This window comes from Ambystoma mexicanum, chromosome 10, assembly GCF_040938575.1.
Source record: "Ambystoma mexicanum isolate Mex_15411 chromosome 10, UKY_AmexF1_1, whole genome shotgun sequence".
Classification (NCBI taxonomy): Eukaryota; Metazoa; Chordata; class Amphibia; order Caudata; family Ambystomatidae; genus Ambystoma; species Ambystoma mexicanum.
In genome coordinates, this window is record NC_090932.1 from 1,711,392,583 (window position 1) to 1,711,534,877 (window position 142,295).

Here is a 142,295-nt window from a genome sequence, read left to right on the forward strand (position 1 = left end):
CAAGGCCGCCAACGACCGAGGAGAATCTGCCGGTGGGTTTCCCGCCACCCAAAGTCCACAAAGATGCCAACAAGTGAAGATCCAAAATCCAGCCACGGTCGAGTCCCGGATCACCGACGCCCGCTGCTGGGCCTACGTTCTTCACGCAGTCTTCTTTGCAGCACCGAACTCTTTGCATCGAGGTACACTGCACGCCTCATCTTCCCAGGACGTCCTTGAACGATCATTGAAGAGCACCATGAAGATCTAAGGTGCAGTCTTGACGCCAGTGTTCACATTTCACCGAGAAATCACAGCGCCCTGTGGCACCTGCTTTAAAAGGAGTTCACTCTCGAGGGATCCATCGAAAAACCATTGAAGAAATTCTTCTAACTCAGGTACATTGGGGGTAGTGGAACATTTTAACCTGGTTACAAGACTATTTAAGCCTTAATGGACTGGGCTTGTTAGTACTCTTTATTACAGGTTGCCCAGTGGGCAGATCCACACAAAGAACTGTGTCTTAGTAGCTAAAGCACCATTCTGCCATTGTTTAACTCAACTTGTCTTCCTTCCCATGATCTATGCCGATACACATTGTTATATGATTTGTGTGCCATTATAACTGTCAGCAGTTGATGCATTTTGAAGGAGTCAATAGCTAAGTGGGGTGCCACATAGACATTGTATATATGTGCCATATTAGAATTGCTAGCGCACAAAGTGTGTTATTAATTGATGTATATATCTTGAACCTTATTCTGATATAAAGAACTGTGTTAGCACATTACATAGTGTGTGGACATTCCTTTGTGGCGAGGTTGGGGACTACACTGTACTTAAGAAACAGCCCATATCACCTCCTGAGAGCTTAAGCCTTGATTGCTCGTCCATACTACCAAATAGAGAATCTTGGCTGGGGTACTCTGTCCTTCTACTCTGCCATATAGAGGGTAGGGGTATAGATACCCCCTCCAGTCTTTACACAGAGACCTAGGGGACCACATCGGTGGTGTTAGTGCACAGTATAAATATCATTTAACGTAAGTTCTATATTGTATTTGATCATGTGTTCATGATTAAATGATCCCTCACCAATTAAGATATATATATATACTTTTACAATAGTTCTTTTGGGCATTATAAATTACAAAAATTTCAAAATAGATCATGACAAACAAAACCAAGTAACCAAATTACAATCTTCGACATATATCGATATCAGAATCAGTTATTACATAACTTCACAGAAGTTGACATTTAAAAAAAAGAAAGGGGGTGAATTTCTAATGGTTTCAAGATTTGTTTTAATACCTTTTCCCCCCCAATTATTACTTAAAACTATTTTTATCGATAACTGTTGGGTTCAAAATATATATAAAACAGTATTAGTCACATTATTATTTCCATACGTTAAATTCACACCAAGAACATTCTTTTATCCGATACAAACCATTGTATTCCAGTAAAAGGTACATATAACATCTACCCGTCATCTTATTGCAGATCTCATCAATGCACACCTCCCCCCTAATGGTCCATTTTAATAAATGTATGTAGGGAGTTCAGCAGGCATTTCTATTTTAGAGCATTTCTGTATTTTAAGAGTATGCACGTGCAGTTTCATGGGCAATATTCTTGCACACTGAGGGGCTTAAGATGCCCAAGTCTCAATTCCAAATACAATCCATCATTTCTTGCAGAAGTCTGTGATATCAATACAAAGATGGGTAATATCAAGAACATTCCAAAACCGTTGATATGTATCCAGTACGTGCTGTTCAGATTTAGAATACAAAACAAATTGCTGTTGAGGTCTACCCAGCATAATCAAGTTCAAGCTAACACATGGATGGCAGTACACAGTGTCATAAATTGCCTAACAAGGATTTGGACTGGATCTCTTCGTTAATTTTATTCAATAGCCGAATCACTGATAATACCAAGGTTGTACTTGTCCCCCACATACAGCGAGTCCACAGCCACTCCCTTCCACACGCTGTGGTTCCGACATTTACCTTACCAAAGGCGTTCAATCTGTGCATCTCAAAGTAGTCACATTACACCATTAACAAAATCGGCACATCGCATGGGGCTCATCCGTAGTTCTCTTTGACCAATATTGTATTTTTTCATTAGTATGTAACTGGATCAGTTTGAAGCGTAAGTATGAGTCACGTGCCTTGTTACTGGGGAAGCATGTTAATACCTTTGACGTGGGATGCACATGGTGGGAAGTGTGCTATTTCTTTGTACTGTTTATATTTTGAGAGAGACTCTTTAGGTAAGCAGCCAGTTGTGTTCAAAAAGCCTTTTCTTTACATAATTCGGTCTTTCCTGTAGGTCAATGGCTTTCAGGCTAATGCTATCTAACAATGCTATCATCCCATCATTGTCCTATCATACTAGCGATGTTGTTCGTATAAGGAGTTGCTCGGTGGATCCAGCATTTTCAAAAAACTATTTAGGGGTCTCCATTTATATCTGGCGGCTAGGGATATAATCCAAAGCTCATGGCGTAGTAGTACATTCGGGAGTGCATTGGCTAGCCTAAGGGTGTGTTTCCACAACATTCCTTGGAGTTGATTTAAAATAATATAAAGATTCGCTAAGCACATATCCAACCCATAACGAACAACAGCCTGTACTTTCAAGGTGTAGTAGTGGAAAAGCAGAGCCATGGAGAGCTCACAGTATCTGTTATATTATCTTCTTTTGGGAGCGCTGGGGCTTTACTTTATCTGTGATAGCATTTCCCCACATAATAACTGAAGATGTATTAGACAGATTATACCCACATTTTGTGACACTTTGCGACCATTTATATGCAACTGTTTTTCTTTTGCATTTATTAAAAAAGATATTTCATTTAGTGGGGTTAGCATGCAGGTTAAGTCGATGGGCAGAAGAAGCAAAAAGCTCTAGCTTAGCCTGCAGTCCAAACGGAGTGGTACCGAAAAGCCAAATATCATCGGCAAATGCTAGCCAATGGATCTCTAATTTGCCTAGCCTGGCCGTGAAAATTGTACTCTCAGACCATATAGTGGGCATGTTACACAAGTATAGATTAAAAAGAGTAGCCACCAGGTTGCAACCCTGTTTGACTGCGATGTATGTTGGAATCAAGTCAGTCATTGTTCCATGTTGGTTAGTTATTACTCTGACAGTCGTGCCTTCGTGTAACATAGATAGCAGCAAGATTGTGTGTGGATGAAACCCTAATTCAGTCGTCTTATTCTAAAGGATGTTACGAATAACGCAATCAAATGCTGCGGTTAGGTCTAAAGGCGCCATATAAATGGGAGCAGAGTTAATGCTTCTGTTTTTCTCCAACAGTAGCGTTAAGAGGGGTCCCCATCTGCCGACGGAATCCCACTTGGAAACGATATAGAATATTTTTTTGTTTTATGTGGGATTCTAGTTCCTTTAGAATTAATATAGAGAATATATTTTATGATACATCCAGCAGTGCAATGCAATGCAAAAATAATTATTTTTTGATTATCTATGATGCGTAACCTTTGTTTTATGTTACATCATCTATTTGTATGTGAGTTACAAATAAGTCTCTTTCTATTCAAATATTCATTAATTTGCAGTTGAAGTTCCTTTAATTCACGGAGTAGCTTGTTTTAACAAAGCTTTAAAGTGCAAATCTCCGCGTTATATGTGGGTAATTTGTCAGAACGGGTCTGAATAAAATCCTTTCCAAGTTTAGCCAACATTGCTGCCGTCACTTTGTTATAATATGCTTCTGTTTAACTAATGTACAAAGTGCCCATAGTCTTACGATTTGTGGTTTCAATCTCTTCAGTGATCATATTAATTAATTTCTGACATGTGTATGAGCTCCATCTAATTGATAATAAAGGTCCATCAATCTCCAACCACTTTAGAGAGGGCTCATTCTTCAGCGAAGAGCCTTTAGCACAAAAAGTAGTGGCAATAATGATGTGGGGCCTCATTACGAGTATGGAGGTAGCCATGCCCTTAATAAGGGCATGGCTGCCTCCATACCGGGCTCCAGTACTGGGTTCCTCCAGTGAGGACTTACCGGGCTATTCCAACCATGGAGGACCTGGTAAGTCCTCATTGGAAAAACCCCTCCTCATTCCCATTTGAGCCCCCATAGGGCTCAATGGGAATGGGGAGGGAGCTAATAACTTGCCCGTTGATAACGGGCCCGTTATTAGCTCTTTGGACCCTCGCGGGACCCGGAAAGGACGTCTGGTTTTGACAGACGTCTGTTCCAGGTCCCGCAAGGGAACCTCGTAATAGACGCTCCCGTAATGAATGGTGCCGGTCCCGTACCGGCACCCTTCATTACGGGAGCGCCTATTATATAATGAGGCCCGTGGTCTCCTAAATGCGGGTTTATAGTAGTTACTGATGGGCTGAAACTGCAAAATAGTCTATCCGAGAACTTTTAGTACCACAATACCATGTGTAGGCTAAGGCTTCAGGATTGAACTCCAGAAAGTGGGTGTCCCAGTTTTCTAGGAATTCGCTACATCTTTCCCCATTGTTTTTTGCTAACAGATGATGGGCAGAGCACTCTTCGCTTATCCTATTAGAGGGATATGGGAGACAGCACACATTGAAATCACCACCTTTTATGATGTAATGAGATGGATTAGTCGAGTGAACGTCTTCAAGGATTCTATTAAGCTGATCGAACATCTGGTCAAGAGATTTTTTCATGGGATTCCAGTATAAAGATATCACTATATACGAGATGTCAGTGTCCAAAACGTAGCTAAATTCAATAGCAAGAATATCCTCCGTAGTAGTTCTTACCTTAGATGTTATATTGAAGTTGTTGTTGAGAAGGATAGCTACTACACCAAGGGGACGCCCCCTACTACCCCATTTCGCTTCCACCTGGAGGAGATGAAGGCGAAGCCATCGATGACACATTTCTGCACGTTCATAGTCTCTTGGACCATAATGATGAAAGTGAGGTGTTAATCCATGCATTTAAATTGTTGAACCCACATGGCTTCCAAGAATGAATGGAGAGAGTTTGGTTATTATGTAGATGGATTGGAGGATTTTGCTTTGCTTAAAGTATTTACCAATGGAATCAGCCAGGACCAATCTTTAATGGCAAAAGTCAAGGAAGCTAGTTGAGAGAGGGCAGTTACCTCGGTCGTCTTTAGAATTGAATTTATTGCTGGGGGTTCTGTCATCACTGTTTGTGTGGGCTCTTGAAATTTCAAAAAGCTATTTGAACTTTCATATGATTGGAATTGATAAATATCCAATCGCTCGAAATCTGCACGATGTTCCCACAGCATCTTCGTGATTAATGACGAGTGCAATTTACACAGCATCCGGTTGTTATTGATGTTATTAAGTTCAATTTAGTCAATGTCCCCTGAACGTAGGAGTCTTAAGGCAGGGATGTGGTTGAAGATTTGCAGAATATAAGAGCGGTTGAGTCTCCTTCTGCCATTTAAGGCATTTAAAAAAAAATGTAATAAGCAGAAAAGATGATCCTACCCTAAGAACAATTTATCAAATAATTTGTGATTGGTGGCAGAGACTAAAACACAGACCCAAGCCTGCATGTGCACGTCATCCTACCAATGACAAGACTAGGAAAGGACTGTTAACTAAAACGATAGAAATTGGACCTGAACTAAAAATGTGCTAATTGACTGTAGGCCAACACAACTGGACCCAGGAATCACTTCTCTTGTGATTGTGAGAAATATTTATATAAATAATAATAATAAAAATTAAATAAATGTAATCTCAAAGAAGAGAATCACATTTCTTCACAAATATTCAAAATCCAATATCTAATAACTATTTGAAGACAACAGAACATTCATTGTGATAAACTGTAGGTAAGAAACAGAAAAAAAATGATGATTTTGTGCAAGGGTAGCCTCTATGGCCTCTTTACACTTAAGCCTGTATGGTCTCTTTACACTTAAGCCTGTATGGCCTCTTTACACTTAAGCCTGTATGGCCTCTTTACACTTAAGCCTGTATGGCCTCTTTACACTTAAGCCTGTATGGCCTCTTTACACTTAAGCCTGTATGGCCTCTTTTTCAAGGATACAAATGTAGAATGGAAAATAATCTCTCAGTTGACTTTACTAGGCGAATATCACAATTTTATTTATTGTTCATTTTGAATACGCCTATACACAAGTTTCTCGAAGCACAGCAAGACAGGAGGGCGGGGGGGCAGGAAGGAGGAGAGTAGCGATCCCAATAGGCCTTGTGAGATTCAGATCATGCAAGTGCAGTAGCAAGAAATACAAGATGAAAGGGAGGTGGGGGACATGCAGGAACTAGGAAAAAGGGCCCAGGAGAAAGAGGTGCCAGGGAAGCCAGGTGGATTACGAGAATGAAGGGGGTCCAAACCTAAGTGCAAGAACAGGGGCTGGAAGGCTTAAAGTCGACCAGCTAAGTGTACGAGTGGTGGTAGGATGGCGTAATCATGATGGAAGCAATATACAGTGTTATCCACCCACCCTCATTGGCTACCACCTATATACACACATACTAATAACCCACTATAGTCCCTAGTCCCTTGGTCACACACTAATCTACCCCGACCCCCTTATCATATGGCCCCTCTGGCATGGCGGTTCCCAGATACAGGATTAGTGCATTAACTGAAATGATGCCCTCCCCATTGGCCGAGTCAAGTGACGTGCACCTGCTTCTTCGCACGAGCTCAGTGGATAACTCAGAGGTCAAATTGGCCCTTTGAACTAACAATAAGCTCCTCTTGATGGCAGACACGGTGGTGCCCTGAAGATGCCCCATCACTACACTAGATTTATTTTCTCCTTTGGCTCCTCGTATCACTAATGCATGGATGTTCTGATCCTCGCTCCCCCCTTACCTACTGCCCACCCTCATATATGCCCTTGCATTTCCCGAAAACCCTGTTAATTGAGTTAGTTCTTGTGAATGTATGTACTCAATTCTCCAGCCGCTCCTAGTTGAAATGAGGCGGCTGTTAGGCAGAATCACATGCAGTACCCTTTGGGAACACTACATGCAATTAAGACTACAAGTGTAAGCACAATTTCACCTTTGGTACAAGCCTGTACTGCACAGTAAAGTGGTAGCAATGGCTGAGCAGCCAGACTTATCTCAAGAGTTTAAGTGAGCAGTAGAACAAGTTACACAAAGGACCAACTAATACAGTGATTCAAACAAACACTTACTCAAAGTTTCTTGGTAAAAGAATATACATTTATTTACTCAGTTTGAAAACATTACACTAGCAAGAGCAGCTCAATATCACACACTAATAAACCACAAATACACAACCGATAAGTAAATGAACAAGTTTAGCTCTCCTGAAGTGGGAGCAAAATGGCACTTCAGATACTTTTAAAAGGGGTAAAAAGACAAGGTTATAAGAATCAACAGCACAAATGCATTCATAGGCAGGGCAAAGGGTTTCAGTAATGGTTCAGACTCTGTATTGGATAGCACAGTTCTGGTAGTAAACGGTTAAGTCTTTGCCACAGAGTTTAGAAGAATTTGGCTAGGTGAAAAGTTGGAAGAATGTTTAGGGAAGGACAAGATTCGAAGTTGAGGAAAGTTCCACGAACTTTCGCGATGGCCGAAAAGATTTCCAGTCCGCGTTTGCACAGTACCTTTAAATTGAAGAAGAGCTGTAGCTGAGGCAGTTGTTCCTCGCAGTTCGAGCAGATCTCGCTGTTCCTGAGCTTCAGTCGTGGGGACAAGAAGGAGCACATCGGGAGGTTCCTGCACTGCCCAGGGATGAGGCCAAAAGCTTAGCAAGATGTCGGTTTAAGGTGTGAGTGCCTTAAAGTCCACGAGCTGGTTTCCTTCCCTCTGGCGATCCGTTTTTCAACAGCACTCTGATGAAAATTCAACCGGATGGGGACAGTGTCCAGGTGGCTTACGAGTTGGTTGTTCCCACCAAACTCAAGGGAAGAAGTTAACCTTGAAGGGCTTCTCTGTCGATTGGAGTTTCAGGCAATTCGGACCTGAAGCAGGGCTTCACCAGTCGTCATGGAGTTGCAGCAGTTCCCTTCCTTTAGCTCGTCTTCAGCGCTTTCGTTCCAGTGGTCGACTCTGCTTTCCAAGTCCCAGAGACCTGCATTAAATAGTCTTCCCCCATTCATTCCAGCCTGGCTGTCACTCACGCAGCAGGGTGGCTGTCCTTGCCGGACAGTCAGCCGGCCAATCACACCAGAGTGCATTCAGGTCTCCTAGAAGACCAAGCACAGAGTTTTGGGCACCTCCCTCACATCCGGTCCACCCCAGACACTCAGGCACCTGAGGAGGGCTTCAGCACCGAAGTCCGCCAAAGGCCAACGAACAAAGGGATCAAACCTGGTTTGGCGCGCAGAGAGAAACACAAGAAGGATTTTTCCTAAAAGAAATGGCAAAAAAAGATGACCACCGTCTGTTTTTACAGATAGGTCTGAGGCGCCATATTGAAAAACATGGCTGACCCGATTTTTAGCTACCGTTGTTAGCGGTCGGGAAAAATCACGATAGTTGATCTAAACCACTGCCATCAGCCATTTAAAGTAGGAAAAGGTAACATTTGACTGTTACATGAGTGTTTAGACTCAGGGGATGCTAGGCAACCCCTCCAACACTCTATAGGAAGATAGTGTGTGCTGGGTCAGTAAATCTAAAGTGACTAGTAAAGTCAATTTAAATTTACATGCTCTGGGAGACAGTAGTCAGTCCCAGAGAAGGTATTTAAACCTTGGGGAGCCTGAAAGACACCCCTGTGCCACTGCACTGAAGGTGCTGTGTGACACACAGGAAAAAGATGATGCCTATGAAGTGGTTTTGAAACTCCATAACCAAAGAACACAAAAGTAAAACATATTTGGCCTCATTACGACCCTGGCGGTAAGGGGTTTACGCCAGCGTTAGCTGCGCCGACCCCTTACCGCCAATTACGAGGTCCCCTAGCGCCATGGTGCTTTTAACACCTGCTTTTAGCAGGTGTTAAAATCCATGGCGCTAAGGGACCATGGAGTTAATTACGCCACCGTAATTTACGGTGGCGTAATTAACGCCTTCCCCACTCCCATTATGCCCTATGGGGCAAAAATGGGAATGGGGAAGGGTAAATGGGGATTGGGGACTTACCGCCCCGCCAAGGTCGGAATGGGGCGGTAAGTCCGCCAACCACCATGGCGTAAACGTAACTTACCGCCTGGGTCGTAATGAGGCCCATTGAAAATGAAAGGTTCAAATCCCCAAAATATAGCAAAAGAGCTGGAGGGCTCTAAGGTAGAGGGAATTTAGCCCTAACAGCGCCCATCTATTCAGGGGGCACCAGTACAATAAATCTCAGTCTGGTATATTGGCAGTTTAAGACTCCAAACATGAACTTGTCCTTCAGGACAGCCCTATCCTCACTCTGCCATTCACATTCCAATCTTTGTGCGCCACAGGCCTGCAGCTGGATACAATTAAACCTTTATTGAACGCAGACGCTGCTGTTCTCTACTTCATTTCCTGGGCACATCTTTGCTCAGTCTGAACCTTTTGGCATTGCTGGGACGCTGCATGTGCATTCCCAACAATAGGACGCCATGTGGATATCTGGTGGATTTACTGCAAGCAGTCATTTCACACTGTAAATTCACTGATTTTGGCCTTAAAGTGGAGGATTTATCTACAGTCTCGTGCTGGAGGTAACTCCTTTATTTCAAGGTCTAGGAGTTTCTCAATGTGGTCATTCAGTTACTGCCAGAAAAAAAGGTGGTGATAACAGAATTACCACCACTTGTTTACCACACTGCTGAACCTGTAACAAGGCACTTAATTCCATGTTATGGTCAAACTAGAACTCGAAAAATTCTGTTCTAAATTACTAAGGGCCTCATTCCGAGTTTGGAGGTAGCCATGGTGCTATTAGCGCCATGGCTGCCTCCAAAATCGTTCCGGGTTCGGTCTGGTGGAGGGGGGACTTACCGCGACATTCCGCCCTAGGCGGACCCGGAAGTCCACATTCCAAAAGCCATTCCCCATTCCCATTTGAGCCCCCATAGGGCTCAATGGGAATGGGGAAGGCGCTAATAATGGTACCGCAAATTGCGGTACCGTTATTAGCTCTAAGGTCCCTTAACGGGTCCCGTCCAGAACGGCTGGTAAGCCGTTCTGGTGGGACCCGTTAAGGGACCTCGGAATTGGGCGGTAAGGGATTACCAGCACCAGTCTCCTTACCGTTGCCCGGTATCCCTTACCGCCCAACTCGGAATGAGGCCCTAAGTGGTTGCCGCCGTTATCTTAACGTGTCCGCCTTGGTGGATGGCGGAATTACAGCCCTACTCCAAGGTGAGCGGGGCCGGTAATTCCCCATTCACCAAGGCTCTTCCCCATTCCCATTTTTGCCCCCATAGGGCATAATGGGAATGGGGAAGGTGCTAATTACGGTACCGCAAATTGCGGTACCGTAATTAGCTCCGAGGTCCCTTTGCGGCACCGTACTTTAATGGCTGGTAAAACCAGCCATTAAAGTCGGGTCCCGCAAAGGCAACTCGTAGTAAGGCGGTAGGGGTTTACCGGTACCGGTAAACCCCTACCGCCTACCGTGTAATGAGGCCCATTGTGTCTCTTAAACATGGTGCTTTTTTCTCTAGCTCTAGAATTCAGTGAAGTGTAGCATTTCGGTATGGAAAGGCACTCTTCCTGGAGAGAAGAGACTTGCTACGCATGTTATCAGAAATCTCTGTTATTATACTCTGCCTTAAATTACAGTAACCCTTTTTATGGTCATACACTAAACGACAGGAAACAGCCACTTCGATTTAACAGAACATCACAGGTACATCAAATAGAATAACTAGTTATATCATTAGAAGGATGTTATGTTCAAGGATATTTATACCATGCCCTATCACCACCGTAGTGGTCCTCTGGCGCTCTGGCAGATCTGAGATGGGAAGAGGGTGGGATGGGTTAGTAAGGTTGAGCGGGAAAAGGAGCAAGAGAGATGTGATGTGCTGTTGACAGCCTCAGTTCGGTTAACACTGTTCGCTGAGCTTAGGTGTGCTTTTCGGTTGGTAATAACTGGCCTTACAGTGAGATAATATGCTCTGCTTAAAACACATTTTGAGAAATGACTTCATTGGTGAGTTATCAATTATTCATGAATCCAAATAACAAGACACTTTCCTTTAATTCAATACATAAATCATACATCACAAAACAGCAGGGCCCAGGAGAATTTGTAAGTTGTGGATGTTTTGGGCATCCGAGTAGTCCGTGTCAACACCTTTTATGAATATCCACTGTACTTGAAAGTCTTCATTTAGTACATGTATATGGCTCCCCGCCGTCCCGCCCCCCCACCCCCCATGTAATTTCTTTTGTGATGCAGGAATAGGTCAGGCTTTTCTGCAAACTCACAGTGTAATTTCTCTGATGTATCACAGGTTTCTCATTATGCTTGAAAGCTTTATCACACTGAGAACATGTAAGTGTGATTTCTCTGGTGCAGCCCTAGTTCACCTTATTGCTTGAAAGACATTGCATTCAGAACATATTTAGGGTTTCTCACCAGTGTGATTTCTCGGATGTATCAATAGTTTGCTCTTCTTGATTGAAAGACTCAGTGTGATTTCTCAAATGTAACACAAGTTGATCATTTCGCTTGAAAGCCTTATCACATTCGGAACATGTGTATGATTTCTCCCCAGTGTGATTTCTCTGGTGTGTCAAAAGATTAGTCTTCACTGTGAAAGACTCATCACATTCAGAACATGTGTATGGTTTCACCCCAGTGTGAATTCTCTGATGAATCAATAGTTTACTCTTTTGATTGAAAGCCTTATCACATTCAGAACATGTATATGGTTTCACCCCAGTGTGATTTCTCTGATGACTCAATAGATTACCCCTATGCTTGAAAACCTTATCACATTCAGAGCATGCATATGGTTTCACCCCAGTGTGACTTCTCTGGTGTGTCAAACGATTATACTTCACGGTGAAAGACATATCACATTCAGAACATGTGTATGGTTTCACCCCAGTGTGAATTCTCTGATGACACAATAGTTCACTCTTTCGCTTGAAGGCCTTATCACATTCAGAGCATGTATAGGGTTTCTCCACAGTGTGAATTCTCTGATGACTCAATAGATTACCCCTTTGCGCGAAAGCCTTATCACATTCAGAGCAAGCATAAGGTTTCACCCCAGTGTGACTTCTCTGGTGTGTCAAAAGATTATACTTCACAGAGAAAGACTTATCACATTCAGAACATGTGTATGGTTTCTCCCCAGTGTGAATTCTCTGATGAATCAATAGTTTATTCTTTTGCTTGAAAGCCTTATCACATTCAGAACATGCATAAGGTTTCACCCCAGTATGATTACTCTGATGTATGACAAGTTGATCCCTTCGCTTGAAAGCCATATCACATTCAGAACATGTATATGGTTTCTCCCCAGTGTGAATTCTCTGATGACTCAATAGTTCACTCTTTCGCATGAAAGCCTTATCACATTCAGAACATGTATATGGTTTCACCCCAGTGTGAATTCTCTGATGAATCAATAGTTCACTCTTTTGCTTGAAAGCCTTATGACATTCAGAACATGTATATGGTTTCACCCCAGTGTGATTTCTCTGGTGTGTCAAAAGATTACACTTCACCGTGAAAGACTTATCACAATCAGAACATGTGTATGGTTTCTCCCCAGTGTGAATTCTCTGATGACTCAATAGTTCACTCTTTCGCATGAAAGCCTTATCACATTCAGAACATGTATATGGTTTCACCCCAGTGTGAATTCTCTGATGAATCAATAGTTCACTCTTTTGCTTGAAAGCCTTATGACATTCAGAACATGTATATGGTTTCACCCCAGTGTGATTTCTCTGGTGTGTCAAAAGATTACACTTCACCGTGAAAGACTTATCACAATCAGAACATGTGTATGGTTTCACCCCAGTGTGAATTCTCTGATGACTCAATAGTTCACTCTTTTGCTTGAAAGTCTTATCACATTCAGAACAAGCATATGGTTTCTCCACAGTGCGAATTCTCTGATGACTCAATAGTTCACTCTTTTGCTTGAAAGTCTTATCACATTCAGAACATGCATATGGTTTCACCCCGGGAAGATTTCTCTGATGTATTAATAGATTATTTATTTCTGTAGAGGGCTTGTAGCATTCAAAATGTTTATCTTCTTTCTCTTCGGTGAGAGATCTCTGATGTTGCCATAAATGATCAGTTTCATCGAAAGTTGTTTCACTTTCAGAAAATTCAAAGGGTAACTCCATTGTGAGGGTGTTCATTTTTGAATAGGGGTTTCTGTGTAAGGAGCTCCTTGTCCAATTCAAAATATTTAAATAATGATCTTAATCTCACGGTTGGTCTCACCAAGTTAGGTGCATTTTTGTACACATGAATGTCAAGAAAGAAACTCAATCCTCGGCCAGAACAGGCAAGTCTGAAAATTAAAAAAAATCTTGTGCTTGCAACCTTTCTGTGTCCAGAGCAGTTTCTAGACTTGTGGTTTTCGTGCTTTTGGGCTTTAATTCTAGCAGCTGCCACTGGAACATCAGCACCACAGCAGGGGCGCCATCGATTCTGAAGCATCAAGTCCAAATCTGGTGTTGAGTACCTTTCTCTTACTGAATGGGGTGCAATGCATGACAATGGCCAGCCTCTACTTTAAAGTGGCAGCCATTCTTATTAGCCTCTCATCAGTGTAGTGGACACAGACAACCTCGCCATTGATTGGTACTGACAGGACATAGGAACTAGATGTTTCCTCCAAAATCATTAATATTGCACCTTTATTTTGCTGTGAAATGTCTTCAGTCTGTCAAATATTTTTCCCACAGTAAGCGACTTGAGGCTTGGAGTGACTGTCATGAGCAAGAACACGTTTCGAAGACCCTAGCTATCAAAGGAAACTTTTTTTAATAAAGAAAAACGTTTAAAACCATTTCACTGTTTCCCATGCTTTCCGCTTTGTTGCCCTGTTTGAAAGAAAAGGAAAAACAGGATTAGTGTTCCACAAGAGATAAATACATATTTATTGTTTTAAATATAAAACGTGAAAAAGCAAAAAGGCACTTTTCAGCTTATGAAATACTCAACTTCTACAGAAAAGTCTTATGGACACTGAGTTAAATGGATAGAGTAAGGTGCCCTCAATATCACGGAAAGGATTTATGGCGGTATTGGGTGGGTAAAGAGTGGGGGTATTGGGTGGGGTGGGTGTGGGGGAGTCAGTGGGGGGGGCTGAGGGAGATGGGGTGGGTGGGGTTGGGGGTGTTGAGTGGAGATGGGGTGGGTGGGGTTGGGGGTGTTGAGTGGAGATGGAGTGGGTGGGGTTGGGGGTGTTGAGTGGAGATGGGGTGGGTGGGGTTGGGGGTGTTGAGTGGAGAAGGGGGGGTTGAGGGTGCTGAGTGGAGATGGGGTGGGTGGTGTTGGGGGTGCTGAGCGGAGATGGGGTGGGTGGGTGGTGTTGGGGTGCTGAGTGGAGATGGGGTGGGTGGTTGGGGGTGGGGGTGCTGAGTGGAGATGGGGCGGGTGAGTGGGGTTGGGGGTGCTGAGTGGAGATGGGGTGGGTGGGTGTTGTTGGGGGTGCTGAGTGGCGATGGGGTGGAGGGTGGGGTTGGGGGTGCTGATCGGAGATGGGGTGGGTGGGTGGGTGGGGTTGGGGGTGCTGAGTGGAGATGGGGCGGGTGGGTGGGGTTGGGGGTGCTGAGTGGAGATGGGGTGGGTGGGTGTTGTTGGGGGTGCTGAGTGGAAATGGGGTGGAGGGTGGGGTTGGGGGTGCTGATCGGAGATGGGGTGGGTGGGGTTGGGGTTGCTGAGTGGAGATGGGGGGGTTGAGGGTGCTGAGTGGAGATGGGGTGGGTGGGGTTGGGGGTGCTGAGTGGAGATGGGGTGGGTGGGGTCGGGGGTGCTGAGTGGAGATGGGGTGGGTGGGTGGGTGGGGTCGGGGGTGCTGAGTGGAGATGGGGCGGGTGGGTGGGGTTGGGGGTGCTGAGTGGAGATGGGGCGGGTGGGTGGGGTTGGGGGTGCTGAGTGGAGATGGGGTGGGTGGGTGTTGTTGGGGGTGCTGAGTGGAGATGGGGTGGGTGGGTGTTGTTGGGGGTGCTGAGTGGAGATGGGGTGGGTGGGTGGGGTTGGGGTTGCTGAGTGGAGATGGGGTGGATGGGGTTTGGGAGCTGAGTGGATATGGGGTGGGTGGGGTGGCTGAGTGGAGATGCGGTTAGTGGGTGGGGGGTTCGGTTGCCACAGATTTTTAAAGGATTTGGCTAGGCGAAAAGTTTGACGAATGTTTAGGGAAAGACAAGTCTTCGTAGTTGAAAAAAGTTGCACGCACTTTCTCGATAGCTGAAAAGATTTCTGGACCGCGTTTGCACAGTACCTATGCAATGGAGAAAGCTGTAGCTGAGGCAGTTGTTCCTGGCAGTTCGAGCAGATCTCGCTGTTCCTGAGCTTCAGTCGTGGGGACAAGAAGGAGGATGTCGGGAGGTTCCTGCACTGCCCAAGGAAGAGGCCAAAAGCTGTAGCAAGACGTTGGTTTAAGGTGCGAGTGCCTTAAAGTCCACAAGCTGGTTTCCTTCCCTCTGGCTATCCGGTTTTCCACAGCACTCTGATGAAAATTCGACCAGAATAGGACGGTGTCCAGGTGGCTTGTGAGTTGGTTGTTCCCACCAAACTCAAGGGAAGAAGTTAACCTTGAAGGGCTTCTCTGTCGTCGGAGTTTCAGGCAATTTGGACCTGCAGCAGGGCTTCACCGGTCGTCCAGGAGTTGCAGCAGTCCTCTTCCTTCCTCTCCTCTTCCGTTCTTTTTTTCCAGTGGTCGACTCTGCTTTCCAAGTCCCACAGACCTGTTTTAAACAGTTTTCCCCCCCATTCATTCCAGCCTGGCTGTCACTCACACAGCAGGGTGGCTGTCCTTACCGGACAGCCAACCGGCCAATCACGCCAGAGTGCGTTCAGGTCTCCTAGGAGACTAAGCACAGGGAGTTCCGGGCACCTCCTTCACATCCTGTCCACCCCAGACACTCAGGCGCCGGAGGAGGGCTTCAGCACTGAAGCCTGCCAAAGGCCAATGAACAAAGGGACCAAACCTGGTTTGGCGCGCAGAGACAAACACAAGAAGGACCTTTCATAAAAGAAATGGTGAAAAAAGATGACCAGAGTCTGTTTTACAGATAGGTCTTGAGCGCCATATTGAAAAACATGGCTGGCCCAATTTTTAGCCACTGTTGTTAGCGGCTGGGAAAAATCATTGTAGTTTGATCTAAACCACTGCCACCAGCCATTTAAAGTAGGAAAGGGTAACATTTTACTGTTACATGAGTGTTTTGACTCAGGGGAAGCTAGGCAACCCCTCCAGCACTCTATAGTAAGATAGTGTGTGCTTGGTCAGTAAATTTAAAGAGACTAGTAAAGTCAATTTAACTTTACATGCCCTGGGAGACAGTAGTCAGTCCCAGGGAAGGTACTTAAACCTTGGGAAGTCTGAAAGATACCCCTGTGTCACTGCACTGAAGGTGATGTGACACACACAGAAAAAGATGATGCCCATGGAGTGGTTTTAAAACTCCATAACCAAAGAACATAAAAGTAAAACACACATCAAAATACATGAAAGAGTGGGAAAAAAAGGCTCACAGTCTTTCCAGGTAAAAAAGAAAATCCTAGAAATCCAGCAAAGTTGCTGCGGGTCTCAAAAGGTAAGGGCAATTAGCACATTTTGAGAATTCTCCCTAACAATGGAGTGGGTAGGGGAGGGGGCCGAGTGGAGATGGGGTGGGTGGCCGAGTGGAGATGGGGTGGGTGGGGGTGGCCGAGTGGAGATGGGGTGGGTGGGTGTTGGGCCGAGTGGAGATGGGTGGGGGGGCCGAGTGGAGATGGGGTGGGTGGGTGTCCAAGAGCAGAGGGAGGGTATGGGTGAGTCCAAGAGCAGAGGGAGGGTGGGTGGGTGGATGAGGGTGATTCCAAGAGCAGAGGGAGGGTGGGTGTTTAGGCTGTGAGTCCAAGAGCAGAGGATGGGCGGTTGGATGGGGGGCCCAAGAGCAGAGGAATGGCGGGTGGGTGGGGGGCCCAAGAGCAAAGGAAGGGCGGGTGGGTGGGGGGCCCAAGAGCAAAGGAAGGGCGGGTGGGTGGGGGGCCCAAGAGCAAATGAAGGGCGGGTGGGTGGGGACCCCAAGAGCAAAGGAAGGGCGGGTGGGTGGGGGGCCCAAGAGCAAAGGAAGGGCGGGTGGGTGGCAGGGGCCCAAGAGCAAAGGAAGGGCGGGTGGGTGGGGGGGGCCCAAGAGCAAAGGAAGGGCGGGTGGGTGGGGGGGGCCCAAGAGCAAAGGAAGGGCGGGTGGGTGGGGGGGGCCCAAGAGCAAAGGAAGGGCGGGTGGGTGGGGGGGGCCCAAGAGCAAAGGAAGGGCGGGTGGGTGGGGGGGGCCCAAGAGCAAAGGAAGGGCGGGTGGGTGGGGGGGGCCCAAGAGCAAAGGAAGGGCGGGTGGGTGGGGGGGGCCCAAGAGCAAAGGAAGGGCGGGTGGGTGGGGGGGGCCCAAGAGCAAAGGAAGGGCGGGTGGGTTTGGGGGGCCGAGTGGGAGTGGGGGGTCCAAGAGCAGGGGGAGGGGGAGTGGGCAGTTTGGTCGTCCAAGAGCAGTGGGCGGTTGGGCTGGTGGGTGGGTGTCCAAGAGCAGAGGGAGGGTTGGCTGGTGGGTGGGTTTTTGTCCAAGAGCAGAGGGAGGGAGTGCGGGCGGTTGGGTGTCCAAGAGCAGAGGGAGGGAGGGTCTGCCCAAGAGCAGAGGGAAGGTGGGTGGGTGGATGGGTGGGTGCCCAAGAGCAGAGGGATTGCCCAAGAGCAGAGGGAGCGGGGGTGGGTGGCTGGGCGGCCAAGAGCAGAGAGAGGGATGGGTGCTTGGCTGGGTGACCAAGAGCAGAGGGAGGGTGGGTGGGTGCACAAGAGCAGAGGGAGGGAGGGTGGGCGGGTGCCCAAGAACAGAGGAAGGGAGGGTGGGCGGGTGGATAGGTGCCCAAGAGCAGAGGGAGGGAGGGTGGGTGGGTGGGTAGGTAGGTAGGTGCCCAAGAGCAGAGGGAGGGAGGGTGGTTGGGTGCCCAAGAGCAGATTGCGTGCCCAAGAGCAGAGGGCGGGCGGGTCTGCCCAAGAGCAGAGGGAGGGTGGGTGGGTGGATGGGTGCCCAAGAGCAGAGGGATTGCCCAAGAGCAGAGGGAGCGTGGGTGTCTAGGTTTGTCCAAGAGCAGAGGGTGGGTGGGGTTCCCAAGTGAAGGTGGGGTGGGGCCGAGTGGAGGTGGTGTGGTTGGGCCCAAGTGGAGGTGGGGTGGGTGGGTGTGGGGGGCTGAGTGAAGGTGGGGTAGGTGGGTGTGCAAGAACAGAGGGAGGGTGGGTGCCCAAGAGCAGAGGGAGGGTGGGGTGGGTGGGTAGGTGCCCAAGAGCAGAGGGAGGGAGGGTGGGTGGGTAGGTGCCCAAGAGCAGAATGAGAGAGGGAGGGTGGGTGGGTGCCCAAGAGCAGATGGCAGGTGGGTGGGTTTTTGCCCAAGAGCAGAGGGCAGGTGGGTGGGTGCGTGCCCAAGTGCAGAGGGAGGGTGGGTCTGCCCAAGAGCAGAGGGAAGGTGGGTGGGTGGATGGGTGGGTGCCCAAGAGCAGAGGGATTGCCCAAGAGCAGAGGGAGCGGGGGTGGGTGGCTGGGCGGCCAAGAGCAGAGAGAGGGATGGGTGCTTGGCTGGGTGACCAAGAGCAGAGGGAGGGTGGGTGGGTGCACAAGAGCAGAGGGAGGGAGGGTGGGCGGGTGCCCAAGAACAGAGGAAGGGAGGGTGGGCGGGTGGATAGGTGCCCAAGAGCAGAGGGAGGGAGGGTGGGTGGGTGGGTAGGTAGGTAGGTGCCCAAGAGCAGAGGGAGGGAGGGTGGTTGGGTGCCCAAGAGCAGAGGGAGGGAGGGCGGGTGGGTGGGTAGGTACCCAAGAGCAGAGGGAGGGTGGGTGGGTGGGTAGGTAGGTGCCCAAGAGCAGAGGGAGGGAGGGAGGTTGGGTGGGTAGGTGCCCAAGAGCAGAGGGAGGGAGGGAGAGAGGGAGGGTGGGTGGGTGCATGCCCAAGAGCAGAGTGAGAGAGGGAGGGTGGGTGCATGCCCAAGAGCAGAGGGAGGGAGGGAGGGTGGGTGCCCAAGAGCAGAGGGAGGGAGGGAGGGTAAGTGCCCAAGAGCAGAGGGAGGGAGGGTGGGTGCCCAAGAGCAGAGAGAGGGAGGGTGGGTGGGTGCCCAAGAGCAGAGAGAGGGAGGGTGGGTGGGTGCCCAAGAGCAGAGAGAGGGAGGGTGGGTGGGTGCCCAAGAGCAGAGAGAGGGAGGGTGGGTGGGTGCCCAAGGGAAGAGAGAGGGAGGGTGGGTGGGTGCCCAAGGGAAGAGAGAGGGAGGGTGGGTGGGTGCCCAAGGGAAGAGAGAGAGCAGGTGGGTGGGTGCCCAAGAGCAGACGGCAGGTGGGTGGGTTTTTGCCCAAGAGCAGAGGGCGGGTGGGTGGGTGAGTGCCCAAGAGCAGAGGGCGGATGGGTGGGTCTGCCCAAGAGCAGAGGGAGGGTGGGTGGGTGGTTGGATGGGTGGGTGCCCAAGAGCAGAGGGATTGCCCCAGAGCAGAGGGAGGGTGTCTAGGTTTATCCAAGAGCAGAGGGTGGGTGGGTGGACGGCCCAAGTGAAGGTGGGGTGAGGCCGAGTGGAGGTGGTGTGGTTGGGTGGGCTCAAGTGGAGGTGGGGTGGGTGGGTGCGTTGACCCAAGTGGAGGTGGGGTGGGTGGATGTGGGGGGCTGAGTGGAGGTGGGGTAGGTGGGTGCGCAAGAACAGAGGGATGATGGGTGCCCAAGAGCAGAGGGAGGGTGGGGTGGGTGGCTGGGTGGCCAAGAGCAGAGGGAGGGAGGGAGGGAGGGAGGGAGGGAGGGTGCATGCCCAAGAGCAGAGTGAGGGAGGGCGGGTTGGTGGGTGGGTGCATAAGAGCAGAGGGATTGCCCAAGAGCAGAGGGAGCGTGGGTGTCGGTCCAAGAGCAGAGGGAGGGTGGGTGTCTAGGTTTGTCCAAGAGCAGAGGGTGGGTGGGGGGCCCAAGTGAAGGTGGGGTGGGGCCGAGTGGAGGTGGTGTGGCTGGGTGGGCCCAAGTGGAGGTGGGGTGGGTGGGTGTGTTGACCCAAGTGGAGGTGGGGTGGGTGTATGTGGGGGGCTGAGTGAAGGTGGGGTAGGTGGGTGTGCAAGAACAGAGGGAGGGTGGGTGCCCAAGAGCAGAGGGAGGGTGGGGTGGGTGGCTGGGTGGCCAAGAGCAGAGGGAGGGAGGGTGGGTGGGTGGGTGGCCAAGACTAGAGGGAGGGATTTGGCCAAGAGTAGAGGGCGGGAGGGTGGCTGGGTGGCTGGGTGCCCAAGAGCAGAGTGAGGGAGGGAGGGTAGGTGGGTGGGTGGGTGCATGCCCAAGAGCAGAGTGAGGGAGGGCGGGTTGGTGGGTGGGTGCATAAGAGCAGAGGGATTGCCCAAGAGCAGAGGGAGCGTGGGTGTCGGTCCAAGAGCAGAGGGAGGGTGGGTGTCTAGGTTTGTCCAAGAGCAGAGGGTGAGTGGGGGGCCCAAGTGAAGGTGGGGTGGGGCCGAGTGGAGGTGGTGTGGCTGGGTGGGCCCAAGTGGAGGTGGGGTGGGTGGGTGTGTTGACCCAAGTGGAGGTGGGGTGGGTGTATGTGGGGGGCTGAGTGAAGGTGGGGTAGGTGGGTGTGCAAGAACAGAGGGAGGGTGGGTGCCCAAGAGCAGAGGGAGGGTGGGGTGGGTGGCTGGGTGGCCAAGAGCAGAGGGAGGGAGGGTGGGTGGGTGGGTGGCCAAGAGCAGAGGGAGGGATTTGGCCAAGAGTAGAGGGCGGGAGGGTGGGTGGGTGGGTGGGTAGGTGCCCAAGAGCAGAGAGAGGGAGGGTGGGTGGGTGGGTGCCCAAGAGCAGAATGAGAGAGGGAGGGTGGGTGGGTGCCCAAGAGCAGAGGGAGGGAGGGAGGGAGGGTGGGTGCCCAAGAGCAGAGGGAGGGAGGGAGGGAGGGAGGGTGCCCAAGAGCAGAGAGAGAGAGGGAGGGAGGGAGGGTGGGTGCCCAAGAGCAGAGGGCAGGTGGGTGGGTGCCCAAGAGCAGAGAGAGGGAGGGAGGGAGGGTGGGTGGGTGCCCAAGAGCAGAGAGAGAGAGGGAGGGAGGGAGGGAGGGAGGGAGAGAGGGAGGGTGGGTGCCCAAGAGCAGAGGGAGGGTGGGTGCCCAAGAGCAGAGGGCAGGTGGGTGGGTGCCCAAGAGCAGAGGGAGGGTGGGTGCCCAAGAGCAGAGGGCAGGTGGGTGGGTGCCCAAGAGCAGATGGCAGGTGGGTGGGTTTTTGCCCAAGAGCAGAGGGCGGGTGGGTGGGTGCGTGCCCAAGAGCAGAGGGAGGGTGGGTCTGCCCAAGAGCAGAGGGAGGGTGGGTGGGTGGATGGGTGGGTGCCCAAGAGCAGAGGGATTGCCCAAGAGCAGAGGGAGCGTGGGTGTCGGTCTAAGAGCAGAGGGAGGGTGGGTGTCTAGGTTTGTCCAAGAGCAGAGGGCGGTGGGGTTCCCAAGCAAAGGTGGGGTGGGGCCGAGTAGAGGCGGTGTGGTTGGGTGGGCCCAAGTGGAGGTGGGGTGGGTGGGTGTGTTGACCCAAGTGGAGGTGGGGTGGGGTGGGTGTGGGGGCTGAGTGGAGGTGGTGTGGTTGGGTGGACCCAAGTGGAGGTGGGGTGGGTGTGTTGACCCAAGTGGAGGTGGGGTGGGTGGGTGTGCGGAGCTGAGTGGAGGTGGGGTAGGTGGGTGTGCAAGAGCCGGGGTAGGGTTGGTTACCCAAGAGCAGAGGGAGGGTGGGGTGGGTTTCTGGGCGGCCAAGAGCAGAGAGAGGGTTGGGTGCTTGGCTGGGTGGCCAAGAGCAGAGGGAGGGTGGGTGGCTGGGTGGCCAAGAGCAGAGGGAGGGAGGGTGTTTGGGTGGGTAGGTAGGTGCCCAAGAGCAGATGGAGGGAGGGTGGGTGGGTGCCCAAGAACAGAGGGAGTGAGGGTGGGTGGGTAGGTGCCCAAGAGCAGAGGGAGGGAGGGTGGGTGGGTGGTTAGGTAGGTGCCCAAGAGCAGAGGGAGGGAGGGTGGGTGTTTGCCCAAGAGCAGAGGGAGGGAGGGCGGGTGGGTAGGTACCCAAGAGCAGAGGGAGGGAGGGAGGGTGGGTAGGTGGGTAGGTAGGTAGGTGCCCAAGAGCAGAGGGAGGGAGGGAGGTTGGGTGGGTAGGTGCCCAAGAGCAGAGGGAGGGAGAGAGGGAAGGTGGGTGGGTGCATGCCCAAGAGCAGAGTGAGAGAGGGAGGGTGGGTGCATGCCCAAGAGCAGAGTGAGGGAGGGTGGGTGCCCAAGAGCAGAGGGAGGGAGGGAGAGAGGGTGGGTGCCCAAGAGCAGAGGGAGTGAGGGAGGGTGGGTGCCCAAGAGCAGAGGGAGGGAGGGAGGGTAAGTGCCCAAGAGCAGAGGGAGGGAGGGAGGGAGGGTGGGTGCCCAAGAGCAGAGGGAGGGAGGGAGGGAGGGAGGGTGGGTGCCCAAGAGCAGAGGGAGGGAGGGAGGGTGGGTGGGTGCCCAAGAGAAGAGAGAGGGAGGGAGGGTGGGTGCCCAAGAGCAGAGGGAGGGTGCCCAAGAGCAGAGGGCAGGTGGGTGGGTGCCCAAGAGCAGACGGCAGGTGGGTGGGTTTTTGCCCAAGAGCAGAGGGCGGGTGGGTGGGTGCGTGCCCAAGAGCAGAGGGCGGGTGGGTGCGTGCGTGCGTGCCCAAGAGCAGAGGGAGGGTGGGTGGGTGGATGGGTGGGTGCCCAAGAGCAGAGGGATTGCCCAAGAGCAGAGGGAGGGTGGGTGTCTAGGTTTATCCAAGAGCAGAGGGTGGGTGGGTGGACGGCCCAAGTGAAGGTGGGGTGGGGCCGAGTGGAGGTGGTGTGTTTGGGTGGGCTCAAGTGGAGGTGGGGTGGGTGGGTGTGTTGACACAAGTGGAGGTGGGGTGGGTGGATGTGGGGGGCTGAGTGGAGGTGGGGTAGGTGGGTGCGCAAGAACAGAGGGAGGATTGGTGCCCAAGAGCAGAGGGAGGGTGGGGTGGGTGGCTGGGTGGCCAAGAGCAGAGGGAGGGAGGGAGGGAGGGAGGGTGGGTGCATGCCCAAGAGCAGAGTGAGAGAGGGAGGGTGGTTGGGTGCATGCCCAAGAGCAGAGTGAGGGAGGGAGGGTAGGTGGGTGGGTGGGTATATGCCCAAGAGCAGAGTGAGGGAGGGCGGGTTGGTGGGTGGGTGCATGCCCAAGAGCAGTGTGAGGAAGGGTGGGTGCACAAAAGCAGAGGGAGGGAGGATGGGTGGGTGCCCAAGAGCAGAGGGATTGCCCAAGAGCAGAGGGAGCGTGGGTGGGTAGGTGGGTGCGTGCGTGCGTGCCCAAGAGCAGATTGCGTGCCCAAAAGCAGAGGGCGGGCGGGTCTGCCCAAGAGCAGAGGGAGGGTGGGTGGATGGGTGTCCAAGAGCAGAGGGATTGCCCAAGAGCAGAGGGAGCGTGGGTGTCGGTCCAAGAGCAGAGGGAGGGTGGGTGTCTAGGTTTGTCCAAGAGCAGAGAGTGGGTGGGGGGCCCAAGTGAAGGTGTTGTGGGGCCGAGTGGAGGGGGTGTGGTTGGGTGGGCCGAGTGGAGGTGGTGTGGTTGGGTGGGCCCAAGTGGAGGTGGGGTGGGTGGGTGTGTTGACCCAAGTGGAGGTGGGGTGGGTGTATGTGGGGGGCTGAGTGGAGGTGGGGTGGGTGGATGCGCAAGAGCAGAGGGAGGGTGGGGTGGGTGGCTGGGTGGACAAGAGCAGAGGGAGGGAGGGTGGGTGGTTGGGTGGCCAAGAGCAGAGGGAGGGATTTGGCCAAGAGCAGAGGGAGGGAGGGTGGGTGGGTGGGTAGGTGCCCAAGAGCAGAGAGAGGGAGGGTGGGTGTTTAGGTGCCCAAGAGCAGAATGAGAGAGGGAGGGTGGGTGGGTGCCCAAGAGCAGATGGAGGGAGGGAGGGAGGGAGGGTGCCCAAGAGCAGAGAGAGCGAGGGAGGGAGGGAGGGAGGGAGGGACGGTGGGTGCCCAAGAGCAGAGGGAGGGTGGGTGCCCAAGAGCAGAGGGCGGGTGGGTGGGTGCCCAAGAGCAGAGAGAGGGAGGGAGAGAGGGTGGGTGCCCAAGAGCAGAGGGAGGGTGGGTGCCCAAGAGCAGAGGGCAGGTGGGTGGGTGCCCAAGAGCAGATGGCAGGTGGGTGGGTTTTTGCCCAAGAGCAGAGTGCGGGTCGGTGGGAGCGTGCCCAAGAGCAGAGGGTGGGTGGGTCTGCCCAAGAGCAGAGGGATTGCCCAAGAGCAGAGGGAGCGTGGGTGTCGGTCTAAGAGCAGAGGGAGGGTGGGTGTCTAGGTTTGTCCAAGAGCAGAGGGCGGGTGGGGTTCCCAAGCGAAGGTGGGGTGGGGCCGAGAAGAGGCGGTGTGGTTGGGTGGGCCCAAGTGGAGGTGGGGTGGGTGGGTGTGTTGACCCAAGTGGAGGTGGGGTGGGGTGGGTGTGGGGGCTGAGTGGAGGTGGTGTGGTTGGGTGGACCCAAGTGGAGGTGGGGTGGGTGTGTTGACCCAAGTGGAGGTGGGGTGGGTGGGTGTGGGGAGCTGAGTGGAGGTGGGGTAGGTGGGTGTGCAAGAGCCGGGGTAGGGTTGGTTACCCAAGAGCAGAGGGAGGGTGGGGTGGGTTTCTGGGCGGCCAAGAGCAGAGAGAGGGTTGGGTGCTTGGCTGGGTGGCCAAGAGCAGAGGGAGGGAGGGTGGGTGGGTGGGTAGGTAGGTGCCCAAGAGCAGATGGAGGGAGGGTGGGTGGGTGCCCAAGAACAGAGGGAGTGAGGGTGGGTGGGTAGGTGCCCAAGAGCAGAGGGAGGGAGGGTGGGTGGGTGGTTAGGTAGGTGCCCAAGAGCAGAGGGAGGGAGGGTGGGTGTTTGCCCAAGAGCAGAGGGAGGGAGGGCGGGTGGGTAGGTACCCAAGAGCAGAGGGAGGGAGGGAGGGTGGGTGGGTGGGTGGGTAGGTAGGTAGGTGCCCAAGAGCAGAGGGAGGGAGGGAGGTTGGGTGGGTAGGTGCCCAAGAGCTGAGGGAGGGAGAGAGGGAGGGTGGGTGGGTGGGTGCATGCCCAAGAGCAGAGTGAGAGAGGGAGGGTGGGTGCATGCCCAAGAACAGAGTGAGGGAGGGTGGGTGCCCAAGAGCAGAGGGAGGGAGGGAGAGAGGGTGGGTGCCCAGGAGCAGAGGGAGGGAGGGAGGGTGGGTGCCCAGGAGCAGAGGGAGGGAGGGAGGGTGGGTGCCCAAGAGCAGAGGGAAGGAGGGAGGGTAAGTGCCCAAGAGCAGAGGGAGGGAGGGAGGGTGGGTGCCCAAGAGCAGAGGGAGGGAGGGAGGGTGGCCAGGTGCCCATGAGAAGAGAGAGGGAGGGTGGGTGGGTGCCCAAGAGCAGAGGGAGGGTGCCCAAGAGCAGAGGGCAGGTGGGTGGGTGCCCAAGAGCAGACGGCAGGTGGGTGGGTTTTTGCCCAAGAGCAGAGGGCGGGTGGGTGGGTGCGTGCCCAAGAGCAGAGGGCGGGTGGGTGGGTGCGTGCGTGCCCAAGAGCAGAGGGAGGGTGGGTGGATGGATGGGTGGGTGCCCAAGAGCAGAGGGATTGCCCAAGAGCAGAGGGAGGGTGGGTGTCTAGGTTTATCCAAGAGCAGAGGGTGGGTGGGTGGACGGCCCAAGTGAAGGTGGGGTGGGGCCGAGTGGAGGTGGTGTGGTTGGGTGGGCTCAAGTGGAGGTGGGGTGGGTGGGTGTGTTGACCCAAGTGGAGGTGGGGTGGGTGGATGTGGGGGGCTGAGTGGAGGTGGGGTAGGTGGGTGCGCAAGAACAGAGGGAGGATGGGTGCCCAAGAGCAGAGGGAGGGTGGGGTGGGTGGCTGGGTGGCCAAGAGCAGAGGAAGGGTGGGTGGATGGCCAAGAGCAGAGGGAGGGAGGGAGGGTGGGTGCATGCCCAAGAGCAGAGTGAGAGAGGGAGGGTGGGTGGGTGCATGCATGCCCAAGAGCAGAGTGAGGGAGGGAGGGTAGGTGCATGCCCAAGAGCAGAGTGAGGGAGGGAGGGAGGGTTGGTGGGTGGGTGCATGCCCAAGAGCAGTGTGAGGAAGGGTGGGTGCACAAAAGCAGAGGGAGGGAGGGTGGGTGGGTGCCCAAGAGCAGAGGGATTGCCCAAGAGCAGAGGGAGCGTGGGTGTCGGTCCAAGAGCAGAGGGAGGGTGGGTGTCTAGGTTTGTCCAAGAGCAGAGGGTGGGTGGGGGGCCCAAGTGAAGGTGGGGTGGGGCCAAGTGGAGGTGGTGTGGTTGGGTGGGCCCAAGTGGAGGTGGGGTGGGTGGGTGTGTTGACCCAAGTGGAGGTGGGGTGGGTGGGTGCGCAAGAGTAGAGGGAGGGTGGGGTGGGTGGCTGGGTGGCCAAGAGTAGAGGGAGGGTGGGGTGGGTGGCTGGGTGGCCAAGAGTAGAGGGAGGGTGGGTTATTGGGTGGGTGCCCAAGAGCAGAGGGAGGGTGGGTGGGTGGGTGGGTTATTGGGTGGGTGCCCAAGAGCAGAGGGAGGGTGGGTGCCCAAGAGCAGAGGGAGGGTGGGAGGGTAGGTGGGTGGGTGGGTGCCCAAGAGCAGACGGTGGGTGGGTGGGTTGGCAGCCCAAGAGCAGAGGGTCGGTGGGTGGGTGCCCAAGAGCAGAGGGGGGTGGGTGGGTGTTCGCCCAAGAGCAGAGGGAGGGTGGGTGGGTAGGTGCCCAAGAGCAGAGAGAGGGCGGGTGGCCAAGAGCAGAGGGAGGGGGGGTGGGTGGCTGGGTGGCCAAGAGCAGTGGGAGGGTTGGCAGACTGCCCAAGAGCAGAGGGAGGAAGGGTGGGTTATTGGGTGGGTGCCCAAGAGCAGAGGGAGGCTGGGTGGGTAGGTGCCAAAGAGCAGAGGGAGGGAGGGAGGGATGGGTGCATGCCCAAGAGCAGACAGAGAGGGAGGGTGGGTGCATGCCCAAGAGCGGAGTGAGGGAGGGTGGGAGGGTGGGTGCGTGCCCAAGAGCAGAGGGAGGGAGGGTGGGTGGGTGCCCAAGAGCAGAGGGAGGGTGGGTGTCTAGGTTTATCCAAGAGCAGAGGGTGGGTGGGTGGATGGCCCAAGTGAAGGTGGGGTGGGGCCGAGTGGAGGTGGTGTGGTTGGGTGGGCCCAAGTGGAGGTGAGGTGGGTGGGTGTGTTGACCCAAGTGGAGGTGGGGTGGGTGGATGTGGGGGGCTGAGTGGAGGTGGGGTAGGTGGGTTAGGTGGGTGCGCAAGAACAGAGGGTGGATGAGTGCCCAAGAGCAGAGGGTGGGTGGCTGGGTGGCCAAGAGCAGAGGAAGGGTGGGTGGGTGGCCAAGAGCAGAGGGAGGGAGGGAGGGTGGGTGCATGCCCAAGAGCAGAGTGAGAGAGGGTGGGTGGGTGCATGCCCAAGAGCAGAGTGAGGGAGGGAGGGTTGGTGGGTGGGTGCATGCCCAAGAGCAGTGTGAGGGAGGGTGGGTGCACAAAAGCAGAGGGAGGGAGGATGGGTGCCCAAGAGCAGAGGGATTGCCCAAGAGCAGAGGGAGTGTGGGTGTCAGTCCAAGAGCAGAGGGAGGGTGGGTGTCTAGGTTTGTCCAAGAGCAGAGGGTGGGTGGGTGGACGGCCCAAGTGAAGGTGGGGTGGGGCCAAGTGGAGGTGGTGTGGTTGGGTGGGCCGAAGTGGAGGTGGGGTGGGTGGGTGTGTTGACCCAAGTGGAGGTGGGGTGGGTGGGTGCACAAGAGTAGAGGGAGGGTGGGGTGGGTGGCTGGGTGGCCAAGAGTAGACGGAGGGTGGGTGGTTTATTGGGTGGGTGCCCAAGAGCATAGGGAGGGTGGGTGGGTTATTGGGTGGGTGCCCAAGAGCAGAGGGAGGGTGGGTGGGTGGCTGAGTGGCCAAGAGCAGTGGGAGGGTTGGCAGACTGCCCAAGAGCAGAGGGAGGGAGGGAGGGATGGGTGCATGCCCAAGAGCAGACAGAGAGGGAGGGTGGGTGGGTGCATGCCCAAGAGCAGAGTGAGGGAGGGTGGGTGCGTGCCCAAGAGTAGAGGGAGGGAGGGTGGGTGGATGGACGGGTGGGTGGTTGTCCAAGAGCAGAGGGATTGGGTGTCCAAGAGCAGAGGGAGGGTGGGTGGGTGTCCAAGAGTAGAGGCTGGGTTGGCGGGTGGGGGTCCAGGAGCAGAGGGAGGGTGGGTGGGAGGGTGCCCAAGAGCAGAGGGAGGGTGGGTGGGAGGGTGCCCAAGAGCAGAGGGAGGGTGGGTGGGAGGGTGCCCAAGAGCAGAGTGAGGAAGGGAGGGTTGGTGGGTGGGTGCATGCCCAAGAGCAGTGTGAGGGAGAGTGGGTGCACAAAAGCAGAGGGAGGGAGGGTGGGTGATTGCCCAAGAGCAGAGGGATTGCCCAAAAGCAGAGGGAGCGTGGGTGTCGGTCCAAGAGCAGAGGGACGGTGGGTGTCTAGGTTTGTACAAGAGCAGAGGGTCGGTGGGTGGGGCGCCCAAGTGAAGGGGAGTGGGGCCAAGTGGAGGTGGTGTGGTTGGGTGGGCCCAAGTGGAGGTGGGGTGGGTGGGTGTGTTGACCCAAGTGGAGGTGGGGTGGGTGGATGTGGGGGGCTGAGTGGAGGTGGGGTAGGTGGGTGCGCAAGAACAGAGGGAGGATGGGTGCCCAAGAGCAGAGGGAGGGTGGGGTGGGTTGTCAGACTGCCCAAGAGCAGAGGGAGGGAGGGTGGGTTATTGGGTGGGTGCCAAAGAGCAGAGGGAGGGAGGGAGGGAGGGAGGGATGGGTGCATGCCCAAGAGCAGACTGAGAGGGGGAGGGTGGGTGGGTGCATGCCCAAGAGCAGAGTGAGGGAGGGTGGGAGGGTGGGTGTGTGCCCAAGAGCAGAGGGAGGGTGGGTGCCCAAGAGCAGAGGGAGGGTGGGTGGGTGATTGCCCAAGAACAGAGGGAGGGTGGGTGATTGCCCAAGAGCACGGAGAGGGTGGGTGGGCGCCCAAGAGCAGAGGGAGGGTGGGTGTCTGGGTTTGTCCAAGAGCAGAGGGTGGGTGCCCAAGAGCTTCGGGAGGGAGGGTGGGTGCCCAAGAGCAGAAGGAGGGCGGGTGGGTTATTGGGTGGGTGCCCAAGAGCAGAGGGAGGGTGGGTGTCCAAGCGCAGACGGAGGGAGGGTGGGTGGGTGTCCAAGCGCAGATGGAGGGAGGGTGGATGGGTGGTTGTCCAAGCGCAGAGGGAGGGTGGGTGGGTGGATGGATGGACGGGTGGGTGTCCAAGAGCAGAGGGATTGGGTGTCCAAGAGCAGAGAGGGAGGGTGGGTGGGTGTCCAAGAGCAGAGAGGGACGGTGGGTGGGTGTCCAAGAGCAGAGAGGGAGGGTGGGTGGGTTTCCAAGAGCAGAGAGGGAGGGTGGGTGGGTGTCCAAGAGCAGAGAGGGAGGGTGGGTGGGTGTCCAAGAGCAGAGGGAGGGTGGGTGGGTGTCCAAGTGTAGAGGCTGGGTTGGCGGGTGGGGGTCCAGGAGCAGAGGGAGGGTGAGTGCCCAAGAGCAGAGGGAGGGTGGGTGCCCAAGAGCAGAGGGAGGGTGGGTGGGTGTCCAAGAGTAGAGGCTGGGTTGGCGGGTGGATTGCCCAAGAGCAGAGGGAGGGTGGTGCCCAAGAGCAGAGGGAGGGTGGGTGGGTGGCCAAGAGCAGAGGGAGGGTGGGTGGGTTGTTGGGTGGGTGCCCAAGAGCAGAGAGAGGGTGGGTGGGTGGGTGACTGCCCAAGAGCAGAGGGAGGGGGGGTGGGTGGCTGGGTGGCCAAGAGCAGTGGGAGGGTTGTCAGACTGCCCAAGAGCAGAGGGAGGGAGGGTGGGTTATTGGGTGGGTGCCAAAGAGCAGAGGGAGGGAGGGAGGGAGGGAGGGAGGGATGGGTGCATGCCCAAGAGCAGACTGAGAGGGGGAGGGTGGGTGGGTGCATGCCCAAGAGCAGAGTGAGGGAGGGTGGGAGGGTGGGTGTGTGCCCAAGAGCAGAGGGAGGGTGGGTGCCCAAGAGCAGAGGGAGGGTGGGTGGGTGATTGCCCAAGAACAGAGGGAGGGTGGGTGATTGCCCAAGAGCAGGGAGAGGGTGGGTGGGCGCCCAAGAGCAGAGGGAGGGTGGGTGTCTGGGTTTGTCCAAGAGCAGAGGGTGGGTGCCCAAGAGCTTCGGGAGGGTGGGTGGGTGCCCAAGAGCAGAAGGAGGGCGGGTGGGTTATTGGGTGGGTGCCCAAGAGCAGAGGGATTGCCCAAGAGTAGAGGGAGCGTGGGTGTCGGTCCAAGAGCAGATGGTGTGTGGGTGGGGGGCCCAAGTGAAGGTGGGGTGGGGCCAAGTGGAGGTGGTGTGGTTGGGTGGGCCCAAGTGGAGGTGGGGTGGGTGGGTGTGTTGACCCAAGTGGAGGTGGGGTGGGTGGGTGCGCAAGAGTAGAGGGAGGGTGGGGCGGCTGCCCAAGAGCAGAGGGAGGGTGGGTGGGCGGCTGCCCAAGAGCAGAGGGAGGGTGGGTGGGTGGGTGATTGCCCAAGAGCAGAGGGAGGGTGGGTGGTTGGGTGCCCAAGAGCAGAGGGATTGCCCAAGAGCAGAGGGAGGGAGGGTGGGTGGCCAAGAGCAGAGGGAGGGGGGGGGGGTGGGTGGCTGGGTGGCCAAGAGCAGTGGGAGGGTTGGCAGACTGCCCAAGAGCAGAGGGAGGGAGGGTGGGTTATTGGGTGGGTGCCCAAGAGCAGAGGGAGGCTGGGTGGGTAGGTGCCAAAGAGCAGAGGGAGGGAGGGAGGGAGGGATGCGTGCATGCCCAAGAGCAGACTGAGAGAGAGAGGGTGGGTGGGTGCATGATCAAGAGCACAGTGATGGAGGGTGGGAGGGTGGGCGCGTGCCCAAGAGCAGAGGGAGGGAGGGTGGGTGGGTGCGTGCGTGCCCAAGAGCAGAGTGAGGGAGGGAGGGTTGGTGCATGCCCAAGAGCAGTGTGAGGGACGGTGGGTGCACAAAAGCAGACGGAGGATGGGTGGGTGCCCAAGAGCAGAGGGATTGCCCAAGAGTAGAGGGAGCGTGGGTGTCAGTCCAAGAGCAGATGGTGTGTGGGTGGGGGGGCCCAAGTGAAGGTGGGGTGGGGCCAAGTGGAGGTGGTGTGGTTGGGTGGGCCCAAGTGGAGGTGGGGTGGGTGGGTGTGTTGACCCAAGTGGAGGTGGGGTGGGTGGGTGCGCAAGAGTAGAGGGAGGGTGGGGTGGGTGGCCAAGAGCAGAGGGAGGGTGGGTTGTTGGGTGGGTGCCCAAGAGCAGAGAGAGGGTGGGTGGGTGACTGCCCAAGAGCAGAGGGAGGGGGGGTGGGTGGCTGGGTGGCCAAGAGCAGTGGGAGGGTTGTCAGACTGCCCAAGAGCAGAGGGAGGGAGGGTGGGTTATTGGGTGGGTGCCAAAGAGCAGAGGGAGGGAGGGAGGGAAGGAGGGAGGGAGGGATGGGTGCATGCCCAAGAGTAGACTGAGAGGGGGAGGGTGGGTGGGTGCATGCCCAAGAGCAGAGTGAGGGAGGGTGGGAGGGTGGGTGTGTGCCCAAGAGCAGAGGGAGGGTGGGTGCCCAAGAGCAGAGGGAGGGTGGGTGGGTGATTGCCCAAGAACAGAGGGAGGGTGGGTGATTGCCCAAGAGCAGGGAGAGGGTGGGTGGGCGCCCAAGAGCAGAGGGAGGGTGGGTGTCTGGGTTTGTCCAAGAGCAGAGGGTGGGTGCCCAAGAGCTTCGGGAGGGTGGGTGGGTGCCCAAGAGCAGAAGGAGGGCGGGTGGGTTATTGGGTGGGTGCCCAAGAGCAGAGGGAGGGTGGGTGTCCAAGCGCAGACGGAGGGTGGGTGGGTGGGTGGGTGGGTATCCAAGCGCAGACGGAGGGAGGGTGGGTGGGTGGTTGTCCAAGCGCAGAGGGAGGGTGGGTGGGTGGATGGATGGACGGGTGGGTGTCCAAGAGCAGAGGGATTGGGTGTCCAAGAGCAGAGAGGGAGAGTGGGTGGGTGTCCAAGAGCAGAGAGGGACGGTGGGTGGGTGTCCAAGAGCAGAGAGGGAGGGTGGGTGGGTGTCCAAGAGTAGAGGCTGGGTTGGCGGGTGGGGGTCCAGGAGCAGAGGGTGGGTGAGTGCCCAAGAGCAGAGGGAGGGTGGGTGCCCAAGAGCAGAGGGAGGGTGGGTGGGTGTCCAAGAGTAGAGGCTGGGTTGGCGGGTGGATTGCCCAAGAGCAGAGGGAGGGTGGTGCCCAAGAGCAGAGGGAGGGTGGGTGGGTGATTGCCCAAGAGCAGGGGGTGGGTGGGTGGGCGCCCAAGAGCAGAGGGAGGGTGGGTGTCTGGGTTTGTCCAAGAGTAGAGGGTGGGTGCCCAAGAGCGGAGGGAGGGTGGGTGCCCAAGAGAGGATGGAGGGTGGGTGGGTGGCTGCCCAAGAGCAGAGGGAGGGTCGGTGCCCAAGAGCAGAGGGAGAGTGGGTGGGTGTCCAAGAGCAGAGGGAGGGAGGGTGGGTGGGTGGGTGGGTGTCCAAGAGCAGAGGGAGGGAGGGTGGGTGGGTGTCCAAGAGCAGAGGGAGGGAGGGTGGGTGTGTGGGTGTCCAAGAGCAGAGGGAGGGCGGGTGGGTGGGTGGGTTTATGTCCAAGAGCAGTGGGAGGGAGGGTGGTTGTTCAAGAGCATAGGGATGCAAAGGTGGGTGGGTGGGTGTCGGTCCAAGAGCAGTGGATGGGTGGTCCAAGAGCAGAGGGTGGGTTGGGGTCCAAGAGCAGAGGGTGGGCGGGTGGGGGTCCAAGAGCAGAGGGAGGGTGGGTGGTTGGGTGTCCAAGAGCAGAGGGCGGTGGTTTTCCAAGAGCAGAGGGAGGGTGGGGGGCTGGGTGTCGAAGAGTAGAGGGTGGGCGGGTGGGTGGGGGTCCAAGAGCAGAGGGAGGGCGGGGGTCCAATAGCAGAGGGAGGGAGGGCGGGTGGGTGGGTGGAGGTCCAAGAGCAGAGGGTGGGTGGGCGGGGGGGTTCCAAGAGTAGAGGGAGCGTGGGTGGAGGGTCCAAGAGCAGATTGGGTGTCCAAGAGCAGAGGGAGGGAGGGTGGGTGGTTGGGGGTCCAAGAGCAGAGGGTGGGTGGGTCCAAGAGCAGGGGGTTTTCCAAGAGCAGAGGGTTGGGTGTCCAAGAGCAGAGGCTGGGTGAGTGGGTGGGGGTCCAAGAGCAGAGGGAGTGTCGGTGGATGGGTGTCCAAGAGCAGAGGGAGGATGGGTGTCCAAGAGCAGAGGGAGGGTGGCTGTCCAAGAGCAGAGGGAGGGTGGGTGGGTGTATAGTCTGGGCGTTTGGCCAAGAGCAGAGGGTGGGTGGGCGTTTGTCCAAGAGCAGAGGGTGGGTGGTGGGGGGGTCCAAGAGCAGAGGGTGGGGGGTGGGTCGATGGGGGTCCAAGAGCAGAGGGTTTGGGTGTCCAAGAGCAGAGGGTGGGTGTCCAAGAGCAGAGGGTGGGCGGGTGGGTGGAAATCCAAGAGCAGAGGGTGGGCGGGTGGGTGGAGGTCCAAGAGCAGAGGGTGGGTGGGTGGGGGGGTCCAAGAGTATAGTGACGGTGGGTGGGGGCGGGGGTGTCCAAGAGCAGAGGGATTGGGTGTCCAACAGCAGAGGGAGGGTGGGTTGGTCGGTGTCCAAGAGCAGAGGGAGGGTGGGTGTTGGTGGGTGTCCAAGAGCAGAGGGAGGGTGGGTGGGTTTATGTCCAAGAGCAGAGGGAGGGAGAGTGGTTGTTCAAGAGCATAGGGATGCAAGGGTGGGTGGGTGGCGGTCCAAGAGCAGTGGATAGGTGGTCCAAGAGCAGAGGGTGGGCGGGTGGGGGTCCAAGAGCAGAGGGAGGGCGGATGGGTGGGTGTCTAAGAGCAGAGGGAGGGAGGGAGGGAAGGTGGGTGTCCAAGAGCAGAGGGAGGGAGGGTGGGTGGGTGTCCAAGAGCAGAGGGATTCGGTGTCCAACAGCAAAGGGTGGGTGGGTGGGTGTCCAAGAGCAGAGGGAGGGTGGGTGGGTTTATGTGCAAGAGCAGAGGGAGGGAGAGTGGTTGTTCAAGAGCATAGAGATGCATGGGTGGGTGAGTGGCGGTCCAAGAGCAGTGGATGGGTGGTGCAAGAGCAAAGGGTGGGCGGGTTTGGGTCCAAGAGCAGAGGGTGGGCGGGTGGGGGTCCAAGAGCAGAGGGTGGGCGGGCGGGCGGGTGGGGGTCCAAGAGCAGAAGGCGGTGGTTGTCCAAGAGCAGAGGGAGGGTGGGTGGCTGGGTGTCCAAGAGCAGAGGGAGGGAGGGCGGGGGTCCAAGAGCAGAGGGAGGGAGGGTGTGTGGGCGAGTGGGTGTCCAAGAGCAGAGGGAGGGAGGGTGGGTGTCCAAGAGCAGAGGGAGGGTTGGCGGGTGGGTGTCCAAGAGCAGAGGGAGGGTGGGTCTTGGAGTGTTAGGGAGAATTCTCCAAATGTGCTAATTTCCCTTACCTTTTAAGACCCCCAGCAACTTTGCTGGATTTCTAGGATTTGATTTTTTACCTGGGAAGAGTGTGAGCCATTTTTTCCCACTCTTCCATGTATTTTGTGTGTGTTTTACTTTTGTGTTCCTTGGTAATGGAGTTTTTAAAACAACCTCCATGGCATCATCTTTTTCTGTGTGTCACACAGCACCTTCAGTGCAGTGGCACAGGGGTGTCTTTCAGACTCAAAGGTTTAAATACCTTTCCTGGGACTGACTACTGTCTAATAGGGCATGTAAAGTTAAATTGACTTTACTAGTCTCTTTAAATGTACTGACCCAGCACACCCTATCTTACTATAGAGTGCTGGAGGGGTTTCTTAGCTTCCCCTGAGCCAAAACACTCATGTAACAGTAAAATGTTACCTTTTTCCTATTTTAAATGGCTGGTGGCAGTGGTTTAGATCAACTACTGTGATTTTTCGCGATCGCTAACAACGGCAGCTCAAAATCCGGGGTAGCCATGTTTTTCAATATGGCGCCCCAGACCTATCTTCTGTGCTGAAGTCCTCCTCTGATGCCAGAGTGTTTGGGGTGGACAGGATGTGAGGGAGGTGCCAGAAACTCCCTGTGCTTAGTCTCCTAGGAGACCTGAATGCACTCTGGTGTGATTGGCCGGCTGGCTGTCCGGCTAGGACAGCCACCCTGCTGTGTGAGTGACAGCCAGGCTGAATGAATGGGGGAAAACTGTTTAAAAGCAGGTCTCTGGGACTTGGAAAGCAGAGTTGACCACTGGAACGAAAGAACCGAAGAGGAGATGAAGGAAGAGGACTGCTGCAACTCCTGGACGACCGGTCAAGCCCTGCTGCAGGTCCGAATTGCCTGAAACCCCGACGACAGAGAACCCCTTCAAGGTTAACTTCTTCCCTTGAGTTTGTGGGAACAACCAAGTCGCAAGCCACCTGGACACCATCCTATTCTGGTCGAATTTTCTTCAGAGTGCTGTTGAAAACCGGATAGGCAGAGGGAAGGAAACCAGGGGGCCTTTAAGGCACTCACACCTTAAACCGACGTCTTGCTACAGCTTTTGGCCTCTTCCCTGGGCAGTGCAGGAACCTCCCGATGTCCTCCTTCTTGCCCCCACAACTGAAGCTCTGGAACAGCGAGATCTGCTCGAACTGCCAGGAACAACTGCCTCAGCTAAAGCTTTCTTCATTAACAAGATACTGTGCAAACGCGGACCGGAAATCTTTTAGGCCATCGATAAAGTGCGTGAAACTTTCCTCAACTACGATGGCTTGTCCTTCCCTTAACATTCATCAAACTTTTCGCCCAGCCAAATCCTTTAAAAATGTGTGGCAAAGACTTAACCGTTACATACCAGAACTGTGCTATCGTATACAAGAGAGTCTCAACCATTGACTTTGACCCAGGCCTATTGAGAAGAATTGCTGGTTGTATTTAACTGAAACTCTGTGCCCTGCCTATGAATGTATTTGGGCTGTCTATTCTTATAACCTTGTCTTTTCCTCCCTTTTCGAAGTATCTGAAGTGCCATTTTGCTCCTACTTCATTTTTAGCTGAACTTGTTCAGTTACTTACCGGTTGGATTTTTGTGGTGTATTAGTGTGTGATATTGAACTACTAGTGCTAGTGTAATGTTTTACAAATGATTGAGTAAATAAACGTATATTCTTTTACTAAGAAACCTTGAGTAAGTGTTTGCTTGAATCACTGTATTGGTTGGTCCTTTGTGTAACTTGTTCTACTGCTCACTTTTAAAACTCTTGATATAAGTCTGGCTGATCAGCCATCGCTACCACTTTACTGTGTAGTACAGGCTTGCACCAAATGTGCTAACACTTGTAGTCTTAATTACCTGTAGTGTTTCCAAAGGGTACTGCAGGTGATTCTGCCTAACAGGGATGGGTCCAAGAGCAGAGGGAGGGTGGGTTTGTCCAAGAGCAGAGGGCGGGTGTGTGTGTGTGTGTCCTAGAGCAGAGGGAGGGTGGGTGTGTGTGTGTGTGTGTCCAAGAGCAGAGGGTGGGTGGGTGTCTGTCCAAGAGCAGAAGGAGGGTGGGTGGGTGTGTTTCCAAGAGCAGAGGGTGGGTGGGTGTGGGTGTCCAAGAGCAGAGGGAGGGTGGGTGTCAGGGTTAGTCCAAGAGCAGAGGGTGGGTGCGTGGGTGGGTGTCCAAGAGCAGAGGGTGGGTGGGAGGGTGTCCAAGAGCAGAGGGTGGGTTGTCCATAAGCAGAGGGTGGGTGGGTGGGATGGCGTCCAAGAGCAGAGGGTGGGTGGGTGGGATGGCGTCCAAGAGCAGAGGGTGGGTGGGTGGGATGGTGTCCAAGAACAGAGGGTGGGTGGGGGGTGTCCAAGAGCAGAGGGTGGGTGGGGGGTCCAAGAGCAGAGAGAAGGTTAGTCAAAGAGTAGAGGCTGGGTGGGGGTCCAAGAGCAGAGGGAGGGTGGGTGTGTGTCCAAGAGCAGAGGGCGGGTGGGTATTCTGGGAGGGAGGGAGGGTGGTCGGGTTAGTCCAAGAGCAGAGGCTGGGTGGGCGTCCAAGAGCAGAGGGAGAGTGGGTAGGTGGGAGGGAGGGTTAGTCCAAGATTAGAGGCTGGGTGGGCGTCCATGAGCAGAGGGAGGGTGGGTGGGAGTGAGGGTTAGTCCAAGAGTAGAGTCTGGGTGGGGGTCCAAGAGCAGAGGAGGGAGGGTGGGTGTGTGTCCAAGAGCAGAGGGTGGGTGGGTGTGAGGGTTAGTCCAAGAGCAGAGGTCCAAGAGCAGAGGTCCAAAAGCAGAGGCTGGGTGGGCGTCCAAGAGCAGAGGGAGAGTGGGTAGGTGGGAGGGAGGGTTAGTCCAAGAGCAGAGGCTGGGTGGCGGTCCAAGAGAAGAGGCTGGGTGGGCGGGCGAGTTGGGGTCCAAGAGCAGGGGGAGGGTGGGTGTCCAATGTTAGGGAGATTTCTCACACAAGTGCTTAATTCCCTCTACCTTAGAGCCCTCCAGCTCTTTTGCTATATTTTGGGGCTTTGAACTTTTCATTTTGATGTGTGTTTTACTTTTGTGTTCTTTGGATATGGAGTTTTAAACCAACTCCATGGCATCATCTTTTTCTGTGTGTCACCCAGCACCTTCAGTGCAGTGGCACAGGTGTGTCTTTCAGACTCCCCCAGGTTTAAACACCTTCTCTGGGACTGACTACTGTCTCCCAGAGCATGTAAATTTAAATTGACTTTACTAGTCTCTTTAAATTTAATGACCCAGCACACACTATATTCCTATAGAGTGCTGGACGGGTTGCCTAGCTTCCCCTGAGTCAAAACACTCATGTAACAGTCAAATGTTACCCTTTCCTGCTTGAAATGACTGGTGGCAGTGGTTTAGATCAAACTACCATGATTTTTCCAGACCGCAAAGCGTGGTAGCTAAAAATCGGGTCAGCCATGTTTTTCAATATGGCGTCCAAGACCTATCTGTAAAAACAGACTCTGGTTGACTTTTTTCACCATTTCTTTTAGGAAAGGTCCTCCTTGTGTTTGTCTCAGCGCGCCAAACCAGGTTTGGTCACTTTTGTTCGATGCCCTTTGACGGGCTTCAATGCTGAAGCCCTCCTTGGGGTGGACCGGATGTGAGGGAGGTGCCCGAAACTCCCTGTGCTTAGTCTCCTAGGAGACCTGAATGCACTCTGGCGTGATGGGCCGGCTGGCTGTCCGGCAAGGACAGCCATCCTGCTGTGTAAGTGACAGCCAGGCTGGAATGAATGGGGAAAACTGTTTAAAAGCAGGTCTCTGGGACTTGGAAAGCAGAGTCGACCACTGAAACGAAAGAAACAAAGAGGAGAGGAAGGAAGAGGACTGCTGCAACTCCTGGACAACCGGTGAAGCCCAGCTGCAGATCCCAATTGCCTGAAACTCCGACGACAGAGAACCCTTCATGGTTAACTTCTTCCCTTGAGTTTGGTGGGAACAACCAACTCGCAAGCCACCTGGACACCTGTAAAGACTGGTAGGGGGTGGTCTGTACTTCTGCTATCTATATGGTAGAGGAGAGGCACAGAGGACCCCAACAAAAGATTCTCTATTCGGTAGCTGTGGTCGAGCAATCAAGGCCTAGCTTCTCAGGAGGTGATGCAGGCTGGTTCTTAAGTACAGTGTAGTCCCCAAGCCCCCAAAAAGGAATGTCCACACACTGTATTGGTTAGAACACAGTCTTTATATAATCAATATTCAAGGTTATGTACACTTATCATAATAACTCACTTTGTACTCAGGAAAATCAACAATGGCAAATATATACAATTCTAAAGTGGTACCACCCTTTGTATTAGATCTCATTAAAGTGCATCAACAATACTGTAACAATGTCACACAGATCAATAAAAGTGAAACCAGCAATAGAGAGGAAGGAAAGCAAGATGGTTGGAACAATAGGCAGAATACTGGCCCCTACCGATAGACACAGGTCTGTGTGGAGATCCCCCCCCACCTGGGCAACCTGTAAAATAAGACATATAGCACAAGCCCAGTCCATATATTGTTCAATAGTCTTGTTCCCTCCTATAATGTTTTTACCCCCCCAATGTACCTGGTGGAGTCGAGTTCTTCGAAGAGGCGTCGACAGATCCTTCTTGAGTGACCCCCTTTAAAGCAGGAGTCACGGATCGTCGAGAGGCGTCGAGAAGCGTCGAGGAACTCGGCGTTCGGCGTCGGGGAATCGACGACCGTTCTTGAGTGCCCTCACTTTAAAGCAGGAGTCACGGGTCGTCGAACGTCCGACAGTGAACGGCGTCGATGAGGCGGCAGCTTCGATCCGAGCGGTGCTCGTCGACGACAGAGCGTTGGCGTCCTGCAAGCAAGAGGTGTGCGGGGCAGCTCAGTGACAATAGTTCTGGACCGCAAAGAGTGTGAAGAGCTGTGGCCCAGCAAGGGCGTTGAGTCGTTCGAGTCTTTGTGGTCTTCGGGTAGCGGGAAAACCCACCGGCGGATTTCTCCTCGGCGCGGTCGACGATGCGGATGAGGGAGTCCTTTGATTCAAATGTTCTTAGGCAAGGAGCGGGCGGCTCCGGTCGTCGGTGGCACGGCGTCAAGTGGTTCCCACGGCTGAGCAACACAACTTCGACGGGCCTCCAGTGGTTACACAAACCTGCAAACCCTGGTCGAAGGCAATGGACTTCGACGGCGGCGATGTCCAGGTGCTTCACTTCGATCTCCTCAGCGGTCCCGTCTCGGGTCGGCAGCCTTTCGAGGGTCTGACTTCCAGGGCGCTTCGGCGAAGGTGTAGCGGTGCTCGATGGTCCCTCGGAGCACGGGAAGAGAGCGCCTTACCAGGTCCTCTCTCGGGTCAGTCCTCGACAAACTCGGCAGCTTTCAGATCGGTCGAAGCAAAAGCAACAGCAAGTCTTCTTCTTCCAGCTGGGCATCGAGGGTCAGCAGTTCCAGTTACTCTTCAAGTGTAGACACAGCTTCTGAACAATTTCCAGTGGTGAGAGGTCCCCAGATATACTATTCTGCCTCTCATCCACACTGCTGGGTCACACTCAGCAGCCAATCATACAGAAGGGCATTCATGCAGTCAGTCAGCCAATCAGGCACACAGTGCATTCAGGCCATCCTCCTCCCTCTCAGACACTCACAACAAGGAATACGGATTGGGACAAGTACCCAGCCATTCAACACTACACACTGCATTCAGGCCGGTTTCGGGCAGGGCTGTCTCAGTCTTTGTCTCTCATGCCAGAAACCAGACAACCACAACAAGAAGTGCATATTGGTCACACACTCCATTCACCCAGGTCCCACCCACAGGAGGTACCCACAACATACAGTCACTGGGAAGGCTCCAGCTAGTCTGGCCTGGCCTTCACAACAACACCATATATGGAACTTCCACCCAACAGCCAGTCAGGGGGAAGGGACAGAGTCAGGGCTTCCCAGGACTTTGGGAAAACAAGGTAACAGGCAATAGAAAGCAAGAGGCCACAGGGGCCATCTTGTTTCCTATCAGGAATCAACTGATTCCAATGGCAGGGCCTGGGTATCCCAAAATGGAGGACACCCAGAGCTCCTGTCAAATTCAGCATGGAGCTGCCACCAGCCTATACCCTGCTCTGTGGGCCATCCACAGGTGCCCAAAAACATACACTAGGGGCACAGGGTTGTACCCCCACCCATGGGTGCCATAAGGGTATCCCATGGGTCTGTACACCAAACCAAAAGAGAGAACTGCACCGCCAGGAGTCCCCCAGGAACTCCTGCGCGGAAAACATGACAGAACACACGATAAAAAGCAGTAAAGGACAAGGATTCAGAGGCCCTGTCCCTCTGATGCATTTCCAGCATCACAACACCGTCCTATTCTGGTCGAACTTTCATCAGAGTGCTGTTGAAAACCGGAAAGCCAGAGGGAAGGAAACAAGCTCGTGGACTTTAAGGCACTCGCACCTTAAACCGACATCTAGCTACAGCTTTTGGCCTCTTCCCTGGGCAGTGCAGGAATCTCCCGACGTCCTCCTTCTTGTCCCCACGACTGAAGCTCAGGAACAGCGAGATCTGCCAGGAACAACTGCCTCAGCTACAGCTTTCTTCATTGACAAGGTACTGTGCAAACGAGGTCCGGAAATATTTTCTGCCATCGAGAAAGCGCGTGAAACTTTCCTCAACTAAGAAGGCTTGTCCTTCCCTTAACATTCGTCAAACTTTTCGCATAGCCAAATCCTTTAAAAATCTGTGGCAAAGACTTAACCGTTACTTACCAGAACTGTGCTATCCTATACAAAAGACTCTGAACCATTGGGCCTCATTACACGGTATGCGGTAAGGGTTTACCGGTACCGGTAAGGGCACCGGTACCGGTAAACCCTTACCGCCTGATTACGAGGTCCCTTTGCGGGTTGGTACTTTAACGCCTGCTTTTTAGCAGGTGTTAAAAACCAACCCGCAAAGGGACCAGGGTGCTAATTACGGTACCGCAATTTGCGGTACCGTAATTAGCACCTTCCCCATTCCCATTATGCCCTATGGGGCAAAAATGGGAATGGGGAAGGGCAATGGGGGAAGGGGGAATTACCGCCCCGCCAACCTTGGAATAGGGCGGTAATTCCCCTTTCCTCCAAGGCGGTGCCGGTATTTTACCGGCATGGACCAAGGTGCTAATAGCACCTTGGTCCACCGCCTACCGTGTAATGAGGCCCATTGACTTTGGCCCAGGCCTATTGAGAAGAATTGCTGGTTGTATTTAACTGAAACCCTTTGCCCTGCCTTTGAATGTATTTGGGCTGTCTATTCTTATTACTTGTCTTTTCCCTCCTTTACTAAGTAACTGAAGTGCCATTTTGCTCCCACTTCATTTTGGAGCTAAACCTGTTCACTTACTTACCAGTTGGATTTTTGTGGTGTATTAGTGTGTGATATTGAGCTGATTGTGCTTGTGTAATGTTTTCTAACTAACAGAGTAAATACATGTATATTCTTTTACTAAGAAACCTTGAATCTGTGTGTATTTGAATCACTGTATTGGTGGGTCCTTTGTGTAACGTTTTCTACTGCTCACTCAACTCTTGAGATACGTCTGGCTGCTCAGCCACTCCTACCACATAACTGTGTAGTACAGGCGTGTACCAAAGGTGAAATTGTACTGAAACTTGTAGTCTTAATTGCCTGTAGTTTTCCTCAAGGGTACTGCAGGTGATTCTGCCTAACATCCAAGAGAAGAGGGATGGTGGAGGTGGGGTGGGTGGGTGTGTTGACCCAAGTGGAGGTGGGGTGGGTGTCCAAGAGCAGAGGGAGGGTGGGTGGGTGGGTGGGTGTCCAAGAGCAGAGGGAGGGGAGGGTGTCCAAGAGCATAGGGAGGGTGGACGGGTGGGGCTCCAAGAGCAGAGGGGGGTGGGTGAGGGAGGGGTCCAAGAGCAGAGGGGGGTGGGTGAGGGAGGGGTCCAAGAGCAGAGGGGGTTAGGTGGGTGTCCAAGAGCAGGGGGGGTGTGTGTGTCCAAGAGCAGAGGGTGGGTGGGTATGTGTCCAAGAGCAGAGGGAGGGTGGGGGTCCAAGAGCAGAGGGAGGGTGGGAGGGTGGGTGGGGATCCAAGAGCAGAGGGAGGGTGGGAGGGTGGGTGGGTGGGGGTCCAAGAGCAGAGGGAGGGTGGGAGGGTGGGTGGGGGTCCAAGAGCAGAGGGAGGGTGGGAAGGTGGGTGTCCAAGAGCAGAGGGAGAGTAGGAGGGTGGGGGTCCAAGAGCAGAGGGAGGGTGGGTGGGAGGGTTACTCCAAGAGCAGAGGGTGGGGGTTCAAGAGCAGAGGGAGGGTTAGTCCAAGAGTAGAGGCTGGATGGGCGGGTGGGGGTCCAAGAGCAGAGGCTGGGTGGGCGGTTGGTCCAAGAGCAGAGGCTGGGTGGGCGGGGGTTCGGTCCAAGAGCAGAGGCAGGGTGGGTGGGAGGGTTAGTCCAAGAGCAGAGGGTGGGGGTCCAAGAGCAGAGGGAGGGTGGGCGGGTGTCCAGGTGCAGAGGGAGGGTGGGCGGGTGTCCAAGAGAAGAGGGAGGGTGGGCGGGTGTCCAAGAGCAGAGGGAGGGTGGGTGGGGGCCGAGTGGAGGTGGTGTGGTTGGGTGGGCAGCCAAGTGGAGGTGGGGTGCGTGAGTGTGGGGAGCCAAGTGGAGGTGGGGAGGGTGGGTGTCCAAGAGGGAGGGTGGGTCAGTATCCAAGAGCAAAGGCTTGTCAAAGAGCAGAGGGTGGGCGGTTGTCTGTTAGAGAGAATTCTCAATATGTGCTAATTTCCCTTACCTTTTGAGACCCCCAGCAACTTTGCTGGATTTCTAGGATTTGAATTTTTTTACCTGGCAAGAGTCTGGGCCTTTTTTCCCCACTCTTTCATGTATTTTGATATGTGTTTTACTTTTGTGTTCTTTGGTTATGGAGTTTTAAAACAACTCCACAGGCATCATCTTTTTCTGTGTGTCACACAGCACCTTCAGTGCAGTGGCACAGGGTTGTCTTTCAGACTTCCCAAGGTTTAAACACCTTCTCTGGGACTGACTACCGTCTCCCAGAGCATGTAAAGTTAAATTGGCTTTACTAGTCTCTTTAAATTTACTGACCCAGCACACACTATCTTCCTATAGAGTGCTGTAGGGTTGCTTAGCTTCCCCTGAATCAAAACACTCATGTAACAGTAAAATGTTACCTTTTCCTACTTTAAATGGCTGGTGGCAGTGGTTTAGATGATTTTTCCCGACCGCTAACAACGGTAGCTAAAAATCGGGTCAGCCATGTTTTTCAATATGGCGCCCAAGACCTATCTGTAAAAACAGACTCAGGTCGACTTTTTTCGCCATTTATTTTCGGAAAGTTCCTTCTTGTGTTTGTCTCTGTGCGCCAAACCAGGTCTGGTCGCTTTGTTCGTTGGCCTTTGGCGGGCTTCAGTGCTGAAGCCCTCCTCTGGCGCCAGGGTGTCTGGGGTGAACAGGATGTGAGGGAGGTGCCCAAACTCCCTGTGCTTAGTCTCCTAAGAGACCTGAATTCACTCTGGCGTGATGGGCCGGCTGGCTGTCCGGCAAGGACAGCCACTCTGTTGTGTGAGTGACAGCCAGGCTGGAATGAATGGGGGAAAACTGTTCAAAAGCAGGTCTCTGGGACTTGGAAAGCAGAGTCGACCACTGGAATGAAAGAACCGAAGACGAGCTGAAGGAAGATGACTGCTGCAACTCCTGGACGACCGGTGAAACCCTGCTGCAGGTTCAAATTGCCTGAAACTCCTATCGACAGAGAAGCCCTTCAAGGTTAACTTCTTCCCTTGAGTTTGGTGGGAACAACCAACTCGTAAGCCACCTGGGCACCGTCCCTATCTGGTCGAATTTACATCAGAGTGCTGAAGAAAACCAGATAGCCAGAGGGAAGGAAACCAGCTAGTGGACTTTAAGGCACTCACACCTTAAACCGACGTCTTGCTAAAGCTTTTGGCCTCATCCCTGGGCAGTGCAGGAACCTCCCGACGTCCTTCTTGTCCCCATGACTGAAGCTCAGGAACAGCGAGATCTGCAGGAACTGCCAGGAACAACTGCCTCAGGTACAGCTCTTCTTCATTTAAAAAGGTACTGTGCAAGTGCGGTCAAGAAAACCTTTCTGCCGCGTTGAAAGTTTGTGAAACTTTCCAAACTTTAAAGGCTTGTCCTTCCCTAAACCGACATAACTTTTCGTCTGACCAACTACTTCTAAAAACGTGGCAAAGACTTAACCGTTTACTACCAGAACTGTGCTATCCTATCCAAGACTCTGAACCATTGACTTTGGCCCAGGCCTATTGAATTGAATTGCTGGTTTTAGTGAACTGAAACTATTTGCCCTACCTCTGAATGTATTTGTGCTATGATGCTTTTAACCTTGTCTTTTTACCCCTTTTTAAAGTAACTGAAGTGCCATTTTGCTCCCGCTTCAGAGGAGCTGAACTTGTTGAGAAACTGATTGGTTGTGAATTGTAGTATATTAGATAGTGATATTGAGCTGCTCTTACTAGTAGAATGTTTTCCAACTGACTGTGTAAATAAATGTATATTCCTTTACCAAGAAACCTTGAGTAAGTGTTTGTTTGAACCACTGTGATTGCTGCTCCTTTGTGTGTAACCTCTTGTACTGCTCACTTTACTCTTGAGATAAGTCTGGCTGCCCAGCCACTGCTACCACATTACTGTGTAGTACAGGCTTGTACCAAAGGTGAAATTGTACTTACACCTGTAGTCTTAATTGTGTGTAGTGATCCCCAAGGGTAATGCATGTGATTTTGCCTAACACTAGCATTCATAGAAGGATATTTCTAATGATAAATGAACACCTGTAGATCTCATTATGTCTATGCAACGCAGTAGACACAGGAGGCTGGCAGCCAAGCACAATGAGGATCTGGCTTTTTCTGACAGTCAGCCATTGGCCTTTCGGCGCTGAGCGCAGCTTTCCAGAGGTGACCTTGGATGATCCTCTACTACATATGGCGGCTCCTCCCTTTGCGTCACCCTCTATCCCTACAGTGTCCAACTGTGTGACTTCCTCCAGACAGGAGTCTTTCACTGGCCACTGTTAAATTGTCCTTGCCTCTAACCTATGCACTGTTGTTAGGGGATGCCAGCTATACCGCTTTGGCTTTGTGTGCAGGACTTTTAAATACGCATTCTTTGCGCCAACATGTCTTTGCGCCAGATGTCACCATTGGTCCTACCACCTGAACACAGACAGCAAGGACAATTCGCCAACGGTATTAAGAACACTACCTGTACCCTAGCTGCTTCACCAATGATTGAGCCCCCCCCCAGCCAACATCCTCAACCACCAAGCTAAACTCAAAGGTGCGCTCATTAACGCCCGCTCTGTCCCTGCTCACGCGCTAGACATCGCAGACTTCATTGTGACGGAAAACCTTGACTTTCTGGCTATCACAGAAACCTGGTTGCATGCGGCGTCAGGTCCTGCCTTGACCCTCGCCATCCCCGACAGCTACTCCATCATTAGGTGTGACAGGGACACCCACCAAACGAAGGGGGGTGGATTAGCATTCATATTAAAGAGTTCTCTTAATCTGAGAGCTGTCAACACCCAACAGTTGCCTTCCGCCGAACTACTCGCAATTAAAATCCCAACCTCACCTAATCATACCACTTCAGTGCACCTCATCTACAGGCCACCTGGCCCCACCTCTACATTCATAGAGGATATTTCATCCATCCTAGCATCCAGCACTAAGCCTAAATCCCAAATCATTATACTTGGGGACCTTAACTTAGGTTACCTAGACACCAACGATACCAAAGCCTGTGATCTAGCCAGTGTCCTATCTGACTTTGGTCTCACCCAACACGTCAATGAACCTACCCACATTAAGGGACGTACATTGGATTGGGTTTCTGACATGAACTGTGCATTAAACATAATCTCAGTGTCACCATGCGCATGGTCCGACCATCATAAAATAACATTCTCCATTAACTCGTGCCCATCCATAGACAAACCCTGTACCGCGCCACCTACCTTTACTCGCAACAAGAAGGAAATCACGATTGAGAAACTACTCCCACTCATCCTCCCGTTACTAAACTCGGTTTCCTCCACCTGTGATGACCCCACCGTCCTTGTGGACACCTACAACCGAGCTATGCTAAAAGCCCATGATTCCATTGCCCCAATCAAACAGCGCAAAGAAAAACAGCGCAACCACCTTAATTCTTGGTTTACCCCACACATACGTGAACTCCGCAAAGATAAACGAAAAACGGAGACTCTCTGGAGAAGCTCACCTACGCCAGTAAATAAAATCAACCTCTTATCCATCACCCTATCGTACAAGGAAGCCATACTTGCAGCCAAGAAAGAAGTTTATAACAACAGGATCATACAAGCACAATCCAACACCAAGGAACTCTTTAAAATCCTCAAGGAACTAGTCTCCTGTCGCCTCCCTTGACTCATGTACCCCTAACTCTGATTGGTGTGCCAACATACAACAAGCACTACTAAACAAAATTACCACACTACAGGCTAAAATCAATACCAAAAAAAACTATCTCCTGGACTCAGAAGGTAATACCCAATCCTACAACATACCATCCCACAAACATTCCTTCAAACCCTTCAGCTTCTCACCACTCACCATTAAGGAAGTGGAAAATATCATCCTGAAGTTAAAACCATCCAATTGTCAAGGTGACGCCTGCCCAGCAACAGTTGTAAAGGAAGCAGCGACTGACCTCGCTCCTTTCATCACCTCCTTTATCAACTCCTCCTTTAAATCTGGCATAGTACCAAACAACCTCAAGGATGCTTGGGTAATCCCCCTAATCAAGAAACCTAACTTAGACCCTAGCAACCCTACCAACTATAGGCCTATCACCACGGTGCCTTATCTCCTTAAAATTTTGGACCGTGCTGCACATCTCCAAATTCAAGATTATGTCAAGTTTATGCACAGTAAGATTGTTGTCGGAAGCGGCCTCTGACTGATTTTCTGGAGTGAGGTGCGGCTTGACACGCTGGAACACGTACGGAGGTTCTTTCCTCTGATCCTCTGAACGGCGAGCGAGTGACGCGCCGCGAGTGAGACGCGTAAGCGAAGCAGGGAAGCAGGGGAAGCCAGGAAATCCCGAACATCGTACGATAGCTCCCTGCATCTCCCGGCTCCCGGCACCCTGGAACCCGCCGGAAGAGGATTCTCTCCGGTGGGCCGGAGGGCTTGGGCAGGAGTGATTGGGAGGAGTGGCTGCTCGGACCGCGGATGGTAGGGTAAGCCTGTCTTGTAGCCTCAGGCAGCCGCTCCTCTGGGGGCTTTGGCTACCGGAGGAAGAGGAGAGCAAGGAGTAGGAGGGGTCCCGAGTGGCCTGGGTGTGATGCACTAGATGCGGGGTACTGGTGGCGGGGCACTGAGTGTGTTGCTTGGATCTCTGGTTCTCTGGTTTGTTGAGCTGGAGGTGGCTAGTTTGAAGTAACCGGCCAGGTGATTGTCTACGCAGGGCCGTACCCAGGGTCGAATACTAGCTTAGCACGGTGCCTCTTGTACACCACTGTACTTAGGGGGAATCTGTAGAGAACTGGAATCAGTGTGTTCGTTCCGAAGACTGCAGGCTTTTGCCTTTGATCAGGGCTACTAGAACGCAGACACGGTGTATGCAAGATCAGGACTGTCAAGTGTGAAGAGCTACCCTGGGAGTGATACTTGGGAACAACCTCTTCTCCTCTTCAAACACAGCACCCATTATCACATCCGCCTGTGAAGCGGTATCCCCATAAATTAACTTTTAACAGACAGTGAAGCCCCACCGTAGACAATGCAGCGGGGGAAAAGAGCTCCCCATTCGATCTACAACCTGCGGAAAATCAAGTCTCAACCTGTAAAGGAATGTAAGGAGACTAACAAGAAAGGTGATAAACGCAAGAAAAACGCAAAATACTCTAAACCGGTGGCGCAAGGTGCTATCACTGAGTTTTTTGCTGTGAATCCTCCTCCTGAAATAAATTCCACCATCAACGAGGAAACGGCTGTCCTGGGCCTAAGTGGTAGTATATCTTTAAATACCACTAATTTGGACGACATAGATAACAATTCCTTACTAGATCTTTGCCTAAACATACAGAGAGGTATGTCGTCACAAATTCCTCAGAGGGCATCCAGTGGTAGAACACCCATGAAGGAAAACATCAGCACTCCTTCAGGCTTGCAGATTTCCGAGGGTAGTAGCGGTCGCCTGTCTGCCTCTCCGAATCTCGCTATGGCTTCAATGGAGGATGCAAATTGACAAGGGGGGTCCTGGGAGTCCCTCTGCCAGACATTAGTCCTGGTTACGAGGGACTTACCCAGAGTCTTTAGCTCACTATCTTTCACAGAGAAGAAATATCCCAACATATCAGTCTTTGTCCTGCCCTGGGGCAGTCCAGCACCGAAAATGCTAGGCAATTCTCCTCTGAACAAGAGTACCAACAGCATCCCCAGACACGTGTTTCGGTCTGGTTGGACCTCATCAGTAGGGAGGAGCTGTGCCTCTCTAAGAATAGTGAGCAAGGGGTCCACGTCTGGATTCCCCTAGTAACTTAGGGTGAGACCCAAAGTTACATTAATATGCAAATTGACAAGGGGGGTCCTGGGAGTCCCTCTGCCAGACATTAGTCCTGGTTACGAGGGACTTACCCAGAGTCTTTAGCTCACTATCTTTCACAGTGAAGAAGGATGGACCTGATAATGAAGCTGAGGATAATAATGGTTCGCATCCAAGCTCTACTGTGATAGCCGAGCTTCAATCATCGGTTGCCGCCCTCCAATTTGTGCTTAAAATACTTCTGCAAATGTCAGGGCGCATCTTGACAAATACTAATTCCATCACTATGGCGTTAGATCTGAAGGACTTCCCTCGAGAAGAAGCGGAAGCGAACCTGTCTGACGCCCTGCACATAGTTGAAGGGACTGAAGAACAGGAAACTATGGCAGAGGGGGCTGTTGAGCATTTCACATCTAACGGGAGCACTCAAGAGGTGGAAGTACCAGCGGAGTGCGTTGACGGCCAGGAGCTAGCACAAAGTCCACGGGCTCCCCCCTCACGGAAACAACGTAGACTGGCCAAGAAGGCACTTAAAAATAAGAAATCTACAATAAGTGCCCCACTTCCTACTGCTGGTCCACGGCCTGTGCCAGAAACACGATCGAAAAAAGCCAGGAAAAGACTTGCGAGAGCGGCTGCACGAGCGGCAACGACAAAAGGTCCACTTACAGATTGGCTAGTAAAGGAAGAGAAGTCCATTGTCGTGGACTCAGACGAAGCCTCGCTGGTGGACTCAGAGCAAGATCTTGAATTCAGTGCGTCAATATATCCTGAGCAATCCCCCGGGCTAGGGGCAGCGGGAGAACCATCTGTACCTACACTGCACGACCAAAAGAGCTTAGCAAAGGAGAGTAATGAGAACCGCATTTGCTTCATTAAGAATCTATATCCCAGTGGTAAAAATCCCTGGTTGGCGCGTTCTGAGTTCTTAACCAGACTTCATTACATTCCTCAACTTCGTGTTTTAAAATCTGATGATTTTCTGTTCATTGAACCTTTGAAGGGACCAAATTGCTACGTTTCTGCCCTACACTGCACTTTCCTGGCCACTGCGCAATTAATCCGAAATTATAAAGAAGAACTGAGAGCAGTTGACATTGACATTGACGTAGATCCGCAGGAGAGGGATCCGTGTGTTGAACCAGAGGACATTGTTACATCGGCCCCTCTAGCTAACGAGCTCAAGTCTGTGGAAGTGGAAAGTTCTGCTCTGATCGAAATACAACAAGCCTTTAAGTCACTTCTTGAATCCCTCCCGCGAGTACTACAGAACCATTGATGTTTCTCTTTAATTTCCTGGAACTGTCGAGGCTTTGCCCATCTTTTGAGGTCCGAGGGCTCTGTAGACTTACTGTCCAAACATAGTTGCATTTGTCTCCAAGAAACTTGGTCACTGGACCCTTTACTGCTTGATGGTTTTGTTACATATCAATCACCTGCTAAAAGGCGCAACAAGGGGCGCCCTTTCGGGGGTTTACTCACGGGGGTGGTCAATACGGTCATTTCACGGAAAATACAGAGTAAAGCTGAGGACCATCTTTTGGCGGTAGAGGTTGACTACTTTGATGAAAGTGGTGCATGTAGATTTCTCTTGATTAACCTATATAACCCCCCCTGGAACTGTGATGAGAGAACCACTACAAGAAGCAATTCAGGATCTATTGTCCTCTTGGTCACTGAGGCCTGGCAATATTGTGGTGGCTGTTATGGGGGATTTTAATTGTCATATGACAGGTGATTTACTTATATCTTCTAACCCAGATCTTAGTGCAAGATGTCTGATGACCCATGGAAGGAGGGAGGGTGAAGGTTTAGGCTGGCTGCAATTGTTCGATTCCTGGGATCTTACGATGATCAACAGTCGCACACCGGGAGATCGGCCTGGGAAACACACTTGGTCGAACGGCACATCGTTCAGCACCCTGGACTACATGTTTATGTGTCCTGAGATGCTGTCCAGAGTTGCGGATATGAGTCTGACTCCCAATAAATGGAGCGACCATGCGTTGCTTCTTTGTTCGTTCTGCCTCCCTATCCCCCCCATCTCTCCTCCGAATATCGGCAGTATTCAAACTAATTGCACAGGATCAAGAATAGTCTGGTCTGAGAAGAACATAAGATCGGCCACTGAAGCTCTTAAACCCGTCGCTTCAAAGGGTCTTCCTTACTTCAATCTCATGACTGTAAATGATATAGAAGACTGGATCCTGAGTTTCTTGGGTCTACACGCCACTGCAAACATGGGGCATATGTTAAGAGTTGGGGGTATTAAACTCCCTTATAATAAGGGAATCAGGGATGCCAAGCGCAGGCTGAGAGCAGAGATTCGGGGTTTTAAGAACCTGAACTTAGCGGGAGCCCTCTATTATGAGAAAGTAAGAAAAGCTAAAAACAGATATAGAGCTAGTATTAAGAGCATAAAGATAGCTGAGAGGAATAACAGATATCAAAGGCTCGTTCAGACCATCTGCTCTAGAAATTCTCGCAGTATATGGACACTCCTGAATGAGAACAGAGAGAAGGGCAAAAGCCCATTAGCCAACCCTATTGGCGAGGAGGCATGGGTAAAATTCTTACTAGGTTGCAATGCTGGAGAGGCGGAGACCCCTAGTTTATCTGTGGAGAAGGCCCCCTCCCTACCGCCTTTTGATGTTTCAGCAGAGGCCATTTTCAATCAAATAATTACCCTTAAATCCTCTAGAGCCCCTGGCCCAAATGGGCTGGCCAATGCAGTAATTAAGCACCATTCTGCATTTTGGGCAGACCTGTTCTCCCTACTCTTCAAAAAGATCTTAGCTCAGGGGACTATTCCCCGTTCCTGGCAAACAGCCATTCTCATCCCTGTTTTTAAAAAGGGTAGCCGCACTGACCCAAACAACTATAGGCTCCTATCTATGCTCGACATCACTAGCAAACTCTTTGCCTCATTACTGCTTAGCGAGTTGCAGAAATGGGTAGAACAGACCAACATACTCAGTAGATTCCAATGTGGTTTTCGGCAGGATTTTGCCACCTCTCATAATCTTTTGGTGATGGATATACTTCGCACACGGGCGCTCAGTAAGGGGCAGCCCCCGCTTTATGCCCTATATATTGATTTCAAGGCTGCCTTTGACTCTATTCCTAGAGCAAGGCTTTGGACTAAGCTGGAAACAATGGGATGCCCGACAGGTTTCTTATACTATCTGAGACTGTTGCACCAGAATACCTCTGCTTGCCTCAGATTAAATCATGAAGGCAGCACGACCAGAAAGGTTATCCAGAATAGGGGGGTAAAGCAGGGATGTGTTACAGCACCCCTTATATACAATCTTTATGTATATGATATCCCTGCAGTACTGGCTCAGGTCAACAACTGCCCCCCTAAAATTGGTGAGACTCTGTGTGTAGTCTTAGCATATGCAGACGACTTGGTCGTATTTGACAATACCATAGCTAGACTTAGGCGTTCTGCTGTTACCCTATAGGACTATGCTAAGATCAATGGCTTGACCATTAACCTGGATAAGACAAAGGTGCTCAGATTTACCGGGAAAAGAGCATCCCGAGTTAATCTGATGGTACATAACAACCATATACTATATGCCCCTTCATATCGGTATCTTGGAGTGGAAATTGAGCCGCAGGGCGACTACCCCCATTGCAGGCAAGGACGTATAACCAGGGCGATGCAAGTCATCTCATTAATATCTTCTTTCACTAACAAGCAGGGTGGCTTTACTCTTTGGGGGACACGACACTTGTATATCCAAGTATTTGCCCCCATGATTACCTATGGCCTTGAGTCTCTTCTCTCATTCGATCTGGCTTGGCTGCAAATGATGGACTGTAAATTCTGGCGCCGGGTACTAGGGTTACCTCCGGGTGTTCCAGCGGCCCTGATCAGGCTTGAATTGGGCCTCCCCTCACTCAAAGCATTGGTACTTAAAAGGAGGGCAGGGTTCTACCTTAAAATGACTGGCAGCTCTTCCAATCCCCTACTTGCTGTCATCCATCAGGAAGTGATTAAAAAACATACCACTTCACCCTTCATGAAAGCCATGACCAAATTTCTTACAGACATAGGCTGGACGCATAGAGGGGTAACTACCACCAAGGAAGTTTTAAAAGCGCTTGGTAAAAAGGTGGACATGTGGGATTGGCTTGAGAATTTTTCACATTTGAGTAGTCTAAAGACCTATCACTTTGTAAAATACAGATTATACAATGTTATGAAACCTCAAGCATATCTGTATCTCTGCCCCACCAAAAGGCTTAGACGTTTTATTATCTTGTTCCGTTTGGAACAATTGCCCACTTTGTATAAGGTAGGAGCCAGGGAAAAGATCCCTGTTAAAGAGCGAGTTTGTCGCCTATGTAAATCCCCAGAATGCTTAGAGACAGCCAAACATCTCTTAACGGAATGTCAGACACTAAATCACACTATTTTTGGCTATCTTGGTGAATTTGTACACAATCCCGTAACCATATGCGAAACTTCATTTTGGCTTTACTGCACTAACACCTGCAATATGCACCTGTTCATCGCATGGCAGTCTCTGCAGTGGCTTGTGAGTTCCTGCTGGTTTCCTGTGTTTTGGAGTCTGTCTCCAGTTTCTACTACCGAGAGGGCTGAACTTTTACTCAAAACCCCTCTTTCCCGCGGAGCGGCCGCAGAGTGGCTGCAGAGTGGCAGTCTCTGCAGTCTATGGCAGCTAGGGCAGGGCGGCTTGCGAGTAGGAAAAGCCGCACTCCCCGAGTGACTCAATTGTCTGCCGCCGCGGTGACCAAAAAGACTTTGACATCGGCGGGAGTTCCAACCCCCGCCACTCACCCGGAGTCAACACCACTGCAACCTGATACCCCAGGTCCCCGACTGCGGAGCGCCAAATCAAAGATGATCCAGGTGCCTAACCAGCCTCGCTCGGATTTCGAGGCAGACTCTTCGGTGCTAAGGCTGGTTTCCATCATACCTGGACCGTCTGCAGCAGTGAACCAGGGTCTGGGAGCACGCCAGATGGATGCCCGGGATGCCCGGGAGTTTGTACCGTCGACTTGGACACCAGTTTGTCTTCCTGCCGGTCCCCAGTCAATGGAGAAGTCCCCCGAGACCGCCAGTCACCGTCTGCCGTGTGAAGCATTTACGGTGTTGCCCCTCGGAGGAGAGGAAGCGCCGTATGTCGCAGGTGAGGAGGGTCTGGTGGGTCTGGTGGGTGAAGATGGGACGGCGGGCGGCAAGCGGCCTCCCGCTGACCCTCCGTGCTCGTCACGTACAGGCGCCTGTAGCCCCAGTTGCCAGGCGGGCGACGAGGTCAGTGGAGATGCAGCGCCAGTAGATGATCCACCAGTTCCGATAAGTTTGGACGCTAACTGGCTTATAGTGGCACCGATCCTGCACCCTTCCCCCCCAGACGTCGGTGGCCCCCTGGAGGTGGACGTGTTGGAAGGAGCGAAACGAGCGGTCTCAATTGTAGCGGCTCCGCCCGACATGGGATTGTTCGACCCTCTGATAAGGGCTGCGAGAGTCGACAGGGCAACCGAATCAGCTCAGGTCCCTATACATGTCTCACATCCAAAAAAGAGAGGAAGACTGATCCGCAAGAAACGATGTGCACATTCACACCAAAAGCTGGGTATAAAAGCCCAGCAAACACAGTGCCCTAGACATTCCTGCGCTTCGTCAAACCTTCAGTATAATCAGCAGAAGGATGATACAACACAACTGTCGGTGAACAACAGATTCTTCGCAAATCTCCTAAAAAAGAAAGCCCCACCTTTAGGGGAACTTTCGGATGCGGAGATTTTAGAAGTAACAGCGGATCAAAACGCTCCGTTAAATTTTATGAGAGGCTCTCCTAACTCGCGTCCAGCCTTCTCACTGAAACCTCCACGCTTCTCCTTCGCAGGACCTGTGGAAGGAGCAAACATCAGGTGGCACTTTGGCTCCCCCCGAACTGGTGCACCACCCCCGCCAATGGCATCTACCAAGTTTACATCCGACCCGGAGAGAGCTACTAACTTTTCAAACCCCCAATCAGCATCGGCTGAAAGCATGGCCCTTGAAGCAACGGGCCCCCTTGCCAGGCCCCCGCCGGTTGGGTTGACGGTCTCAGCAGCCACATCTTCAACAGCCAAGTCTTTTCTGCAAAAACAGGCCCGCTTAAGTTCTCCGGTGACCACCCTCATCGATTTAAACGGTGCTGAAGATCCCGCCTTCACTTACCCCCATGGAAATGAAATAGAAATCAGCGTCTCGGCTCCTCTAACGCCGGATCAATTTGATCAGGGGTCCATCAAGATGCCTGGTTCAGAGAAGCAAGTGAAAGTCTCGGCTTCAATCGAGCCTCTTACGCAAGGAAACTGCTCTGCAATGGCGGCACAAACAAGCTACGGGACCACCAGTCCTTCTATTGGCCAGCTGCATGGGAGCACCCAAACGGTACCTAGCTTAACGAGCACCATACATTCACACGAGAATGGAGGAAAGACCACAAAAGACACCTCGCCAAAAAAAACGGACTTAAGACTTATTATGTCAACTGTAACCCTGGCCATGGCTCCTTTTTGTAAACTATATGAGTCAATAAACGACTCAATGAGAGACCACACCTCCATCGTAGCGATGATGAATAGCCGTCTAATTTTTTTGGAAGGCTACATCAACGCTCTGAACAGCAAAATGGAAAAGGGCACCAAAGACGAGGAGTTTGTTCAGTCCTCAGCACAATCAACGAAAGGCCCCCTTGGTGGATGCCAGTTCCCAGACCCCGGCCCCAAGTCCGCAACCTCAACTTGATGAACCGAGAACAACTGTCAGTTACGTGCCCCGGTGTGAGGGTCCGAAAACGATCAAGCCAAAGTCCACCAAGGCCAAGGGAAATGGAGCAATATGTGATGACCCGAATGAAATCATCATAGACCAGGGGCATGTTCCGGACACGAATGTAAAGGAGGCTACTTCTGTAATAAAAGGTCATCCTACCGCCCAAAAGCAAACGATTATAAATTTCTTCCCCCCCCAACCGACAATTAACAAAGTACAATCGGCGAGAGACCAAGGTGAAAAGAACCGCGGGTCCGAGACCCCCCCTTAATTGTGAAACATCAAAATCAGTGGCCGAACGGGAAACTACAAGTCTGATGTCAAGGCACTACGAACTAGATAGTGCTCCCGTAAACAAGGAATCAGAGCATATGATTGACGAGGACTTATTGAACTGTAGTGTTTACACACTATCTGACGATCAGGAATCAACAAATAATTTTCGCCATATGGATAAGGAGCCCTCGCCCTTCTGTACTTTGGAAAGTCGCTGTAAGAAGCTTCAAAAAAAGTGTAGTTGGGGGGCGGGACTGTCGAAAGACAGCAGCCCCAAAAGGCACCATACTAACTTCCAAGAAGTGAAAAGGGGAGAGCCCAATTTCGAAAATTCTCGCTTAAGACCGGGGGAAAGAAGACCCGACTCTCCTCCAAGATCTAGTTCCCCGTCTGTAACTAAATGGGTGTACGCCACCCGGGACAAATGGTTTGCGGAAAATCGATCTTCCCCAACTACAAATACGAAAGACAAGCAAAAGCTGCACCTCTCCAACGCTGATGTAAACAAAGGACGAGGGTCAACGGCATATGCCTCTAAATCAAAACGAAATTTCAAAATCGAATATTTCAAATAACAGAAATTACGTGATATTAAATAGAAGCTACCTGCTACAACTGCTCAAATGTATACCTTCGCTCAGGAAAATCGAATCAAATGACCTTACCAGGGTCGAACCTTTTCACCAAGGAAAAATGGCATGCGCTTATCTGCACGTGCAAACAAATTGGGCCAAAGTGAGAATCTCAGAGGCGGCGGAACAACTATTAAAAATGGGTTTTGACCTGTTTGAATTGGAAGAGAGTGCACTATTTACCCCTCCCACCAAATCTGCAGATTTAACAAATCCAACTACACCACGCACCGTAGTTGTGAAAAGTAACAAACCACAATTGTGCTCTAGACCTGGCAAGGAGAGAGGATTCCGACAAATTTGTACACACAATGAACAAGTTTTACAGATGGCCTCCCCCCGGTCTTCTTTTTGGAATCCCAGTGGCAAAGAGGAGAGCCAGTGTCTTAAAATGGCAACAAAGACAGACGGAATTGCCCTAAATGATCCTTTGGGTACAGGAAGATGCCCTCAAGGACCCAGGTTGAGAATTGTAAGGACCATACATCAAGTACCGGAGGGCAATGAGTCCGGCACCCATGAACCCCAACAACAAGTTCCACTAGCTGAACAATGGGCATGGCTGCCCAACGCACTGACGATAAACAAGAACAAATAGCAATTCGTCGCGTGTCTGTCTGCACCACTCGCCTCTACACAACAAACCGGCAAACCAAATATCTCCCTGGGGTCATGGAACACACGTGGTTTCCAGCATTTAACGAAACAAGGAGACCTAAACTTGGGATGTTTAGATATCATCTGTTTGCAAGAAACCTGGATGACAGAACGCCCCTCCATAGACGGATATGATTTGACATTCGCTCCAGCTGTTAAAGGACCTTTTGGCAGACCGTCATCAAGCCTTATAACTGCAATTCGCTGTGGATCCGGTTTACACTTAAAAAACACTTTGAGAGTGTCATCCCACTTATTGATCACAGAAGCTATCTGGAGTGTGGCAGAGGTGGAAAAGAGAACGTCCAGAACACAACCCTTAATCATTTTCAATGCATATTGGAACCCTGCGATTATGACTGACTCATTCTTCTTAGCATTGATTGAGGACTCAGTCGATGAAGCACGAATAGGGTGTCCTGAGGCCCTGCTGATCATCTGCGGAGATCTAAACGCTACCTGGTCACCACCTGATTCTGCCGATGACCCACCTCTTTTTTCGACTCTAAGAAGTGAACGCGGCGTGGCTTGGCTGTCGTTGATGTCATCTCGTGATCTGCTCTGTGCTGAGGATTTATTCCCAAGAGATGAGAGGCCGCCCACCTGGGAAAGAGGCAACTCCTCAGCGGACCTCGACCACATCTTCGTAAGCAGGCTCTTGGCAGCGTTGACCACTTCGTTCGAGGTACGCAGGTCCTCGGCCAGCGACCATAACCTGCTTGTACTGGAATGGAAGACTACAAGGCCAGTGAACTCAGTTATGCCAGCACAAGTGGAGCTGAATAACCAGCAAAATCGTTTAAGACTCTCAGAATCATCAATCTCAAAGATCCAGGCTAAATATCTGGCAATTGGAAATGAGGACAACCGTTTGAGTGACCCACAAGTACCAGACTATCAACCTCTCTTGGTTCCTTTTAGAGCTAAATTTGCCGGCCTCAGACACAACAACGACTGTGTTAGACATCAATACAGTCAAGAACTGGTCCTTAAACGGAGGTCGGTAAGACAAGCTAGAAGAAAATTTGCCGCTCTTCCCTCACTTGAAAATCAGGCAATCCTGGATCAAGAAAAGAAATCCTACAAATCATGGCTTAAGCACCACCGTAGCAAATTCTACCAACAAGATGCCGAAGCGATGCTGAAGCTTGTAAGCGGCCACCACCCCCGCGAATTCTGGGCTCTCCTAAGATCCCTTTTGTCGCCCCACGAGATTCTACCATCCAATCATATCGGGGAAAAAACTTGGATAACATTCTATTCAAACCTGTTCAAAGCTCCAGCACCGTCAAGCGCCTATGAATTTAATACTAAACGGGCAGCATGGATAGACTTGAGCAAGGAATCTGAGATTCTCAAAATCCTGCATAGACTAAAGCCATCACGAGCACCTGGCCCGGACGGAATAACAAATCTTGACCTAAAGAAATACCCAAGTCAGTGGGCTAGGCTGATAAGTGAAATCTTCAGACGCTGCGAACAGGCAAGGTAAATCCCGTCTTCATGGACAACATCTATCATAGTCCCGATATTCAAGAAGGGCAGGAAAGAAGATCCAAAAAATTATCGCCCTATCGCACTTTTGGGTACGGTTGGAAAGGTGTTTGGTTCTCTATTACTACAAACATTCCAGGACTGGGCGAGGGAGGCCGAATGTGCGGACCCGTTCCAAACAGGATTTACAAAAAACAGCGGCACAACCACTAATATCATGTTCCTCAGCGCACTCAAAAGTAAGGTGTTGGGAGGAGGCCCACGAGTGTTTTTTGCGTTCATAGATCTGGCGCAAGCCTTCGATCAAGTAAACCGTGAGCGCCTATGGAGAAAACTGAGTCTCTGGAAATGCCCGGACGAACTCCTCCTACCGATCCAAGCTCTACATCAAGAAACAAGGAACAAGGATGCGAGTGAGACTAACCCAGGCTGGTCTGTTATCATCGGAAATTCCAGTTGACCGTGGAGTGAAACAGGGTTGCCCACTGGCTCCGTCACTCTTCATCGCCTACCTCGGTGATTTCAAAACCTCGGAGCAATCAATCCGCTCTTTTCCACCAACTATGGGCAAGTTGAAAACATCGAGACTACTCTATGCTGATGATTTAATCTTAATGGACTTGACTCCTATCGGTCTCCAGCGTCAGCTTGACCATCTGGCGACATACATTAGAGCAAACGATCTAACTATAAATACAGCCAAAACCAAGATCTTGATAATGGAGAAACACAAACGTCCTAAGGAAAAACTTGCCTGGTACTTGGAGGGGGCAGCACTGGAAAAAGTTGTAAATATCAAATACTTGGGAGTAGCTTTGGACTGCTCGAGTATAAATGCAACCCTCCAAAGCAGCTTAATGACCAAGGCAAAAAATCTAGCCGTACAAGGCCGGGCATTGGACAACAAGTTCGGTGGATTTTCCCTGCTACCTTTGATTAAATTCTACAAGATGAAGGTGGTGCCTACCCTCACCTATGCTGCAGAAGCCCTCCCTCATACACCGACAAACCTGTGGCTGAAGCTTGAGGGCTTATTTTGGCGCACCGTTCTAGGCCTCCCTAAGTCAACATCAGCCCCCTTGATCAGAAGAGAACTTGGCCTACTATCGTTGGAAGGGACCGTGGAAATCAAATTGATGATACTATACAGGAAGTTGCTGCTTTCGGACTGCCCTCATGTGCTAGCTATTGTACGCACGGAACTATTGACACCTTCCCCCTCAGTGCTAAAATCCTGGGACATGGCTCGCAAAAAGAAGCTCGTGGAAATAAACTCTTCAGAGCAGGATCTGATCAGCAACGCGCTAAAAATAAAAAGGAAAATCAGTGAGCTTGACTGGATTGAAACCTTGAACATTGCTTCTAGAGCAAAATCTGTCAGTCACTTGCCTTCCTATCAGAACAAATTAAATACAGTACCGAACTATTTGAGCAAGTTCCCAAATAAAGCAGCTAGAAACCTGTTCTTGAGAGCGCGTCTGAATCTACTGCCGACAAATGAGATCTTAAATCTCAGAGGACAAAGCGACTCGAACACGTGTCGTTTTTGCAAAAACGAGACACACGTAGAAACCATTCGCCATCTTCTTTTAAATTGCCCCAGAACAAGAGCCGTAGGCGAGAAATTTCTGCTACCACACCTCTGTGCATCTTATACCAGGGAAGAAGAAACGTGGTGGACACGTTTGATGAGCGGAGAAAGAAATACCTGGACTATCGCCACTACACAGACTTTGAAGTTTATTCTATCTCTCTGAAAACCCCCTTCTTCTCTTCTCAACTTTCAGCCTTAGCTCTACTCTGACTCTTCACTTCGTTTGATTTCGATCTGTTGTAAAAATCATTAATTTGATTAAATCAAATAAATAAATATTAATAATGTTTGGCAACAGATTGAAATAGGTCTGGGCTCCCTGATCTGAAATATCTCAATATGGTGGGTAAAGAATGTCCGTGTCTTTCTGGCCAGGAAGAGGTTCTATATCAATTGTACTTATATCTGATTTTGATACAAGGTGTTTTCTTGTATAGCTGTTTAACTCTTGCTCTATGTGGCTATGATTGTACAGATGTGTGGGCCAAGACAATAATTCATACATCATTTCTTTTACATGATGATTTTTCTTGATCTTTTTTAGTCTGTAAATACCTTAAGTAAATTTGTTTTATAATATTTTTCCTTCTGTATATTATATATATTTGCTGATCTGTTTTCTTTTATGAGCTAACATTAATGTATGTAATTTGTTTTATGTGTAAAGTTTGAATTTATTTTCATTCTATATCACATTAAAGAATATATATATAGATTATCTCGACACTAACAACTTATTAGGACTCAGGCAATCTGGTTTCCGGCCGAGACATGGCACAGGGACAGCCCTGATAGATCTAAAAACTCAAATCGAGGATCTGAAAGACAAGGGCAAACAAGCGCTCCTACTTTTACTGGATCTTTCCGCGGCTTTCGATCTGGTTGACCACCAAATCCTGTGCCAGCACCTCAAAATTGCTGCCCACTTTTCTGACGCAGCTACCTCCTGGATCAGCTCATTCCTTGCAAACAGATCCATGAGGGTATTTTCACCGCTTGCCGCCGCTGACCGATCTCACGTCCCATGTGGAGTCCCACAAGGTTCGTGTGTATCTCCTACGCTATATAACGTGTTTACTAAACCACTCTTTGATATTCTTGACCATCTGGGTGTCACCTACACAAATTATGCGGATGACACCCAGATACTCATCCCTATCACAGGTTATTATGTAACGGATGTCAAAGCACTCAATGCAGTCTACGCCGTCATCCAGGCGTGGATGGCCCACCACGGGCTCTGCCTCAACGATGAGAAAACTGAGTTACTCATCCTAGGTTCTCAGGCAAAACTCTCTAAACTTGACAAGAAATATGAGGCCTTCATCATTGATGGCAACATCATCAAGGTCACCAATGTCACTAAAACCCTCGGAATCTACCTAGACTCCACCCTCTCTCTCAACAGACAAACCAATTCAGTAGTCTCAGCAACTGCGTATACATGCAAATTAATCACAGCTTGCCGTCCCTTCTTAACAACGGACAACTGCCTGATCCTCGCCAGAACCCTCATCTTATCAAAAATGGATTACTGCAATGCCCTCTACCTCGGAACGAGCCAAAGAAACATTGACAAACTCCAGTTAACCCAGAATAACGCCATCAGGGCCGCTCTTAACATACCCAGGCGCGCCCATATCTCATCCGTCAGATGCAACATACACTGGCTTCCCATCTCACGGCGTATCGCCCTTAAAACACTTGTGTTAAGCCACAAAACACAGACCAATGCGGCTCCGGCCTACCTGTCAGCGCGCTTCAGGCGACACACAGCATCCAGACCTATAAGATCTGCACAAGCGCACACACTCATCATTCCCAGCGACAAGCTGCAAACCGCTAGAGGCTCGAGCTTCCCAGTCCTGGCGGCGAAGCTTTGGAACTCCTTACCAAATGATCTTAGGAATGTCCCATCCCTCCAATCCTTCAAAAACAGAACTAAACAATGGCTCTATGAGCAAGACGATGTTCCTGACACCCTTCTGTAACTCTTGCTGCCTGCTGCGCCTTCTCGATTACCTTGTTCTTGACCGACACCCCCTTGTAAATTGTATGTTTATATGATGTACTTTGTATATATAATCTGTAATCTGTAACTGCCTTCTGTAACACTTTCCTGTAACCACCTTTCCAAACATGCGCCCTGATGCCCTTGGGCAGGCTGCGCAATATAAATAAACAAAATACAAATACACTGGGATCTTGGACTTGTTGGAATCCACGAGACCAGATATTCTCGCACTGACGGAGACCTGGCTGGACCAAGGCTATTTGCTTCTCAGAGCGGAGAGAGCTGTTGGCAGGGAGAGGGGAGAGGGGGAGGGAGGGAGGGAAGTTGGCCTCTTTTTAAAAATACACCTGCAGTTTCATATATTGAATCAGGAATCTCCAGCGGAGTGCGATAGCTCGGTAGTCAAACTCAAGCTGACTGAAAATACTTCTCTCACGATTATTGTTCTTTATAGGTCCCTGAGGGTTCTGCCTCTATTTGAAGAGCAGTTCATTAACCTCTTAAACACTGTCACAAAGTTGAAATCTCCTGTACTCGTGATGGGTGATTTCAACCACTGTTTTGATGTTCCACCTGATGTCCTTGCTAGGTCTTTAATAAACGCCATCAATACCATTGGCTTTTCGTAAATGGTTGACTCACCCACCCATAGTGCAGGTCATATTTTAGATTGGACGGAGAGAGCTGGTGGACTAACAACAAATCTGTTGATTATGCCCTGTATCATTGTTGACCTTTGAAGTTGTCCTCCCCACTCCACCTGCTTGACTTGACACAAACCCCAGAATGGATGTCCATATGCGTAATTTAAAATGTTTAACGCTGGAAAACTTTTCTCCGTTATTGTTAGAGAAACTGGGTTCGCGTGAGGACCATGAGCGCGCCAAGGGGACTTAGCATTTCATATTACTAAGTCTCTTACTGATGCCACCAACCAATTGGCACCACTTATAATACGTCATAAAACCGAAACTATTCAGAAATCCTGGTTTAACAAGGATATTCTTGTTATCAGGAAAGGAAAAAAAAAAACATAGCAGAACGCCATTGGTGGAAAGACCCATCAAGCATAACATTGGCCAATTACAAATTTACGGTTAAAAAATATAAGGATGCCATTATTAAGGCCAAGTCTGATATTTATAATAACAGGATCCAGAATGCTAAGTCACGTTCGAAAGCATTGTTATCCATTCTACGCGAGTTTAAGAATAACCCCCCCCCCCCTTTCTCATCGCCTGTGAAGGACAAGGAGTGGTGTCAGGCAATTCATATTGTCTTCTCCAACAAGGTTATTGTACATCCAACGGGTAAGGGATACTTGGCGACCCCATGATATGCTGGAGTCTGAATGTAAAGAGGATCCCCAGGTTGAACCAGTACCCCCTGTTTTTGACTTCACCCTGTGCTCTGAATCGCTCATTATACATACCATTGCACAGATGAAACCTACCTCTTGTCAGAGCGATGCCTGTCCATCCAGCCTGTTCATAAAATGCAAGGACATTCTTGGCCCCTGGGTTACTAAGTTTATCAACCACTCATTTGCATAAGGTAGTGTTCCACTCTTTCTTAAGGAGGCTTGGGTTACGCCACTCATAAAAAAGGAGTCTCTGGATCCATTTGTCTGGGAAAATTATTGCCCTATCACTAACGTGCCCTATCTGCTAAAGATACTGGATGGAGTTGATGGAACAAATGGAGTTGATGGAAGAGATGGAATGAACAGAGTGGATGGAACAGATGGAAGAGATGGAATGAACAGAGTGAATGGAACAGATGGAGTGGATGGAATGGATGGAACAGAGTGGATGGAACAGCGGAGTGGATGAAACAGATGGAATGAACAGAGTGGATGGAACAGATGGAGTGGATGGAGTGGATGGAACAGATGGAATGAACAGAGTGGATGGAACAGCAGAGTGGATGGAACAGATGGAATGGATGGAACAGATGGATGGAACAGATGGAGTGGAACACATCGAGTGGACAGAACGGACGGAGTGGAAGGAGTGGATGGAACGGATGGTGCGGATCGAACGGATTGGGTGGATGGAACTGATGGAATGGGTGGAACACATGGAGCTAATCTAGGAAAGACGAAACGGATAGAACACATTAAACTGATGGGAAGGATGAAATGGATCTACGGAATGGATAGAGTAATCTATGTAGACGATGGGCTAAGTGGATGGAATGATGGAAGGACTAATAGATTAAATGGACAACACAGACGAAATGGATGAACAGATGAAGTGGAATGAACTGACATTTAAACGGATAGAATAGATGGTATAGATGAGTGCTCGATCTCAAACACCTTACTGATAACAGATGGATGCAACAGACGAAGTGGAATGAGCGTACAGAGTAAATAAAATGGATAGAAGAGATGGTACAGATTGAGTGCTTGATCTCAAGCGCCTAACTGATAACCACCATATCACACTACCACGCTTACTCTCTCCTATACACCAACACTTAACTAGAACACAGCGATACTATGAAACATTCGGTATAGCTGTTCTCATACTAACACCAGCCACACACTCCTCATCACCCTAATTAAACACAGCAAGTTGACCACACCGCTAGCTTAAGCGTCTCCTCAGGCCTAACACAGCCACAAATCCGTCTGGGCGTCATGCCTCCAGAATTAACACATATACCTGACCTCCCAGCCACCACACCTACCGCTAAGAAGCAGCCATCATGAAGCTGCCACAACGGCTGCACACATATCCGGTGCACACACGCACCTTATGACTCTTTCTCTCTCTACTGACTTGAACTACGGTTCCCGAGGGCGTTCAACCTACCAGCGCTTTGATATCATACCAATGATACATAAGGCGCTATATAAATGCCAAGTAACATAACATAACATATGCAGTTTCAGAACTTTGTGGAGGGTAATAACATTTTATTGTCCCTCCAGTCCGGTTTTAGAAAAAATGAAAGCACTGAAACAGCTATGCTTGACCTGCAGACCAATTTACTTCAGAACATGGACCAAGGGCAACTGAGATCGAGAGAGTATATAAGTTCCTATACATGAAAAGGGAGAGTTGCTGAACAATGCAAACTATTATCCGATAGCGAGAGAGTATACAGGCCCCTATACAAGAAAAGGGAGAACGCCTGAACCATGCAATGTACCATCTGATAACGAGAGAATATACAAGCTCCTATACAAGAAAAGGGAGAGCAGCTGAATCCTGCAAACTACCATCTGGAAGCACTTTTGGACATTACCACCAAGATTATTGCATATCTTTTCATTGCTAAATTTAAATAAAGGCAAGAGAATAAGTATTGCTCCAGTGTCAGATTGGATTTTAAAAGGGTTTATCCAAATATACTATTATGATTTTGAGATTTTTAGCAAACATAACTGGGCTTTCAGAGATTCTTTGCATTCGACAAAGAGTGCCTTTGGGCAAAACATTAAGAGACCTGCTACTTCTTTGTGAATTAAAAATGAGGGTGCGTTTGGATTTAGAAGAAATGTGGACTGAGAATCTTGAGATGGACTCAGGGGTGAAACAGGTGGGTGTCTTAGCCCTCCAGCGTTTCCGACACTAATGGACTAGAAGCTGCCAATGAAAGGAAATACATGTACAAAAAACAAAAATGATGCTGTTCCATAATAAAGATCAGGTCCTGCTAGTTCCAGGTGGGGAATTGGAAAAGAGCACTTCCAAGTAGTAGATGAACATATGTAGCTGGGAATATTTATCAACAACAACAAGATAATGAAGCAGTTACGCTGGTAAATGATAAATAAGCTGCACCCATCTATGGGTGCAATAAATGGGTTCCAGGCCCCTTAAATGTGAGGGTTCTTCATTGACCCAAGAGATGGCTCCTATGGGCAGGAAGTGGCGACAGATGAGCGCCCAGAGGCAGGAAAGTAGGAGCAGGAGCCGCCAGGGGGTGGGGGAGAGAGAGAGAGAGCGCAGGAGCAGCCAGAGGGGGGGAGGGGAGAGAGAGCAGGAGCAGCAAGAGGGCGGGGGAGAGAGAGAGAGAGAGAGAGCACGAGCAGCCAGAGGGCGGGGGATAGAGAGAGAGAGAGAGAGAGAGAGAGAGAGAAAGAGAGCAGGAGCAGCCAGAGGGAAATGGGAGAGAGAGAGAGAGAGAGCAGGAGCAGCCAGAGGGGGGGGGAGGGGAGAGAGAGCAGGAGCAGCCAGGGGGCGGGGGGGAGAGAGAGAGAGTGAGAGAGTGCGAGCAGGAGCAGCCAGAGGGCGGGAGAGAGAGAGAGAGAGAGCAGAAGCAGCAAGAGGGCGGGGGAGAGAGAGAGAGAGAGAGAGCAGGACCAGCCAGAGGGCAGGGGAGAGAGAGAGAGAGAGAGAGAGAGAGAGAGAGAGAGCAGGAGCAGCCAGAGAGAGAGGGAGGGAGAGAGAGACCAGGAGCAGCCAGAGGGCGGGGGAGAGAGAGATCGAGCAGGAGCAGCCAGAGGGCGGGGGAGAGAGAGAGAGCGAGTAGGAGCAGCCAGAGGGCGGGGGGGGAGAGAGAGAGAGAGAGAGCAGGAGCAGCCAGAGGGCAGGGGGGAGAGAGAGAGAGAGAGAGAGAGTGAGAAGGACCAGCCAGAGGGCAGGGGAGAGAGAGAGAGTGAGAGAGAGAGAGAGAGAGAGCAGGAGCAGCCAGAGAGAGAGGGAGGGAGAGAGAGACCAGGAGCAGCCAGAGGGCGGGAGAGAGGGAGAGAGAGATCGAGCAGGAGCAGCCAGAGGGCGGAGGAGAGAGAGAGCGAGTAGGAGCAGCCAGAGGGCGGGGGGGAGAGAGAGAGAGTGCGAGCAGCAGCAGCCAGAGGGCGGGGGGGAGAGAGAGAGAGAGCACGAGCAGGAGCAGCCAGAGGGCGGGGGAGAGAGAGAAAGAGAGAGCAGGAGCAGCCAGAGGGCGGGGGGAGAGAGAGAGAGAGAGCAGGAGCAGCCAGAGGGCAGGAGAGAGAGAGAGAGTGAGCAGGAGCAGCCAGAGGGCAGGAGAGAGAGAGAGAGCAGGAGCAGCCAGAGGGCGGGGGAGAGTGAGAGAGAGCAGGAGCAGCCAGAGGGCAGGGGGGGGAGAGAGAGAGAGAGAGAGAGAGAGAGCAGTACCTGCCAGAGGGCAGGGGAGAGAGAGAGAGAGAGCAGGAGCAGCCAGAGAGAGAGGGAGGGAGAGAGATCGAGCAGGAGCAGCCAGAGGGCGAGGGAGAGAGAGAGTGCGAGCAGGAGCAGCCAGAGGGCGGGAGAGAGAGAGAGAGCACGAGCAGCAGCAGCCAGAGGGCGGGGGGGAGAGAGAGAGAGAGAGTGCGAGCAGGAGCAGCCAGAGGGCGGGGGGAGCGAGAGAGAGAGCGTGAGCAGGAGCAGCAAGAGGGCGGGAGAGAGAGAGAGAGCGCAGGAGCAGGCAGAGGATGGGAGAGAGAGAGCGCAGGAGCAGCCATAGGGGGGAGAGCAGCCAGAGGGTGGGGGAGAGAGAGAGAGCAGGAGCAGCCAGAGGGCAGGGGAGAAGGAGAGAGCGCAGGAGCAGCCAGAGGGGGGAGAGCAGCCAGAGGGCCTGGGGGAGAGAGAGCGAGCAGGAGCAGCCAGCGGGCGGGGGGTAGAGAGAGAGAGCGAGCAGGAGCAGCCAGAGGGGGGGAGAGAGAGAGCAGGAGCAGCCAGAGGGGGGGAGAGAAAGAGAGAGAAAGCAGGAGCAGCCAGAGCGGGGGCAAGAGAGAGAGAGAAAGCAGGAGCAGCCAGAGCGGGGGCAAGAGAGAGAGGGAGAAAGAAGGAGCAGCCAGAGGGGAGGAGAGAGAGCGAGAAAGCAGGAGCAGCCAGAGGGGGAGAGAGAGCGAGAAAGCAGGATCAGCCAGAGGGCGGGAGAGCAGCCAGAGGGGGGAGAGAGAGCAGGAGCAGCCAGAGGGCGGGAGAGAGAGAGAGAGCGCAGAAGCAGCCAGAGGGCGGGGGAGAGAGAGAGCGCAGGAGCAGCCAGAGGGGGGAGAGCAGCCAGAGGGTGGGGAGAGAGAGAGAGCGAGCAGGAGCAGCCAGAGGGTGGGGAGAGAGAGAGAGAGCGAGCAGGAGCAGCCAGAGGGGGGGGGGAGATAAAGAGAGAGAAAGCAGGAGCAGCCAGAGGGGGGGGGGGAGATAAAGAGAGAGAAAGCAGGAGCAGCCAGAGGGGGGAGAGAGAAAGCAGGAGTAGCCAGAGGGGGGGGGGAAGAGAGAGAGAGAGAGAGAGAGAGAGAGAGAGAGAGAGAGAGAAAGCAGGAGCGGCTAGAGGGGGGAGAGGGAGAGAGAGCGAGAAAGCAGGAGCAGCCAGGGGGGGAGAGAGAGAGCGAGAAAGCAGGAGCAGCCAGAGGGGGGGAGAGAGAGAGAGAGCAGGAGCAGCCAGAGGGTGGAGAGCAGCCAGAGGGCGGGGGAGAGAGAGAGAGAGAGAGAGCGCGAGCAGGAGCAGCCAGAGGGCGGGGAGAGAGAGAGAGAGCGCGAGCAGGAGCAGCCAGAGGGGGGGGAGAGAGAGAAAGCAGGAGCAGCCAGAGGGGGGGAGAGAGAGAGAGAGAAAGCAGGAGCAGCCAGAGGGGGGGAGAGAGAGAGAGAGAAAGCAGGAGCAGCCAGAGGGGGGAGAGAGAGAGAGAGAAAGCAGGAGCAGCCAGAGGAGGGGAGAGAAAGAGAAAGCAGGAGCAGCCAGAGGGGGGGAGAGAAAGCAGGAGCAGCCAGAGCAGGGGCAAGAGAGAGAGGGAGAAAGCAGGAGCAGCCAGAGGGGGGGAGAGAGAGCGAGAAAGTAGGAGCAGCCAGAGGGAGGGGGAAGAGAGAGAGTGAGAAAGCAGGAGCAGCCAGAGGGGGGAGAGCAGCCAGACGGGGGGAGAGAGAGCAGGAGCAGCCAGAGGGCAGGGGAGAGAGAGAGAGCGCAGGAGCAGCCAGAGGACGGGAGAGAGAGAGAGAGAGCGCAGGAGCAGCCAGAGGGGGAGAGCAGCCAGAGGGCGGGGGAGAGAGAGAGAGTGAGCGAGCAGGAGCAGCCAGAGGGGGGGGAGAGAGAAAGCAGGAGCAGCCATAGGGGGGAGAGAGAGAGAGAAAGCAGGAGCAGCCAGAGGGGGGGGAGAGAAAGAGAGAGAAAGCAGGAGCAGCCAGAGGGGGGGAGAGAGAGAAAGAAGGAGCAGCCAGAGGGGGAGAGAGAGAGAGAAAGCAGGAGCAGCCAGAGCGGGGGCAAGAGAGAGAGAGCGAGGAAAGCAGGAGCAGCCAGAGGGGGGGAGAGAGAGAGAGAGCGAGAAAGCAGGAGCAGCCAGAGGGGGGGCAAGAGAGAGAGGGGAGAAAGCAGGAGCAGCCAGAGGGGGGGAGAGAGAGCGAGAAAGCAGGAGCAGCCAGAGGGCGGGGGAGAGAGAGAGAGAGGCGAGCAGGAGCAGCCAGAGGGCAGGGGAGAGAGAGCAGGAGCAGCCAGAGGAAGGGGAGAGAGAGAGCGCAGGAGCAGCCAGAGGGGGGAGAGTAGCCAGAGGTTGCGGGGAGAGAGAGAGAGAGAGCAGGAGCAGCCAGAGGGGGGAGAGAGAGATCAGGAGCAGCCAGAGGTGGGAGAGAGAGAGAGAGAGAGAGAGAGAGAGAGCAAAAGCAGCCAGAGGATGGGGAGAGAGAGAGAGAGAGAGAGAGAGAGAGAGAGAGAGAGAGCAGGACCAGCCAGAGGACGGGAGAGAGAGAGAGAGAGCGCAGGAGCAGCTAGAGGGCAGGGGAGAAGGAGAGAGCGTGCAGGAGCAGCCAGAGGGGGGAGGAGAGAGAGAGAGCGAGCAGGAGCAGCCAGAGGGCGGGGGAGAGAGCGAGCAGGAGCAGCCAGAGGGCGGGGGAGTGAGAAGAGAGCGAGCAGGAGCAGCCAGAGGGCAGGGGAGAGAGAGAAAGAGAGCAGGAGCAGCCAGAGGACGGGGAGAGAGAGAGAGAGCGCAGGAGCAGCCAGAGGACGGGAGAGAGAGAGAGAGAGAGTGCAGGAGCAGCCAGAGGATGGGAGAGAGAGAGCGCAGGAGCAGCCAGAGACGGAGAGAGAGAGAGAGAGCGCAGGAGCAGCCAGAGGGGGGAGAGCAGCCAGAGGGCGGGGGAGAGAGAGAGAGAGAGCGAGTAGGAGCAGCCAGAGGGGGGGGAGAGAGAGAAAGCAGGAGCAGCCATAGGGGAGAGAGAGAGAGAGAAAGCAGGAGCAGCCAGAGGACGGGAGAGAGAGAGAGAGCGCAGGAGCAGCCAGAGGACTGGAGAGAGAGCGCGCAGGAGCAGCCAGAGGACGGGACAGAGAGAGAGCGCAGGAGCAGCCAGAGGGGGGGAGAGCAGCAGAGGGCGGGGGAGAGAGAGAGACCGCAGGAGCAGCCAGAGGGGGAGAGCAGCCAGAGGGCGGGGGAGCGAGAGAGAGCAGGACCAGCCAGAGGGCAGGGGAGAAGGAGAGAGAGAGAGAGAGCACAGGAGCAGCCAGAGGGGGGAGAGCAGCCAGAGGGCGGGGAGAGAGAGAGCGAGCAGGAGCAGCCAGAGGGCGGGGAGAGAGAGAGAGAGAGAGAGAGAGAGAGAGCAGGAGCAGCCAGAGGGGGGAGAGAGAGAGAAAGCAGGAGCAGCCAGAGGGGGGAGAGAGAGAGAAAGCAGGAGCATCCAGAGGGGGGGAGAGAAAGAGAGAGAAAGCAGGAGCAGCTAGAGCGGGGGCAAGAGAGAGAGGGAGAAAGCAGGAGCAGCCAGAGGGGGGAGAGAGAGCGAGAAAGCAGGAGCAGCCAGAGGGGGGGGAGAGAGAGAGCGAGAAAGCAGGGAGCAGCCAGAGGGGGGAGAGCAGCCAGATGGGGGGAGAGAGAGCAGGAGCAACCAGAGGGCAGGGGAGAGAGAGAGAGAGAGAGCGCAGGAACAGCCAGAGGACGAGAGAGAGAGAGAGAAGAGAGAGAGAGAGAGAGAGAGAGAGAGAGAGAGAGAGAGAGAGAGAGAGAGAGAGCGCACAGGAGCAGCCAGAGGGGAGAGCAGCCAGAGGGTGGGGGAGAGAGAGAGAGAGAGAGCGAGCAGGAGCAGCCAGAGGGGGGGGGGGGAGAGAAAGCAGGAGCAGCCATAGGGGAGAGAGAGAGAAAGCAGGAGCAGCCAGAGGGGGGGAGAGAAAGAGAGAGAAAGCAGGAGCAGCCAGAGGGGGGAGAGAGAGAGAGAAAGCAGGAGCAGCCAGAGCGGGGGCAAGAGAGAGCGAGAAAGCAGGAGCAGCCAGATGGGGGGGAGAGTGAGAAAGCAGGAGCAGCCAGAGGGAGGGGAGAGAGAGAGCAGGAGTGGCCAGAGGGCAGGAGAGAGAGAGAGAGAGAGAGCAGGAGCATCCAGAGGGGGAGAGCAGCCAGAGGGCGGGGGAGAGAGAGAGAGCACGAGCAGCCAGAGGGCGGGGGAGAGAGAGAGATAGAGAGAGAGCAGGAACAGCCAGAGGGGGGAGAACAGCCAAAGGGGGGGAGAGAGAGAGCAGGAGCAGGCAGAAGGCGGGAGAGAGAGAGCAGGAGCAGCCAGAGGGCGGGGAGAGGAGAGAGAGCGCGAGGGGGAGGCGAGCAGGAGCAGCCAGAGGGCAGGGGGGAGGGAGAGATCGAGAGAGCGAGCAGGAGCAGCCAGAGGGGGGGAGAGAGAGAGAGAGCGAGAAAGCAGGAGCAGCCAGAGGGCGGGGGGAGAGAGAGAGAGAGCGAGCAGGAGCAGCCAGAGGGCGGGGAGAGAGAGAGAGCAGGAGCAGCCAGAGGACGGGGGAGAGAGAGCGCAGGAGCAGCCCAGAGGACGGGAGAGATAGAGAGAGCGCAGGAGCAGCCAGAGGACGGGAGAGAGAGAGAGAGAGAGAGCGCAGGAGCAGCCAGAGGACGGGAGAGAGAGAGAGAGCGCAGGAGCAGCCAGAGGGGGAGAGCAACCAGAGGGCGGGGGAGAGAGAGCGCAGGAGCAGTCAGAGGGGGAGAGCAGCCAGAGGGCGGGGGAGAGAGAGAGAGAGAGCAGGAGCAGCCAGAGGGCAGGGGAGAAGGAGAGAGAGAGCGCGCAGGAGCGGCCAGAGGGGGGAGAGCAGCCAGAGGGCCGGGGGGAGAGAGAGCAAGCAGGAGCAGCCAGCGGGTGGGGGAGAGGGGAGAGCGAGCAGGAGCAGCCAGAGGGGGGGAGAGAGAGCAGGAGTAGCTAGAGAGGGGGAGAGAGAGAGAGAGAAAGCAGGAGCAGCCAGAGGGGGGGGAGAGAAAGAGAGAGATAGCAGGAGCAGCCAGAGCAGGGGCAAGAGAGAGAGGGAGAAAGAAGGAGCAGCCAGAGGGGGGGAGAGAGAGCGAGAAAGCAGGAGCAGCCAGAGGGCGGGGAGAGAGAAAGAGAGCGCAGGAGCAGCCAGAGGGGGAGAGCAGCCAGCTGTTCCTGCTCGCTCTCTCTCTCTCCCTGCCCTCTTGCTTCTCCTGCTCGCTCTCTCTCTCCCCAGCCCTCTGGCTGCTCTCCCCACTCTGGCTGCTCCTGTGCTCTCTCTCTCTCTTTCTCCCCTGCCTCTGGCTGGTCCTGCTCTCTCTCTCTCCCCCGCCCTCTGGCTGCTCTCCCCCCTCTGGCTGCTCCTGTGCTGTCTCTCTCTCCCCCGCCCTCTGGCTGCTCTCCCCCTTCTGGCTGCTCCTGCGCTCTCTCTCTCTCCCCGTCCTCTGGCTGCTCTTGCACTCTCTCTTCCGTCCTCTGGCTGCTCCTGCGCTCTCTCTCTCTCTCTCTCCTCTCTCTCTCTCTCTCTCTCTCCCCCGTCCTCTGGCTGCTCCTGCTCTCTCGCTCTCTCTCCCCCGCCCTCTGGCTGCTCCTGCTCGCGCTCTCTCTCTCTCTCTCTCTCTCTCTCTCTCTCTCCACCGCCCTCTGGCTGCTCTCCCCCCTCTGGCTGCTCCTGCTCTCTCTCTCTCTCTCTCTCCCCCCTCTGGCTGCTCCTGCTTTCTCGCTCTCTCTCTCTCCCCCCCCTCTGGCTGCTCCTGCTTTCTCGCTCTCTCTCTCTCTCCCCCCCTCTAGCTGCTCCTGCTTTCTCGCTCTCTCTTGCCCCCGCTCTGGCTGCTCCTGTTTTCTCTCTCTCTCTCTCTCTCTATCTCTCTCCCCCCCCCTCTGGCTGCTCCTGCTTTCTCTCTCTCCCCCCCTCTGGCTGCTCCTGCTTTCTCTCTCTTTCTCTCCCCCCCTCTGGCTGCTCCTGCTTTCTCTCTCTCTCTCTCCCCCCCCTCGGGCTGCTCCTGCTTTCTCTCTCTCCCCCCTCTGGCTGCTCCTGCTTGCTCTCTCTCTCTCCCCCACCCTCTGGCTGCTCCTGCTCGCTCTCTCTCTCTCTCCCCCGCCCTCTGGCTGCTCTCCCCCCTCTGGCTGCTCCTGAGCTCTCTCTCTCCTCCCCGCCCTGTGGCTGCTTCTGCGCTCTCTCTCTCCCGCCCTCTGGCTGCTCCTGCTTTCTCGCTCTCTCTCTCTCCCCCCCTCTGGCTGCTCCTGCTTCTCGCTCTCTCCCCCCCCTCTGGCTGCTCCTTCTTTCTCCCTCTCTCTTGCCCCTGCTCTGGCTGCTCCTGCTTTCTCTCTCTTTCTCTCCCCCCCCTCTGACTGCTCCTGCTCGCTCTCTCTCTCTCTCTCCCCCCCCCCTGCCCTCTGGCTGCTCCTGCTTGCTCTCTCTCTCCCCCGCCCTCTGGCCGCTCCTGCTCGCTCTCTCTCTCCTCCGTCCTCTGCCTGCTCTCCCCCTCTGGCTGCTCCTGTGCTCTCTCTCTCTCTTTCTCCCCTGCCCTCTGGCTGGTCCTGCTCTCTCTCTCTCTCCCCCGCCCTCTGGCTGCTCTCCCCCCTCTGGCTGCTCCTGCGGTCTCTCTCTCTCTCCCCCGCCCTCTGGGTGCTCTCCCCCCTCTGGCTGCTCCTGCGCTCTCTCTCTCTCCCCATCCTCTGGCTGCTCCTGAGGGGGGAGAGACAGAGAAAGCAGGAGCAGCCAGCGGGCGGGGGGTAGAGAGAGAGAGCGAGCAGGAGCAGCCAGAGGGCGGGGGAGAGAGAGAGAGAGCAGGAGCAGCCAGAGGGCAGGGGAGAAGGAGAGAGCAAGCAGGAGCAGCCAGCGGGCGGGGGGTAGAGAGAGCGAGCGAGCAGCCAGAGGGGGGGGAGAGAGAGAGAGAGAGCAGGAGCAGCCAGAGAGGGGGAGAGAGAGAGAGAGAGAGAAAGCAGGAGCAGCCAGAGGGGGGAGAGAGAGCAAGAAAGCAGGAGCAGCCAGAGGGGGGAGAGAGAGAGAGCAAGAAAGCAGGAGCAGCCAGAGGGGGGAGAGCAGCCAGACAGGGGAGAGCGCGCAGGAGCAGCCAGAGGACGGGGAGAGAGAGACAGAGCGCAGGAGCAGCCAGAGGGGGGAGAGCAGCCAGAGGGCAGGAGAGAGAGAGAGAGCGAGCAGGAGCAGCCAGAGGGTGGGGGAGAGAGAGAGCGAGCAGGAGAGCCAGAGGGGGGGGGAGAGAGAAAGCAGGAGCAGCCCAGAGGGGGGGAGAGAGAGAAAGCAGGAGCAGCCAGAGGGGGGGAGAGAGAGAAAGCAGGAGCAGCCAGAGGGGGGAGAGCAGCCAGAGGGCGGGGGAGAGAGAGAGCGAGCAGGAACAGCCAGAGGGCAGGGGGGGGAGAGAGAGAGAGAGAGCGAGCAGGAGCAGCCAGAGGGGGGAGAGCAGCCAGAGGGCCTGGGGGAGAGAGAGCGAGCAGGAGCAGCCAGCGGGCAGGGGGGAGAGAGAGAGAGAGCAGGAGGCAGCCAGAGGATGGGGGAGAGAGAGCGCAGGAGCAGCCAGAGGACGGGAGAGAGAGAGAGCGCAGGAGCAGCCAGAGGACGGGAGAGAGAGAGAGAGAGAGCGCAGGAGCAGGCAGAGGACGGGAGAGAGAGAGTGCAGGAGCAGCCAGAGGGGGGAGAGCAGCCAGAGGGCGGGGGAGAGAGAGAGAGAGCAGGAGCAGCCGAGGGCAGGGGAGAAGGAGAGAGCGCAGGAGCAGCCAGAGGGGGGGAGAGCAGCCAGAGGGCCTGGGGGAGAGAGAGCGAGCAGGAGCAGCCAGCGGGCGGGGGGTAGAGAGAGAGAGCGAGCAGGAGCAGCCAGAGGGGGGGAGGAGAGAGAGCAGGAGCAGCCAGAGGGGGGAGAGAAAGAGAGAGAAAGCAGGAGCAGCCAGAGCGGGGGCAAGAGAGAGAGACAGAAAGCAGGAGCAGCCCGAGCGGGGGCAAGAGAGAGAGGGAGAAAGAAGGAGCAGCCAGAGGGGAGGAGAGAGAGCGAGAAAGCAGGAGCAGCCAGAGGGGGGAGAAGAGAGAGAGAGAGAGAGCGCAGGAGCAGCCAGAGGGGGGAGAGCAGCCAGCTGTTCCTGCTCGCTCTCTCTCTCCCTCTCTCTCTCCCTGCCCTCTGGCTGCTCCTGCTCGCTCTCTCCCCAGCCCTCTGGCTGCTCTCCCCCCTCTGGCTGCTCCTGTGCTCTCTCTCTCTCTTTCTCCCCTGCCCTCTGGCTGGTCCTGCTCTCTCTCTCTCCCCGCCCTCTGGCTGCTCTCCCCCCTCTGGCTGCTCCTGCGCTCTCTCTCTCTCTCTCCCCCGCCCTCTGGGCTGCTCTCCCCCTCTGGCTGCTCCTGCGCTCTCTCTCTCTCCCCGTCCTCTGGCTGCTCCTGCGCTCTCTCTTCCGTCCTCTGGCTGCTCCTGCGCTCTCGCTCTCTCTCTCTCTCTCTCTCTCTCTCTCTCTCTCTCTCTCTCTCTCCCGTCCTCTGGCTGCTCCTGCTCTCTCGCTCTCTCTCCCCCACCCTCTGGCTGCTCCTGCTCGCGCTCTCTCTCTCTCTCTCTCTCTCTCTCTACACCGCCCTCTGGCTGCTCTCCCCCCTCTGGCTGCTCCTGCTCTCTCTCTCTCTCTCTCTCCCCCCCTCTGGCTGCTCCTGCTTTCTCGCTCTCTCTCTCTCTCCCCCCCCCCTCTGGCTGCTCCTGCTTTCTCGCTCTCTCTCTCTCTCTCCCCCCTCTAGCTGCTCCTGCTTTCTCGCTCTCTCTTGCCCCCTCTCTGGCTGCTCCTGTTTTCTCTCTCTCTCTCTCTCTCTCTATCTCTCTCCCCCCCCCCTCTGGCTGCTCCTGCTTTCTCTCTCTCCCCCCTCTGGCTGCTCCTGCTTTCTCTCTCTTTCTCTCCCCCCCTCTGGCTGTTCCTGCTTTCTCTCGCTCTCTCTCCCCCCCTCGGGCTGCTCCTGCTTTCTCTCTCTCCCCCCTCTGGCTGCTCCTGCTCGCCTCTCTCTCTCTCCCCCACCCTCTGGCTGCTCCTGCTCGCTCTCTCTCTCTCTCCCCCGCTCTCTGGCTGCTCTCCCCCCTCTGGCTGCTCCTGAGCTCTCTCTCTCCCCCGCCCTCTGGCTGCTTCTGCGCTCTCTCTCTCTCTCCCGCCCTCTGGCTGCTCCTGCTTTCTCGCTCTCTCTCTCTCCCCCCCTCTGGCTGCTCCTGCTTTCTCGCTCTCTCCCCCCCTCTGGCTGCTCCTTCTTTCTCCCTCTCTCTTGCCCCTGCTCTGGCTGCTCCTGCTTTCTCTCTCTTTCTCTCCCCCCCCTCTGGCTGCTCCTGCTTTCTCTCTCTCTCCCCCTCTCTGGCTGCTCCTGCTCTCTCTCTCTCCCACCCCCTCTGGCTGCTCCTGCTCACTCTCTCTCTCTCTCTCTCCCCCCCTGCCCTCTGGCTGCTCCTGCTTGCTCTCTCTCTCCCCCGCCCTCTGGCTGCTCCTGCTCGCTCTCTCTCTCCCCCGTCCTCTGGCTGCTCTCCCCCCTCTGGCTGCTCCTGTGCTCTCTCTCTCTCTTTCTCCCCTGCCCTCTGGCTGGTCCTGCTCTCTCTCTCTCCCCCGCCCTCTGGCTGCTCTCCCCCTCTGGCTGCTCCTGCGGTCTCTCTCTCTCTCCCCCGCCCTCTGGGTGCTCTCCCCCCTCTGGCTGCTCCTGCGCTCTCTCTCTCTCCCATCCTCTGGCTGCTCCTGAGGGGGGAGAGAGAGAGAAAGCAGGAGCAGCCAGCGGGCGGGGGGTAGAGAGAGAGAGCGAGCAGGAGCAGCCAGAGGGCGGGGGAGAGAGAGAGAGAGAGCAGGAGCAGCCAGAGGGCAGGGGAGAAGGAGAGAGCGCAGGAGCAGCCAGAGGGGGGAGAGCAGCCAGAGGGCCGGGGGAGAGAGAGCAAGCAGGAGCAGCCAGCGGGCGGGGGGTAGAGAGAGCGAGCAGGAGCAGCCAGAGGGGGGGGGAGAGAGAGAGAGAGAGAGCAGGAGCAGCCAGAGAGGGGGAGAGAGAGAGAGAGAGAGAGAGAAAGCAGGAGCAGCCAGAGGGGGGGAGAGAGAGAAAGAAAGCAGGAGCAGCCAGAGGGGGGGAGAGAGAGAGCAAGAAAGCAGGAGCAGCCAGAGGGGGGAGAGCAGCCAGACAGGGGGAGAGCGCGCAGGAGCAGCCAGAGGACGGGAGAGAGAGACAGAGAGCAGGAGCAGCCAGAGGGGGGAGAGCAGCCAGAGGGCAGGAGAGAGAGAGAGAGCGAGCAGGAGCAGCCAGAGGGTGGGGGAGAGAGAGAGAGCGAGCAGGAGCAGCCAGAGGGGGGGAGAGAGAGAAAGCAGGAGCAGCCAGAGGGGGGAGAGAGAGAAAGCAGGAGCAGCCAGAGGGGGGAGAGAGAGAAAGCAGGAGCAGCCAGAGGGGGGGAGAGAAAGAGAGAGAAAGCAGGAGCAGCTAGAGCGGGGGGAGAGAGAGAGAGGGTGAGAAAGCAGGAGCAGCCAGAGGGGGGGCAAGAGAGAGAGGGAGAAAGCAGGAACAGCGAGAGGGCAGGGGAGAGAGCAGGAGCAGCCAGAGGGCAGGGGTGAGAGAGAGAGAGAGAGAGAGAGAGAGAGAGAGAGAGAGAGAGAGAGAGAGAGAGAGAGAGAGAGAAGAGTGTGCAGGAGCAGCCAGAGGGGGGAGAGCAGCCAGAGGGCGGGGGAGAGAGAGAGCGAGCAGGAACAGCCAGAGGGCAGGGGGGGAGAGAGAGAGAGAGCGAGCAGGAGCAGCCAGAGGGGGGAGAGCAGCCAGAGGGCCTGGGGGAGAGAGAGCGAGCAGGAGCAGCCAGCGGGCAGGGGGGAGAGAGAGAGCAGGAGCAGCCAGAGGATGGGGGAGAGAGAGCGCAGGAGCAGCCAGAGGACGGGAGAAAGAGAGAGCGCAGGAGCAGCCAGAGGACGGGAGAGAGAGAGAGAGAGAGAGAGCGCAGGAGCAGGCAGAGGACGGGAGAGAGAGAGTGCAGGAGCAGCCAGAGGGGGGAGAGCAGCCAGAGGGCGGGGGAGAGAGAGAGAGCAGGAGCAGCCAGAGGGCAGGGGAGAAGGAGAGAGTGCAGGAGCAGCCAGAGGGGGGAGAGCAGCCAGAGGGCCTGGGGGAGAGAGAGCGAGCAGGAGCAGCCAGCGGGCGGGGGGTAGAGAGAGAGAGCGAGCAGGAGCAGCCAGAGGGGGGGAGAGAGAGAGAGAGAGCAGGAGCAGCCAGAGGGGGGGGAGAGAAAGAGAGATAAAGCAGGAGCAGCCAGAGCGGGGGCAAGAGAGAGAGAGAAAGCAGGAGCAGCCCGAGCGGGGGCAAGAGAGAGAGGGAGAAAGAAGGAGCAGCCAGAGGGGAGGAGAGAGAGCGAGAAAGCAGGAGCAGCCAGAGGGGGGAGAGAGAGCGAGAAAGCAGGAGCCGCCAGAGGGGAGGAGAGAGAGCGAGAAAGCAGGAGCAGCCAGAGGGGGGAGAGCAGCCAGAGGGGGGGAGAGAGAGCAGGAGCAGCCAGAGGGCGGGAGAGAGAGAGAGAGCGCAGAAGCAGCCAGAGGGCGGGGGAGAGAGAGCGCAGGAGCAGCCAAAGGGCGGGGGAGAGAGAGAGCAAGCAGGAGCAGCCAGAGGGAGGGGGAGAGAGAGAGAGAGAGCGAGCAGGAGCAGCCAGAGGGGTGGGGAGAGAGATTAAGCAGGAGCAGCCAGAGGGGGGGGAGATAAAGAGAGAGAAAGCAGGTGCAGCCAGAGGGGGGGAGAGAGAAAGCAGGAGTAGCCAGAGGGGGGGAGAGAGAGAGAGAGAGAGAGAGAGAGAGAGAGAGAGAGAGAGAGAGAGAGAGAGAAAGCAGGAGCAGCTAGAGGGGGGAGAGAGAGAGAGCGAGAAAGCAGGAACAGCCAGAGGGGGGAGAGAGAGAGAGAGCAGGAGCAGCCAGAGGGTGGAGAGCAGCCAGAGGGCGGGGGAGAGAGAGAGAGAGAGCGCGAGCAGGAGCAGCCAGAGGGCGGGGGAGAGAGAGAGAGAGAGCGAGCAGGAGCAGCCAGAGGGGGGGGGAGAGAGAGAAAGCAGGAGCAGCCAGAGGGGGGAGAGAGAGAGAGAGAAAGCAGGAGCAGCCAGAGGGGGGGAGAGAGAGAGAGAGAAAGCAGGTGCAGCCAGAGGGGGGGAGAGAGAGAGAGAAAGCAGGAGCAGCCAGAGGGGGGGAGAGAGAGAGAGAAAGCAGGAGCAGCCAGAGGGGGGGAGAGAAAGAGAAAGCAGGAGCAGCCAGAGGGGGGAGAGAAAGCAGGAGCAGCCAGAGGGGGGGAGAGAGAGCGAGAAAGCAGGAGCAGCCAGAGGGGAGGGGAAGAGAGAGTGAGAAAGCAGGAGCAGCCAGAGGGGGGGAGAGCAGCCAGACGGGGGGAGAGAGAGCAGGAGCAGCCAGAGGGCAGGGGAGAGAGAGAGAGAGAGCGCAGGAGCAGCCAGAGGACGGGAGAGAGAGAGAGAGCGCAGGAGCAGCCAGAGGGGGGAGAGCAGCCAGAGGGCGGGGGAGAGAGAAAGAGTGAGCAAGCAGGAGCAGCCAGAGGGGGGGGAGAGAGAAAGCAGGAGCAGCCATAGGGGGGAGAGAGAGAGAGAAAGCAGGAGCAGCCAGAGGGGGGGAGAGAAAGAGAGAGAAAGCAGGAGCAGCCAGAGGGGGGGGGAGAGAGAGAGGGAGAAAGCAGGAGCAGCCAGAGGGGGGAGAGAGAGCGAGAAAGCAGGAGCAGCCAGAGGGCGGGGGAGAGAGAAAGCAGGAGTAGCCAGAGGGGGGAGAGTAGCCAGAGGGCGGGGGGGGGGAGAGAGAGAGAGAGAGCAGGAGCAGCCAGAGGGGGGAGAGTAGCCAGAGGGCGGGGGAGAGAGAGAGCAGGAGTAGCCAGAGGGGGGAGAGTAGCCAGAGGGCGGGGGGGAGAGAGAGAGAGAGAGAGAGCAGGAGCAGCCAGAGGGGGGAGAGTAGCCAGAGGGCGGGGGAGAGAGAGAGAGCAGGACCAGCCAGAGGGCAGGGGAGAAAGAGAGAGAGAGCACAGGAGCAGCCAGAGGGGGGAGAGTAGCCAGAGGGCGGGGGAGAGAGAGCAGGAGCAGCCAGAGGGGGGAGAGTAGCCAGAGGGCGGGGGAGAGAGAGAGCAGGAGCAGTCAGAGGGGGGAGGGAGAGAGAGCAGGAGCGGCCAGGGGGAGGATAGCAGCAGTGGCCGTGGCATGAGCGACCAGGGGAAAGCAGGAGTGGCCGGGGGAGAATGGGAGAGCAGGAGTGGCAGGGGGAGCAGGAGCGGCCAGGGGGTGGGGGGTCATGAGTGGCCAGGGGGGAGATCTGGAGTGTGAACATATGAGGAAGAGGCTTGTGGGGCAGACACCCTCAGTCCTAAACCTGGGGAACGCGAATTGGACATATTAGCCCAGACCTAAGAATAAACGCTAGAATGGGGAACATGAAACCTCTCACCTCTGATTCCCAGAGACGGGCCTCTGACCCCTGCAGGCCGAGGGCGCGACACGAGGCAGAGTCTCCAGTGCGCATGCTCAGAAGCCGCAATCCTGGACGTCTCTCCACTCTGCGCATGCCCCTAGCCTGTGAGAGGCCGTCTCTCCGCTCTGCGCATGCTCCAATCTATGGTAAGGGCTCTATCCGCTATGCGCATGCTTGAAGCCTCCGAGAAGGTGTCTATCCGCTCTGCGCATGCTCCCAGCCTATGAGAAGGCGTATCTCCACTTTGCACATGCGCTTCCTTTCCTGCGCGTGTCCGTCAGTAATGACCAATCAGGACGCGTGATACACAGGGGTGCGCTCTTGCGCACATTTATTGGCGTAACTTTAATTGACATCAGTTACGTTTGACCCCCCCCTCCCCCCATCACAGGAGGTGGGAGCAAATGCTGCGGGGTTCACTGTTATCAATAAAGCAATGGGAACAGGGGGAGATGGGGGGCTTTACACCTTAGTTCCCAGGAGACTTCAGACGTGGACGCGCAGCCAAGCCCTTAGCGCTTTGCCTGGTTCCGCGCAGCGCCCTTTGCGCACTTGCATACACGCCAACCCTCCCGATTTAGGCGGGAGACTCACGATTTTTTGCTATTTTTCTCGTTCTCCCCCTAAAATAATTGTAGGCCCTGCGGTGCCCCCAATGTGGACCTCCTCACTCTCTCAGGTGCACTTCACTTGCACACCGGCCAAGTCAGAAATCACTCCTGGAGCTGGGGTTCAACACGTCTTTATTTTACAGGATACTTCATGGAACTAACTCATCTGGCGGCAGTGTTGCCAACTCCTCAGTGAAGAAAGTAGCTATTGGCTCCCCTAGAAGTCGCCAGAAGTAGCTAGATGATGTCACTGCCTAATTTGCATAATTACCTCCTCTTTCCCCCTGCGATTTATAGCTTTTACTGTGGCCCCCTCCCCTTTTAACACCTCCCTTTTAAGTTATCAGTGTGTTTTACTGTGGCCCCCTCCCCTTTTAACACCTCCCTTTTATGTTATCAGTGTGTTTTTGCATTACTCCCGTTACAAAACGGGCGAATGACCACACTTTTTTCTATTGGTTTGGAAACTTGCATAAATGAGCAAGTCTCCAAACCAATTGAAAAAAGTAGCTAGATTTCTCGCTAGCCGCTTTTTGATGAAAAAGTCGCTAGGGGGGCGTACTTTCTCGCTAAATATAGCTAAATATAGCGAGAAAGTCGCTAGGTTGGCAACACTGTCTGGCGGTAACCCTGCCCCTATCCCTATACGGGTCGCAGCCCGTAAATAAACATAAACATAGAACTTCCGTCCAACATAAGTAAAGAAGTGAGCACATCACAGGGCCAATTCATTCCTATGGGAAACTTTGTGTTTCCCGATTTCTCTGATGAAATCTCCCTCCCAGGTGCCTCGGAATGTTGGCATGTATGCACTTGTGCCCCCCCATTTCCATGTTTTTGATACCGCACGCACACACACACGTGCATCACACGTAACTAAACCTACCAGCATGTAGGGCTGTTATTACAGGGAACTGACCTCTTAGATTAGAAGCATCAAGGCTCTGTGCAGCAGGAGCCCTGTGTTATAATGTCTCTTGGGTGGAATTCTACCTTGTAGAATTCCACCCATGCTATGATGTAGCTAGAGGCTTGAGGTTGGTCCCTCCTCGTTCCCTTAGAGGGAAGTTGGTTGAGTTGGCCCAGGTCTACCTAAGAGCAGCAGGTGGTGCCAAATTTACAGATGATGAAAAAGAAGCTGCATTACTCAATTCTATGGCATGACAGGAGGCTTCATATTATGCATTTCCATCTTTACTCTGAAACCACAGCAGCAAAGAAAAAAACTTTTACAAACAAAAAAGTTTAAACAGAACTAGATAGAGTTCAATGTCAATGCATGGGGAACTCCCCAAACCATCATGGAGGACATTTCATGCCCTGCAGGGGACCAATGGGCAGGGACCCTCCTCTATATATGTCCATTACTCTAACCCCAACCCCTCTTTCTTTGCTGCTGACACCACAAGCTAAGTCACGCCTTTTAGTTGTGCCTTGCATGTTAGTCAGTGGTTGCCATATGAATTGGCGTTGCATATATATATGTGCCTTACTGCTTTCACTTTGGAAATTGTGTTTCCTAATTTTAAATTTATTTTGCTATGTTATTTGAACGGCCACTTACTTCGTGGCATCTAACAGAATAAATGGGTTGCGAGCGCCCGTGCTTCTTCCTGCAGTATGGTTCCTTTTATGGGTTTGGGGCGCCTGGCAGCGCAGAGCTGTGTGTTTATTTTACTTTCTTTTTGGAATGCGAGCAGTCGCATGCAGCCCTTTTGGAAGCTAAAGCTTTCGCTTCAGGCCTGTCCAGCGTGATTTATGTACTGATTGTCAGCTGTGGCCACGGGTCTTTGAAGCCTGGGCTTCAGACCTCACGTGCACAGTCTTTTTTTTTGTTTATTTGTTTATTTTCGCGTGCGGCCCATTTAGAAGCTGTTGCTTCAGGCCTGTCACGCGTGGGTTGGTGCGCCTAGTGCGCCATGTTATGTTCTTTTGTTTATTTTGGGATATTTTCAGCGCGGGTCTTTGAAGCCTTTGCTTCGGACCTCGCGCGCACAGGCTCCTTCCCTCCCCCTTTTACCTCGCTCGGGCGTCAAATCTTGGCTTTACTCCGGACGCGGCGGAGGGGAGGGGAGGGGGCTAGTTTACACTGCCCCAGGCCAAGGGGTAGGGTTGAGCAGCGCTTTTATCCTGTGCCTATATATATATATAAATGCTGAATTATGAATGTCAAATTATTGAATTTATACATAAGGGGATTTTCCTTTCTTAAACGCTGCCCCAGACCCAGGGGTAGGGTTGAGCAGCGTTTTTTAGCCTGTGGCTATATATATATAAATGCTGAATTATGAAGGTCAAATTATTGAATTTATACATAAGGGGATTTTCCTTTCTTATACGCTGCCCCAGACCCAGGGGTAGGATTGAGCAGCGCTCGGATACCTGTGGGTTCGTAGCGCTATATATAAATGCTGACTTATGAATGTTGAATAATGAATGCTAAATTGTTCACTTTATACCCAATGAGATAAAAGGGGTTTCCCTTTAAAGGAACCCTTATGGGAAAGGTGCAGGCTTTCCACATATGGGCCACCCACTTCAATCCCCACGCGCGCCCTGGCAACAGCTTTGCTTACTGAAGCGCAGGTGAGGGGAGCGCCATGCACCACCTTTACATTTTAGAAATGAAATACAAAATACTACAAGGTGTCTCTCCCTATTTGGGTATCTTGTGTCAGAATTTCGGCACAATTATTTTGAGTGCCGCTGCCTGCACGGCTTCAGGTTTCACCTGAGTTTGGATGCGAGGGTTGTTCCCTGGCGTGCTGCTGATTTCCATACCCTGCTCGGGTAAGCAGCTTGTGGTGCGCTTGCTCGGCGTATTCCTTTGATACAGCAATGGTTAAGCTGTGTGTGAAGCATTGCCGCTTCCCTTTGTTCAAACAACTATTTTGTTTGTTTATTGGTTTTCTCACTTTATCCTTCAAAGAAAATACAGGGGTTGGTGGAGGAGGTCGTTAAATGACCTAGAGGGGGCTTGGGCCTTCCTATCCAGCCATCATTCAGGCACCATCCTGTACTACAATGATATTTCATGTCCCTTTACGGGGGAAAAGAAATGTCTGCTTAATTACCCCTCTCTCTCTCTCTTTTTCCGTTAGGTAAGTTCAGGACAACTCAGTCTGTTTACTTCCCTTAGGTTTCTCCTCCCCTGAAGGGGTTAAGTACGCAGGTTAGGGGGAGTACCCACAGTTCTGGTCTGTTCCTCATATCCTGTTTTCTTAATATATATCTCCCCTAATGCATGGTCCTTGGTTTCTGTGTCAGTTAATTTGGCGGACCCTACTTGCCTTCATGAGGCGTTAAGAACCTTAGCCTTCTTCCCTCATCAGGGGGGCGGTCTTGGGAGGCAGTGCCATCCTCTTGTTTTGTGAGCTAACCCTCTCGACATTGATTGCACAGTCCTGGGTATCCTTCTTTGCCCCAGGGGACATAAGGGATAGGACCCTATGAAGGAAGAGGGTATCTGGGTTTTTAAGACATGTATAACCCAGTTTGCTCAGCTGGCTAAAGAGGGATGTAACCTCTTTTTTCACTATTTGATGTGCAAGTACTGGGCTACTTGATTGAGATCTGTTTGCCTGCTCGGCAACGACGACGCCTCTGCTCTTACGGAGCGGCGTAATTACCCCTCTTGTGACAAGGGATGGCTCAAGGGCAACGCATTCCTCTGAGAGGTCAAACTATACAATCCAGGTTCGGATTATAATACTAGCACTTGAAAATGTGCGGATCATGAAGGGCTGGTTTATAAGAGCGATTGCCTGCTCGGCATCGATGGAAAACCTTCACGGCCACAGGATGATGTAAGCCCTTACCCGTGCGATTTCATCTCAATTTATTATTGAACAGGTGGCTTTATTAAGATCTTTGCCCCTCAGGAGAAGGGAGCCGCTCCTTTGGGTGTTTTCCTAAGTCTACCTATCCGGTAGAAGGTGCATCAAGAAGTGCACACAGTTACTCCTCTGCTCGAGGGGCTTGAACACAGTGTTTTTTTGTTCCTTTGTAGGGATTGTGCCGACAGGAGTCCTGCTAGTCATAGTCATAGGATATCTCCTGTAATGCCTCTGGTGTTCACCAGGTTTTAGTAGATGATATTCATCTCATACCCCTGGGGGTCGCTGTGGGTTAACAAGGATCCAATTTGCGCTCTTCCTCTCAGTTTTCCCTTGCCCTCATTTTAGAAGGGACAGTGATAACAGGCTCCCTCACGGTTTCTCAATTATGAGTGAGATAAATATGCTCCCACTAATTGGGAGTGGACATATGGGGTACTTCTAATAATAAGTATTTTGCAAGTTTTAACATCTATTTGTGGCACCCTTTAAATGGAAGTATTGTTATGCTCATTGTTTCCTGTCTCCTGGCAGATGGTATGGTCGTGTTAGACCTCGAGGATTAGTGTTGGGGGTTCCTCCATTATTCCTCCTCTCAGGAGTTTCCGCTTCAGTTCCACTGATGGGTTCACTCTTATCATTGTCCCTCCCTTTCGGTTGGCCTTTCCCATCAGCCCCTGGTGTTACCAAGTTAATAAAGAAGGTGATAACTCACCTCGGTTCCAAAGGGTTCTGGCATATATATATATATTTGTTTCTTGGATACAGTTAGAGAAGTCCCTTCCGCGATCACGGAGTTTGTTCTTGGTTTTAGGCACGTCATTATAACTCTGCATCTTATCCTTTGGGATGATAGACTGTACTTAAGTAAGGAGTTAGCCGTTTTCTCCCCTGGAAAGGGTGATTTTATCCCTTAGCTAGCTAACCTAGATGGGCAGAGGTCCAGCTCCTTCCGTGTCATTGTTCCAAGCACCCCCGCGAGAATCTATCGTTCTCGCATTTAGATCAGCCTTTGGAACAGTTACCTAACTCTGTTTCACTCAAGAGCCTTTCTCTAAGATCAATTGCAGTTAGCTCCGAGACTGGAGCAACATATGGTCAATCAGGATGTCGGTCCGATAACTCAGCAAGTACAGCACTCGCTTTGACATCTGTGCAGAGCCTGCTGATGCAGGATCCAATCTCGGCAGGGCCACACTCAGCCTTTCATACTTCCGAGATCGATAAATGAGCACCACACACCGTGTGTTATTACAAGCAGGGCTCAGTTGCCTGATGGTTTGTAGCGCTTTATGAAAGCTACATTATTAGCTCTCTCTTGGCCACGATCTTGTACGGTTGGAGTTCCGATTGGGTGATCTCTTTTCCTTCTGAGAAGGTGGATGCCAGTGCACTGTCTTCGGACGGTTCCTCCGGGATTGCTCGGTTCCTTTTGGGGCCTTCTCGGGAGGGGGGGTGGTTGCCATCCCTATAGGATTTTATGATGCATATTGTCTAGTGTCATCCCTATCCACCTGTGTCTATCTCTGCCCGACAGTTTTTCTCTTATGGTTCCTTCAGGGGTTCCTATCTGTTATTCATTAGAATATATTTTCATCTTTTCCTGGGGCTTCAGAAGTTCTTTGCGCAGTGCACTATCTGAGTCATCAAGGACTTTGGAAAAGCCTTTAATAAGTCTATTTCTTTTAGATGACGGCTATTAAGTGAATGGATATGTGACTCAGATTTCGCTTCTGTTTCTCCCTTAACAGAAATAGGTTTTCTGGTAGAACGGTCTACGAAGGTTACTTTACATGCCAATGATTGCATTTTACTGCCCTTATCTCAGCGAAACATGGTCGCCTAAGGGTGCAAATGGTGGTTTGGCAGTTCGAGGTGCGCAGGACCTTCAGGTCAATTGGTTTTGGGGTTACACCTTGACTAGGTGTTTCTTATCGGCTACGATTATAGCATATTGTATTACCGCATCTTTGTCTTTTCAAGGAAGGATTGTCTGTGCTACAACTGTTTCAAAGTTATCCATGTGGAGTTTCTTTCCTGTTAAGTGCATCTCCTGTATCAGTCCTTTAGATGTGGACAGTGGAATGTTCTCCCGGGGGTCAGAAAAATCACTTTGTTATTGCCAGAATGGGTACCTGTAGGGTTTCCTCCATCTATTATCCAGGTCTCCGGGACATTTTCTAATGTATAAGTTATTAAGTGTTTTAAATGCTTAAGTTGGACTTAACCCTAAATACCTCTCAGCTGCTTCCTGTGGGAACACTATTGCGGGGTCTCTTACCCTTGGGCCATTTGGATTAAGTAGATTTGCAGAGAAAGGGAGTCCATTGCTCCTTTGGTCCTCCTGTGGAAGATGCTATAGTGTTTAAGACGCTCTCCTGTGGGAAGGGAATTATCAAAGCAGCTGATTGGTCATGGGAATAATATTTGGAATAAATATATTTTATCACAAATGTATTGCTCAGGTTGGGATTGGAATTGGGATGCAAGGGCTTTGAACTTGCATAATATGAAGCCTCCTGTCATGCCATAGAATGGGAAATCCCCCTCACTAACGTGACAGGGGGTTTAGATTCTATTAAAGACAGGAGGCGAGTATTATCCCACCCTCCCTTTGTATTGGCTGTTCTGTTCCACCCACCCACCCTGTTATATTTCATATTGTTTCAGATTTCGGGTGAGAAGTCCTATCCAGAAGAACTTCGTCATAGCTTCAGGCTTCGGAAAGGTTGAGATCTCTCCAGTTTCGCTGGATCCTTTCTCCGCGCTACGCAGTTGAACCGTTTCATTGGGCGTCTGGTGCAAGACAGCTGCAGAAAGAGGGGTTGGGGTTAGAGTAATGGACATATATAGAGGAGGGTCCCTGCTCATTGGTCCCCTGCAGGGCATGACCTGTCTCCATGATGGTTTGGGGAGTTCCCCATGCATTGACATTGAACTCTATCTAGTTCTGTTTAAACTTTTTTGTTTGTAAAAGTTTTTTTCTTTGCTGCTGTGGTTTCAGAGTAAATATGGAAATGCATAATACTCGCCTCCTGTCTTTAATAGAATCTAAACCCCCTGTCACGTTAGTGAGGGGGATTTCCCATTGTTTGGGAACTGAGGGACTCAGACTGTTCATGCACGTTCCTGGTCCCAATGTGCACGCCGCCCCCGCTTTCCCCGCGGATGGGAATGAAGGGGGAGATGCGGCAGCGGAGGCCAACCCAAAAGGCATCCTGCAAAAACGGAATGCGCCAAAAGGGGTTACAAACGAAGTAAGTGGGTGGGATTCTTTGTGCAAATTTATCTGATGATAGGCAGACGAGAGATCAAAAGTCGAAAAACATGAAGCTCCAGACACTAATGAAAGCATTTAATTGATATTTGGCAGGGGGTGTCTGTCAACCCAAATGGATGAATTGAGGTCTCTGAGGTCTACACACATCCTCATTCCTCCATCACCCTTTCGTGCCAAGACCACAGGGGCTAACCATTCTGAACACTCTACCTCTTCTATGACCCCAGAGTCCTTGAGTTTGTGCAGTTCCTCTTTTAGGGCATCACGAGCCATAATGGGGACCCATCTGACCTTGTGAACAACAGGTAGGGAGCCTCTCTTGAGAACTATCTTGTGTGCAAAACCCTTCAATTTGCCCAACTTAGAAGTGAACACGGAGGGAAATTTACTCTCTAAAATTTCTGCTGTAATCCCCGCAGAGCACACAACACCATTCCCCCCTTCAGTCACACTCATGACCGGAACAGGTTTACCCGGTCTAATCAACAGCTCCAGGACAGCTTGTTCCTCCCTCCCCACAACGGGGTCGCCCTTGTGGGCCACATACAACTTACCCCTAGCCATTCTACCTTGAAACTCTATGTCAGCCCATTCAAATCCCAGAACTCTAATGGGTAGCTGCCCATAGGCGTATGGGTTTATGTCAGGGGAGGATAAATCAGAAACTCTCTTGTGAAACTTGGATTCATACAGTTCAGGGGATATCATCGTGTATGGAGACCCTGTGTCCACCATCATCTACAGCGGAACACCGTTGACCATAAGGGTCGCCCAAGCTCTTTTATTGCAACTCCCAACACTCAGTAATGAACCCTCAGGCACACTCCTTTCACTCCCATCTGAACAACCCATGTAATCCACTATTGTCACATCATCATCCTCATCATCATTGGTGTCCAGCATGTTCACCGAGTCCTTAGTGGAGACAACAGTCCTGCACATGCGGGCATAATGTCCCTTGGCTTTGCATTTTCTACAAACCACATTGCTAGCAGGACATCCCTTAGCACCCTGAAGAGGGAAAATCGAGACCAAACCCATGCCCCCTCACCCCAAGCGCATATATAGAAGAACAGCAGGAAGAACAAGGAGCGCACTTATCATTTGAACCAGGCCCCAGCGCACCCATGGGTGACAAATATGCTGAAACACACCCACTTCACCAACAGTGCAACTTCCATGCTACATTAGAATCAATGCTGCAATATCAGAATCTACAAACACAAAAATCCCTGTTTAAAGGCTTGCAAATGCCTATATGAATTAACATGGTCTAAATGCACAGTGTAAAGCCATGTTTCAGGAAAATTACAGCCAAGTTCATTTCACTCACTGAACACTGGCTGCGGGAGCCTCATCAACATTCCTCGCAAAAACCCCCGAACTGCCAAGGCCGCAAATTCAAGATAAAATTGCTTTCTGCAGACAGACATTTTTTAATTATCCACAAATGCGAATAAATCACGGCAACCCAGTGTGCTTTTTTTTTCTTTCCGGGAAAGAAAGACATTTTCTCAAGGACTCGCACAACATTGAAACATGAATTGTAACAACAATGGCGCAGCCCAGCGCCCAGAGCCCAGGTGCGAACTGCTTGTTCAGCTAAAAAGTTATAGGAACAAAGTCACATTGCAACAAGTTAGAATTAGGTAATGGGGGCTGGCACAGCTAAATCAACCCACTGACGCAAGAGGTTAATATCCAATTATCAGGCTCTCTATAAGGGCTACATAGGTAACCTACCACTTTGCAGCCAATAGCAGGAGGAGTTAGGTTTCTGGGAGCTGATCCAATTCTGTGAGGTCAGCCTGCAGTGTGATTATAAAGCTGGCTTGCAAGCCAGCCCCGGGGGGGAAGACGGCGCCTGAACTCGCAATGTGCACGATGCTCTGTGTTTTTTTTTTTCTTTTTTCTTTGCCTAGAAATAAATGCAGTTTGAAACATGCTGCTGCCTGCTTGGGACTCTGTTGCATTTCTGGGGGCCATATGGGAGGTGTTGGGGCCTCCCATAGCTGGTGAGGGTATGGCTGCTGGCCCCCCACTGCCCTGGGGGGGGGGATCCAGCTTCTCCCCAACAACCCGCTGCATGGCCACGCCACCCACAATTCCTGCACAAATCCTTCAAGGAAGACACTGCCCTGTTGTCCTTGTTCTTCCCTTTGACTTCCGTAGACTTGCGGGGAATGATGGGGAATGATGGCATGCACCACTTCCCTTTTATCAGCCATTTCCTTCACACTTTTCCTGGATTCCTCAATAGCACGGGCTATCTCTATGACTTTTTCCAGGGGCGGGTCTTTCTCTATCATAGCCTCTCCCTGACGCGCACATCACACGTCCGCATCATCACTTGATCACGGATGTATTCATCAATGGTGCCTGTGAATTTGCACGTCACTATTAATGTACGTAAAGCAGTTACATAAGCATCAATCCCTTCACTGGAACCTTGAGCTCTCGAGAAGAAGTGATACCTCTCAAGTACCACATTGGCCCTCTTGCCAAACCTCGCCTCCAACTTGCCCAAAGCCGTTTCATAAGCCAGTATGTGTAGGAATAGAGTCAGCCGCCCCAGCCTGTTACAGAACATCATTACAAGGTGTTTTTATCAGACTTTAATAAACGTGCTGTAGAAAAGTGTAGTAATGTAGCTGGTAAGCTATGATGCAACTAGTGCTGTGATGTTAGCCTGTGTGGAATGTGGGTGCTCTGAGTGTTCTGAGAGTGGCGGTTGGGAGATCAGAGTGAGAGTGGCCATTACTGGGTGTGGGGCAATCCCGGTGTTCCTCCCCGTAAACTGTCTTGTGGACCCTACCATCCCTGTGTTTGTACTACGGAAGTTAGCACTGGCTTGGACAATAAACCTTGTTGAACTTACCTGCTTCTCCTGCGACCCACGTTATTACACTGGCGACGAGGATGGGATGGTAGGTGGTCTCACTGATGTCATCTGGTGCTGCTGGGGGGGTGCAGTAAATTGAGGACACCGCCCCCGTCGACCTGCCCCACACCAAGGAGTTTCCTGGGTGCAGCCCTTCATGGCTGCGAGGGAGGCCTGAGGAGTTCATGTGCGTAGGACTGTTGGTAAAGACCTTCAAGAGTAGGACAATCTCTTTGACCTCTGCTGAAGTCTGCCCTACAGGGTCCACCTTCTGCCAGTACAGACCTATTGTGTAACTATGCAATTGTCACGCTTTCACTTGCACACTTACCAGATCAGACTGCAGATAGTCCGACAGTCAGCAGGGGGCCTTGGTCATGGCAGTACAAGCCGCAAATGCAATCCAGCTCCCCATCCGCCCGGATGTTGAAAAACCCTTGCACACTATGGCAACACTGGCGCCGCTGGCCGCAATCACGATGGAGGTTGCCATGGCGCTTACAGACACGCTGGAATACCTCGCTATCAGCCCTCCGCTCACGTGACACACACCTGCGGTCTGCACTTCAACGCTCCGCTCACGTGACTCCTACACAGCGCAGAGGGCTGTCACGTTTATTTAAGTTTAGTTTAGTTTATTCATTTGTAATGCGCACCAGACCCAGGGGTATCAGGGCGCAGCAGTTACAGGTAATGCGAAGCTTAGTTAACAGGTTACAGAAATATCAGTACAAGCAAACAATAGTGCAGTTAAGAAACACAGAGAGGAAAGGGCAGTGCAAAGGAGTATGCAAAGACAATCATTACATTATAAACGGGATACAAAGGCAAGGTTTGAGCATCTGGGATACAGTAGGGTACAGGCAAATATGCTAAAGGGGGTGCAAAGATGCGAGTGTAGTCCTAATGGATGGGAGTGTATGTACGGACATTAGGGGCCTCATTACGACCCTGGCGCAACGGGTTAAATGGCGCCGTAAAAGGTGACGGCACCGTTCAACCCGTTCCGCCACATTACGAGGTCCCCTCGCGGGACACGGTAAGCACGCCTGGGAAAACCAGGCGTGCTTACCGGGTCCCGCGAGGGGAAGAGGGAGCAAACAACGGGCCATCTCGTAATGGCCCGTTGTTTACTCCCTCTCCCATTCCCATTCAGCCCTATGGGGGCTGAAATGGGAATGGGGAAGGACCGGGTGCGGGTCCTTGAGGGAGGAATTACCGGGCCATCCGAACTCGGAATGGCCCAGTAAGTCCTCATGCCGAGGACCCGGACACGGACGCGATTTCGGCGGCAGCCATGCTGCCAATAGCGGCATGGCTACCGGCTGAACTCGTAATGAGGGCCCAGATGTCTTTCGACTTAAGCCAGTTGATGTAACTTAGTCTGAACTTAGGGTAAGATTGATCTTCTCTAATGTGATGTGGTAAGGAGTTCCACAGCTGAGCAGCTTTGATATGGAAGCTATTTCCACCAACCTTAGAGAGTTTGAATCTAGGGATGGTGATGCAGTTGGAGATAACAAGTCTCGTGGGTCTATTGGAGATTCTTCTTTGAAGTCTGTTCATGAGATAGCTAGGGGCAGCGTTGTTCAATGCCTTGTGAGTCAGGGAGGCTGTTTTTAATTGAATTCTGTTGAGGGTATAGAGCCAGCTGTTTTGGCGTCTTATTGCCGATATATGTGACCTTTTGCGCACTCCAAGGGCAGCTCTTAATGCATTATTTTGCAGGATTTAGATTTTTTGGATGATAGATTTGTTGGACCCAATGTATAATGCATTGCAATAGTCGAGCCTTGATAGGATCAAGGCTCTTGCCAAGGTAATGTAGTTGTCATCTGAGAGAAAGGCTTTACCAGTTCTGATCAACTTACATGTGTAGGCTGTGTCAGAGGCCATGGAGCTTACTTGTTTGGCTAGGAAGAGGGTGCAATCAAGGTAGAAGCCAAGCATTTTTACTTCCTTAGCCACCTTAATAAGGTTATCATCTATAATGAAAGATGAGTACTCCTGTCCTAATTTCTTCAGGTTGGTGTGGGTGCCGAGAATGATAGGCTCCGTTTTGCCATCATTCAGGCATAGACCGTGAGTGGCCATCCATGCCTGGATGATGAGATACACCCTATTCACCAAGGCCAAATCCTCTCCGTAGACCCTAGAAAGTGGGAGGAGAATCTGGGTATCATCTGCATAGTTAGTGTAGGTGATACCAAGAAGGTCAAAATCATCAAAGAGGGGCTTGGTAAAAATGTTGTATAAGGTGGGGGAGACACAGGACCCCTGAGGCACGCCACAGGTGATGGGAATGGGGTCCGCTGCTGCTGAGGGAGACAAGACCCTCTTAGTTCTCTCGCTTAAGAAGGACTCAATCCAGGTAATAGCATCTTTAGAGAAGTGGGCAGCTGAATCCAGGTGTCTGCATAAGACCTTGTGATCCACAAGGTCAAATGCAGCTGAGACTCGAGTAATAGGAGTAAGGCTGATTTCCCCTTGTCTCTCAGCTCGTCTATCTATCTATCTATCTATCTATCTATCTATCTATCTATCTATCTATCTATCTATCTATCTATCTATCTATCTATCTATCTATCTATCTATCTAGGTTCTTTTATTGCGCCACTAACCCAAAGGCCTCAGGGTGCACACAAAAGAGAAAGAAAGAAAAACACATATGAACAGATAGACAAACAACAGAAAAAAATGGGAGAGCATACAGAGATAGTAGAGCAGGATAAGACAGCCAACAGAGCCTACACAAAATATTAGTGGATGTTATGAGATTCAAAGTAGGAGAGATTGTTACGGCAGTCTAGAGAAATTAGCCTTGGTTTGCATTAAAGAGGTACATTTTTAATTGTTTTTTAAAGACAGCTAGTGAGTCACTTTCAGCCAGATATCCAGGGATGGAATTCCACAAGGCAGGATCCCATAGATTGAAACTAGCACCGCCAATTTTCTTCAATGAAGACAGAGGTTGGATCAGAGAGACGCCACAATTGGATCGTAATATACGACCAATGGGCTTCTTTTTTATCCTAGCTGTAAGATAGGATGGGGCATCGCCCCGCAGACATTTAAATACAATGGGCAGGCCCTTATGCTGTAGCCGCTATTGAACAGGTAGTCAGTGCAGGCTGCGCCTGGCCTCAGAGATATGCATGTTACGCTTTAGTCCTAACACTGCACGCACAGCGCTGTTCTGAACCACCTGCAAAGATTTAAGATTGGCCTGCGATGTGCCAATAAAGAGACTATTACAATAGTCTAACTTGCAGTTCACAATCGACGCTGCAATTAAGGCAAGATTTTCTTTAGACAGATAAGACCGTATTTGCGAAAGAAGCTGAATATAAAAATGGCAAGAAGATTTCAGATAACTAATCTGCCGATTGAAAGCCAATTGGGGATCAAAGAAGACTCCGAGTGTTTTAACAGTTTTTGAGACTTGGATGGTATTTTGGCCAATCAGGAAATCCTCATATTTTACATCCAGTCTCTTTAGTCATTGTGGGGTACCTAAAATGAGCAGTTCAGTTTTGGCATTATTGAGAGCCAATGAATTTGTGGCCATCCAGTTCTGGATTTCCGTGAAGATATGGTTGATACGCTCATGATCTTGATAATAGTCACCAGTTAACTTAATAACTATCTGAGTATCGTCGGCATAATTGGCAAAATATATGCCTATAGCTGTCAGAAGTGTGTAGAGAAGACGAGAATAGATATTAAAGAGTAATGGTGACAGGCAAGATCCCTGAGGGACACCACATAAGAGAGTAGAGGCGATGGAAAAGGCATTCATTTTAGTTGCTCTCATGCTACGTGGTCCCAAGAAGGATTTGAACCAAGCAGTCGCTTCTTTAGAGCATTTACCCACTGTAATTAGTCTGTCCGCCAGGAGTTGATGATCAACAAGATTGAACGCGGCGGACAGATCCAGGAGTAACAATAATGCAGTGTTACCCTCATCCACCATCCCAGCAATATATGATTTTAGGTCCAGCAACGCGGTCTCGGTTCCATAGTTTGGTCGAAACCAGATTGCTGGTCAGCTAGTATATCATGTTCTTCGACGAAAGACTGATATTGACAGTGAGCAATCTTATCTAAAATCTTTAAGATGAAGGGAACATTTGTATTGGGCCGATAATTACCAGCCTCTGTGGGATCCAAATTTTCCTTCTTCAGTAAGGGTGTTACCCATGCCTCTTTGATACTTTCAGGAACAAGTGATTCACAGAAAGATCGATTAACAAAAGCAGTCACCCAATGAGCGAGAGTAGAGATGTATTCTGTAAATAATGCAGCAGGGAAAATGTCCCCTTTGCAAGAGGTGGGTTTAAGTTTAGAGACCACATCAATTACCTCCTCCATTGAGACTGTTTTGAAAGAGAAAGCAGGGGAATCAACACTACTTTCTACAATCTTCATAATAGGGGTGATATGACCAGATAGTAGTTTAACCATAGCCTCAATGTTTTTTTGATGAGTTGCAGAGTTGTGCCTTCAGGTCGATAAGGGCAGTCTCAGTTCCATGTTGAGGGCGGAAGCCTGATTGACGCGCTCCAAGGAGTTTATGTTGCTCCAAGTATTTTTGTATTTGAAGATAAGCAACCTTATCAAGGATCTTAAGCAGAAAGGGGACCGTTGTAATAGGGCAGTAGTTAGTGGGTATAAGTGGATCTAGAGTTTGTTTCTTTAGTAACAGGAGCACCCAGGATTGTTTGAGATTGGATGGGACGGTGCCAGATGTGAATGAGGCATTGATGAGTTTGGATATGAAAGGGGCTAGGTCTCTAGCCGCGTCTTTTATGAGCTGAGCAGGGCAGAGATCTCCCTGGCAGTTAGAGGGCTTGAGGGAAAGAACTACTTTCTCTGCCTCAAGGGTAGAGATTTTGTTGAAGTTAAATCGGGGGGTCAAGATAGCCGATGGGTCCTTCGCAGGGATACTTGGAGGGATATTTTGAGGAGGATGGTTAAGGGATTGTTTTTTTGGGAAATTTTATTTTGAAGGGTAGATATTTTGTTGGAAAGGGCCTGTTGTATATCAGTGCACCATATTTTGTCTTTGGTGCAGATATCAGGTGTGCTAATAGGGGATTCAAGTTCCTTGAGGATGGAGAATACTTTTTTAGTGCTAGAGTTAGCGCTAGAGATGCTTTTGTTGTTGGAATTGCATTTGGCAAGGATAATTTCCTTTTTGTAGTGGGATGAGATTTCAATGAGTTTCATTTTGTTAGATAATGTTGGGAGTAGTCGCCAAGTGATTTCACAAGTCCTCTTTAGGTTTATGAGGTCTTTGAGTTGAGGCGAAAACCATTTATTCAGATGCGCTTTAGGCTTACTAGGTCTGAGTTTACTGGGAGCAATGGTGTCAAGTGTAGTAATCATGATTTTATTATACTCATTGACAAGTGAGCCTGGGTCAAGGTGGTCTCCAAGCAGGTTAAGGGTAGGGATGATCGCTGGGATCACTTTCTCCCTAGTTATATTTTGTTGGTTTCTAGTTAGACAAGGTGGGGCTATAGGCGTGGTTGGCGGGAGTGGTCTGGTAGTAAGAAGTGAAAAGGACACGAGAAAGTGGTCTGTCCATATATAGGGGGTGATGGAGGTAATATTGACAGTGCAATTATGTTCCAGGACGCAGTCGAGGGTTCTCCCTTTAATGTGTTTGTTTGTTTATTTTATTTCTATAGCGCTCCGGACCCAGGAGTATAGGGGCGCTTAGTACAAGGTTACAAGGCACAGTACATAGTAACAAACAGTGATGCTAGAATGATTTAAATAGCAGTTATATACAGGCAGTGGGGGCGAAAGCACCCAAAAGTGACATAAGTGAGGCATGAACGGTCAATACAGTATATAACTAGGTTTGACTTCAAAGTTGACTATTTGTCAGAAGCCACCCAATGACAAGTTTCCTAAATGACTGGAAGGAGTTGGATGATTTGATGCTCAGTGGCAGGGTATGTGGGTAGGTTCAGTGATTTTTTGGGATAGGCCTAATTCGGATAGGGTGTTAGCAATGACAGAGGCATGTGTGTCTAAAGGGTCATTGAAGCCCAGGTTGAAATCTCCCAGGACTAATACCTGAGATATGGTTTTCAGGTTATTGGATAGAAGAGAGTGAATGTCCTCCTCAAAAGTTCCAATTGGAATTGGGGGCCTATAGACCAGGTGATTGGTTAATGTCTGGGAATTAACTAGAGGGAGTTTTGCAGTGAGGATTTCACAGGAGGGAGTGTTTTGGGCAGGAGCTAGTCTCATAGAGACTTTGGAGATGATGGCGACTCCTCCGCCTCGTGATTTATCTCTACCCTGTGTGATTATGGTATAGCCATCCGGGACAGCTACGGAGAGCAAGGGTCCTGCTGCATCATGTAGCCAGGACTCAGTAATGGCTAAGAGGCCGAGGTTGTTAGCCAATATTAGGGCAGCAGTGTCAGTGGCATGTGCCACCAGGGATCTCGCATTTATTAGTGCTGCTTTGAGAGGAAGGGTGGGTGTTATATTGGTGGATGGTGGAGGTGAGGGGTCTAATTTGTTAGATTTGTTCAATGAGTGTTGTTTGGAGGTGGCTTGATAGGTAAGGTTAATAGGGTTAGGCATACCACGTAAGGTTTATGTGTTATGTGGAGGTTGGTTTTGATGTTAGGTGAGGATCGGGATCTAGGGAGTGGTTCGTACAGTTTACTAAGGCGCGCTCGTAGTCTCAGATTTCTAGCTTCTACAGTGCAAGGAATGCTGGGTCTCAGCTGGTTGCTATGATGCATAGTATGGTGAGAACAATTAAATGTCATAGGGGCCATGGTCAATGGGTCTTGAAATCTCAGGGGGTTGAAGCCTTCTATCAAGTTGAGCGCTAATAGTAAGCTAATAAGGCAGAGGGTAGTGGTAAGCGTGTGCATGTTACACCAGGACCTATCGGGTGTACGTGTGGTAGTTTCAGCATACACTAGCATTGAGGGTCAAGAGATGTGCTATCATCCGTGTTGCTAGGCAGTGAGACAGTATAGGTATCTCTATACACTTTGTTAACGGACAGCAGGTGTCACAATGGTGTTAGGAGGTAGTAACATATATTGCTAATATAGTTATCAAGGATCGCAATCAGCGGCATATACGGGGATGTGCTAGGCTAGGGACACAATCAGGGAGTCGGGTAAACAATTTCTTATAAGTTCTGACAGAGTACGTAATGTTAATCAAATGCATGAGTGGCAAGCATAAGGAACATACTAGTACAATGCAGTATTGAGGGGCTTGGTAGGTCAGTAGGCCGTATATAGCAATTAGGCAGTAAGTAGTGTTTGTTCTAGTAATATATGTTGGAACATGCTACTCGTAAAGGCACATACATTGTAGGGAGTACTAGCTGGTCATACTTTAAGGCAATACAGGCATTGTAGATTATTACAAGGTATAGTAGTTCATAGCAGACTGTGCATGCAGTAAGGTGAAGCGGTACAGGTGCACTTCTATGGGATCGTGATACCGCGGGGAGTAGTGGAAGGTACTGTACTGCAGGCAGTGAGGTCATAACAATGGAGACTCAATTTAATACAATATGGGCAATATGCATGCAAATTTGCAGACTGACGCTTGAGAGGAGCTGAGGTTGTTCAAATTGTGGAGGTCTGAAGGTACTACAATGTCAGATGATTGTTCGTGGGTATAGCATATATCCAGAGAGCGGGCGTCTGAGGAGACAGTCAAACACTTATAGGGGAGGGACTGGACTCACTGTGTTTTGGTGTTGATTTGTTAGAGGGCTCATGTAGGATTCCGCAAGTACTGATGCCAATGCAGTTATTAGGGGTATGCAAGGCAGCAAAGCAGGAGCAGTGAACATGTAGATTGCGCAGATAGATGGGCAGCGCTTCATCGCATGGCGCTGGCTGCGCTCGGTCAGCTCAGTCAGGAGCCTTAGTGTGTGCCTTGGGGGTGTGCCGGCTCCTCCGATAGGCTATTAAGAGCGAGGGCTGGCCAATGGGCTACTTCCCCAGAACAACAAGGAAGGATGGTGAAGGGAGTCTGGCGTCTGCCATCTTGGAATGGTCGTCTCTTCATGTGGATCTGGCCAAGTTGGTCGGGTGCACGTTACTGGGCATGCAGTCGGGCATGAGGACACACAGAGCGCCTTAGAGAAGTGATCAAATATACCACTTAAATATGTGGGCAGAAATACTGCCGCAGCCGAAATTAAAAGTTGAGCGTTGCAAAAGCCATGTGGATTACCTTCCATCTGGTAGACTGATAGAGGGATAAGTGCTGCTTGGATTGCAGCGCAGCGATGAGAGAGGAGCTCCTGCCTCGGCTCTCCGACGGTGATTCTGCTTCAGTGCAACCTAGGACGGAGCCTAGTGTGTGCCTTGGGGGTGTGCCGGCTTTGCCTGCCGGCTCCTCCGATAGGCTATTAGGAGCGAAGGCTGGCCAATGGGCTACTTCCCCAGAACAACAAGGAAGGATGGTGAAGGGAGTCCGGCGTCGGCCATCTTGGAATGGTCGTCTGGTCGTGTGGATCTGGCCAAGTTGGTCGGGTGCACGTTACTGGGCATGCAGTCGGGCATGAGGGCACACAGAGCACCTTAGGAGAAGTGATCAAATATACCACTTCAATATGTGGCCCGCAATACTGCTGCCGCCGAAATTAAAAGTTGAGCGTTGCAAAAGCCATATGGCTTACGTTCTATCTGGTAGACTGATTGAGGGATAAGTGCTGCTTGGATTTCAGCACAGCGATGAGAGAGGAGCTCCTGCTCCGGCTCTCCGACGGTTTATCAATACAGGAACCACAAACCAGGGATCTCGATATCCCGGGGCACGTAGTAGGTGTCATTACAGCTAATATACCATCCGAGTATCAGGATTTTTCGGAAGTGTTCGATAAGGGTTGTGCAGAACACCTCCCTCCGCATAGCCTTGACGATTGCCCCATTGATCTAGTCCCTGGAACAGTCGTGCCTTGTGGACGTATCTACTCCTTCTCCTCATATGAGGTTCAAATCTTGAAGGAGTACCTGCAACACTCCCTTTGATTGGGACATATAAGACTATCACGATCTCCTGCTGCCAGTCCCATCTTTTTTGTACCCAAGAGGGAGGGTGATCTCCGCCCTTGCATAGACTACGTGACCACTGATCAACGAAACAAAAGACTGCCACTCACGCTGCCTGGAGCTTCTCAGCTGTGTTCTACGGCGTTTGGCGTTTGTGCTCCGTGTTATTCTGTTTTGATTTCTGAATCTCATTTTCTTTGACGCTTGGATTGCTTCTGGTTTTGTCCCTTGGATTTGGCGCTTCATTTTGGACTGATCACCAGAACTGCTATTACCTTAAACCTGCTTACTTGGATTGCTTTTCTGCCTCTACTTTTGGCCTTGGTATTACGGACGCTTGAACCACCACAAGCTTTTTCCCAGATCATTGGCCTCTGCATCACGTTGTACGTGGGCCTTTGAACATCTAGACCACAGTGGACCCTGCAAGTGTCACATCATAGAAAAGGTACCCTACGTTTTTTCTACTCTCCACTCCACGACACTATTTCAGGGAGAACAGTCAGGGAAACCAGTTTCACTGATCTTCCCAACGGGTAGGTGCCCTTGCATGTGTCTTGTTGTATGCGTCCCTGAGACCTTATTTCTTTGCATACCTAAAATACTGTTTTCCCTTGCAGCCATCCGGGACCCGGTGTTTCTCTGTTCCTGCCACCTGTGGCCTCAATAACCGGTCAGCAAGTTGTTTTCACTATCTCTGACTGGTACTTGGGGATGGAGGTATAATAATCCACGTGGACCTCGGTTCTTGACAGAAATGTATAGAATGTAATGTATATATGCTGCTTTACTTTGTAATTAAGCTGTGAATTTCCTTGTAACCCCTGCGCCCTGATACCTACGGGTCTGGAGCGCAATACCAATGAATAAACAAACATACAAATGGCAGCTCAGGATGGTTGGCAGGATCCAGATCTCCAACAGGGGCAAGGTCTTCTTCCAGCTCTGATTCCTCAGCAGCTGATTCAACCACTCCTGGTGGTTCCTCACACTCACAGTGTTGCACCTTGAAACACTTGTGTATAGGCGTGTCATAAATGCCATATCATATCATATCATATCAGCCACAGCAGGTGGAGGAGTCACAGGCGTGACCTTGGACAGTCCTCTCGGGGATGTCCTTGTAGGTAGCACAGGAGTCCTGGCTGGCTTCTTCCTTGAGGTTTTAGGTTTCCCCTTTTCCTCCTTTTTCTTGGAAATTGCAGTCAGTAAGTCCTGTGGACTGGGGGTTATAGTTTCCTCTATAATTTCCCCCAGAGAGACCCTTAAGGTACTCTCTCTGGCCTTCCTTGTCTGCTCCTGTTTCCGTTTGCTGGGAGGCCTGGGGGTGCTTGATACAACTCCAAGAGTCTTTAAGTCAATCCCCAGCAGGACTCTCCCAGGTACTTCACTCTGCACACTAGCCTTGAAAAAAGATTCATCCACTACAGTAATGCCGGCCCCAGTGTCTCTGATGGCAGGGGTCTCCTGACCATTCACAAGTATACTGTATTTGTAATACTCTTTAGTATTGTCTGGGATGGAATTGTAGACATCTAAGTTCTGTTGTTCCCACAGACCCAGGGACACTAAAGAAAGACTGGCCGAGACTTTCATGGGTTCCTCAGCCAGTAGGTGAAAGTTTCCATGTGCCATTTGTACTTCTTCCTCTGGGGAGAAGGCTAAGAAGACAGTGTGGATCCCTGAAGGTTTACCCTTACATCTGGGATCCCCTTTCACATGGTCAGTTTACCCACAAGCAAAACACTTTCCAAAGGTTTTGATGAATGGGGGTTTGGTCTGACCTCCCTCTGGTTTAGCACCAGAGGTTTCACCAGCCTGATTCGGTCTCCCAGGGGGCTTACCCTTCTTATGATTGTGGCCCTCTTATGGATTGAAGGTATTGGAATTCTCTTTTTTATCTTTCTTGTGCTGCTTTTCCTCTTCCTTTTTCTGAGTAGCCCCAGAATCCTTGTGAGTAGCCCTGTTGGCAACCCACTAGTCAGCAACCTTTGCTAACTTCTTTGGATCAATTTCCATAGAGTCAGCCAAGTGCTGTCTCAGCTCAGAAGAGCAGGCATCATAAATAGATTCCAACATAAACAGATTTCTCATACCTTCATAAGTGTTAACTCTGTAACCCTTTACCCAACCATCTAAGTTTTTCAAACATTCACACACCCAGGTAGCCCAAGGGGTACCATCATGCTTTTTGAGGGTTCTAAACCTCTTAAGATACTGGGACAGAGTTTTGCCATACCTAGCTATCGATGCTAGTTTCACATTGTCATACTCCATTCTGTCTATTTCCCCCACCTCCATTACAGCATCAGTTGCAACCTGGGGTAGCCTAGACAAAAGCCAAGGAATCAGCCGTTTCCCTGTAATTTCCTGAATTCCATAGTTATACTCAAAAGCAGCCAACCAATCAAAAATATCAAGCTTAACCTCATACATACTTACTGCATCTTTGGGCATGTGAGGACTCTTAGGACTGGAAGATCTAGAAGACTCTGGGAGAGAACCATTCTCAAGAGACAATTTCTTCATTTCAAGAGCATGTTGTAATTCCATTTCCCTTAGTTTAAGTTCTTGATGTTTACTTTCAGTTTGTGCTTGGAGCCTTTTGAATTCTAACTCAAGTCTCATCTTCTCAAGAGAGACAAATTCTGGACTCAGTACTGGACCTGGTAGGGTCGATGTGGCTAAAGATTGAGGCCTAAGAGCAGGTAGAGGTGCAGCAGGGCCTACATCTTGAGACTCCTCTGCCTCTTCTAACTCATCAATAACATTTTTTTTATTTGATTTAATTGTACAAAATTTTTTTTACAAACAAAGAAGAAACGAAGACGAAACGGAAAGAAAGAAGAAGAGTCTCGAAATTAATCCTCCTACAGATGTTCATGTTTACTGAGTAGACGCTGCGTTCATTTTTGCTTCTTGTAAGTTGTCAGAGGTCACCCTCATTGCCTCGTCCGGGCCAAGCTGTCCAAAGAAGCCCACCACGGCTATGATCCAGCAAGTCTTTTCACCACTCAATAAACATGCCCACCAGTCGTCTTCACTATAGACGCAGAGATCCTTAAAAAAGTTGCCTAACCAAGTGTGCCTTATTTACTCCAAACCCATACATTCGAGAAGTAGATGCCTTCTTGTCTTGACTTGGGTGGAACCAATGCAAAATCTACATTTATTTGAAGCGACTTTCCCTCCTATGGCTAAAATTTCATTTGTGTTCACCAAATTAAGTCTAATTCGTAGGAAGCATTGCTGAGTTCGCTGATCAGGGCATTTCATTAGATATGGTAGAATCTCCTTTAATATTTTGGAATTCTGCGGTAAGTCTTTGAGCAGTTTGCACTGATTTGCTGCTTCCCCTGTCTCGATCCAATCCATTTATAGTAGTTTTGTATTTTTCTTTGTTGGGTTGGTTAACAGTTCATCCTCAGTGCTTCCAATTTGTTCAAGCAGCTGTCGATTACGACTCCTCCAGGTAAGTAGCATCCCGTTTTGTTCATTCTCCATTTCTTTTTAATGATTTGGAGGATAGGTTTGGCAGATGGATCTATAACCTTTCTGTAAAGCATCATGCTATTTCGCTCCACAAGTACTTTCATTGAGCTTAAGCTTAGTTATCTCCGTATTGCCACCATAGGAGTAGACTTTGGCAAGTTTAGAACTTCTCGCCAAAAGCGACCTTCAAGTTTTAGCCATAGAGTTAACGGCAGTGCTGGCATTGCTTCTACACCGTAGATCACAGTCGGGAGGACTTTAGCCTAATAGAAATCCACAATGGGGAGTACTGAGAATCGTCCAAACTTTCGGGTTAACTACTTTCGATTGGCTAATCAAGGATTTGAGTTTATCATGCAGAGGTTCCTGCATAGGAATTTCCACTCTGCTGTTGTTCAATATAATTCCTAAGTATTTAAAGTTGTTTACTTTCTCCAGTTGTATTCCTTCTGCGAACAGCTTGATGTTATTTTTAGCCTTACCACCTTTTTCAAATGACATTACTTTTGTTTTTGATTTATTTAGTTCCAACTTTTCCAGATAAGCCAGTAGATTGTCCAACTGCCTCTGCAGGCCCACTTGCGTCTGGTCTATTAGTATAATGTCATCTGCACAGATTACTCTGGGTATTTTCTCATTTCCTAGGGAGGGAGAAAAGGCTCTGATCGTAGTCTGGGTGTCCTTGAAATCCGAAGTATATAAGATGTATAGTGCCGGGGCTTGAGGGCAGCCTTGTTTTCCCCCCCGAGCTGTAGGGATTTCTCTTGATAGCTCGCCCAATCTATTAAGTCCCACCCTTACCGATGTTTGGGAATACAATGCTCTTATTGGCCCTAAAATTGTATTAGGGCAGTTGCGATTTTCCAGCTTCTTCCACAGGATTTCCCGGTCCACCCGATCAAAGGCCTGGACCAAATCAATGAATATTAAGTGCAGCCGTGGTTTTCCCTCTTTTACTTTTGCTTTGAGTGCACTCAATAGCAAGATGTTAACGGTTGTGCCCAGGCCTCTAACAAAATCTGTTTGTAATGGATCAAAGTTCTCTGTTTGATTTATCCACCCTTGTAGATTTTCCAAAGCTATTGAGCCGAAGATTTTTCCTATCGTATCAAGCAGCGCAATAGGTCGATACTGGTGTAGGTCCTCTTTGTCTTCTGTTTTAAAAATTGCCCCGATGTGAGCCTTCCTCCATGACGATGGAATATCTTTAACCTTGACTACTTCCTGAAATATTGTACTAATGAAGGGTGCCCAGGTTTCAGAATGACGCTTTAATTCAAGATTTGTGATTCCATCGGGACCTGCTGCCCGTGAGTTGTTCAGTTTTTTTATTTTTATTTCAATTTCCTCTACGTCACATGTGAGCTTCCATTTCCCTTCTTTTTTTAAGTTGGTGTTAACCGAGCCGGTTTCATATTTGTACAGTTCCTTAAAGTGGGTTACCCACATTTCCTCTCCGACACCGTTTTGTGGCATCACACTAGGATCCCCTCCAATTGCTGGTATCATTGACCAAAAGTCTCTAGCTTTTTTCCGACTCAGGGCGCGGAGCATATCTTCAGAGTACTTATGGTATAGTGTATGCCTTTGATTTCATACCCATGCTCTATAACTTCGCTCCTCCTGCTTCATCTCCTCTATAACCGCTGGGTCTCTCAGTTTTTGTCTTTTAGCCACCAATGGTGCGTTATACACATGTACTTTTGGTTTTTGCGTCCCAGTTCCTTTCTTCTTGTTAGATTTGAAAACTTCTAGCAATGGCTGATAATCCAACTCTATCTTCCGCAACTTTGTTCCCCTCTCCAGCTGGGTCTGATATTTTTCTGTTATCATTTGAATTGCTTTTTCATTTAGTCGTAACCGGGTATTGCCTTTGTATGGCTCCAAATCCGATGTCATTTTTTCTTGAAGTTTCCGAGTAGTTTTCCACGTCGTTGTCAACAAGTTATGGTTGCTATTTAGCGTTCTTACAACTTCGAACTTGTCAATGAGTATCAATAGTTCTCTCGATACGTACATGTGGTCTATCGTCATACCCCTACCATTACTTTCCCAAGTCGGAATTATAGAGCCTGGCTGGTGACTTATACTATGCAGATTATGATGGTCGTTCGCCTCCATTAATCTTGCCCATTTCATTCCTCTTTTATATGAAGGTAAGGTTTTAAACTTTGGTTTAACCCGCAGCTCACTAACATCACAGACTGCGTTCGAGTTGCCAGTAATTATAGTGTAGTCGATCTTTTGAGTTGTGTTTGTTTCTTCCAGGATATTTTCCATTAATTGTAGGTAGGTGTCATCCTTAATTGCTGCGGGGTTCCAATAGGTGTTAATTAATAGGATCAATGACGATGTTCCCTGCTCCCCTGTCGAATTCCATTTCAGCCATTGGATCAAGACTGCTTGGATCAGAACTGTTTTCACTAGTATTGCTTTTACGGAAAGTCCACTCCCAGATCGAATTGCAATCAATAGGCCTGCTAAAGGTCTGCCTTTGGATCCTTTTACAGCTGGTGAAGACGCTATTTCATAACCATCAATACTTGTTTTTGTCCTCAGCCAGGTCTCTTGAAGACACAGGATATCATGGTCTCCCAAATTCACGTCCGAGATCCCTGCGAGGTGTCCAAAGCCCTGAGTGTTCCAGGATCCCATCACTATTTGGTCTTTCCATCTCGGGGGTTTCCGGTCGTTCTTTCCACTCTGGGCTTGGCCCTCGCTTTCCTATTTTAATTGCTAAGTCGAGTTTTTCTTCTGATGGGCCCTCAATAACATTTAAATTGGACTCTGAAACATTATCATCCTCATCATCATTTTCCACATTTTCTACAGAAGTAGGTATAGCAGACCTATTTCTTAGACTTTGACATTCTAGACAATGTTTCTATCAATTCATTTGTTTTGCCTTTAACAGTGGGGTTCCTAGTTTTACACATTTCTCTTAGTTGATCAACTGTTAAAATGACTAGGGTCTCCTGTCTGTATTTATCCATATCAGGCATGATAAAACAATTGCTTTCCTAGTGGTGCTTAGCCCTGTGAAGGTTATTTGAACAACAGTAAGAACAGCACTTTCAATGTAACAACTTTACTTTATCCTCACCACCTGCCACCAGTGATAGGCAGAATTACATGCAGTACCCTTTGGGAACACTACACACAATTAGGACTACATGTGTAAGCACAATCTCACCTTTGGTATAAGTCTGTACTACACAGTTTTGTGGTAGCAGGGCTGAGCAGCCAGGCTTATCTCAAGAGGGATGTGAGCAGTACAATGTGTTACACAAAGGACTTGCAATCACAGTGGTTCAAACAAACACTTAATCAAGGTTTCTTGGTAAAACAATATTAATTTATTTACACAGTTAGTTAGAAAACATTCCACTAGTAATAAGCAGCTCAATATCACACTATAATACACTACAGTACCAAACCAATAAGTTTCTCAACAAGTTAGGCTCCCCTGAAGTGGAAGCAAAATGGCACTTCAGTAACTTTCAAAAGGGGTTGAAAGACAACGGTTATAAGAATCAAACACAGTTACTTTTCATAGGCAGGGCAAATAGTTTCAGTTCACTACAAGAGGCAGTTCAATTCAATAGGCCTGGGCCAAAGTCAATGGATCAGTGTCTTGGATAGGATAGCACAGTTCTGGTAGTAAACGGTTAAATCTTTGCCAATGTTCTTAGAAGTAGTTTGCACCAAAAAGAGTTATAGGACGGTTTAGGAGCGAACAAGACTCCACAGTTGGGAAAGTTTCACAAACTTTCACCGCGGAAAAGAGGATTTCTCTACCGCATTAGCACAGTACCTTTTGAATGAAGAAAAGCTGTAGCTGAGGCAGTTTTTCCTGGCAGTTCCTGCAGACCTCGCTGTTCCTGAGCCTCATTCATTGGGACAAGAGGGAGGACGTCGGGAGGTTCCTGCACTGCACGGGGAAGGATCCACAAGCTTAGCAAAATGTTGGTTTAAGGTGCGAGTGCCTTAAAGTTCACAATCTGGTATCCTTCACACTGGCTATCCGGTTTTCAACAGCACTCTGAAGAAAATTCAACCAGTATGGAGATGGTTTCCAGGTGGCTTGCGAGTTGGTTGTTCCCACCAGCTCAAGAGAAGAAGTCGTCCTTGAAGGGCTTCTCTGTCAAGGGAGTTTCAGGCTTTTCGGACCTGCAGCAGGGCTTTAAGGGCAAACCAATGGTCCAGGAGTTGCAGCAGTCGTCTTCCTTCAGCTCGTCTTTCGTTCCAGTGGTCGACTCTGCCTTCCAAATCCCAGAGATCTGCTTTTAAACAGTTTTCTCCCATTCATTCCAGCCTAGCTGTCACTCACCCAGCAGGGTGGCTTTCCTTGCCAGACAGTCAGCCAGCCAATCACGCCAGAGTGCATTCATGTCTCCTAGGAGACTAATCACAGGGAGTTTTGGGCACCTCACTCACATCCTGTCCACCCCAGACACTCAGGGCTTCAGCACTGTAGCCTGCCAAAGGCCAACGAACAAAGGGACCAAACCTGGTTTGGCGCGCAGAGTTAAACACAAGAAGGACCTTTTCTAAAAGAAACGGCGAAAAAAGTCGATATTACAGATAGGTCTTGGGCACCATACTGGAAAACATGGCTGACCCGATTTTTTGCTACCAGTGTTCACGGTCGGGAAAATCATGGTAGTTTGTTAAAAGACGAAGACGAGCTGAAGGAAGACGACTGCTGTAACTCCTGGTCCACCGGTGAAGCCCTGCTTCAGGTCCGAATTGCCTGAAACTCCATCGACAGAGAAGCCCTTCAAGGTTAACTTCTTCCCATGAGTTTGGTGGGAACAACCAACTCGCAAGTCTCCTGGACACCGTCCCTATACTGGTCGAAATTTCTTCAGAGTGCTGTTGAAAACCGGATAGCCATTGGGAAGGATACCCGTTTGTGGTCTTCAAGGCGCTCACACCTTAAACCAACGTTTTGCCAAGCCTGTGGCCTCTTCCCTGGGCAGTGCAGGAACCTCCCGACGTCTGCCTTCTTGTCCCTACGACTGAAGCTGAGGAACAGCGAGATCTGCAGGAACTGCCAGGAACAACTGCCTCAGCTACAGCTCTTCTTCATTTAAAAGGTACTGTGCAAGTGCGGTCCAGAACTCTGTTCGGTCGTGGTGAAAGTTTGTGAAACTTTCCCAACTTTGAAGGCTTGTCCTTCCCTAAACCAACATTTAACTTTTCGTCTGACCAACTACTCCTAAAAATCGTGGCAAAGACTTAACCGTTTACTACCAGAACATTGCTATCCTATACAAGACTCTGAACCATTGACTTTGGCCCATGCCTATTGAATTGAATTGATGGTTGTAGTGAACTGAAACTATTTGCCATACCTCTGAAAGTATTTGTGCTTTTGATTCTTTTAACCTTGTCTTTTTACCCCTTTTTAAAGTAACTGAAGTGCCATTTTGCTCCCACTTCAGGGGAGCTGAACTTGTTCAGAAACTGATTGGTTGTGTATTGTAGTATATTAGATTATATTATTGAACTGCTCTTGCTAGTGGAATGTTTTCCAACTGACTGTGTAAATAAATGTATATTCTTTTACCAAGAAACCTTGAGCAAGTGTTTGATTGAACCACTGTGATTGCTAGTCCTTTGTGTAACCTCTTGTACTGCTCGCTTTACTCTTGAGATAAGTCTGGCTGCTCAGCCACTGCTACCACATTACTGTGTAGTACAGGCTTGTACCAAAGTTGAAATTGTACTGACACTTGTAGTCTTAATTGTGTGTAGTGTTCCCAAAGGAACCTACCTCCCAGAGGAGGTAGAGAGAGGCAGTTTAAAGGAGAGCTATGTGCCGTCTGTTTAACACTGAAAATGAGGGGAGAAGGTGGGGATCAAGGGGGCCAGAGGGCCTAGGTAGATGTTGAAGAGCCATGGCGATAGGATAGAGCCCTGAGGGACGCCACAGGTAGAGAGTGAGGTGGAGAGAAAAAGAACCACTTGCACTTGGTATTGGTCTGTCTGAAAGGAAGGTGGTCAGCCACGATTCACTGGGATCGTTTAAACGGGTCATGGTCGGGTAAATCATGGTAATACCACTGCCACCAGCCATTCTGAAGGGTAGCTTTTGAGGGCTACATGAGTTTTCTAGGCATAGGAAACACTAGGTATTCCCTCCAGCACTCTGAGTCAATTTAACTTTAACTTTACATTCACTGGGAGACAGTATCAGTCCCAGAGAAGGTATTTAAACCTTGGGATGTCTAAAAGACATCCCTGTGCCACTGCAATTAGGGTGCTGTGTGACACATAAGAAAAAGATGATGCCTATGGAGTTGTTTTAAAACTCCATATCCAAAGAACACAAAAGTAAAACACACATCAAAATACATGAAAGAGTGGAAAAAAAAGGCTCACACTCTTTCCAGGTAAAAATTTAAATCCTAGAAATCCAGAAAAGTTGCTGGGGGTTTCAAAAGGTAAGGGAAATGAGCACATTCTTGAGAATTCTCCCTAACACTCGTCCCCCCGCCCCCAGACTAAGTGACAGGAGGATTTAATCCACTCCTGGATGAATCTCTTACTCCAGTCGGTCAAACATCCTGGAGAGACCATCAGCATTTAGGTGGTGACACCCAGACCTGTGTTCAATTGTAAAATTAAACCTTTGCAGGCTGATTGAAAATCTCAATAGTTTAGGGTTTTCCCCTTTCATTTGCATCAACCATCTCAAGGGTTGGTGGTCAGTCTGAATCACAAAAGTAGATCCATACAAGTATGGTCAAACTTCTTCAGTGACCACACAATAGCAAAATAATCTCTTTCAATGGTTGCCCACCTTGTTTCAGGTTCCTTCAGCTTTCTGCTGAGGAAGCAAATGGGGTGCTCTCCACCTTTCTCATCCAGCTGACTCAGAACTGCACATATACCTGTATTTGAAGCATTTGTTTGCACAATGAAGATTTGGTTATAGTCAGGAGCTCTTTGGACTGGAGCTTGACAAAGGACTTTCTTTAGGCCTTCAAAAGCTTGAGTGTACTCCTCATTCCACCTGACCTTTTTAGGAAATTTGGGTGAGGAGACCACATTCAAGGGAGAGCTATGGTCCCATAGTTCTCTACAAAGTTCCTATAGTAACCAGTGAGGCCTAGGAAGGCTCTCGCCTGGTTTCGAGTAGTAGGGGTGGCCAGTTTTGTACAGCTTGTACTTTGCTAGGCAATGGCCTGATTTCACCTCCTCTTACCTCATGTCCAAGGTAGACCACTTTACTCTGACCGATTTGACACTTACTCGCATTTATCGTCAGATGGGCCTGCACAAGAGCCTGCAAAACATATCCTAAGTGGTCAACATGTTCTTTCCAAGTAGGGCTGAACCCTGCAATGTCATCCAAGTATGCCATGCAGATGTCCTCCATCCCATTCAGAACCTGGTTAACCATGATTTGGAATGTTGCACGTGCATTCTTTAGTCCAAAAGGCATCACCTTAAACTGGTAGAGGCCTGCTGGGGTCGAGAATGCATTTCTCTCCTTGGCAAGGTCTGTCAGTGCTATTTGCCAACAGCCTGAAGTGAGATCAAATGTACTGAGGTACGTCGCTGAACCAAGTTTTTCCACCAGTTCATCTGTCTTGGGTAAAGGGTGGGCATCAGTCTTTGTGACTGCATTAAGAGCTCTATAGTCCACACAGAATTTCAACTCCTAGGATCCTGCCTTTGGCACTAGTACAACTGAACTAGACCATGGACTGGTAGAGTGCTCTATTACCCCGAGATCAAGCATCTTGTTGACCTCCTCCTTCATGTGGGTTCTTACATGATCTGACATCCTGTAACCTCACCAGTGAGAATATCATGATGGCCCCAAGGGGTCAAGCCTGGTGATAGTGAAAACAGGGAGGCAAACTGATTTAACAGAAACTTGCATTCCTCCTGTTGTTCAGGTGTAAAATTAGAAGAGAGATTTACTCCTTCTATCTTCTCATCTAAAGGCTGTCCTCTGAGTAGGCCAGGTAGAGGTTCACTCTCCTCCTCCTTTTGAGCTGAAGCTAGAAGCAAAGCTCGGACCTCTGGTCTTGCGACATAAGCTTTTAGACGGTTGGTGTGAAAGACTTTGGGAGCCTCCTTAGGATTGCCTAAGTCCACCAGATAGTTTACATCTCCTAGTTTTCCCACAACCTTGAAGGATCCTATCCACTTGCCCTGTAAGGCCCTCTGCCTTGTAGGTACCATAACTAAAACTTGCTGTTCTTGAGTAAACTCAACCATGTTGGCCGTCTGGTCATGCCAATGCTTCACCAGAGCCTGACCTGCTTTCAAGTTATCTGATGCTTCTGCCATCAAATGTGACATTCTCCTCCAGAGACCTATCACATAGTCAGTGACTCTCACTGGCTTAGGGGAAGGAGCACACTCCAACCCCTCCTTAATCAGGGCCAAGGGGCCGCTAACTTTGATTCAAGTCCTACCAAGATTCAAGTCCTCTAAGATCGGCGGTAATAGCTTCCCTGTGAAGGCCGCTAAACTTTGGAATTCACTGCCACACCAGCTGAGAGCTGATCAACGCTATCCACTCTTCAGAAAGAACCTCGTTACACATCTCAATCTGATCGAAGACTAGTCCCTACACCAACCTGGCACATCAGTACACCACACCCCTAGCGTGTAAACCTTAGTATATCATGCTGTACATAACTACTTTTGAAATCTATTTTATATGTACCTTTGTATATTATTATGTAAATATCTTTGTTGTACCCATTACGGGCATAAGCCATGCCCTGCCTATTCTGTATGTCACGTGTCAATGTACTTTGTTCACCATAATGTAACTTGTAAGCTTTGCATATCCTTTCTGCGCCCTGCTACTTCAGTGTCTGGTGCGCATTAGAAATTCAATAAACAAACAAACAAACAATAGAGAAGCTCAAAGGGACTAAATCCAACTCCCTCCTGAGGGACTTCTCTATAAGCAAATAGAAGGCATGGCAGTAGAAGGTGCCACTTTCTTCTAAGGAGTTCTTCTAAAGCACCTATCATGCTCTTCATTGTACGGTTAAACCTCTACACCAATCCATTTGTCTGTGGATGGTAGGCAGTTGAGAACTTGTAAGTTACTCCATAGTTTTTCTACATGGCCTGCATGTAGTAGGACATAAAATTGGATCTCCTGTCAGCGATAACTTCCTTAGGAAAACCTACCCTTGTAAAAAAAACAAGTAGGGCTTTAGCAACTGCCTGAGCTGTAACAGTCCTCATAGGTATTGCTTCAGGATACCTAGTAGCATGGTCTACTACAAACAGGATAAACCTGTTTCCTGAAGACGTTGGGGGATCAAGGGGACCAATAATGTCGATTCCTACCCCCTCAAAAGGGACTCCCACCACTGGGAGAGCCCAAGGGTGCCACATTCTTGGCTCCACTCTTGCCGGAGGTTTGGCAAGTGTGACAGCTCCTACAGAATGTATCTACATCAGACCCCAATTTAGGCCAGTAGAAATACAGAGAGAGCCTTTCTTTGGTTTTCTTGAAACTCAAGTGACCAGCTAAAGGTATCTCATGGGCTAACTGTAGGAACTGGAGTCTGCCTTCTAGAGGCACTACAAGTCTTCTGTAGTCCCCTGGGATAGACTCAGTCGGTTCACTGTAGAAGAGGCCATCTTCCCAGTACAACCTATGCTTCCCTGGCTCTTGCCCATCCAGCTGGGAAGCTGCCTGTTGGAGAAGACCTTCAAGAGTAGGACACTGTCTTTGACCTCTGCTGAAGTCTGTCCTACAGGGTCCACCTACTGCCAGTAAAGACTGCAGCTCAGGATGGTCTGCGGGATCCAGATTGTTAGGGAGAATTCTCTGTTTAGGCTGAATTTCCTAACCTAGTGAGTCCCCCAGCAGCTTTGCTGGATTTATGGAGTTTGTCTTTTTCTCCTGCCAAGAGTGAGACTCTTTTTACTCACACTCTTGGACATGATGGGTGGTATTTCTTTGAATGTCAATGTGTTTTATGGGCTATGGGGTCTTTTACTCCATAGGGTCTCATGTGTTTTTGCTATGTGTGTCACACTGCACCTTCCGTGCCGTGATACAGGGGTGTCTTAGAGGACCCCCAACATAGACTCCATACCCTGGGACTGACTACTGTCTCCCAGGGCATGTAAAGTCACCATTGGCTTTACTAGTCCCAAATTTCCTAACAGAACCAGTATAAACCATCATATTGTGGGCATACTGGTAGGGGCAATTTGATTGCCCCTTGGGTCTGTTGCTCGAGGGGGCACTGTCCCGTCCACCCTCGTCGAGTTTTGGCTGGTGGCAGTGGATACTACTTTTAATATTCAACCGCGAATATTTCCCTATGGGATTTCCCATTGTTCGAGGCTAATACATTTTGCCCTTAGCCTCTAACATACCGCCGGTTTATTAAATTAATATAAATTCACCGGTTAGGTTATTTTGCCAGAACTCGGTCTTAAAATGGCATATGTGTTCGCCTCTGTAACTCCAAACCAAAGTTGAGCCCTTTGTTCCACTTTTGGCGGGCTTCTGCTCAGAAGCCCTCCAAAGTGGTGCCATTCTGTCTGGGTACCACAGGGGGTGCGGGAGGGGGTTTAGGCACCCTGGACTGAATTGCCTTGGCAACTCAAGTTGCACTCTGCTGTGATTGGCCCAAGTGGTGAACCGCCCCGCTCACCACTTAGCACGTTTGAGTGACAGCTAGGCTGAATGAATGGGGGTTTGCTGCATAAAAGCAGGGCTTTGGGGACTGGAACTTCAGAAGTCGCCACAGGACCTAAGAATCCGAAGAGGGAGAAGCTGAGCCGGCCTGTAACGACGACACCACCGGTGGAGCCCTGCTGAACCGACTCACCACATCCCAACGACAGAGGAGATCTCCCTGCTGGAGAGTCTTCTTCCCTTGGCTGGTGGGCACAACCAGTCTCCTGCCTTTTTCTTCGCTTCCAGGACGTCAAGTGGTCGAATTGCCCGTGCCAAGCACCCCGGCAACCGGATAGCCACTTACCACTGAACCGCGACCAAAAGGTGGTACCTTGTGAACGAGAACTCCACGGCTTGTTTCTTCCCTGGCGGTGCAACAACCTTCAACTTTCCTCTACGACGAGATCTTCTCTTCCTCAGGCAAAGCCCGGACTTGCATCCACCGCCAGGAACAACTGCCCCCGCTGGAGCTGTCCCACCACTTTTAAGGTACTGTGTTCTCCTGGCTTCCCTTGCAAAGGTTAGAGTGGGGTGTCGCTTAAATCCCTACCTTTCCACTGGGTCGCCCCCAGACCTTCTTAACTTTTGTTCTAAAACTGGTCCAACCTTGCTGTGACATTTTGCTACAAAGACTAGAAGTGCATTCAACTGTGGTATTTTTGGATTTACCGCCTTGCCTCTCTCGGAGTGGGCCTGGCCTCTGAACATTGTGATCCACAGTAGACCCTGCCTTACCTGCCTTGCATTTGTTTAGTAAAAGTGTTGGTACTGAGTTGGTTTCATACCCTGCCTTTTTCTCTCCGTGTTGAAACGGATATTGGAGTGCCATCTAGGTTAAGACATCCTTTGCCATCACCTCACCTCCACAGCCAACTTCTCCCAAGAAGCTACCACTTGGATCACCTCCTTCCTCCAAGGCAGGACCATGCAGGTCTTCTCTGACCTAGCCACTGCCTCACCCACCATCATGCTATGTGGTGTGCCCCAAGGCTCCTGCCTTTCCCCTACCCTATACAACATCTTTACCCGCCCCCTCTTCCTTATCCTCGACGCCATGGGCATATCATACACCAACTACGCCGACGACACGCAGATCCTCCTCACATTAACAGGTGACTATGACACTGACTGCGCAACTCTCAACAACATATATAACACAATCCAAATGTGGATGGCCATCAACGGCCTTTGCCTTAACTCCGACAAAACTGAGCTCCTACTCGTAGGTTCCCCTGACACCCTCAAGAAACTTGACGCCCAGTTTAGTCACTTTACCATTGACTCAATCAGAATTCCAGTACTGGACACAGTAAAAACACTAGGGGTCTATCTTGACTCCAACTTGTCCATGACCAGACAAGTAAATGCAATCGCCTCCTCTGCGGCTTACCATGCAAAACTCCTCAACGCAATCAGGCCGTTTCTGTCCAAAGACACTTGCACCAACAAAGCCAGAGCCATAACTGGTTCCCGGCTAGACTACTGTAATGTTCTCTTTCTAGGGACCTCTAACAAAAACCTCGAGAAGCTGCAAGTAATCCAGAACAGCGCCCTGCATGTTGCACAAGGCATTGCCAAGGGAGAGCACATCACTGCTGCCAGAAAAGCGTCCCACTGGCTCCCCATAAAGGAAAGGATCTTATTCAAAGCGTTAAGCATCACCCACAAATGCATCCACCTCTCAGCCCCAGCGTACCTATCCCAGAGAATCCACCCGGCCGCCTCCACAAGACCTACCAGGACACCCTATGCCAATATGCTCTCCGTACCCAGGGTAAAAAGAGCTAGAGCAGGTGGCGCCAGCTTCCCCTACCTTGCTGCTTTACATTGGAACACCCTTCCCACCTCTCTGCGAGCGGAACCCTCATTAATTGCCTTCCGCAAAGCCATGAAAACTACCTTGTTCACCTAACCGACCCCACATGTTTGAACCTTCATGATTAACATGTATGATGTACTATGGTGTATGATGTATTATGGTGTATGATTTATTATGATGTATGATACTCCTTATCGCTTAACACAGGATCTTGCCTTACTGTAACCCATGGCATAACCTGTACCCGTACCTGTAACTAAGTTCCCCTACAAGTAACAGCGCCACAATGCCCCCGGGCTGCCTGCGCGCTATATAAATGTAATAAATAAATAAATTAGGCACTCACCTCTGTCTGCAAATAAGTGGTGTCTTTAAACCTAGACTTGTCGAATAGTGTTCAGGGGTTGAGATATACTTATAGTACATGTAATAGAAGTTGTTTGCCATATTAGTGTGTGAGGATACACCCCCGGAGTCACCTAATTTGAACAGTGGCGGGACATCTAGCCCACTCACCAACATAAAGTTAACAGAACACCCTGTACCTGCAGTCATGGACAGTGAAAACATGCCGCACATAATGAAAAAACCCACTCTGCCAGGAGATTCCAAAATAAAATCTACAGAGACTGCATGTCAGAAAACTACTTCTCCCACAATGCACTATGCTGAATCACGAAGAAAATCTGCCAAATCACTTAGTTCCAAAATGCATAGTGACCTTCACCTACCTTATTACCTCAGCAGAAGAAAGGCATTCAGAACGGACAGAATATCAGGAGGGCGGGTGGAATCCAATAATAACCAGGGAAGTCAGGTGGGAGAGCCCAGAGAGAAAAGCGAGGAAAGGGTGGGGTTGATTCATGAGAGCACGGAAAGATTGAACACACCTGGACTTGGGAGGGGAGGGGAGGACAGCATTTTTAACGCATGCGTGGATTCAGAGAGGCTGTCTGTTCTTTCTTTATCCAGGGAGAAGGCGAGTGCAAGGAGAAATGGAAGGAGGAGGCAGCAGGTTTTAACTGGGCATACTGATTGCCAGAGCCACAGGCATGCAAGAAGTCCGTATGCGCGAACTCTCGCCGCAGAAAAACGCAGAGTCCCTCTGACAGGGGCTTACTTGAAAAGCACCATTTGGCCGGGATAAATGCTGGCTGTTAGACGACACGGGCATTGATTTATGGACTGTTTACTTTAACCCACGGAACCAAGGAAAGAAAAGGTTACCGGAATGGACATCTCTTTTTTTTTATTGAACTTCAGATAGGAAGTCTGAAGCAACGCTTAGTGAGTGCCTTAGGAGGAAAAGGAAGCCCACAATAAAAGGCAAGGACATTTAAAAGACTTCTGTTTTTTTTTTCTTTCTTTACATTAATTTGGCCTTAACCCGTGTCACAGCACCAACCCTGATTTAAGGCCTTGTTCAGGAAAGTGAAAGAAGTGCTTCCTTGAAAAAACGAAAATCGTGCTTGTGTTGAAAACTGCATTTAAAGTTTTTTTTTTTGTTTGTTTGTTCTGAATAAAAGGATTTGGTGCATCCTCAAATACGCCTCCCGCCTGCTGATTAACAGTGGTGGCAGCGGTGGGATAAAGATAGCGCCTCGCCAACCACAAAACAATGGAAGCGGTAATAAAAACCTTGCCTGAGGGTCAGCAACAGTTACAGCAACTAATCCAGGTGCAGGGACACCAAGCACAAGTAGATCGCCAGGCCCTGCAGCAGGCAATCCAGGTACAGAATGCCGCCCAAGATCAAGGTAGAGAAGCACTACGAATACTGGGGGAAGCCGTAGCAGCAACAAGAACTCAACAGGCAGTTCCACCCACAGTACTTCAGAAATACCAAACGGGGGATGACCCAAGTTTTTTCTTTGTCAATTTTGAACGAATAGCAAGAGCCGCCCAATGGCCACAAGAGAGATGGGCTTTCTTTCTGGCCCCTTTGCTGACTGGGGTAATGCAGGGAGCCTATCAAGCAGCAAATCCCACAGGGGATACCCCATATATCGAACTGAAAAAAACTATCCTAGAAAGACTGGGAATGGATGAAGAGTCCTATAGGATCAAGTATCGGGAGACCAGGCTCAAACCAGGAGAGAGCCCGAACCAACTATTTTATAGAATTCAGGACCTCGCAGAGAAATGGTTGCAGCCCAGCACCTCCACCATTGGGCAAATCAAAGACAAAATCATCCTTGAACAATGTGTAGAGGCCATGCCCGGACCTATACAGAGGTGGGTCAGACAACACCACCACCTAACACTACCAGAAGCCATAGACGTAGCAACTGCCTTCCAAAAAGCCGGTACCCCAAGGTCCTTCCTGACACCCCAAGTGAAACAAAGCGGAGACGCGGCCACCCTGCGCAATGGGCCTTACAGATCGATATCGGCAGAGCCCGACCTCGGCCAGAGATCAGAGCGTCCTCAGGTAATGGGGGTCCGAGAACCCCTGGGGGCCCACAATGCTTTGAGTGTGGTGAATGGGGGCACATAGCAGGATTCTGCTCCCGAAAAGCAAAACCAGAACCGATGGAGATTGGAACCATTCAGTCCCAGGAAAATCCGAAGACGGCGACTCCCGTACGTGATAGAAGTAACAGTGGATGGACACCCCGCCCAGGCCCTGATGGACAGCGGAAGTCGTCAAACAGCGATCCAGCCCCATGTAAGCAACCAAGAAGATAACCAGGTCAGCGGAGTAGTTGTGAAATGTGTGCATGGGGATGTCAAAGAGTATCCTACCAGAGACATTACTTTGGGGATAGAGGGGGAGCAGATTCCAATACAAGCAGCAGTGATACCTACACTACCAGCCCCAGTCCTGATAGGTACCGACTTACCCGGATTTGAAAAATGGCTAAAAGAAGCACCGTATTACGGATCAGAACTGAAAGGGTGACCACTTCGGGAACGGTTGTCACGGGCACAGAAAAGAGAGAATAAGTGGGGATGGAGGGCAGAAGCCCAGGAAATAGCCCTGATAGATTGGAAAGTAGAGGATCATATACCCTCATTCCGCACCGAAACAGAAACGGATGACTCACTAAAACGGGCAAGAGAACAAGCTCATGACACAACCCAAAATACAGGCTCCACCCCATATTTTAGAGAGAAGCAGGGTCTTTACTACAGGATAACCAGAGGGGTAGACCACACAGAAAAAGAACAACTATAGGTACCTCTGTCCTATCGCAAGAATTTGGTGCAACTAGCACATGACCACAACACAGGGGGGCACCTGGCAGAAAATATGACTCTGAAAAGACGACTCCTGAACTTCTACTGGCCGGGGATATATGCAGAGGTGGCTAAGTATTGTCAGGAATGTTCCATCTGCCAAAAGACCAGTAATCGTATTCCGCCTCGAGCCCCGTTGCAGAGGATGCCCCTTATTAAAGAGCCTTTCCAATGAATCGGGATGGATATTGTCGGCCCCATAGAACCTAGCAGCCGAGGGTATAAGTTTCTCTTGGTGGTAGTGGACTATGCCACAAGATACCCGGAAGCGTTTCCCCTACGAGGTATCTCAGCTAAACAAGTCTGCGACGTCTTGCTCCCATATTACGCCCGAGTGGGAATACCCCAAGAAATAGTGACAGATCAAGGAAGCAATTTCATGTCCCTTGTAATGAAAGAAGTGTGTAAAACATTAGGAATAAAGAATCTGAAAACTTCTGTGTACCACCCACAAACTGATGGACTTGTGGAAAGATACAATCAGACCATAAAACAAATGTTAAGAAGGGCCACAAGTCCCACAGTATTGGGGTGGGACAGAACACTACCATGGGTACTAATGATACTGCGCGACACGCCCCAATCCTCCACAGGATTTTCCCCTTTTGAACTGTTATTTGGAAGGCAACCAAGATCTATTCTGAAAGTGTTAAAGAACACGTGGGAGAATCAAGAAGAGAAAACGTTGTCTGAGTATGTAAATGACTTACAAGAACATTTGGGGCACCTCCGGGAATTTGCACAAGAGAGGTTAGGTCGAGCCCAACTACAACAAGAAAAATATTACGACCAAGGAACCCGATTACGCACCTTTAAAGTGGGAGACAAAGTCCTGGTCCTATTACCAACAACTACCAACAAAATGCTGGCACAGTGGAAGGGTCCTTATCAAGTCACAAAAGTCTTAGGACCGGTGAACTATGAAATAGCCCAGCCCGACAGAAAAGAAAAAAACAAAAATTATCATGTAAACCTGCTCAAATTGTGGAGAGAGGATACCCCACAAATACTGTGTGCAGCCCTCTCAGAATTATCAGTGGCGGAACAGTTGGTGCCCAACGCACCCAGTGGTTTACATGATGTGATGGTCGGGCAACAACTGAGTAAGAATCAACTCGCAGAGTTGTTTGGATACCTTGATCCTGTATCAAAAGTATTTTCCGGACTGCCGGGGCGAACCAACCTGGTGTCGCACCACATAAAAACAGAACCAGGCAAAATAGTCCGCCTCAGACCTTATCGGATACCCGAGGCCAAACGGGAAGACATAAATAAGGAAATAAAGGAAATGCTGAGACTGGGCACCATCATACCATCCAAAAGCGCCTGGTGCTCACCAGTGGTACTCGTACCTAAGCCTGATGGGTCCACAAGATTTTGCATGGATTTTAGACAATTGAATGCAATATCTCGCTATGAAGCTTATCCCATGCCTAGAATTGATGAGTTATTAGAAAGGTTAGGAGCAGCAACATATCTAAGCACACTGGACCTCACAAAAGGGTATTGGCAAATACCACTGCACCCGGAGGATCAAGAAAAGACAGCGTTTGCAACCCCTCAAGGCCTCTTCCAGTTTACTGTCCTTCCTTTTGGTCTGCATGGGGCACCGGCCACTTTCCAAGCCCTGATGGACCAAATCCTAAGACCACATGAACCATATGCAGCTGCCTACTTGGATGATATAGTTATTTTCAGTACCACCTGGGAGGAACACTTATCCCATCTTAAAAAAGTAATCATGGCATTGGGAGAAGCCGGCTTGCACATAAACCCTAAAAAAACCAAACTGGCAGCAAACACTACCAAATACTTAGGATACTCAGTGGGTGGAGGAGTGATAACACCTCTGTTAGACAAAGTACAAGCCATACAACAGCTCCAAGTGCCCACCACCCGGAAGGGGATACAAGCTTTTCTAGGATTTGTGGGATACTACAGAAGGTTCATTCCTCACTTTTCCTCTATAGCTGCCCCATTGACAGACGCCCTCAAAACCAACAAAACGCTAACAATCACCCCAGAAGTAACCCGGTCCTTTTATTCTCTGATCAAATTGATCGCTAACAGGCCGGTTCTACACTACCCTGATTTTTCCAAGCCTTTCTTTTTACAAGCTGATGCTTCAGGGTGCGGCCTGGGGGCTGTACTATCACAGGGAACAGAAGATGAACTCATCCCAGTTGTTTTTATAAGCAGAAAACTGTTATCACACAAACTTCCATATTCAACCCTGGAAAAGGAGTGCTTAGCCATAAAATGGGCAGTGGAATCTTTACGTTACTATCTGCTGGGTAGACAGTTCACCATTTTCACGGACCATGCTCCTTTACGGTGGCTAGCAACACAGAAAGATTCCAATCACAGGGTATTGCGATGGTTTCTTACATTACAGCCATTCCGATTTATAACCGTGCACAAACCAGGAAAATATCAATTGGTAGCGGACTATCTGTCTTGTTCCCTAGATCAGCCCGATCGGCATGATTCCTTGAGGACGGTATGTGAGGATACACCCCCGGAGTCACCTAATTTGAACAGTGGCGGGACATCTAGCCCACTCACCAACATAAAGTTAACAGAACACCCTGTACCTGCAGTCATGGACAGTGAAAACATGCCGCACATAATGAAAAAACCCACTCTGCCAGGAGATTCCAAAATAAAATCTACAGAGACTGCATGTCAGAAAACTACTTCTCCCACAATGCACTATGCTGAATCACGAAGAAAATCTGCCAAATCACTTAGTTCCAAAATGCATAGTGACCTTCACCTACCTTATTACCTCAGCAGAAGAAAGGCATTCAGAACGGACAGAATATCAGGAGGGCGGGTGGAATCCAATAATAACCAGGGAAGTCAGGTGGGAGAGCCCAGAGAGAAAAGCGAGGAAAGGGTGGGGTTGATTCATGAGAGCACGGAAAGATTGAACACACCTGGACTTGGGAGGGGAGGGGAGGACAGCATTTTTAACGCATGCGTGGATTCAGAGAGGCTGTCTGTTCTTTCTTTATCCAGGGAGAAGGCGAGTGCAAGGAGAAATGGAAGGAGGAGGCAGCAGGTTTTAACTGGGCATACTGATTGCCAGAGCCACAGGCATGCAAGAAGTCCGTATGCGCGAACTCTCGCCGCAGAAAAACGCAGAGTCCCTCTGACAGGGGCTTACTTGAAAAGCACCATTTGGCCGGGATAAATGCTGGCTGTTAGACGACACGGGCATTGATTTATGGACTGTTTACTTTAACCCACGGAACCAAGGAAAGAAAAGGTTACCGGAATGGACATCTCTTTTTTTTTATTGAACTTCAGATAGGAAGTCTGAAGCAACGCTTAGTGAGTGCCTTAGGAGGAAAAGGAAGCCCACAATAAAAGGCAAGGACATTTAAAAGACTTCTGTTTTTTTTTTCTTTCTTTACATTAATTTGGCCTTAACCCGTGTCACAGCACCAACCCTGATTTAAGGCCTTGTTCAGGAAAGTGAAAGAAGTGCTTCCTTGAAAAAACGAAAATCGTGCTTGTGTTGAAAACTGCATTTAAAGTTTTTTTTTTTGTTTGTTTGTTCTGAATAAAAGGATTTGGTGCATCCTCAAATACGCCTCCCGCCTGCTGATTAACAGTGGTGGCAGCGGTGGGATAAAGATAGCGCCTCGCCAACCACAAAACAATGGAAGCGGTAATAAAAACCTTGCCTGAGGGTCAGCAACAGTTACAGCAACTAATCCAGGTGCAGGGACACCAAGCACAAGTAGATCGCCAGGCCCTGCAGCAGGCAATCCAGGTACAGAATGCCGCCCAAGATCAAGGTAGAGAAGCACTACGAAAACTGGGGGAAGCCGTAGCAGCAACAAGAACTCAACAGGCAGTTCCACCCACAGTACTTCAGAAATACCAAACGGGGGATGACCCAAGTTTTTTCTTTGTCAATTTTGAACGAATAGCAAGAGCCGCCCAATGGCCACAAGAGAGATGGGCTTTCTTTCTGGCCCCTTTGCTGACTGGGGTAATGCAGGGAGCCTATCAAGCAGCAAATCCCACAGGGGATACCCCATATATCGAACTGAAAAAAACTATCCTAGAAAGACTGGGAATGGATGAAGAGTCCTATAGGATCAAGTATCGGGAGACCAGGCTCAAACCAGGAGAGAGCCCGAAACAACTATTTTATAGAATTCAGGACCTCGCAGAGAAATGGTTGCAGCCCAGCACCTCCACCATTGGGCAAATCAAAGACAAAATCATCCTTGAACAATGTGTAGAGGCCATGCCCGGACCTATACAGAGGTGGGTCAGACAACACCACCACCTAACACTACCAGAAGCCATAGACGTAGCGACTGCCTTCCAAAAAGCCGGTACCCCAAGGTCCTTCCTGACACCCCAAGTGAAACAAAGTGGAGACGCGGCCACCCTGCGCAATGGGCCTTACAGATCGATATCGGCAGAGCCCGACCTCGGCCAGAGATCAGAGCGTCCTCAGGTAATGGGGGTCCGAGAACCCCTGGGGGCCCACAATGCTTTGAGTGTGGTGAATGGGGGCACATAGCAAGATTCTGCTCCCGAAAAGCAAAACCAGAACCGATGGAGATTGGAACCATTCAGTCCCAGGAAATCCGAAGACGGCGACTCCCGTACGTGATAGAAGTAACAGTGGATGGACACCCCGCCCAGGCCCTGATGGACAGCGGAAGTCGTCAAACAGCGATCCAGCCCCATGTAAGCAACCAAGAAGATAACCAGGTCAGCGGAGTAGTTGTGAAATGTGTGCATGGGGATGTCAAAGAGTATCCTACCAGAGACATTACTTTGGGGATAGAGGGGGAGCAGATTCCAATACAAGCAGCAGTGATACCTACACTACCAGCCCCAGTCCTGATAGGTACCGACTTACCCGGATTTGAAAAATGGCTAAAAGAAGCACCGTATTACGGATCAGAACTGAAAGGGTGCCCACTTCGGGAACGGTTGTCACGGGCACAGAAAAGAGAGAATAAGTGGGGATGGAGGGCAGAAGCCCAGGAAATAGCCCTGATAGATTGGAAAGTAGAGGATCATATACCCTCATTCCGCACCGAAACAGAAACGGATGACTCACTAAAACGGGCAAGAGAACAAGCTCATGACACAACCCAAAATACAGGCTCCACCCCATATTTTAGAGAGAAGCAGGGTCTTTACTACAGGATAACCAGAGGGGTAGACCACACAGAAAAAGAACAACTATTGGTACCTCTGTCCTATCGCAAGAATTTGGTGCAACTAGCACATGACCACAACACAGGGGGGCACCTGGAAGAAAATATGACTCTGAAAAGACTACTCCTGAACTTCTACTGGCCGGGGATATATGCAGAGGTGGCTAAGTATTGTCAGGAATGTTCCATCTGCCAAAAGACCAGTAACCGTATTCCGCCTCGAGCCCCGTTGCAGAGGATGCCCCTTATTAAAGAGCCTTTCCAATGAATCGGGATGGATATTGTCGGCCCCATAGAACCTAGCAGCCGAGGGTATAAGTTTCTCTTGGTGGTAGTGGACTATGCCACAAGATACCCGGAAGCGTTTCCCCTACGAGGTATCTCAGCTAAACAAGTCTGCGACGTCTTGCTCCCATATTACGCCCGAGTGGGAATACCCCAAGAAATAGTGACAGATCAAGGAAGCAATTTCATGTCCCTTGTAATGAAAGAAGTGTGTAAAACATTAGGAATAAAGAATCTGAAAACTTCTGTGTACCACCCACAAACTGATGGACTTGTGGAAAGATACAATCAGACCATAAAACAAATGTTAAGAAGGGCCACAAGTCCCACAGGATTGGGGTCGGACAGAACACTACCATGGGTACTAATGATACTGCGCGACACGCCCCAATCCTCCACAGGATTTTCCCCTTTTGAACTGTTATTTGGAAGGCAACCAAGATCTATTCTGAAAGTGTTAAAGAACACGTGGGAGAATCAAGAAGAGAAAACGTTGTCTGAGTATGTAAATGACTTACAAGAACATTTGGGGCACCTCCGGGAATTTGCACAAGAGAGGTTAGGTCGAGCCCAACTACAACAAGAAAAATATTACGACCAAGGAACCCGATTACGCACCTTTAAAGTGGGAGACAAAGTCCTGGTCCTATTACCAACAACTACCAACAAAATGCTGGCACAGTGGAAGGGTCCTTATCAAGTCACAAAAGTCTTAGGACCGGTGAACTATGAAATAGCCCAGCCCGACAGAAAAGAAAAAAACAAAAATTATCATGTAAACCTGCTCAAATTGTGGAGAGAGGATACCCCACAAATACTGTGTGCAGCCCTCTCAGAATTATCAGTGGCGGAACAGTTGGTGCCCAACGCACCCAGTGGTTTACATGATGTGATGGTCGGGCAACAACTGAGTAAGAATCAACTCGCAGAGTTGTTTGGATACCTTGATCCTGTATCAAAAGTATTTTCCGGACTGCCGGGGCGAACCAACCTGGTGTCGCACCACATAAAAACAGAACCAGGCAAAATAGTCCGCCTCAGACCTTATCGGATACCAGAGGCCAAACGGGAAGACATAAATAAGGAAATAAAGGAAATGCTGGAACTGGGCACCATCATACCATCCAAAAGCGCCTGGTGCTCACCAGTGGTACTCGTACCTAAGCCTGATGGGTCCACAAGATTTTGCATGGATTTTAGACAATTGAATGCAATATCTCGCTATGAAGCTTATCCCATGCCTAGAATTGATGGGTTATTAGAAAGGTTAGGAGCAGCAACATATCTAAGCACACTGGACCTCACAAAAGGGTATTGGCAAATACCACTGCACCCGGAGGATCAAGAAAAGACAGCGTTTGCAACCCCTCAAGGCCTCTTCCAGTTTACTGTCCTTCCTTTTGGTCTGCATGGGGCACCGGCCACTTTCCAAGCCCTGATGGACCAAATCCTAAGACCACATGAACCATATGCAGCTGCCTACTTGGATGATATAGTTATTTTCAGTACCACCTGGGAGGAACACTTATCCCATCTTAAAAAAGTAATCATGGCATTGAGAGAAGCCGGCTTGCACATAAACCCTAAAAAAACCAAACTGGCAGCAAACACTACCAAATACTTAGGATACTCAGTGGGTGGAGGAGTGATAACACCTCTGTTAGACAAAGTACAAGCCATACAACAGCTCCAAGTGCCCACCACCCGGAAGGGGATACAAGCTTTTCTAGGATTTGTGGGATACTACAGAAGGTTCATTCCTCACTTTTCCTCTATAGCTGCCCCATTGACAGACGCCCTCAAAACCAACAAAACGCTAACAATCACCCCAGAAGTAACCCGGTCCTTTTATTCTCTGATCAAATTGATCGCTAACAGGCCGGTTCTACACTACCCCGATTTTTCCAAGCCTTTCTTTTTACAAGCTGATGCTTCAGGGTGCGGCCTGGGGGCTGTACTATCACAGGGAACAGAAGATGAACTCATCCCAGTTGTTTTTATAAGCAGAAAACTGTTATCACACAAACTTCCATATTCAACCCTGGAAAAGGAGTGCTTAGCCATAAAATGGGCAGTGGAATCTTTACGTTACTATCTGCTGGGTAGACAGTTCACCATTTTCACGGACCATGCTCCTTTACGGTGGCTAGCAACACAGAAAGATTCCAATCACAGGGTATTGCGATGGTTTCTTACATTACAGCCATTCCGATTTATAACCGTGCACAAACCAGGAAAATATCAATTGGTAGCGGACTATCTGTCTTGTTCCCTAGATCAGCCCGATCGGCATGATTCCTTGAGGACGGTATGTGAGGATACACCCCCGGAGTCACCTAATTTGAACAGTGGCAGGACATCTAGCCCACTCACCAACATAAAGTTAACAGAACACCCTGTACCTGCAGTCATGGACAGTGAAAACATGCCGCACATAATGAAAAAACCCACTCTGCCAGGAGATTCCAAAATAAAATCTACAGAGACTGCATGTCAGAAAACTACTTCTCCCACAATGCACTATGCTGAATCACGAAGAAAATCTGCCAAATCACTTAGTTCCAAAATGCATAGTGACCTTCACCTACCTTATTACCTCAGCAGAAGAAAGGCATTCAGAACGGACAGAATATCAGGAGGGCGGGTGGAATCCAATAATAACCAGGGAGGTCAAGTGGGAGAGCCCAGAGAGAAAAGCGAGGAAAGGGTGGGGTTGATTCATGAGAGCACGGAAAGATTGAACACACCTGGACTTGGGAGGGGAGGGGAGGACAGCATTTTTAACGCATGCGTGGATTCAGAGAGGCTGTCTGTTCTTTCTTTATCCAGGGAGAAGGCGAGTGCAAGGAGAAATGGAAGGAGGAGGCAGCAGGTTTTAACTGGGCATACTGATTGCCAGAGCCACAGGCATGCAAGAAGTCCGTATGCGCGAACTCTCGCCGCAGAAAAACGCAGAGTCCCTCTGACAGGGGCTTACTTGAAAAGCACCATTTGGCCGGTATAAATGCTGGCTGTTAGACGACACAGGCATTGATTTATGGACTGTTTACTTTAACCCACGGAACAAAGGAAAGAAAAGGTTACAGAAATGGACATCTCTTTTTTTTATTGAACTTCAGATAGGAAGTCTGAAGCAACGCTTAGTGAGTGCCTTAGGAGGAAAAGGAAGCCCACAATAAAAGGCAAGGACATTTAAAAGACTTCTGTTTTTTTTTTCTTTCTGCACATTAATTTGGCCTTAACCCGTGTCACAGCACCAACCCTGATTTAAGGCCTGGTTCAGGAAAGTGAAAGAAGTGCTTCCTTGAAAAAACGAAAATCGTGCTTGTGTTGAAAACTGCATTTAAAGTTTTTTTTTTTTTTTGTTTGTTCTGAATAAAAGAATTTGGTGCATCCTCAAATACGCCTCCCGCCTGCTGATTAACAGTGGTGGCAGCGGTGGGATAAAGATAGCGCCTCGCCAACCACAAAACAATGGAAGCGGTAATAAAAACCTTGCCTGAGGGTCAGCAACAGTTACAGCAACTAATCCAGGTGCAGGGACACCAAGCACAACTAGATCGCCAGGCCCTGCAGCAGGCAATCCAGGTACAGAATGCCGCCCAAGATCAAGGTAGAGAAGCACTACGAATACTGGGGGAAGCCGTAGCAGCAACAAGAACTCAACAGGCAGTTCCACCCACAGTACTTCAGAAATACCAAACGGGGGATGACCCAAGTTTTTTCTTTGTCAATTTTGAACGAATAGCAAGAGCCGCCCAATGGCCACAAGAAAGATGGGCTTTCTTTCTGGCCCCTTTGCTGACTGGGGTAATGCAGGGAGCCTATCAAGCAGCAAATCCCACAGGGGATACCCCATATATCGAACTGAAAAAAACTATCCTAGAAAGACTGGGAATGGATGAAGAGTCCTATAGGATCAAGTATCGGGAGACCAGGCTCAAACCAGGAGAGAGCCCGAAACAACTATTTTATAGAATTCAGGACCTCGCAGAGAAATGGTTGCAGCCCAGCACCTCCACCATTGGGCAAATCAAAGACAAAATCATCCTTGAACAATGTGTAGAGGCCATGCCCGGACCTATACAGAGGTGGGTCAGACAACACCACCACCTAACACTACCAGAAGCCATAGACGTAGCAACTGCCTTCCAAAAAGCCGGTACCCCAAGGTCCTTCCTGACACCCCAAGTGAAACAAAGCGGAGACGCGGCCACCCTGCGCAATGGGCCTTACAGATCGATATCGGCAGAGCCCGACCTCGGCCAGAGATCAGAGCGTCCTCAGGTAATGGGGGTCCGAGAACCCCTGGGGGCCCACAATGCTTTGAGTGTGGTGAATGGGGGCACATAGCAAGATTCTGCTCCCGAAAAGCTAAACCAGAACCGATGGAGATTGGAACCATTCAGTCCCAGGAAATCCGAAGACGGCGACTCCCGTACGTGATAGAAGTAACAGTGGATGGACACCCCGCCCAGGCCCTGATGGACAGCGGAAGTCGTCAAACAGCGATCCAGCCCCATGTAAGCAACCAAGAAGATAACCAGGTCAGCGGAGTAGTTGTGAAATGTGTGCATGGGGATGTCAAAGAGTATCCTACCAGAGACATTACTTTGGGGATAGAGGGGGAGCAGATTCCAATACAAGCAGCAGTGATACCTACACTACCAGCCCCAGTCCTGATAGGTACCGACTTACCCGGATTTGAAAAATGGCTAAAAGAAGCACCGTATTACGGATCAGAACTGAAAGGGTGCCCACTTCGGGAACGGTTGTCACGGGCACAGAAAAGAGAGAATAAGTGGGGATGGAGGGCAGAAGCCCAGGAAATAGCCCTGATAGATTGGAAAGTAGAGGATCATATACCCTCATTCCGCACCGAAACAGAAACGGATGACTCACTAAAACGGGCAAGAGAACAAGCTCATGACACAACCCAAAATACAGGCTCCACCCCATATTTTAGAGAGAAGCAGGGTCTTTACTACAGGATAACCAGAGGGGTAGACCACACAGAAAAAGAACAACTATTGGTACCTCTGTCCTATCGCAAGAATTTGGTGCAACTAGCACATGACCACAACACAGGGGGGCACCTGGCAGAAAATATGACTCTGAAAAGACTACTCCTGAACTTCTACTGGCCGGGGATATATGCAGAGGTGGCTAAGTATTGTCAGGAATGTTCCATCTGCCAAAAGACCAGTAATCGTATTCCGCCTCGAGCCCCGTTGCAGAGGATGCCCCTTATTAAAGAGCCTTTCCAATGAATCGGGATGGATATTGTCGGCCCCGCCGGTCAGATAGCACAGCGAGTAGAGCGCTCGCTTTGACATCCGTGCAGAGCCTGCTCATGCAGGTTCGAATCCCGGCAGGGCCAAACTCAGCCTTTCATCCTTCCGAGGTCGATAAATGAGCACCACACACCGTGGGAAATAAGCAGTGCTCAGATACCTGAGGGTTCGTAGCGCTATATAAATAAACAAAACAAACAAACAAACAAACCTAGCAGCCGAGGGTATAAGTTTCTCTTGGTGGTAGTGGACTATGCCACAAGATACCCGGAAGCGTTTCCCCTACGAGGTATCTCAGCTAAACAAGTCTGCGACGTCTTGCTCCCATATTACGCCCGAGTGGGAATACCCCAAGAAATAGTGACAGATCAAGGAAGCAATTTCATGTCCCTTGTAATGAAAGAAGTGTGTAAAACATTAGGAATAAAGAATCTGAAAACTTCTGTGTACCACCCACAAACTGATGGACTTGTGGAAAGATACAATCAGACCATAAAACAAATGTTAAGAAGGGCCACAAGTCCCACAGGATTGGGGTCGGACAGAACACTACCATGGGTACTAATGATACTGCGCGACACGCCCCAATCCTCCACAGGATTTTCCCCTTTTGAACTGTTATTTGGAAGGCAACCAAGATCTATTCTGAAAGTGCTAAAGAACACGTGGGAGAATCAAGAAGAGAAAACGTTGTCTGAGTATGTAAATGACTTACAAGAACATTTGGGGCACCTCCGGGAATTTGCACAAGAGAGGTTAGGTCGAGCCCAACTACAACAAGAAAAATATTACGACCAAGGAACCCGATTACGCACCTTTAAAGTGGGAGACAAAGTCCTGGTCCTATTACCAACAACTACCAACAAAATGCTGGCACAGTGGAAGGGTCCTTATCAAGTCACAAAAGTCTTAGGACCGGTGAACTATGAAATAGCCCAGCCCGACAGAAAAGAAAAAAACAAAAATTATCATGTAAACCTGCTCAAATTGTGGAGAGAGGATACCCCACAAATACTGTGTGCAGCCCTCTCAGAATTATCAGTGGCGGAACAGTTGGTGCCCAACGCACCCAGTGGTTTACATGATGTGATGGTCGGGCAACAACTGAGTAAGAATCAACTCGCAGAGTTGTTTGGATACCTTGATCCTGTATCAAAAGTATTTTCCGGACTGCCGGGGCGAACCAACCTGGTGTCGCACCACATAAAAACAGAACCAGGCAAAATAGTCCGCCTCAGACCTTATCGGATACCCGAGGCCAAACGGGAAGACATAAATAAGGAAATAAAGGAAATGCTGAGACTGGGCACCATCATACCATCCAAAAGCGCCTGGTGCTCACCAGTGGTACTCGTACCTAAGCCTGATGGGTCCACAAGATTTTGCATGGATTTTAGACAATTGAATGCAATATCTCGCTATGAAGCTTATCCCATGCCTAGAATTGATGGGTTATTAGAAAGGTTAGGAGCAGCAACATATCTAAGCACACTGGACCTCACAAAAGGGTATTGGCAAATACCACTGCACCCGGAGGATCAAGAAAAGACAGCGTTTGCAACCCCTCAAGGCCTCTTCCAGTTTACTGTCCTTCCTTTTGGTCTGCATGGGGCACCGGCCACTTTCCAAGCCCTGATGGACCAAATCCTAAGACCACATGAACCATATGCAGCTGCCTACTTGGATGATATAGTTATTTTCAGTACCACCTGGGAGGAACACTTATCCCATCTTAAAAAAGTAATCATGGCATTGGGAGAAGCCGGCTTGCACATAAACCCTAAAAAAACCAAACTGGCAGCAAACACTACCAAATACTTAGGATACTCAGTGGGTGGAGGAGTGATAACACCTCTGTTAGACAAAGTACAAGCCATACAACAGCTCCAAGTGCCCACCACCCGGAAGGGGATACAAGCTTTTCTAGGATTTGTGGGATACTACAGAAGGTTCATTCCTCACTTTTCCTCTATAGCTGCCCCATTGACAGACGCCCTCAAAACCAACAAAACGCTAACAATCACCCCAGAAGTAACCCGGTCCTTTTATTCTCTGATCAAATTGATCGCTAACAGGCCAGTTCTACACTGCCCCGATTTTTCCAAGCCTTTCTTTTTACAAGCTGATGCTTCAGGGTGCGGCCTGGGGGCTGTACTATCACAGGGAACAGAAGATGAACTCATCCCAGTTGTTTTTATAAGCAGAAAACTGTTATCACACAAACTTCCATATTCAACCCTGGAAAAGGAGTGCTTAGCCATAAAATGGGCAGTGGAATCTTTACGTTACTATCTGCTGGGTAGACAGTTCACCATTTTCACGGACCATGCTCCTTTACGGTGGCTAGCAACACAGAAAGATTCCAATCACAGGGTATTGCGATGGTTTCTTACATTACAGCCATTCCGATTTATAACCGTGCACAAACCAGGAAAATATCAATTGGTAGCGGACTATCTGTCTCGTTCCCTAGATCAGCCCGATCGGCATGATTCCTTGAGGACGGTATGTGAGGATACACCCCCGGAGTCACCTAATTTGAACAGTGGCGGGACATCTAGCCCACTCACCAACATAAAGTTAACAGAACACCCTGTACCTGCAGTCATGGACAGTGAAAACATGCCGCACATAATGAAAAAACCCACTCTGCCAGGAGATTCCAAAATAAAATCTACAGAGACTGCATGTCAGAAAACTACTTCTCCCACAATGCACTATGCTGAATCACGAAGAAAATCTGCCAAATCACTTAGTTCCAAAATGCATAGTGACCTTCACCTACCTTATTACCTCAGCAGAAGAAAGGCATTCAGAACGGACAGAATATCAGGAGGGCGGGTGGAATCCAATAATAACCAGGGAGGTCAGGTGGGAGAGCCCAGAGAGAAAAGCGAGGAAAGGGTGGGGTTGATTCATGAGAGCACGGAAAGATTGAACACACCTGGACTTGGGAGGGGAGGGGAGGACAGCATTTTTAACGCATGCGTGGATTCAGAGAGGCTGTCTGTTCTTTCTTTATCCAGGGAGAAGGCGAGTGCAAGGAGAAATGGAAGGAGGAGGCAGCAGGTTTTAACTGGGCATACTGATTGCCAGAGCCACAGGCATGCAAGAAGTCCGTATGCGCGAACTCTTGCCGCAGAAAAACGCAGAGTCCCTCTGACAGGGGCTTACTTGAAAAGCACCATTTGGCCGGGATAAATGCTGGCTGTTAGACGACACGGGCATTGATTTATGGACTGTTTACTTTAACCCACGGAACCAAGGAAAGAAAAGGTTACAGGAATGGACATCTCTTTTTTTTTATTGAACTTCAGATAGGAAGTCTGAAGCAACGCTTAGTGAGTGCCTTAGGAGGAAAAAGAAGCCCACAATAAAAGGCAAGGACATTTAAAAGACTTCTGTTTTTTTTCTTTCTTCACATTAATTTGGCCTTAACCCGTGTCACAGCACCAACCCTGATTTAAGGCCTTGTTCAGGAAAGTGAAAGAAGTGCTTCCTTGAAAAAACGAAAATCGTGCTTGTGTTGAAAACTGCATTTAAAGTTTTTTTTTTTTTTGTTTGTTCTGAATAAAAGGATTTGGTGCATCCTCAAATACGCCTCCCGCCTGCTGATTAACATAGTGCCAGTGTGTTTTTCATAGATGTGTTTTTAAATAAATAATTATATATCTTTACACCCAAGCTTTGATCAGTGTTTGCTTGTTCTACTGTGTAGATTGCCCTATCTTGTATACTCTATATACTGTCTAACTCTTCTTGAGAGAAGTCTGACTGCTCAGCCACAGCTACCAGGTAAATCTGGGTGGTGCAGACTGCTACCAATTGGGTTTACTGCCAACTCCTGTGGACTTAAACTTTTTGCAGTGGTCCCAGAGGGAACTGCACAGGTTTCTGCCTAACACTGGTGGCAGCGGTGGGATTTGTATTGAGTATACATTTTAGAGTGCTTTTTGACACTTTAGGATAACTAACCACAAAGTTTAGCACTAAAAAGCAACAGTCTAAAAATCATGTCTACTATGGAAGTTTACAGTCAAGAGTCATTGTCAGTTGAAAATACTGAGAGTTTGAGAGCTCTCTGTAGACAAGAGAATCTTTCTGTAAAAGGCAAGAAAATAGAACTGATAGCAAGATTGCTGGAAAACCAAAGTCTGGGTAGTGGTTCAGTGGAACCTACTTCTCCAGCAAATATAGATAACAGTGATGGTGATCAACATCAGAGTACTGATGAAAGTGATGCAGAGGCTGAAGAGGAAGGAGAGGCTAATGTTACAGTCCCCCCTAACCCTCTACCTGCCTTACCAGCTGTACCTACTGGGCCTATATCCTACTTATTTTGAACTAGAGAAACTGAAGCTTGAATTAGAGTACAAACATTTTCTTACCCAATCTGAACGAAACCAAGAACTAGAGTTCAGAAGAATCAATGCACAGGCTGAGCAGAAGCAAGCTGAGTTGAGGCTCAGGGAAATAGAACTTAATCATGCACTTGAGATGAAAAAGTTGTCTGTGGAAAATGCTTCTCTCTCCTCTGGCTCTTCTAGGAGTACCAGTCCCAAAAGACCCCGGATGCCTAAGGAGTTAATTGGTATGTATGAACCCAAGTTGGATGTGTTGGATTGGTTAAGTTTGTTTGAGTATAATCATGGGCTCCAGGACCTCTCAGGTAATGCCTTACTTACCTGGTTGTTCTCTAGGCTTCCCCCTGTTGCAACTGATGCGGTAATGGAGTTGGGGGAGGAGGATAGGAAAGATTATGAAAGTGTGAAACTAGCTCTGATAGCTAGATTTGGGAAGACCCCTTACCAGTATCTTAAGAGGTTTAGAACCCTCAAAAAGCATGATGGTACCCCTTGGGCTACCTGGGTAAGTGAAGGGTTGAAAAACTTAGAGGGATGGATTAAGGGTTACAAGGTGAACACTTATGAGGGTATGAAGAATCTTTTTATGTTGGAGTCAATTTATGATGCCTGCTCTCCTGAGCTCAGACAGCACTTGGCTGATTCAAAGGAATTGGATTCCAGGAAGCTAGCTAAGGCTGCTGACTTGTGGGTTGCCAACAGGGCTACTCACAAGGATTCTGGGTCAACTCAGAAGAAGGATGAGGGAAAACAGCCTAAAAAGGACTCCAAGGAGAATTCTAATAACTCACATTCCAAAGAGGGCCCCAAACAAAACCATAAGGGTAAGCCACAAGGAAAACCTCAGCAGAATAGTGTACCTTCTGGTGCCAAACCAGAAGGAGGTCAGAACAAGCCTCCATTCCAAAAAGCATTTGATAAATGCTATGTTTGTGGCTCTACTGACCATGTGAAGGGAGATCCCAGATGTAAGGGTAAACCTTCAGGGGTCCAACTTGTCTCCTTAGCCTTCGCTCCAGAGGAGGAAGTCCAAATGGCAAGTGGAAACTTTCAACTGCTGGCTGATGAATCCATTGGTGTCTCAGCCAGTGTTTCTTTAGTGTCTCTGGGTCTGTGGGAACAGCAGAACTTAGATGTGTATAATTCAATCCCAGATAATACTAAAAAGTATTATAAGGACAGTGTCCAGGTGAATGGTCAGGAGACTCCTGCCATTAGGGACACTGGGGCCAGCATAACTGTGGTGTATAAATCATTTTTTCAGGCTGAGGATGTTGCTAAGGCACCCAAACGCCTCACCAAGTTAGCTGGAGGGCCTGTGCAGATGCTGCCCCAATTACCAGTTCTCATCCAGTGTAACGACATGACTGTGAAAATTCCTGTCAGCATACAGAGTGAGGTACCTGAGAGAGTTCTGTTGGGTAATGACTTGAAAACTCTTGGAGTTGTGTCACATACCCCCAGACCTCCTAGTAAAAGGTTACAGGAGCTCACCAGGCCTGCTAGGGAGAGAACCATGAGAGGTACTCCCAAGGAGATGATGGAAAAGAATATCACTCCTACTCCACTGGAGCTGTCAGCTGCTGTGTCCACAAGGTCTTCTAGAACGAAAACAGCAGTCAGCACTCCAGTGCAGCCAAAAAGGACTTCCCCTCGGTTGTCCCAAGTTACACCAGTAACTCCCCCTCCAGCTGAGGCTGAGAGGGTGGTCCGACCCTGTGTGGTTGAATTAGACTCTGATGAAGAGCTAATGGACGGCCAGGAACTCATTGGAGATCTGGATCCCGTTGACCATCCTGAGCTGCAGTCTTTGCTGGCAGAAGGTGGACCCAACAGGGCAGACTTCAGTAAGGGACAGAGAGAATGTCCAACTCTGGAAGGTCTTCGCCACCAGGCAGAAGGGCAAGAGCCTGGCAAATACAGGTTGCACTGGGAAGATGGCCTCTTCTACAGTGAACCAACTGAGTCTGAACCTGGAGACTACAAACGACTTGTAGTTCCCCAAGAGAACAGACAACAGTTCCTGCAGTTAGCCCACGAGATTCCTTTGGCTGATCACTTGAGCTTCAAGAAGACTAAGGAAAGGCTCTCTCTCTACTTTTATTGGCCAAAGATGGGGGCCGAGGTAGATAAATACTGCAGGAGCTGCCACACCTGCCAGACTTCTGGTAAGGTTGGCTCCAAGAATGTGGCACCTTTAGTGCCTCTCCCAGTGGTGGGAGTCCCATTTGAGAGGGTAGGAATCGACATTGTTGGTCCCCTTGATCCTCCAACCTCCTCAGGCAACAGGTTTATACTTGTTGTAGTAGACCATGCTACTAGGTATCCTGAGGCAATTCCTATGAGGACTGTTACAGCTCTAGCTGTGGCTAAGGCCCTCCTTGGTATCTTTACCAGGGTTGGGTTTCCTAAGGAAGTAATCTCTGACAGGGGGTCACATTTTATGTCCAACTACATGAAGGCCATGTGGAAAACCTGCAGAGTTACTTACAAGTTCTCAACAGCTTACCACCCACAAACCAATGGATTGGTTGAAAGGTTCAACAGAACCATGAAGAGCATGATAGGTGCTTTAGAGGACCCCCTTAAACGAAAGTGGGATCTTCTACTGCCATGCCTTCTCTTTTCTTATAGAGAAGTCCCTCAGGAGGGAGTGGGTTATTCTCCCTTTGAACTTCTTTATGGTCATCCGGTCAGAGGCCCCTTAGCCCTGATCAAGGAGGGGTTGGAGAGTGCTCCTTCCCCCAAGCCAGTCAGAGTGACTGACTATGTGATAGGTCTCCGGGGGAGAATGTCACACATGATGGCAGAAGCAAGCGACAACTTGAAAGCTGGTCAAGCTTTGGTCAAGCACTGGCATGATCAAAAGGCTAACATGGTTGAGTTTACTCAAGACCAGCCAGTTCTTGTAATGATTCCCACAAGGCAGAGGGCCTTGCCAGATAAATGGATGGGACCCTTCAAAGTTGTGGGTAAACTTGGAGAGGTCAACTATCTAGTGGACTTGGGCAATCCCAAGCAGGCTCCTGTAGTCTTCCACACAAACCGACTGAAAGCGTATGTCTCAAGACCTGATGTAGGAGCTTTGCTTCTGGCATCATCAGAGGAAGAAGAAGAGAGTGAAGCTCTTCCGGATCTCCTCAGAGGCTTACCTTTGGACGAAAAGATTGAATGAGTAAATCTCTCTTCAAATCTGACACCTGAGCAACAGGAGGAGTGCAAATCTATGCTGAATCAGTTTGCCTCCCTGTTCTCACTTTCACCAGGCTTAACCCCTTGGGGTCAGCATGACATACTCACTAGTGACTGTCTGCCAGTCAAAAGCAGAGGATACAGAATGTCAGAAAATGTAAGAACCCACATCAAAGGTGAGGTCAGCAAGATGCTTGATCTCGGGGTAATAGAGCCCTCTACTAGTCCATGGTCTAGCCCAGTTGTGTTAGTACCAAAGGCAGGATCTAAAGATCTTAGATTCTGTGTGGACTATAGAGCTCTTAATGCAGTCACCAAGACTGATGCCCACCCTTTGCCAAGGACAGATGAGTTGGTGGATAGACTTGGTTCAGCCAAGTTCCTCAGCACATTTGACTTGACGTCAGGCTATTGGCAAATAGCCCTGACAGACCATGCCAAGGAGAAAACTGCATTTTCTACCCCAGTTGGCTTATACCAGTTTAAGGTTATGCCTTTTGGATTGAAGAATGCACCTGCTACGTTTCAAAGGATGGTAAACCAGGTTCTGAATGGGATGGAGGACTTCTGCATGGCATACTTGGATGACATAGCAGTGTTCAGCAATTCCTGGGAAGAACATGTGGACCACCTGAGATATGTTTTGCAGACTCTTGGACAGGCCAATCTGACCATAAAGGCAAGTAAATGCCAAATTGGTCAGAGTAAAGTGGTCTACCTTGGACATGAGGTAGGTGGTGGAGAAATAAGGCCTTTGCTCAGTAAGATTGAAGCTGTGCAAAATTGGACAACGCCTACTACTCAGACCCAGGTGAGAGCCTTCTTAGGCCTCACTGGGTACTACAGGAATTTCATTGAGAACTATGGGACCATAGCTTCTCCACTGAATGTCATCTCCTCTCCAAAATTCCCTAAAACGGTTAGATGGAATGAGGAGTGCAATCAGGCATTTGAAAACCTGAAAAAGGCTCTTTGCCAAGCCCCAGTTCTCAGAGCTCCTGACTACCACCAAACTTTAATTGTACAAACAGATGCTTCAAATGTAGGAATAGGTGCAGTCTTAAGTCAACTGGATGGGAAGGGTAGGGAGCACCCCGTCTGCTTCATCAGCCGCAAGCTGAAGGATCCTGAAACAAGGTGGGCAACTTTCAAAAGAGAATGCTTTGCTATTGTGTGGGCACTGAAGAAGTTTAGGCCATACTTGTATGGTTCTACTTTTGTTATTCAGACTGACCACCAACCCTTGAGATGGTTAATGCAGATGAAAGGGGAAAACCCAAAACTATTGTGATGGTCAATCTGCCTGCAAGGGTTTGATTTTTCCATTGAGCACAGGTCAGGGTGTCACCACCAAAATGCTGATGGTCTCTCTAGGATTTATGTCATCGACTAGAGGTATGAGATTCATCCAGGAGTGGATTAAATCCTCCTGTCCCTTAGTCTGGGGGGGGGAGGCGAGTGTTAGGGAGAATACGTTGTTTAGGCTGAATTTCCTAACCTAGTGAGTCCTCCAGCAGCTTTGCTGGATTTCTGGAGTTTGTCTTTTTCTCCTGCCAAGAGTGAGACTCTTTTTACTCACACTCTTGGACATGATGGGTGGTATTTCTTTGAATGTCAATGTGTTTATGGGCTATGGGGTCTTTTACTCCATAGGGTCTCATGTGTTTTTGCTATGTGTGTCACACTGCACCTTCCGTGCCGTGATATAGGGGTGTCTTAGAGGACCCCCAACATAGACTCCATACCCTGGGACTGACTACTGTCTCCCAGGGCATGTAAAGTCACCATTGGCTTTACTAGTCCCAAATTTCCTAACAGAACCAGTATAAACCATCATATTGTGGGCATACTGGTAGGGGCAATTCGATTGCCCCTGGGTCTGTTGCTCGAGGGGGCACTGTCCCGTCCCCCCTCGTCGAGTTTTGGCTGGTGGCAGTGGATACTACTTTTAATATTCAACCGCGAATATTTCCCTATGGGATTTCCCATTGTTCGAGGCTAATACATTTTGCCCTTAGCCTCTAACATACCGCCGGTTTATTAAATTAATATAAATTCACCGGTTAGGTTATTTTTCCAGAACTCGGTCTTAAAATGGCATATGTGTTCGCCTCTGTAACTCCAAACCAAAGTTGAGCCCTTTGTTCCACTTTTGGCGGGCTTCTGCTCAGAAGCCCTCCAAAGTGGTGCCATTCTGTCTGGGTACCACAGGGGGTGTGGGAGGGGGTTTAGGCACCCTGGACTGAATTGCCTTGGCAACTCAAGTCGCACTCTGCTGTGATTGGCCCAAGTGGTGAGCCGCCCCGCTCACCACTTAGCACGTTTGAGTGACAGCTAGGCTGAATGAATGGGGGTTTGCTGCATAAAAGCAGGGCTTTGGGGACTGGAACTTCAGAAGTCGCCACAGGACCTAAGAATCCGAAGAGGGAGAAGCTGAGCCGACCTGCAACGACGACACCACCGGTGGAGCCCTGCTGAACCGACTCACCACTTCCCAACGACAGAGGAGATCTCCCTGCTGGAGAGTCTTCTTCCCTTGGCTGGTGGGTACAACCAGTCTCCTGCCTTTTTCTTCGCTTCCAGGACGTCAAGTGGTCGAATTGCCCGTGCCAAGCACCCCGGCAACCGGATAGCCACTTACCACTGAACCGCAACCAAAAGGTGGTACCTTGTGAACGAGAACTCCGCGGCTGGTTTCTTCTCTGGCGGTGCAACGACCTTCAACTTTCCTCTACGACGAGATCTTCTCTACCTCAGGCAAAGCCCGGACTTGCATCCACCGCCAGGAACAACTGCCCCCGCTGGAGCTGTCTCACCACTTTTAAGGTACTGTGTTCTCCTGGCTTCCCTTGCAAAGGTTAGAGTGGGGTGTCGCTTAAATCCCTACCTTTACACTGGGTCGCCTCCAGACCTTCTTAACTTTTGTTCTAAAACTGGTCCAACCTTGCTGTGACATTTTGCTACAAAGACTAGAAGTGCATTCAACTGTGGTATTTTTGGATTTACCGCCTTGCCTCTCTCGGAGTGGGCCTGGCCTCTGAACATTGTGATCCACAGTAGACCCTGCCTTACCTGCCTTGCATTTGTTTCGTAAAAGTGTTGGTACTGAGTTGGTTTCATACCCTGCCTTTTTCTCTCCCTGTTGAAACGAATATTGGAGTGCCATCTAGGTTAAGCGCTCACCTCTGTCTGCAAATAAGTGGTGTCTTTAAACCTAGACTTGTCGAATATTGTTCAGGAGTTGAGATATACTTATAGTACATGTAATAGAAGTTGTTTGCCATATTAGTGCCAGTGTGTTTTTCATAGATGTGTTTTTAAATAAATAATTATATATCTTTACACCCAAGCTTTGATCAGTGTTTGCTTGTTCTACTGTGTAGATTGCCCTATCTTGTATACTCTATATACTGTCTAATTCTTCTTGAGAGAAGTCTGACTGCTCAGCCACAGCTACCAGGGGAATCAGGGTGGTGCAGACTGTTACCAATTGGGTTTACTGCCAACTCCTGTAGACTTAAACTTTTTGCAGTGGTCCCAGAGGGAACTGCACAGGTTTCTGCCTAACACATATCTCCAACAGGAACAAGGTCCTCTTCCAGATCTGATTCCTCAGCAGCTGATTCAACCACACTAGGTTGTTCCACACACTCAGCCTCAGCTGGTGGAGGAGTCACAAGTGTGATTTTGGACAGTCCTCTCGGGGAGTCCTTGTTGGTAGCACAGGAGTGCTGGCTGTTTTCTTCCTGGAGGTTTTAGGTTTTCCCTTTTCCTCCTTTCTCTTAGAGATTGCAGTCAGTAAGTCCAGTGGACTGGGGGTTATAGTTTCCTCTATAATCTCCCCTTGAGAGCCCCTTAAGGTACTCTCTCTGGCCTTCCCAGTCTGCTCCTGTTTCCTTTTGCTGGGAGGCCTGGGGGTGCTTGATACAACTCCAAGAGTGTTTAAGTAATTCCCCAACAGGACTCTCCCAGGTACTTCACTCTGCACACTTACAGGTATCTTGACAGTCATGTCATTGTACTGGATGAGACCTGGTAACTGTGGCAGCATTTGGACAGGGCCTCCAGCAAGCTTAGTGAGGTATTTGGGTGCCTTAGCAACATCCTCTACCTTAAAAAAAGATTAATCAACTACAGTAATGCTGGCCCCAGTGTCTCTGATGGCA

The 142,295-nt window shown here is 50.7% G+C and overlaps 1 protein-coding gene across 1 annotated transcript; it reads right to left on the reverse strand.

The window, feature by feature from the left end:
• Positions 1–11,112: 11,112 nt before the first annotated feature.
• On the reverse strand, positions 11,113–80,986 carry LOC138492755 (zinc finger protein 84-like). Its single transcript, XM_069620136.1, has 2 exons — positions 80,877–80,986; positions 11,113–13,950 (listed from the first exon to the last, which is right to left on the reverse strand). The coding sequence occupies exon 2, from the start codon at positions 13,258–13,260 to the stop codon at positions 11,509–11,511; it is 1,752 nt and encodes a 583-aa protein (XP_069476237.1). The 5' UTR covers positions 13,261–13,950; positions 80,877–80,986; the 3' UTR covers positions 11,113–11,508.
• Between the last annotated feature and the right edge of the window lie 61,309 nt (positions 80,987–142,295).

Coding starts and splice junctions, on each gene's coding strand:
- LOC138492755 (XM_069620136.1), bottom strand. CDS start 13,260: ATGAACACCCTCACAATGGAGTTACCCTTTGAATTTTCTGAAAGTGAA.